This window comes from Coregonus lavaretus, assembly GCF_964263955.1.
Source record: "Coregonus lavaretus genome assembly, chromosome: 24".
Taxonomy (NCBI): Eukaryota; Metazoa; Chordata; class Actinopteri; order Salmoniformes; family Salmonidae; genus Coregonus; species Coregonus lavaretus.
Genome location: NC_140011.1, coordinates 14,387,935 through 14,532,113, shown reverse-complemented (window position 1 = coordinate 14,532,113; position 144,179 = coordinate 14,387,935). Strand labels below are relative to the sequence as shown.

At 43.8% G+C, this 144,179-nt stretch overlaps 2 protein-coding genes and 1 pseudogene across 3 annotated transcripts; 2 read left to right on the top strand and 1 right to left on the bottom strand.

The window, feature by feature from the left end:
* Positions 1-27,618: 27,618 nt before the first annotated feature.
* LOC311100051 (AP-3 complex subunit beta-1-like) lies at positions 27,619-112,041 on the bottom strand. The gene is made up of 27 exons (XM_084140794.1): positions 111,751-112,041; positions 106,458-106,533; positions 99,920-99,994; positions 98,108-98,203; positions 97,378-97,538; positions 97,206-97,272; positions 92,716-92,898; positions 91,086-91,241; positions 90,141-90,238; positions 89,976-90,030; positions 87,802-87,873; positions 87,651-87,713; positions 87,343-87,475; positions 86,186-86,295; positions 84,522-84,698; positions 83,481-83,667; positions 82,568-82,698; positions 80,162-80,312; positions 79,869-80,049; positions 70,596-70,743; positions 67,259-67,307; positions 61,800-61,903; positions 55,459-55,687; positions 51,676-51,760; positions 51,326-51,423; positions 50,208-50,346; positions 27,619-28,774 (listed from the first exon to the last, which is right to left on the bottom strand). Exons 1-27 carry the CDS (start codon positions 111,885-111,887, stop codon positions 28,621-28,623), a joined length of 3,315 nt encoding a protein of 1,104 aa, XP_083996920.1. The 5' UTR covers positions 111,888-112,041; the 3' UTR covers positions 27,619-28,620.
* A 518-nt stretch (positions 112,042-112,559) lies between these two features.
* Positions 112,560-118,433, top strand: LOC311099412 (nuclear factor 7, ovary-like; annotated as a pseudogene). Its single transcript, XR_014615712.1, has 4 exons — positions 112,560-113,096; positions 113,230-113,324; positions 113,606-113,775; positions 117,293-118,433. The product of XR_014615712.1 is annotated as a nuclear factor 7, ovary-like (transcript).
* Positions 118,434-121,776: 3,343 nt separating this feature from the next.
* On the top strand, positions 121,777-135,104 carry LOC311099754 (secretory carrier-associated membrane protein 1-like). Its single transcript, XM_084140498.1, has 9 exons — positions 121,777-121,971; positions 128,347-128,424; positions 129,593-129,706; positions 131,004-131,115; positions 131,248-131,376; positions 132,413-132,572; positions 132,667-132,768; positions 132,921-133,038; positions 133,292-135,104. Exons 1-9 carry the CDS (start codon positions 121,915-121,917, stop codon positions 133,439-133,441), a joined length of 1,020 nt encoding a protein of 339 aa, XP_083996624.1. The 5' UTR covers positions 121,777-121,914; the 3' UTR covers positions 133,442-135,104.
* Positions 135,105-144,179: the final 9,075 nt, after the last annotated feature.

Sequence of the window (144,179 nt, the reverse complement as noted above, 5' to 3'; positions counted from 1 at the left end):
AAACATGCCTTTGTCACCATGACTACAACAGTTGCCTACTTTTGCCTACTTCTTAAAAATACAAATCCCCACCAGAGGCAAGCAAAGTACACAAAGGAGAATCAAACAACTGCCCAATAAGTCTAGTTTTCATCCCACATCCAACACAGTTGTCTCTGTCATAAGGCATGTGTGTATGAGTGACAGTACTGTGTGCAGCGGCTGACTGATCTGTTATGGGGAACAGAGAACAGAGAAAAACATCTTCCCAGAGATTGTAACTCTGGTCCCCAAGGCTCTGTCATAACAAAGGCCACTTTTTCTGTCCTTGTCTGTCCTCTTGTCTCGTTCCAGATCTGAGACACACACACATACTTGGCCAGGACGGAGCGACATGTTGTCATCTCTGGCCCGGTGGGCTTTTCATTCATACAGAAGTTGTCACTGTTCTGTCTGACTGTCTGACTCAGAGTGTGACCAATGACTATAAAGAATGAGTCCAAGTATGAGAATGAGTCCAAGTATGAGAATGAGTCCAAGTATGAGAATGAGATCAAGAAGGATTAAACAGAGGTCATGTCGTTATAGACAGAAACACCTAGACCTACACCAATACCCCAACTACTTAAGTTTTGTAAGAAATAACTAAATGTCACAATGAATTAATAATAAACAAATCATATTACTGGTATTCAATATTCCTGACCTATCGTGAATTAGTCCTATTCAATAATGACTACATTTCGAGCTCTTTTACATACCCGCGCTCTTCCTACCCGGCTTGGGGTCAAACAATGAAAATCCAATTCCTGAGCTGAAAAACAATACTCATTGAAAATAATGGGCAATCTCTGCAGCTGATGAATTGCATTTCGATTCATTTCCTAAATGGGCTGAGTTGAAATAGAAGTGATCCAACCCCTTAATATGCATACACACATTACCCTGAGAGGTAAGGCCCCTGCTGATGCACACACACACATACACACACACACATGCACGCACGCACACACACACACACACACACACACACACACACACACACACACACACACATGCACACACCTCCTCCCCCATCTCCTGGCCTGTGTGTGTGTGTGTGTGTGCTAGCTGCTTCAGCAGACTAAATTAAAGATGTTTCAGTGGATTGGAATAGTGGGACATAATGAAGCAGCGCCGCGCTCCGAGAGGTAATTACCCAGAAGCACCCTCTCCCTGCGCCCGCCCGCAAGCCCCAACGAGGTGAGGGAGAGAAGATGAATAGCCAAAGTACAAAACCACTGACCCCTCAAAAGTTTCATTTACCGTCTCCCCTCCCCCCTCAATCTCCCCCTGGCTCCCCCTTGCCTCCCCCGGCCCTCCCCCTGGTTCTGGGCTGGTTTGGAAGAGGTAATCATCTAGGGACAGTTTTGGTGGCTTGATGAATGGTGTGTGTGGTTTTGGCGTTCGTACACACACACACAACTATTTAATCTGCTGCTGGTCCGAACGCAGCCGAGCAGCGCCGGGAGGTATGGAGCATGCTGGGACTTATTGAGTCACCAGGACCAGCAGAGCGGAGAGACAGACCAGGGAGGAGAGGAGAGGGGGAGGAGGAGAAGGAGAGGAGAAAGAGAAAGGAGAGAGGAGGAGGATGGAGAAAGAGATAGAGGGGATGAGCAATGAAAGGAGGACAAACTGGTTGGCCATGGAGGAGAGAACGGGGAGAGAGGAGAGAGGAGTTGGAGGGATGGATGGAGGGTTGGAGGACCAGGGGTTGGCCAGGGGACGTGGGAGCCCATCAATTCTCTCCCCCAGTCTATCAGTCACATCTTCTCACTCTGTCTGTTTCTGCTGATGACACACTTTCTATGGCCAGCCACCCATTTCCAGGCCAGGAGAGAGGGGAGGGGAAGGTGTGTGTGTGTGCTTTTCTGCATGTGTTAGCGTGTGTGTTTTTGTGTGAGTGTGTGCGTGTGCGTGCCTATATGCAAGTGTCGTCCAACGGGACTGCCTGCCTTGTCGTATTGGTTCTGTCAAACTCTCCCCTCCCAGGAGAGATTGGGCAAGGAGCTCAGAGCCAGATCCCAGTTAAGGCCCCCACAGGTAAGAAGGCCAATCCAGCCCCTCTCCTTTCTCCCCTCTTCTCCCAGGCGTGGCAGCCAAGGTGGCAGCAGCATCCAGGTTCCAGGGCTCTGTCAATGCATAATGCATTAGAGGCCTCCTCTCCTCTGCTGTCTGACAGGCCCTCTGCCTCCCTCTGCCTCCCTGCTCACTCCAACAGCCTGCACACTAATCAAATACGACACATGCGAATGTCCAGACACACACACACAGAAATGTACTAATCAAAAAGTGTATTTCCTAGAGGCCGACTCCCAGGAGAAATCCAGCTGGAAGAAATTGGAATAATTGATTAGCTTACAAGTTTTCGTTGACAGTTAGCCCGGGGCTATTTATCTCAGTAATAGAGATCAGCTCCAATGTGGCAAATTTGACAAAATCAAACAGCTTTGATCAGAAAATGAATCTGGCAAAGATGTCTGTTTCGGGGTGTCCCGCGAGGCCAGAGAGAAACAAACACAACTGAAAGAAAGAGGAAGGAGAGAGTAGAGATAAAGAGAGATTTAACAAGTGGCCAGAGAGAGTGAATGATAAGTTCACATTGCAAGTGAAATCTCTCAAAATGAATGATTAAATCCACAAAGGGTTTTGTCATATTTAAAATGGAGGAGAGGGCTTAGGAAATGATGTGACAACATAAAACTAACTGGCATAGTTTACACTCTCTCTCTCTTCATTGAGTTTGATATTATATACATTTTGTCATCTGCAAAAACAATGATGTGAAATAGAATAACCAAAAATAACCGTCTGACTGAAAATGAAACAGAAAGTGTTTTACACATAACTCTCTGTTGAGCTCTGTCACATAGCTGGTGTAGTGGAGGAAATGTTGTGATGGTGTTGGTCCGTCACATCCATTCTCATCTAATTTAATCAACAATCCAACTACAGTTTGTTGAGACAGGAAAAGTGACATGATTTGCAAGTTACAGCTGCAGGTTACAAAATATTAATCTGGATTGCTGGCTAGATATAACAATGTGTTATGTCACGAAGTTCCCTCTCAGGAATTACAATATATTTGATTTGTATATGTTGCTTCCATGTGGCTTCCTCCTATTCCAAAACCTCCGGATATCCAGTTTGAATGAATAGGTCCTTCAGTCCCACCACATTTAGCTTCTGTGAAAATAAATTCAATGCTTTTCTGATGTTTCTTTGGAATGTGAACCATGACACTGATCACAGAGAGAACTGCCATGACAAGGCCTCACTTCTCTTCTCCTGTCTTCTCTTCTCTCGTTCCTCTTCTCCTATCTTCTCTTTGTGACAAAGACAGTGAGTGGTGCTGTAGTGTAGAACATGTTTTTGACACAGTCTCCCTCCATGCCTTTCTCTCTCAGGGACACAGAGTCTGTTTGTTCCCAGACTGACGGAGGGATTACAGGGTCGTCAGGCTGACACTGAGTGGGACGTAAACACACGCCACAGCCGTCTCAATTAACAAGCAGCCCTCTGATCCACATTTCAAATACACACATCACACATGTGATCCAGCCAGGTCACCCGTGATACAAGTCAGTATTTGACGTCCATCCATGTCTGAGGTCGTCGCGAGATGACGTGAAAACTGGCCACTAGGGGCAACATGGAGCGCTGTTACCTTCATATAGGTTTCGGTTTTGCTAGGGTGTTGTGGATGGGCATGGCGGATGGGTGTAAGCATCTGCCTCCGGTGCCAAAGGTTGCATGTATGAATCTAGCGATAGAAAGTTGTTTCGCACCTTCAAATCCAGCAATAGAAAGCCTATCCCAAACCTTAACTCTTACATTAACCATTCAGAGTTAATGCCTAAACTTAACCTTTAAACACTTTGAAACTTGACGATGTGAGACTGTGAGAGCTAGTTGTGTGATCCGCTTATGTTAAGTGCATGTCAATCACACTGACTCATACTGCTACTTCTAGCAGGACACACACACCACACGCTTTTCTGTCATTTGTAATCCGATGACAGCCCAGTCTTTATGACTTAAATAGCTACACTCTCTCATCTAGCAACACAATGGAAAACCGTAATTAGAGCATCTACTTCAGAGTAGATCTCTATACACGTAGACTGACATTGGAGTTGACCCATCCTCCCTCCTCACCTCTCCTCCACCCTTTTTTCTCTTCTCTTTCTCTCCATCTCATCCTCCCTCCTCTCAACCTCTTCCTTCCACCTCCTCCCTCCCTGTCCCCTCCCTCCACTCCTCTCTCCTCTCAACCTCCTCCATCCTCTCCTCCCCCCCTCCCTCTAATGCGTTTTTACCTGGCACAGCCTGCTGTAAACTCCATTTGGACCTGAGCCTACAATTACCTCCTCAGAGTCTCCAAAGTAACTGCGGCCGGCCTAATTAGTATGCATTATCAATTAACAAACTTAATAGCTGGCAGATTGATTAGATCCTCTGTAGTGGAGGGGGCTGAGGCTGGAGCTAAACACATTGAAAAATCATCTCTGGTCTTGCACACTATTTCTCTCTTTCATTTAGACACACAGAGAAACACAGAAAGGCAGGCTTGCACACACACTTATACACATGCGAGAGTATACAGTGCCTTCGGAAAGTATTCAGACCCCTTGACTTTTTCCACATTGTTAGGTTACAGCCTTATTCTAAAATGGATTTTTTTTAAACGTTTTTTTCCCCCTCTTCAATCTACACACAATACCCTATAATGACAAAGCAAAAACAGGTTTTAGAAATGTTTGCTAACTTATTAAAAATAAAAAACTGAAATATCATATTTACATAAGTATTCAGACCCTTTACTCAGTACTTTGTTGAAGCACCTTTCGCAGCGATTACAGCCTTGAGTCTTCTTGGGTATGACGCTACAAGCTTGGCACGCCTGTATTTGGGGAGTTTCTCCCATTCTTCTCTGCAGATCCTCTCAAGCTCTGTCTCTCCAGAGATGTTCGATCGGGTTCAAGTCCGGGCTCTGGCTGGGCCACTCAAGGACATTCAAAGACTTGTCCCGAAGCCACTCCTGCGTTATCTTGGCTGTGTGCTTAGGGTCGTTGTCCTGTTGGAAGGTGAACCTTCACCCCAGTCTGAGGTCCTGAGTGCTCTGGAGCAGGTTTTCATCAAGGATCTCTCTGTACTTTGCTCCGTTCATCTTTGCCTCGATCCTGACTAGTCTCCCAGTCCCTGCCGCTGAAAAACATCCCCACAGCATGATACTGCCACCACCATGCTTCACCGTAGGGATGGTGCCAGATTTCCTCCAGACGTGACGCTTGGCATTCAGGCCAAAGAGTTCAATCTTGGTTTCATCAGACCAGAGAATCTTGTTTCTCATGGTCTGAGAGTCTTTAGGTGCCTTTAGCAAACTCCAAGCGGGCTGTCATGTGCCTTTTACTGAGGAGTGGCTTCCGTCTGGTCACTCTACCATAAAGGCCTGATTGGTGGAGTGCTGCAGAGATGGTTGTCCTTCTGGAAGGTTCTCCCATCTCCACAGAGGAACTCTGGAGCTCTGTCAGAATGGCCATCGAATTCTTGGTCACCTCCCAGACCAAGGCCCTTCTCCCCTGATTGTTCAGTTTGGCCGGGTGGCCAGCTCTGGGAAGAGTCTTGGTGGTTCCAAACTTCTTCCATTTAAGAATGATTGAGGCCACTGTGTTATTGGGGACCTTCAATGCTGCAGAAATGTTTTGGTACCCTTCCCCAGATCTGTGCCTCGACACAATCCTGTCTCTGAGCTCTACGGACAATTCCTTCAACCTCATGGCTTGGTTTTTGCTCTGACATGCACTGTCAACTGTGGGACCTTATATAGACAGGTGTGTGCCTTTCCAAATCATGTCCAATCAATTGAATTTACCATAGGTGGACTCCAATCAAGTTGTAGAAACATCTCAAGGATGATCAATGGAAACAGGATGCACCTGAGCTCAATTTCGAGTCTCATAGCAAAGGGTCTGAATACTTATGTAAATAAGGTATTTTATTTTTTGTTTTATTTTACATTTGCTAAAACTTCTAAAAACCTGTTTTCACTTTGTCATTATGGTGTATTATGTGTAGATTGCTGAGGATTGTAAAAAAAAAAATCCATTTTAGAATAAGGCCTTAACGTAACAAAATGTGGAAAAAGTCAAGGGGTCTGAATACTTTCCGAAGGCACTGTATATACATTTACATTTTAGTCATTTAGCAGACACTCTTATCCAGAGCGACTTACAGGAGCAATTAGGGTTAAGTGCCTTGCGGAAGGGCACATCGACTGATTTTTCACCTAGTCGGCTCGGGGATTAGAACCAGCAACCTTTCGGTTACTGGCACAACGCTCTTAACCACTAAGCTACCTGCCACAAATGCACACATACACACATGGAAACAAATATGCACAAATACACACATGCATATGAGTATACACACAAGCACACATACACATGCAAACACACAATTATACACTGAGCGTTCAAAACATTAGGAACACCTTCCTAATATTGAGTTGCACTCTCCCGTTTTGCCCTCAGAACAGCCTCAATTCGTAGGGACACTGACTTATTTTTTATTTTATTTTACATTTGCTAAAACTTCTAAAAACCTGTTTTCACTTTGTCATTATGGTGTATTATGTGTAGATTGCTGAGGATTGTAAAAAAAAAAAAAAACATTTTAGAATAAGGCCTTAACGTAACAAAATGTGGAAAAAGTCAAGGGGTCTGAATACTTTCCGAAGGCATATTGAGTTGCACTCTCCCCTTTTGCCCTCAGAACAGTCTCAATTCGTAGGGACAAGGACTTTACAAGGTGTCGAAAGCGTTCCACAGGGATGCTGGCCCATGTTGACTCCAATGCTTCCCACAGTTGTGTCAAGTTGTCGAGAGGTCCTTTGGGTGGTGGACCATTCTTGATACACACGGGAAACTGTTGAGTGTGAAAAACCCAGCAGCGTTGCAGTTCTTGACACAAACCGGTGTACCTTGCACCTACTACCATACCCTGTTCAAAGGCAATTCAATATTTTGTCTTGCCCATTCACCCTCTGAATGGCACACATACACAATTCATGTTTCAATTGTCACAAGGATTACAAATCTTTATTTAACCTGTCTCCTCCCCTTCATCTACACTGATTGAAGTGGATTTAACAAGTGGCATCAATAAGGGATCATAGCTTTCATCTGCATTCACCTGGTCAGTCTATGTCATGGAAAGAGAAGGTGTTCCTAATGTTTTGTACACTCAGTGTATATACTTATATATGCTCGCGGATCACACATACACACACTTTTTTGAAACAAATTATTTTGCGCTGATGTTATCCGTACATATTCCATTATTCCATTCTCTGAAAGAAGCAGGAGATGTGATAAGATACTTTACAGAATAAAGGCCAATGCACAGGCAGTAAAACACATACACACACTGGCTTAAGAGGCCTCATCATGTAGGTCTATACAAGTCTCCACATTCAGGAAATATAGGCCCTAGTGAATGCACTGCACCAGTTCTGTAATTCAGAGGACTTTTAATTTGTAATTTACACAAATGATTGTTAAACAAATGAGAAAATATGAAGTGGAAGGAGTAACTTGTATCGTGTGTGTTGTGTATGCAAAGGGTCCATCAAATAAGGAGCTTGTGTTGTTATAGCTTGCTGCACAAATACTGCAAAATAGAAAATAGAACCCTGCTTCGCAGAAGGTAAGTGGAGCAGTGGGAGGCATGTTAGGAAAAGGAAACCAATTTGTCAGGGAAATGAATATTACAGTTAAAGCAACCATTCATTTTCTGGACATTGACGTCGCCATTAAATTGTGCTGTCTGACATAAAAGTCGCTGAATAGATAGGAATGTCTACATTTTTCACTCTCCTTCTCTCCATTTATCTTTTTGTAGGCCTACTGTTTTTTCTGCAAGTACATTTTGACAAGGTAATGTGTTTTTGAACACCCGTCATTGTTTTTTCAATATCTGTCATTTTGTGTTGGGGACAAATATCATAATTCCATGTTCAACTGTTCTATTAGTTGGTTATCCTTCAACTGCTCATCTCACCTTAAAAGTTCCTCCATTGTCATTATGCAATATAATAGGCTTGGCATGTAGATATAGCACCTTTAACTAATATTGAGAAAATAAAAGATTTAGAGAAACTAGAGAAACGAGAAAAAGAGAAAAAGAGAAACGAGAAAATAGTTCCAGGTTGGAGGCCAAGAGTCAGTCCTGTTTACATATCGGTTAAATACATCAGCACAAAGAATAAAAGTCCAATAATTCAGCCGAATGACAGAGCATATGGAAGTCACATTACTGAGGAAAAACATGGAATTATTTTCAAAAGTATTCAAATAACACTAAATGATTTATGACTACACAATGCGAGATGTGAGTGAGAAACTTTAGCCGAATGCGTCTATTTTTCCCCCACGTTGTCCAAGGTGCTGAAAATTACTGTCGCCTTCATTTTCCACGAGCTAAATGAATTCCTGTGCGCTATTCAAACGTTTTCATCTATCTTAAATGATTGAATTAAGAATAGTTGCTTATTTACATAAATATGAATAACAAAACATTACGCAAATTACCCGCCATATTGGCCACAAACTTTGTACGCCTGAAAATATACTTTATTTTCATTAGGAAGCATGAAATGCGATCATTATGCATTCATTAAAGGCCACTATAAACAATTACCCAGGTTCGCCTTTCCGTTATCCTATAATGGGTCATTGTGGTGATGGGAAAACTTCACAGTGGGCCTATCATTTTTAAACATGTCCACTAACACAGAGGCTATTTTAGCATAGTTAGGTTACCTTAAGCGGCCAGAGATGCCACAAATGGAATAACATTCTGCCTTTTGATGGGGCCTGTATCGTTTCCGGCATGTGTGTATGCGTCTTTCTCTGATATTTTCCGCACAACAGCCGGGTCCGGCAGATCCATTACCTGTGCACAGTGGGCAGAGAAGCGACAAACGCTAGTTGTCCAGATAGTTCATAGCGCGGTATACAGCGGTAGGAATGGGCAGGAGATTCGGGGAAGCAGCGGAATTGAGGAGTCACATACAATGAGTGTCACACCGCACGGGGGACAGTGGCGGAGGGGGAGAGTGGCCCCCGCCGCGTGCTCTGGTGTCTGTCATCATGGTAACAACATTCTGAGGTGAGGGGACAAAGGTGGAAAGAGAGAGAGAGAGAGGGGGGGAGAGAGAGAGAAAGTGAGTGTAGGCCAGGGGATCTATTTCAACATCAATGACAAATCTGTAGCAGAGGTTTAGCAGTGTGTTTGTGTGTTTGTGCCTAGTGTGTTATATTACACAGAAGGAAACTGCACTTCTCTGCGGATTAACACAGAAAGAAACTGCACTTATCTGCGGATTGTATCGTTTTACTGAAAAGGGGGAAAGCGCTGTGCGTTAATGCGGACCAATGACATTGGACTAACATGTTATTTGTTTGTGGGTATAAGCCTATATCTGGAGGCATTATTTCAGGGCTCTATAGCCATTCTCCAATGATAACGTTTTACACCCTTTTACTTTCCCTCTCCAGCCCCTGCCACTTATAACTCTTACCTGTGTGTGTTAGGGACTGGTCTCACAAAAATACGTTTTGATACCTATACCTTAATAAATTACGTAAATAAATTACAATTTAAATGAATGAATTAGGCTAAATACAAAACAGCTGGATTAATAGCCTTTTTCTGAGATGTGGAGGCAATTCAAAGTATCTGAACCTGCTTTCTGTGGTGTGTTTTTCTAAAAACTGAACGCTGCTTACAATTAGATGTATTTATTTATTTTACCTTTAGCCTATTTTAAGAGGGAGTCCCATTGATATTTCAGTAAGCCTAATTAATGTCAATATGCAATGACGTTAACCTTCAAGATATATTGTCACGGTCTCTTACAGATATAAGTAGGACTAGGACTGGATACACACAAGAGTTTCAAGAGAAACCATCTGCTCCAAGGTAAAAAGAGTGGCCTCGGCATACAAGTGTATCCACATAACAGAACAGAGTTCGGCTCAGCTCACACACAGCTTGCTACCACAGAACAGAGCATATGTTCCCGCTGTCTACGGGCACGTTGCCTATATACCTATGAGCTTGCTTCAGCGTCAGTTTGCATTGATGTATATTTCGTTGTCCGTAAACTTAATTTTGATTTATCGTCCGTCCATAAATTAGAAAAATATGTTTTAGAATTCCATCCCGAGGAAAAGCGGCCGTGATGTCAGGGGATTGGGTGATATTTAATATGTCAGAAATACATATTGGATTAGCGCGCTTTGTTTCCCGGCAACAGCAGGTGTTTAATCACGGTTGATGGCTGAGGCGAAATGCGTTAGGACAGCACAGGCCCAAAACTGGAGCTGCCTTCCCCGGATTGCGATAAATCATAAGGCCGAATGTTGCTGCTAACCCCCCCCCCCTCCTATCAACACACACAAACCGTGCATGTCAAGCTCTTGGAACAACAATAGCCTATTGTAGAGGCGCGTTTTTGTCGATGTGAAAAATACGAATAGGCCTACACGAGCTATCTCCACTGAGAACCACGCACAGCCAAAAGGTATCTCCTATAGGCCTAATTCACATTGTGTTGCTTGGATTCACTAACCCATGTCCGCTCGGGTTAAATCAATTGATATCACCAGTGTAATTGTTACTAATATAGTAGGCCTATCCATTATCAAGGCCTGGAGACTGGGGTGATAACATCGGTGGAACAATTATGGCGAATATTAATCTAATTCTTTCTGTTAATCATGATTTATGTAACAGAAATACATCTGGATAACTCGATTAAACTTGCGAAATGTGGACTGAGGCACTCAGGCTCGAGGTGTGAATGAATTCTGGTTTAGATATGACACTTTAGCTCAGGCAGGAGTCTGTTACAGTCTGCTGTAGTGTCAGTGTGCTAGAAGTTTCTCATATATAGCCAAGCTTTCTTCCCCATGCACCATTATCGTTATCATTATCACCTTATAAAAATAGATTACTTTGCCAATACACGCTCTCCACGCGCTCTCCCGTTTCACACTGATGTGTATTTCTCCGGTAGGCAGAAATGGATGAGAGGTTTGGAGAGGATGAGGGAGAGAAAGGGGAAAAGGGGGAGAGAGGGGGAAGGAGGGAGGGAGAGGGAAGGAGCGGGAGAAGACGTTTAGGAGAGCAAACATTTTCAAGGTCACTCGGTGAATTGGAACGAGCGCGAGGAGATGCATGGCGAAAATAGCGCGTTTTGACACGAGTGCGCGGTTTGATTAAAAGGCAAAGTAATGGGTTTAAACACACGCCACGAGCATGCCGCCAGAGTCCATCGGCTTTTTTCTCGCAAATTACTTAACCGTGCAGTGATGGAAATGCGATTGTAATGTTTGGTAATAGAAAATAAAGCCCATATTCTTTTTCTGGCCTTCTTGTTTTCTGACATACACAAAATAAATCACCCAAGCTAATAGCCATGGCGCATGGGATTTACTCTCCTCCCTGAAACCTTCAGAGGGAATTCGAACGCGTTCCTTGCGGTTTCATTTTACATTCGTTATCTTGGAACAATATTGGTTAGAATGATGAAATATCAAACACCTAATGTAACATTAACAGTTATGACTGCTGAGACAAATAGCTGTTGTGGGTTTGCAAAAAAAATAAGTCAACCTTGGAAAAAGGAGGCAGGAGTCTTGTTACAGAGCGCCTTAAATATGCCTAATAGTGGAACCAGAACGGTGGGAACCCTCATGAGTGGAACCCTCCGAGCAGAACAAAGGGGGTTGCAAAACAAACGGGATGATTGAATGCTGTATGCGTGGGGAAAACAACTCGGACCACATTAGCCAGCAGAGAAACGTGCTAATCATGCTGACCTGCAAGTGGGAACGCTGCCAAGCACGAGCTCAAGTCACAATGGATATGTATCCAGGATTCTGAGGTAGGCTATGAAAAATAGGCTATACCTGCAGGCCTAAAGTCACTGAATAAGCCATGCAGGTTTACAGGCTGCAGAAGACAGACAGACCAATGTCACTGAATATAAGCAGATTACTAATGACATAGGCCTATGTAGGCTATCTGAATATGTTACAGGTGGCGGCTATTCTGTGTTTGACACCCAACCTCTGGTAAAACCTGAACAGACATTCAGTCCCCTCCTCTCTGTCTATCGCTTCTTATCCTCCTCTCTTCTCTGTCTATTCCTCCTCTGTGTTTATCCTGGAACCACCTCTTCATTGAGGCTCTTAATTCGCCTCTAATTCTGTGTGTCAGAACCGTGTTCCCCCGCTGTCCCGCCAGCGGCCCCTTGTCTCCCCGTTTTCAACCTTCTCTTTCTGCAGCGCTACACAGCCCAATGACACAAGGCAAATTGCGTTTAATAAATTAGCTTAATGGATCCGGCGATCGGTTAGCGGCAGCAATGTTTCCTCTGGTTAAGCAAAACATTTATATCCTCCTCATTCCTCTCTCTCTCTCTCTCTCTCTCTCTCGGAGTGTGAGGGGAAACCGGGCTTCGGGAGATGCACGTGCGCACAATGAGGCCCAAAATAAGACCTGAGAGCGGTACGCTTAATGCTGCTGTGCCAAACAGTTTAGATTCATGCGTAATGGGGGAAAAATATTTTCATGGCGTGTACCATTACATCATCATTACTATCATCATCATAACCATCGTCGTCATCATCATCGTCTGAGGAAGAAGTCACCTTTAAAATCACACCCTCTTCAACGAGATCATCCAACCCAGTTTTAATGGCTACGTGCCCTTATGCTGTGGGTTACACGTCAATGACGATATGACATCCATCTCTCCATTCTCCCCCTCTCTTTCTCTCCCTCCCTCTCTCTCCATCCTTTACGGCCTCTGCATGTTTGGTTGCGCAAAACAATCTCATCAGACATTATTGATGTTACAGATGTTATAGTAATCAAATTATCGGCGCGTGAAGGGCCTCCCTGTCACCGCGGCGCCTGATGAATTACGGTAAAGGTCACAGCATGCCAGGACTTTATGGGAGCCCTCTCCGGTTCGCACCGCAACGCTCAGGTGAGCTCCTCCAGGGCCGCGCGCTGCAGACACATTTCCGTTCAGGTTAACGGTGTTTCTCACCCCGACGGGCAGAGGCAGAGGCAGGCAGGGTGCCCAGAATGGCTTTTCAACGAACTTGAGCTATTTGTAGATGCAGTTTCACTGGAGAAGGCTGTTGCAATTATTCGCAGATATAGGCCTATTCCCTTTGTATAATTCTGAGGTTTAAACCAGTATGGCTGAAAAGAGTAGCACGGGGAGCCAACTCCTTCTGGCTGTGTAGGCCTCTTCTCCCATTAAATGGGGTTTTCCAAAGAGGCCAGTACTTTGCAGCTTCACCTGAGACTGTTGCTGTCCACTGCCTCGTGGAGCTGAACATCAGACAAGCCCTCAATTTTGTCGCTGGCCGTGGTTCTGAAATGGTAGCCTACTGAAACGTTTCAATGGAAAACAACGAATTGAACGCAACCACGTTTGCCTTTTTTGATGATTCAATACACAAAAATGTACCACTTTGGATCTCCCCATGTGCCCAACACAATAAACAACTCTGAACCAAAAGTAACAAAATAACAATATTGCACGTGTAAGCCTGCAGTCGTTTCGGTTGGCTCTAGCTCTGAAGTGAACAATATTCTAAGTTGATTATGCAATTACAGTAGTAGGCCTTCTTTTAATCATCTTGTTGTAGATTGCTGAATTAATTAAGGAATCTGTCATGACAGTGGCGGGTCAGAGTTTGATCTGAACGGCCTTTTCCCAATAACTGCTGTTTTTATCACTGTCTTTTAAAATAAATGTATATAGAAAAATTCACTCTAATCCCCTGAGCATTCAACTGTTTTTGATAGTCTCCTGACACTACACCTGACATTGGCTCTTGGGAAATGTGTGCCTTTTCGGAGAGGCCATTCATTGAATTGGCAATACATGAGTCTGTCTGTAGCCTATATTTGAAAATGTTCATAATTTATTCTCAAAATGTAATGTGGCCTAATCAAAGCAATTACCAATCAGATATGGATTAATCGTTTTATCAAAAGGTCCGGGATCCTTGAGACGTCCCTACCCCATTGAAGTTAAAATGTAAAGGGTTAAGGTTAGGGTTAGGTAATGGTTATTGTTATGGTTATGGTTATAGTTAAGGTTAGGGTAAGCGTAGGGGTTAAGGTTAGGGTTTTGGGTATTGGGTATTGACGTCCCAAGGATTCCGTTTAGCACAGGCCCTTATGAAAAAGGCTAAACTTGGTGGTATTTCACGTCACTGTTTAGGAGCAGGACAGGGCCGGCGGCGGCCACTATAGCCAGACCACCAGTCTTCGATTTAGGGTCCTGCTGTCTGGCTGGTGGTTATTGTGTCGGAGGGAGAGGTGGAGTGGAGTGGAGTGAAGGAGGGAGGGAAGGAGACTGAGGCTTTACCGCTGTCACTTTCGACCACATTAATCCACACGCAATTAGGTGTCAGAGCGCGCGGGGCTTCTCTGTTTGATGATAGCCTTGGGCTGCGTGAGGCCCTAATCAGGAGAGTAAACTCCGCTATATTTCAATTTGGGAGAGCGCTCTTCCGCTAAGGGGGGCCCTGGCACGGCGATAAATAAAACGCCCATTTACTGCACCGCCTCATGGAGACATCCAAACTGCACGCGGCTCCAAGCCTCGCCACCACCAAGCCCCCTAATCATAGCCTACATTTAGAGACCCAACATAAATCATACAATTGGAAACGCCATGATTAGGGATGCCATATAAACTAAACCCGATATAAACTACACTGCCTGCTGTTTCCGCTTTTCCTTGTTGTTGTTTGGAAGAGTAGATATTAAATCATTTTCAATAAAAAACTAGATGAAATTGACAATTAGTAACATTTTCCAAATATAAGGCTACTGTTTATTTAGGCTACAGTGGACTTATTTTCTGGTAGTCAATTTATAAGTGATTTGGAAGCAGGATTTATAAGCGTGATGAGTGACAAAATTACAACTATTAAAGCGAGTAATCCCCGGTAGGCTATTATGACACATCTGTCATTCACCATGTGAGACGGTCTCTACCGAAGTGCCCCGAACTCCTTTCAAATGTTAACCAGCCTGTTCCTGATCTCGTTAAAGTGTTAATTGTCTGAATATAGTCCATTTATATAATCCCCTTGGCTTCGCCACTGCCCTTCCAATAGGTTACTTCTAATTCTCTAAACGGAGTGGATTTGAGTGAAGTGCCGTACATAATCTCTATTCAAATATTTCCATATGACAACTGCTTACCGACCACTTCAATTAAAGGCCAGTCACTTTCTATTTGAGCCGTTCCATGGAGAGCCAGGCGGGTGCGTGGAGAGAACAATAGAACCCTTTAAAAAGAGTTTCCAAACTGCTGATCGACTGGACTGGCCCACGAGCCGCCTCTGAGATCCTCCAAACCGCAGGCTATGGACCTCAGGGATTAAGGGGTGGGTAGGGAAGGATGGAGGGGTATCAAAACTGTCCTTTTTTCACTCTCTCCACACAAAAGTGCCTGGCTGTGCCGTGCATGTGTGCTCATCGCGTGAAAATGAGATGCGCATTTAAATCTGAGAGCGCGACAAGTCCACCGCCTGTGGCCACCACAGGAGTAGGGTACCTGCCTGCCCCGCGGGTTAATTAATTGGGCCTGAATGCGACAGAGCACGAGGAGGAGCGGCCAGCAGCAGCCAGGGTTTGATACTCTACATCTGTGGTTTCTAGAAAAATCATTCAGTCCCCCCTACACACCCCATCCCCGCGCGCGAGGGTGGATTTTAAATAGGAAATTAGCATTCAGATGAGACTGCATGGATGGAGGGAGGCACTAGAACGGGAGACCTCACGCCTCTGAAAAGAGAGGGAGGAGGTATATTAATGACTCTGCGCGCACTTCCGTGACATAATCTCCAGCCCCTCCATGCTAAAAAGGGAGTTCTCCGCCATGGACACGCTATACAGGCTAGTCCCCTGCTGGATCGGTTCTAAGTTTTCACACAAATAAGCAATTTGTAAAACATATTCTGATCTGGCAAGGTTGGTGGGTGGTTGTGCTTGGAATGGGTTTGGCACTGTTTGAGCTGGTTGTTCCCACAGGCAGATCACTCAAGAGTGACTTCGAAATTGAACGTCTATCCATGTCCTGAGGATGTCGGGAAATGCCTTAAAAACCGGCCACTAGGGGCAACAGTGAGCCCTATTACCATCAAGTAGGCTTGGGTTTTGCTAGGGTGTTGTGGACAGGGGTGGAGGATGGGCGTAATCTCATGACTCTGGATCTAATCCCATGACTCTGGATCAGAAGGTTGTATGTTCGTAAAACATTTTTTTGTGTTAACCTTATCCCAAACCTTAACCATTCTGGATCAGAAGGTTGACAACCTAGCAGTTACAGCGTTGGGCCAGTAACCGGAAAATCTGTCAATGTGCCCTTGAGCAAGGCACTTAAGCCAAATTTTCTCCAGGGGCACCGTACTACTATGGCTGACCCTGTAAAACAACACATTTCACTGCAGCAATCAGGTATATGTGACAAAAAACTATTTTCGAAATTTGACATTTGGAGAAATGTGGATAAATGTCTAATTCTGCAGTGAGACTGAGAGAGCTTGATGTGTTACCAATATAAATGATGGTAGGCTAATGGGTTGTTCCCAATATAATTTCTAGTAATCTTCTCACCATTCATAGTGACTGACTCTAAATGTCAAATGCTCTGTCATATTGACCAACATTTATCATCTTTACACACAATTAATATGGAACGAAAAATCATGTTGTCCCTCATTTCTTGTCTTGTTGGATAAATTATACACTATAAAACAACTGAAATTTGGTTAAGAAATATGTTAAAACATTTAATGCTACCCCATTTGAAGGGTCCATGGATTGAGGAGAGCTGACTGCATTGTTGCTTCCAACCACGCTATGTACACAGTGTTCTCAGTTCACAAGAAAGAAAATACACACTGAATTAACATTTGCCTTACATCAACACAGAAACGTGCTTCTTAAATAGAATAAACAGTCCATTTCCTTTTTCCTTTGGTACAAATGAAAGTATTCTGTACCTTTTGTAGCCACTTTGCATTTTTTCATGCTTTTACACACACGCATGATAACACGCACAATACAAACTCGTACACATGGATTTTGTGTTGTAGATATGTGGTAGTAGAGTAGTGGCCTGAGGGCACACATTTAATGTGTTGTGAAATGTAATGTAATGTTTTTAATTGTATATAACTGCCTTAAAGGAAAACTCCACCCAAAAACTATCTTTTGGTATTTGTTTCATTAGTCCATTGTTGACATAGTCCTAAAATGTTTTTCTTGTCAGCAATCAAGTTTTCAAGATATGTAACGTTCAAAATACAAAAATCATCCCCGTATGATCCATTTTGCACCATACGATGCAAATCTTGCTGGACTCCAGGAAGAGTAGCAGATGCCTTGGCAGCAGCTAATGGGGATCCATAATAAATACAAATACACATGCACCACACACACACACACACACACACACACACACACACACCCACACACACACACACACACACACACAAGCTCTCACAGTCTCACTTCAGAATCCAACGTTTGTCCATAAACGTACATTTTCGAAGGTTAAGTTTAGGCATTCATTCCAAATGGTTAAGGTAAGGGTTAAGGTTTGGGACAGGATTAAAAACCAAAAATAAAAAGGAGTGCCTAGGACTGGGATTGAACACATGACCCTCGGAGCCATCCCCAACCCCAACACCCTAGCAAACAGCAAGTCTACTTGATAGTAATAGCGCTTACCGTTGGCCCTAGTGGCCGGTTTTTATGTAATCTCCCGATAAGGAGAGAAACATGGACGGACGTCGAATTTCGCCTTGGCTCTTGAGCATGTGAGCACACACGCACACACACTTTGGTATCTCAGGTCAGAGCCTTAACAACCCTAATTGTCTGTCAATGAGTCCCCTAATTTAAAAAGCAACATGGCGGATCAACCCAAATAGATATTGCCTGGCTATGGCTTTTAGAGTAAAGAGTGGAGAGGGAGGAAGAGGCAGATGCAAAGTGCTTGTATAGGCCGGGCAGGGTACCAGCCCTGAGCACTCTACTCCGCTCTGCTTTATTGTGTAGGTGCTGTGAAATACAGGTCTTCATTAGGGGCCTGCCTGGACAGGAAAGCCGCCAGGGGCTTTTGTGAGCGTGAATCACAGAGGTTTATGTGTCTTTTGTGTCGCTAACACTCCACTATGTCAGACAGAGTCTGTTTTAGTGCAAGCCTTTATGGGCCCAAATTGCTCCTGAATAGGACAGTCAAGCACTTTAACGGCACTCACCTTCCTCTCACCCCTTTTAACTTATTAACTTACATTAACTCATTTTAACCTGTCAGGGGCCTCGTGCCTAGCTCCTCGCTGCTTGCAAATAAATGATGGTCGCAGTAAATAAAGTGAGTGTGTAGGTGAGGCGCAAAATGTGTTTACCTCGGCTTGAATCAACACATTCAAGCTTTTTACTTCCCCATCCTCGTTAATGAAGCCAATCTCTGTTTGGACCACGTTGATCACTCTTTAATGCACTCCGCTGGTTTTTACAGCGCAATCAAATGCTAATTAAGAACTGGGGAGGGTGGAGGGGGTGGGTTCTTACAGAGAGCGATCATTAAGGCGTTCTATGTTTCCATTGTGCAATCACTTAGAGAACCGAGAGAAGAGACAGGCAGGAGAGGAGAGAAGAGACAGGCAGGAGGAGGAGAGGAGAGACAGGCAGGAGAGGAGAGACAGGCAGGAGGGGCAAGGAGAGACAGGCAGGAGAGGAGAGAGACAGGCAGGAGAGGAGAGAGGCAGGAGGAGGAGAGAAGAGACAGGCAGGAGGAGGAGAGGAGAGGGAGGCAGAATACACCTGGCTGCATGCTGCTCTTCAAATAACTGGGTTAGGTAACACTTGACATGAAATTGTACTTTATAAATGGTTTATAAATCCATTATAAAAGGAAAGTTGATTTGCTACCAGTGGCGGCTCCTGAAAAAATTCTCAGGAGGGGCAATTTTTCTGATGATTTAGGTGACCTACACACATTTAAAAAAAGATATGTCCAGCAACAACATGAAGACAGGGGCAGCATATAAGTCAATACCAGAAGCATTTATTGACTGATCTCAAAAGTGTTGGCTTACCAGGGTTGGTGGAGCCCTCAGTTTCATCTTTGCCTCGCAAAGCTAACTCAAACACTCCGCAAAACTTCACACACTGGATTAGCCGGCTGAGGATGTGGCGGTTCTTGCTAATGTCGTAGTAAATATATTTGTTATAGTGAATATGGAATATGATATGTTGAGTAAAATGTTGTGCTAAGATCTATTTAGGTCAGGAGCTGGTTATAAGTTCTGTTCCTATCCAATAACAATGGACAAAAGGGTCCTATCTTGTCAGCCTTGTCAGCAGGTGGCCAAGGACAACACCCACGCCATAGGCCTCTCAGTTCTTCCAACTCACGAGTTCTTGCTCTGAGGACACACACACACACACACACACATCATCACTGTTAAACACACACACACACACACACATCATCACTGTTAAACACACACACACACACACACACACAAAAATCCCCTCTCTTAGGCTGAACATTTGAAGACAGAGAACCCGACTCAGAGCCAATGCAACAGTGACAGTAGCCTGCAGGGGACCTCGCCCAACTCATCAGGACCAATCAGAAGATCAGAACTACTAGATTGAACCTACTTCATTTATTGCATAAAATGTCTGCACACAATGTTTCGGGGCTCTCTTCAGATAATAATAATAATAATAATAATAATAATATGCCATTTAGCAGACGCTTTTATCCAAAGCGACTTACAGTCATGCGTGCATACATTTTTGTGTATGGGTGGTCCCGGGGATCGAACCCACTACCTTGGCGTTACAAGCACCATGCTCTACCAGCTGAGCTACAGAAAGTGGATACTCATGGATGCGCATTGCAATTGTAAAATGTCAACACAATTGGAGACACCACGTCATTTTTGGAGACATGTTATTGACAGTAAACTATTGTAGATGCGACTGCTAACTAACTAAAACATTTTAGCTGGCTAGCTAATCATCTTAGCTAAATGTGGGGCAAACAATTCAGTTATTTACCGTTAATTTGCGGGATTGGGGTGAAAGAAATCGAGTTACATAGTGATACTTTACGATATACTGTATTGACAATATCGCAATATTTTAGCGCTAGTTGGCTGTACCTGCACCAAAACACCATTATTGTTCCTTCATAGCTTGTTCTCAATCTTTTCACATTGGGAGCCAATTTGTTTTCAGCACTTTTATTTCCATGACTGATCAAAACTCGTTCTCATGGCTTTCTGATCCCTCTGCAACAGACATATGGTGCGCAATAAAATCACAGTATCGAATCGCAATACGTATAGAATCATGAGACTCGCAATGCTGATGCATATATCTTATCGTGAGGTTCCTGGCAATTCCCAGCCCAAGTTCATTTGCCACAACAAATCTCTTCGCTAGCAAACGCGATGTCTTCTCCAAAACGGCAATGTGTCTCCAGCAATGTTTACTTTTTTGACGTTCTATGGCATCTCCACTTTCCAAGCATATATGACCACATGTAATATTTTGGTAAGTGATGCAAATAGTGAACTATGTAGGGCCAGGATGTAAAATATATGTAGCTGCAGCAATTTCTCTTATCTGATATGGTAAGTAATGGGGCTTAATTTATAGCTCCCTAAGAGTTTGACGAACGGGTCCGTGAACGCGATTCCAGATATATTTACCTCTGAATAAACTGCCTTTATTACACCATATCCACATCCAGTAAACTTGTGATTATCAACACTAACCTCATCGTTGTGGCGGCGGACAGCTAGCCTGTATCCCTCGTCATCCAGTTGAGTGAGTGGCAATGTCTTTTTTCGTTCGTACCAATTTTTGGAAAATCCTCGGGTGTAGGACTTTCCGCCTTTAGTAGAAACCTGTTGAATTATTAAATTTGGTCTGGGAGGTCCTAATTGTTTCGTTGCCAATTTATCTTCATTTGTTCGCCGACAAAAAGGAACTTCTTTCAAACAATCCACTCTTTTCTCAGTTACGTTCATGGTTACGTAACGTATGACGAAAGCGCGTAAGTGCAAGCCCACAGACACCCATTGAGATTGTATTGAAGGCTCTGAAATTTGAAAAAAATAGATTTTACATGGGAGTCTATGACAGAAGTTCTGGGCGATTTTCAATCTGACTGAAATCGCCCCAAAAGGGGGTGGAGCCATTTGAAGCACGACTTTAGCCTGATTCGACATTTAGTGGCAGTGTGGCACTGTGGCAGATCAGACGTATAGATTACAACACTGATAACTACTGTTGCCGTGATATAATTGATTAGAAAAAAAATCCCTTCCTTTTCCCGTTTGGCAGTGCGTCGCCCATATCGCCCTATTGAACAGGCCGTCCCTGTTTGCTACATTTAAACCCCTTTTCTTTTTTCTTTTTTTACGTTTTACTACAAAAACGTTCAAATGCAACTACTTGGCTTTTTATTTTATTTTATTTTTTCCATTGAACATATAGCTCATGAGACTGGGTTGCTCTATCACTATGGACATTCCCATTAGTGTGTGTGAGTGTGTGCATGGGTAGGAGGGCACAAACATGTGACCAGGGGGGGGGGGGTTGATGGAATGCGTACATGTATGCACATGTTTGTGCCCTCCTACCCATGTACGCATTCCATCAACCCCCCCCCCCCCCCCTCATTCTTACAGAACATTTTCCACCCCTACTCATCTCCACACAGCAGATAGATACATGTGTGAATGCAGAAAAAAGTAAAGTAAAAAAATCTAATGTAATGAAAGCCTGAATGTGTCTGTGGTCCTAACAAGGAGCTGATTGAACATTTCTGAGGGGGGACATGTAGTTCATTAATCTCCACGCTTCAGAGCAGCATTTAAAATACATTTCAGCGCAGAAAAAAATCTAATTACAATAAAGGAGAGACACAATAGCAGTGAAGCATCCATTTAAGACTAATCACCACAATCACCATCCCCAGGGGTCCCCTGGTTACAGACAGAGATAGGTTTGGGACAGAAGATTGTATTTGGTGTAGATATGTCATTTTCCACTTACCTCCAACACACGGTATTCATTACACCCTATTCTGTTATCGCTCTTCTGTTACTGTTCCACTTTATCTCACAAATGAATAAAATCAACATTTAAGTATTATGGTTTGCAAATTGTCTATGTATTGCCTAAAAGTGTGAGTTCTTGTTTGCAACTATTTCCTTTTGATTTGTTATCATATTGGAGGTAAATCAATGTGGAGAGTCTGACTAAAACAAATGACAGTGAAATAGAGGGACATACAATGTACAGCTTCAAATACATCTGCTGTAATTGATGGCTGGATGAACAGATAGAATAAGTGGTGGAAAGATAAGGAAAAACGTTGAAGTTGGTGGGGAAAGAAGAGCAGGAGGTCTGACTGTGAGGAAGGAGTCGGGAGTGGAGGCCCAGTTTCTGTTAGTGTATGGATGAAGACCTAAAAGGTAAAAACATCACCTTTCAGTCCAGGTATAGGCTTTGAAATGGCCCCATATTATATAATATATTACTGATATACAAAGGTGTGCTAGTGCAAGCTGCTAGTGAAGGTGTCTTTGAATTGTAGTGTGTGTTTCTGCACATCTGTCTCCCTGTCATCAGATGAGGAGAGCAGAGGGAGACACTGTGGTTAATTAGAAGTGCCTTCTCTGCTCAGGTCAGACAGCCGTTTCCTTTACTGTCTGTCTGGGACCCTTTCTATCCATCCTTATATCCCCCCACCCCACCCCATCCACCACATCCCTCCCTTTGGCAGTAAGACAGGCATTTCCTTAACTGGGAGCCTCTCTTTACCTCCTTCTGCCCCCAACAATCCCTCCATCCCTCCTTCCCTTCAGCAATAAGACAGGCGTTTCTTTAACTGGGACCTTTCTCTTTCCATCCTTCTCCCCCCTCTCCCTCCCTCTCTCCTGTCCTCAGACAGACACCACGAAGAGTCCATATTAACAGGCCCATCATGTCACCGTGCTGCCGCCCTGAGAGAGAGCACAAAATCAAGCTGTCACCAACGAGCAGAGGGGAGAGGGGGGAGGAGGAGGGAGGGAGGGATGCACCCCCCCCCCCCCCCATCCCATTATAGCAGGTGCCAACCTGGGAGAAGTATCAGACACACAAGGAGAGGCTATACATGCATCCACACTCCACTGTATTAATGCCTACAAGCTAGACTAGAGGGTGTGTGTGTTTGCTTAGTTCAGCCTTCAGCCTCTCCACAATTTCTTATCCAGCCTAACACTCAGTCAAAGACATTCAATACAAGACCAAGAAGGCTCAGTTTAGCTATTCTCTGCGTTGTTTCCATTCCTCTAGCTACAATCACACAACTCAGCCGCTGCCTACAACAAATTAGGAAGACGACTGAACTTTGAGATAGTAGATGTGGAGCTGTTGCCGTGGTGATGTGATGATCACAACAAGGAGACAAACAGCCACCGACGCCTGGTATAATTAGGCTGTAATGTTTACGTTCCTGTAATCAGAGTCAGACCACGTAGCTGGTAAGATGAAAACCATTATCAACATAACTATCTGAGGTATGTCGCTACCATGCTTCAATTTAGCCACTCACCAGAAATAACTGTTTGTTGTATTGAGAGGAAAATAAATAAAATGAATATGAAAAAATTTAGAACATTAAATCACTACTTAGACTGTGTCCTGCTTGTTTGTGATACTGCAATGAGATTATAGTTACAGCAGACAAATACGTTTGTACAACATGCCGAGCATGTCTTTTATAGTTACAGCAGTCAAATTGTAGCGGGTGATTTGACGGAGTCAGGCGCAGGAGGTGTAAATCACAGAATAAATGGTTTATTCGGCCAATACAGCGGTTCGCAGCAATGCGTAAAACAACTACAGTGCGTTATAACGGCGCACTGGAGAAAAACAAAACACATGGGTGAATATCCCGGCGATACAGTACATAAAGCTCCACCGAGCTATCGACGCCTCCACATAAAACAATCACACACAAAGACATGGGGGGCAGAGGGAATACTTATACAGGGACTGATGAGGGGATATGAACCAGGTGTGTGTGAAAAACAAGACAAAACAAATGGAATGATGAGATGAGGAGCGGCAGTGGCTAGAAGGCAGGTGACGACGATGCCGAAGCCTTCCTGAACAAGGAAGTCGTGACACAAATAAGTTCGTACAACATGCCTTTCAACGTAAAGAAGCACATGCATAGAAGGTATGATTATTTAGTTATGGGGAAGAAGCGTCCAGAGAATTCGGTCATGCAGCCACTCTGGATAATTAAATGAACATGGTGGTGGTAGTCTACCACCTTGCTAGTTAAGTTAGCTTTATTTGGTTGTTATCAAATGATAAATGATTACCCTCTCTCTCCCATATTTCATGATTTGTGTTTTAATGGGAAATACCAATCTAGTCAATTTACAGATGTAAGGTACTCTCAAACACACACATTCTCCATTAGTCAAACACCTCAACCACTAAGTTGCTATTTTCTAAACCACACCTAATGACTGAATGTGAAGGGAAATTGTATTCACAGTATTTAAGCTTTAGTTTAGCGGGCTTACACAGTCTTGTGACCCGCAGTCAATCCCGGTTCAAACCCAGTCGCTCACACAAAGCAGATTCCTAGAAATGGCTAATAAAGTGAACTTGAACATGAAAGCATCTTAAAAACACATTCATCATAACAATAGTGTAAGTATCTTCATAGTGGGAACAATATCTAATGCAAACATACATGACTTCAGTTCAGCCTCACTAGCTCCATGAATGAGCCAGCAGTCAGTCAGTGTTGAAGAATAAAGCAACTATAAAACCAACCATAAACCGACCATAGTACTTACAGTCCTGATAGAATGGCTCGGGTTCTATAGAATAGATAGCATGGGTTGTTATGTGTTCCAGCCTAATGATCTAGTTCCATTAGGACCAGCAGAGTGGTGATGGAGGTGTGTTTGTGAAGACGATGGCGGAGTGAAACACATTCTTCCCTCGCTGCCCGTCAGTGTGTATCAGCATCAGACCATTCCCTCTCTAAATGTGACATAAAAACGTCACCAAGCCGGGAGTGTAAAAGCTCCAGATTTATATGCCAGTGCATATGTGTTTGTAGCTCAGCATGAGCTGTAAATTATGGCTGCAGTAGGCCTTAATGGCTTGCGTCATAATGGCAGATAAAGCCGTTTTCCCACAGTTGCCAGCTACAGTAGCAGCACCCAGGGTGTGTCTGTGCGTGCGAGGGGAAGATGGCATTAGTGTGTGTGTGTACCATTCATATTTTAGTGCATGTGTGTGTACGTGCAAATGGGGTACGCGTATGTAGAGGTGGGAATGCGGCCTGTCGTGTGTGTGTGTATCTACTGTCGAGGTGTGTGTGTGCTGGGAACAGCTGGCAGGGGGAATGGGTACGTAGGGAGAGGTGATGGACACTAGCGGTGCGGTGCAGCAGTGACAGATGATCTAACAGGTGTTCTCTACAACCCTCGGAGACACCTCGCTTATGAGCCGGAAAACACAGCCAGATGCAAACCACACACTGCACCCAAACTCAACGCAACACACACAGCAACACCGCACCCAAACCCAACACACACTATACTCTAACCCAAAACACAGCCAGATGCAAACCACAAATTCAAACAGCACCGTAACCCAACACAACAGGCTAGAGCTGCTGCTTTCAAGGAGCGGGACACTAATCCGGACGCTTCTAAGAAATCCCGTTACGCCCTCTGACGATCCATCAAACAGGCAAAGCGTCAATACAGGACTAAGATAGAATCCTACTACACTGGCTCTGACGCTCGTCGGATGTGGCACGGCTTGCAAACTATCACGGATTACAAAGGGAAACCCAGCCGCAAGCTGCTCAGTGACCCGAGCCTACCAGAGGAGCTAAATGCCTTCTATGCTAGCTTTGTGGCAAGCAACACTGAACCATGCATGTGAGCACCAGCTGTTCCGGACGACTGTGTGATCACATTCTCCGTATCCGATGTGAGTAAGATCTTTAAACAGGTTAACATTCAGACAGATTACCAGGACGCATACTCACAGCATGCGCTGACCAGCTGGCAAGTGTCTTCACTGAGACTTTCAACCTCTCCCTGACCCAGTCTGTAATAACTAAGTTTCAAGCAAACCACCACAGTCCCTGTGCCCAAAAACGCCAAGGTAACCTGTCTAAATGACTATCGGCCCGTAGCACCTTCCTCTGCAACTGGATCCTTGGCTTCTTGACGGGCCGCCCCCAGGTGGTGAGGGTGGGCAACAACACATCTGCCACACTATCCCTCAACACAGGGGCCACTCAGGGGTGCGTGCTTATTCCCATCCTGCACTCTGTTCACCCACGACTGCGTGGCCAAGCACGACTCCAACACCATCATTAAGTTTGCCGAAGCCATGGACGGTGTTAGGCCTGATCACCAACAACGATGAGACAGCCTATAGGGAGGAGGTCAGAGACCTGGCAGTGTGTTGCCAGGACACCAACCTCTCCCTCAGCAAGACAAAGGAGCTGATCGTGGACTACAGGAAATGGAGGGCCGAGCACGCCCCCATTCACATCAACGCTCCCATTCACAGTGGAGCGGGTTGAGAGCGTCATCTTCCTCGGTGTCCACATCACTAAGGACCTATCATGGTCCAAACACACCAAAACAGTCGTGAAGACAACGGCTCTTCCCACTCAGGAGGCTGAACAAATTTGGCATGGGCCCTCAGATCCTCAAAAGGTTATACAGCTGCACCATTGACAGCATCTTTACCGGCTGCATCAAATCAAATCTTATTTGTCACATGCGCTGAATACAACAGGTGTAGACCTTACCGTGAAATGCTTACTTACAAGCCCTTAACCAAAAATGCAGTTCAAGAAATAGAGTTAAGAAAATATTTACTAAATAAACTAAAGTAAAAAATTAAAAACAATGTACAGGGGGTACCGGTACCAAGTCAATGTGCGGGGGTACAGGTTAGTTGGGGTGGGGGGGGGGGTTGTCAATGCAAATAGTCCAGGTGGCCATTTGATTAATTGTTCAGCAGTCTTATGGCTTGGGGGTAGAAGCTGTTAAATAGCCTTTTGGACCTTTTAAATGTTTGCCAATTCTTAAAAAAAAGACATTATTTGAGGATGGTCCTCCCCTTCCTCCTCTGAGGAGCCTCCACTGCTACACTGACACTCCAACACACACTACATATGCATATTGATGCCACACACATGCACACTTCACATACGCTGCTGCTACTCTGTTTATTATGTATCCTGATTGCCTAGTCACTTTTACCTCTACTTACATGTACATATTACCTCAACTACTTCGTACCCCAGCACATTGACTCGGTACCGGTACTCCTTGTATAGAGCCTCGTTATTGTAATAGTTTGTGTTACTATTTCCTTTTTTTATTTATTTAAGTTTTCTTACTTTTTAAGTCTGCATTGTTGGGAAAGGGCTCGTAAGTATTTCACTGTAAAGTCTACACCGGTTGTATTCGGCGCATGTGACAAATACAATTTTATTTATTTGACACCGCATAAAGCCATTACACAGTAACACTGCATCCTAATCCAACCCTCACAGACAAACCGTAGCACAATCCAAGACACAGCCAGTAACAATGCACTGCAACCCTACACACGAACACACCGCACCACAACTCTACACGCCAACCCAATGCACACGCACCACAATCAAGAAACAACCATTGTTCACTTAACCATTTTAATAAATTCAGATACAGACCTCATTGACTGATGAACACATTTTTGGTTACCTAAAAAAATATCACTTGCTCTGTTGGAAACAATATGAGGGTTTGGAATGGATGAGGCACAGTAACACAGTGGAATTGTTTATATTGTCACAATGGATAGGTGCAGTGAAATGTGTTGTTTTATAGGGTCAGCCATAGTAGTACGGCGCCCCTGGAGCAAATTAGGGTTAAGGGCACATCAACATATTTTTCACCTTGTTGGCTTGGCTATTCGAACCAGCAGCCTTTTGGTTAGTGGCCAAACGCGCTAACCGCTAGGCTACCTTCAGCAACAACAAAAAAGCACTGTATCTTTATTATATCAATGTCATACAGTATATAGCATCATGGTAGTTCATTCGTCTTGGCTTTCGGCTCTTGAAACGCTTCAGAGGTTTCAAATTCCAATAACAGTATTTAAATATAAGGCTATAAGGAATCTAGGAGTACTTTTCTCTTAGCAATAAAAAAACCAGTTTCTGGAGATGATCTGAGATCTCCTTGCCTGCATGTAAGTGGGTATTTGTGTGACAGAGAATGCAAGAGAGGAAGAAATTTAGAGATCGGGAGAGAGAAAGACATTTTGTGTATGTGTGTTCTTGGATGAATGTGTTGGAGATCTCTCCATGGCAGCTGTGTTTTTCCTCTGTGTGTTGGAGGACTGTGGCTAGGGGGCGCTCTAGGCCTGGGACAGGGCCTGTTTCAGGTCTCGGAGCAGCATGGGGCCCATGACACTCTTCTCTGTGTTGATGGTGATCAGGGCTGTAGACGACTCCTTCAGCTCCACCGTCACCAGCACCACAGCTCCACTACTGGCCGTCTTACCAGCAAACCTACAGGGAACAGGAGATAGGAGACTGGGTTACAGCACTGACTGGATATAGGACTGACTGTATAAAGGGTTACAGTGTAGCACGACCGAATAGATATATGAGAGAGGGTTACAGGACAGGTAACAGGACTGAATAGATATACAGTAGAAGACAGGGTAACATGACTGACTGGATACAAGAAAGAATGAATTACTGAACTGACTGAATGCACATTTAGTCTTAATCTGGGGCTAGTTCTCCAAGATCAGGGATCAAAGTAAAGGCTGCATAGCTGACCTATAACTAAACTGCATGAAATGAAAAATCAATGTGGGTTTTAGCTGCCTATGCACTTAACACACACACCAAGCCCCTCATAAATCCTCAACTAAGAAAAATTCCAAAACACGACAAATCCTGTAATTACCCAGCATTAGTAAGGTGTCAGAAAGAAAGAGAGAGAGAGAGAAAGAAAGAGAGAGTAAGTCTATTATCCAGCTAACTAAAAAGCCATTAGGGAGGAGACACACCATTCTGTCAATCAAACACATTCACTCCTTTTCCCCAGAGAGAGTGATAGAGTGTGTGGGGACTTGGAGACCAGGGTGGGGGCCCCTGAGGAACAGCCCCCCCCCACCCCTCCTCCCCCCTGGGAGAATTCTCAGCAGCCCGGTTTCCTAGGACACCAGCCCCGCAGACAGGGGGACCAAAATAGGGTGGACAGGGGGACCAAAATAGGGTGCACATGGTGCCCATTGAGGGTGCTAACAACAGCCAAGCAGGGGCCCTGACCCGGGGTGACCCAGCCCCTATTTAGGGTGACAGGCCTGGGCTGGGCCCCCTCTCTCCTGTTCCCTCTGGTCCTCTGGAGCCCCACATAGCTGACAGGCTGACACCACCCAGCCATCTGCCTCCGTTTAGCACTACATCCCTGGGACAAAGGCCCCCTGCGGACCCCTGGTTAGGCCTGACAAATACCCCACAAAGACCCTCCTTCAGGCCTGATAATACCCCAGTGAAGAGCAGAGGAGAGAGGAGCCCCTCACAGCAGATAGAGCTGGAACAGAGCACGTTACTAGCAGGTCTGTAGGCAGGACCAGGGGCCACCAGCTGTCACTGTCTCTGTCTCTGGGTACAGATAAACGGCACGACCACCAATTAACACACTATGGCACGCACACGCACACACACACACAGCGGTGTGTCTGGCTGTGCCTCTGGGGAGCGGCTAAATTCCCATCAACAGAAGAGAGGGAGTTTATCAGGCAGCTCTCACAGTCCTCTCAGACTTAATTAAAATATTAGCCACTTCAACAGGATACACACTCCACTGAAAACACCACTAATCCCTCTCTCCTCTCTTTCACTCTACCCCTCCACTCTTTACCTTCACCCGCCCCTCTTTCCCTCTCCATCCACCCCTCTTTCCCCCTCCACTCTTTCCCTTTCCCCCGCCCCTCTTTCTCATTCCCTCTCCACTCTTTCCCTCTCCCACTCCACTCTACCCCCTCCACTCTTTCCTTCTCCCCCTCTCCTCCTCCACTCTTTCCCTCTCCCTCTCCACTCTTTCCCTCTCCCACTCCACTCTATCCCACTCCTCTTTCCCTCTACCCCTCCACTCTTTCCCTCCACTCTTTCCCTCTCCTCCTCCACTCTCTCCCTCACCCCCTCCACTCATTCCCTCTCCACTCTTTCCCTTTCCCTCTCCCCCTCCACTCCTTCCCTCTCCCCCTCCACTCTTTCCCTCTCCCCCTCCACTCTTTCCCACTCCCCCTCTTTCCACTCTCCCCCTCCACGCTTTCCCTCTCCCCCTCTTTCCACTCTCCCCTCAACTCTCTCTTTCCACTCTCCCCCTCCACTCTTTCCCTATCCCCCTCTTTCCACTCTCCCCATCCACTCTTTCCCTCTCCCCATCCACTCTTTCCATCTCCCCATCCACTCTTTCCCTCTCCCCCCAACTCTCTCTTTCCCTCTCCCCCTCCACTCTTTCCCTCTCCCCCTCCACTCTCTCCCCCTCCCCTCTCCCCCTCCACTCTTTCCCTCTCCCCTCTCCCCCTGCACACTTTCCCTCTCCACACTTTCCCTCTCCCCCTCCACTCTCCCCTCATTCCCTCTCCACTATTTCCCTTTCCCTCTCCCCATCCACTCTTTCCCTCTCCCCCTCCACTCTTTCCCTCTCCCCCTCCACTCTCTCCCTCTCCCCTCATTCCCTCTCCACTCTTTCCCTTTCCCTCTCCCCCTCCACTCTTTCCCTCTCTTTCCACTCTTTCCCTCTCCCCCTCTTTCCACTCTTTCCCTCTCCCCCTTCCCCTCACTCCCCCTCCACTCCCCCCTCTCCTACTCCACTCTTTACCTCTCCCCTCTCCCCCTCCTCTCTCCCCCTCCACTCTTTACCTCTCCCCCTCCACTCTTTACCTCTCCCTCTCCCCCTCCACTCTTTACCTCTCCCCTCCTCTCTCCCCCTACACTCTTTACCTCTCCCCCTCCACTCGTTCCCTCTCCCCCTCCACTCGTTCCCTCTCCCCCTCCACTCTTTCCCTCTCCACCTCCACTCTTTCCCTCTCCCCCTCCACTCTTTCCCTCTCCCCCTCCACTCTTTCCCTCTCCCCCTCCACTCTTTCCCTCTCCCCCTCCACTCGTTCCCTCTCCCCCTCCACTCTTTCCCTCTCCCCCTCCACTCGTTCCCTCTCCCCCTCCACTCTTTCCCTCTCCCCCTCCACTCTTTCCCTCTCCCCCTCCACTCGTTCCCTCTCCCCCTCCACTCTTTCCCTCTCCCCCTCCACTCTTTCCCTCTCCACCTCCACTCTTTCCCTCTCCCCCTCCACTCTTTCCCTCTCCCCCTCCACTCGTTCCCTCTCCCCCTCCACTCTTTCCCTCTCCCCCTCCACTCTTTCCCTCTCCCCCTCCACTCTTTCCCTCTCCCCCTCCACTCTTTCCCTCTCCCCCTCCACTCTTTCCCTCTTTCCCTCTCCCCCTCCACTCTTTCCCTCTCCACTCTTTCCCTCTTTCCCTCTCCCCCTCCACTCTTTCCCTCTCCACTCTCTTTTTCTCTTCTTGTTCAATAGCTTTGCATCTGAGTATTAGCCCAAATGTGTGATGTAAGTTCAACAGTTGTATAGGCCTTAATAAGTAATTTTGCCAATGTACCAATCTAACTATAATCTAAAAGCTCTGCTTACCCCAAAAAAAGCACATTCGATATATTTTATACTTTTGTTATTTATCACAGGACATCACATGTAATTGCACAAACTAGCGTTTTAAAAGTCCTACCTAGCCACTGTGTCCTGTGCTTTAGCCTCTCTCCATGCCAGCAGCCTGAGGTGTGTGTGTTGTGTTTGTGGTCCCTGTGGCTTTGTTAATGGGTTTAGTATATAAATCTATCATTAACACTAACACTGCCCTGAGGCTGCTCTTTGAGGCTCGCTCTCTCTCTCTCTCTCTCTCTGGAGACACTGGTTGGAACACTGCAGCCCTGGGAAGATTGTGTTGAATTTGTCAGTGGATGGTGTGTACTTTTAAGAGTCTGTTTGTGCGTGTGTTCTCTGTACAGGTCAGTTTGGTAGTGGTGGAACATTATTTGATCCTTTAGTTCTGTGCTGAAGGCCTCCGGGCAGGATGCTGCCTGGTTCCGAGGACTAGAGGAGACACACACAGAGGTGAGGCGACACACACATCATTGAAAAATCATAACGGGGCACACACAGTGGAGACCCGAGGAGCATCCATTTACAAACCAGACGCGACCCAACTCTTTACGCTCATACACACACACACACAGAGAGAGAGCGAGCGATCAGCAGGGGTGATAGTGGTCTTAACCAGGTCATTGGTATGCCCGTGCTCTCTCCAGGCAGGCGTGTGCGGGGCTAAACACTGGATTAATTGCAGCGTATGAAAAGAAAATCATAACCCCTGGACTTAGAGGGGAGATTGGCATCGATCGCAAGGCTGCCGCTAAGCATCACTCTCCAATTATGTGTTTCTCCTCTGTGGAAAGAGCCTCTCCCTGTTGCCATCTGCCTCCCGTACACCTCCATCCATCCCTCCCTCCTTCCTTCCTTCCTTCCATTCTCCCTGCCATGCAAACACTAAGTGGGCTTCAACTTTACATTCAACCTTAGGCTGGGTCAGGAAGAACAAGGTTCAATCTGCCACCCATCACAACCAAAAGGCTCTATGAGGGACTTTACAATTATGCCTGATTGGATTTAAATAGAGCTTTTCCAGGTGCTCAAAGCACTTTGCATTTTGTGGATATATTCAACCAAAAAAACATATGAATGGTGTTTTTGACTGGTTAGTTAGTGGTTAAAAAGAAATCTATCCTAATAATGTGGTCAGACATACAGCGGCTGCCTGGTAGACAACACTAGGCCCTGCCTGGTTAAAACCATTAATGCAGCAGCACGCTCCCAGCAACCCCACACTCTGTCCTGACTGAGAGCTTAGCTGGGGTTCACTGGCCATGTGGTCAGACGAGTGTCCAAGACCAAGTGTCCTTCAGCAGGGTGGTCAGATCAGACCAGCTACAGCCAGACTCCTACTGTTATTAACCCCTATTAGAGAGCAGGAAACTTCACAGAACACCGCCCTGCGGTCACTGAGTGACCACTAGACCACACTATGGCCAATATGGACACACCACTAGATAGAGGGAGAGGGGTGAGGAGGGAGGGAAAGACCAGCCCACTTCACAAGGCCAGTAGACAGATGTGTTAATTAATGCGGAGCTGGGGATTGGGGAGAGAGAGTACTCACACTCAAACACACACATTGTTATGTTCATAAATAACCATTGCTACCACTGTTATTTAGGGGTTCACAGCGAAGCTGTGAATATCTACTGTTATTTTCGGTATTTTTTTTCTTTACATATAACTTTCTCTAACTTTGCACACAGAAAGTAGAGGCCATGTGTAATTTGGTGAAAAAGAATGGCACCAATTGGCCTATAGGTGGCGCTGTTATAACAAGCTTCACTTAAACCTTCATATCCGTCGCCCTGTTTGACCTAGACTTGAAACTTTGTATGTAGGGGTCTTTCCTCATGCTGAAAGAATTTGCCTCAAGGACCCATAAGGTCCACCAGGATAGATTTTCCTCCATCTTGGACATTTTTGAAAACCTTATCATGAACCATAAATCCAAATAACACAAATTCGGTATGTAGGCCCATGGTACATCTCTTAACTTTATTTGAGATAAGCTAAGGGATTGATTATTGATCAATCAGGAAATCAGATTTTACGTGTCCCTTTAAATCCACTCCACAATGGTCTATCAACTTGAAACTTAAGGTCGTCAAATACATTATTATGATGAACCATGTTCAATTCGGCATTGATATCTTAAAAAGAAGGAAACTATTAATAATTCACTTTTTTGACTATGTAACGTTAATGCTTAAAAGAATCATAAAACATTTTCTTCTCATTAACTAAAAGTCAGATTCACTCCAAATTTGGTCAAATATGGTCACACTATACAAGTAGATGCACATATGGTAATATGCTAATATCTTTATCCTCATGAACCAAATTTGTCTTAACTTAGTTTGAGAAAAGTTAAGGGATTGGTCAAAAGATGGCTGAGTTATTGACAAATCAAAAATCTATTTTTACATGTCCATTTAAACCACTGTTAATACATCCACAGTGGCCTATCAACTTGAAACTTGTCATCACTAAAATGAACCACACCGAATTTGGAAACTATTAACAACTCATTCTTTGCATATGTAAAGCTAATGCTCAAAACCATCTTCTCCTCATGAACCATACGTCAGATTCACTTCAGATTTTGTATTTAGACTCAGCTCATCAGTCCTTAAAGGGATATTTCAGGATTTTGGCAGTGAGGCCCTTAATTTTTTATTTTTATTTTACCTTTATTTTAGGCAAGTCAGTTAAGAACAAATTCTTATTTACAATGACGGCCTACCCCGTCCAAATCCAGACGACACTGGGCCAATTGTGCGCCGCCCTATGGGACTCCCAATCACGGCCAGCCTGGAACCGAACCAGGGTCTGTAGTGACGCCTCTAGCACTGAGATGCAGTGTCTTAGACCGCTGCGCCACTCGGGAGCCCCTAAATATGGCCGCACTGTACCTGTAGATTTAGTAGATTTGGCATATAGACTCAATTAATTTGCCTCTAATGAACTTGATAATCATTAGTTGCTGCATTTTAAGTCGGCCACGCTACACCACTCTAGATGGCACCATATCACACCAGGGCTATAAGAACTGAACCGATGGACATGGGGCCATTAAATTTGGTGTGTAAACCTTATGTATATACTACCGGTCAAAAGTTTTAGAACACCTACTCATTCAAGGGTTTTTCTTTATTTTTTTACTATTTTCTACATTGTAGAATAATAGTGAAGACAACAAAACTATGAAATAACACATTTGGAATCATGTAGTAACCAAAAAAGTGTTCAACAAATCAACATTTATTTTATATTTGAGATTCTTCAAATAGCCACCCTTTGCCTTGATGACAGCTTTGCACACTCGTGGTATTCTCTCAACCAGCTTCACATGGAATGCATTTCAATTAACAGCTTTGCCTTCTTAAAAGTTAATTTGTGGAATTACTTTCCTTCTTAATGCGTTTGAGCCAATCAGTTGTGCTGTGACAAGGTAGGGGGGGGTATACAGAAGATAGTCCTATTTGGTAAAAGACCAAGTCCATATTATGGCAAGAACCTGGCCTCCACAATCCCCCGACCTCAACCAAATTGAGATGATTTGGGATGAGTCAGACCGCAGGGTGAAGGAAAAGCAGCCAACAAGTGCTCAGTATATGTGGGAATGTCATCAAGGCAAAGGGTGGCTATATGAAGAATCTCAAATATATTTTGATTTGTTTAACACTTTTTTGGTTACTACATGATTCCATATGTGTTATTTCATAGTTTTGATGTCTTCACTATTATTCTACAATGTAGAAAATAGTAAGAACAAAGAAAAACCCTTGAATGAGTAGGTGTTCTAAAACATTTGACCAGTAGTGTATGTCCTTAGAAGCTGTGTGAATATAAAGTCTCTGCAACCTTACATTGGCACCAGTGGCATAATATATTCACACCCTATAAGAAATGAACTGTAATGAGTCTTATTTTTCACCTTGTTGCCTCTGGACAAATTGGCTTAGAAATTCTGGAGAATCCGAAATGCCTTAACTAATGGTGTATACACTTAAATCAAATCAAATTATATTTGTCACATGCGTCGAATAAAACAGGTGTAGACCTTACGTACAAGCCTTTAAACAACAATGCAGTTTTAAGAAAGAACACAGAAAAAACCAAAACAATATACAATATAAAATAATACGAAAAATAAAAGTAACAAATAATTAATGAGCAGCAGTAAAAATAACAATAGCAAGGATATATACAGGGGGTACCGGTACCAAGTCAATGAGCGGGGGCACCGGTTAGTCCAGGTAATTGGGGTAATATTTACATGTAAGTAGAGTTATTAAAGTGACTATGCATAGTATTTCAATTTGCATATTACAATCAATACAATTCCTAAACCTTACCACATTCACACCATAACACAGGTAACTACAGTGAGGGAAAAAAGTATTTGATCCCCTGCTGATTTTGTACGTTTGCCCACTGACAAAGAAATGATCAGTCTATAATTTTAATGGTAGGTTTATTTGAACAGTGAGAGACAGAATAACAAAAAAATCCAGAAAAAAACATGTCAAAAATGTTATAAATTGATTTGCATTTTAATGAGGGAAATAAGTATTTGACCCCCTCTCAATCAGAAAGATTTCTGGCTCCCAGGTATCTTTTATACAGGTAACGAGCTGAGATTAGGAGCACACAATCTCAGTTTATTACCTGTATAAAAGACACCTGTCCACAGAAGCAATCAATCAATCAGATTCCAAACTCTCCACCATGGCCAAGACCAAAGAGCTCTCCAAGGATGTCAGGGACAAGATTGTAGACCTACACAATAATAATAATAATAATAATAATAATAATAATAATAATAATAATAAGCCATTTAGCAGACGCTTTTATCCAAAGCGACTTAGTCATGCGTGCATACATTTTTGTGTGTGGGTGGTCCCGGGGATCGAACCCACTACCTTGGCGTTACAAGCGCCGTGCTCTACCAGCTGAGCTACAGAGGACCACAAGGCTGGAATGGGCTACAAGACCATCGCCAAGCAGCTTGGTGAGAAGGTGACAACAGTTGGTGCGATTATTCGCAAATGGAAGAAACACAAAAGAACTGTCAATCTCCCTCGGCCTGGGGCTCCATGCAAGATCTCATCTCGTGGAGTTGCAATGATCATGAGAACGGTGAGGATCTTGTCAATGATCTCAAGGCAGCTGGGACCATAGTCACCAAGAAAACAATTGGTAACACACTACGCCGTGAAGGACTGAAATACTGCAGCGCCCGCAAGGTCCCCCTGCTCAAGAAAGCACATATACAGGGCCGTCTGAAGTTTGCCAATGAACATCTGAATGATTCAGAGGAGAATGGGTAAAAGTGTTGTGGTCAGATGAGACCAAAATGGAGCTCTTTGGCATCAACTCAACTCGCCGTGTTTGGAGGAGGAGGAATGCTGCCTATGACCCCAAGAACACCATCCCCACCATCAAACATGGAGGTGGAAACATTATGCGTTGGGGGTGTTTTTCTGCTAAGGGGACAGGACAACTTCACCGCATCAAAGGGACAATGGACGGGGCCATGTACTGTCAAATCTTGGGTGAGAACCTCCTTCATTCAGCCAGAGCATTGAAAATGGGTCGTGGATGGGTATTCCAGCATGACAATGACCCAAAACACACGGCCAAGGCAACAAAGGAGTGCCTCAAGAAGAAGCACATTAAGGTCCTGGAGTGGCCTAGCCAGTCTCCAGACCTTAATCCCATAGAAAATCTGTGGAGGGAGCTGAAGGTTCGAGTTGCCAAACATCAGCCTCGAAATCTTAATGACTTGGAGAAGATCTGCAAAGAGGAGTGGGACAAAATCCCTCCTGAGATGTGTGCAAACCTGGTGGCCAACTACAAGAAACGCCTTACCTCTGTGATTGCCAACAAGGGTTTTGCCACCAATTACTAAATCATGTTTTGCAGAGGGGTCAAATACTTATTTCCCTCATTAAAATGCAAATCAATTAATAACATTTTTGGCATGTGTTTTTCTGGATTTTTTTGTTGTTATTCTGTCTCTCACTGTTCAAATAAACCTACCATTAAAATTAGACTGATCATGTCTTTGTCAGTGTGCAAACGTACAAAATCAGCAGGGGATCAAATACTTTTTTCCCCTCACTGTACATGACGGACACGCTCAAAGGGATGCACAAGTAGTCAAGAACAAAACAGTTAAGCAGCTAATCTAGAACCATAAATCCTATTCAAAACATATTTGGTACGTAGACTTAACAAATTAATCTCTAATCCCATCATTCAAAGATGACCGTAATATACCAATACACTAACACTGAGAATATTTCACAAATATTAACATAAACCATTATGAATCAAATTTACCCCAGAATTGGTATATAAACTCAATACTTTAATAATGATTACCTGCTGCATCCAACCTACAGCACTAGATTAAACTTCACTTGTGTCATCCTTGTGGTATTGAGAGAAACATGGTAATGCTTTCACTGATTGCACATAAAGGAAGATAGTGCTTGTGTTATCCAACTGATCTTGTTTCCTTTCGGTCATCCTGTGAACCCCGTTCATTGCTGCTCGTAGCTATATTTATTATTATAATAATAATAATAATAATAATAATAAGGTTGCACATTCAGCAATAAAGCTCACAAACCCAATACAAATTGCATGCCGCAGGATAATAAAATAAAACAAATAAATATTATTACACCACAAAAGTTTTTTAGACTGCAAATTGTTGGTATTATAAGTGCTAATCAAATAACGATTATGACGATTATTATGATTATTTAAATTATGGAATAACATATTGAACATCCTCACTCATTTAAGACTAATAGGACAAAACGTTTATTTGTATTTAACTTAATATATCAGTAATCCCCAAATGGAAATAAAACTGGATATATAAATAGATTATATTGAAGCAAAGTGAAAACATAGCTTAGAATTCCAAAGGTGCACTTTTAAAAATGAAGGTCTCTAACCAACCAATACCTACAAATACAATCAAATTGGCTTTCAAACGGAGTGAAAAATAGAGCACATTTATTCTATTCCTCCTGTTTAGACATAAACAAGAACAGCTTTTTCTACATTTGCTTTTCTGCTTGATTTATTGCCAGCCTCCTTTCCAGCAATCAATTGGGCTGTGTTGAGGTGGTGGTTAGGGTGTCCTCTGTTACAACAGGGCTGCACCCTGCTGGTGATTTACGGGACTGCATGGCTGAGAGGTGAGGTGGTGGAGCACGCACAAACACACACACACGTACACGCACACACACACACGCACGTACACACACGCACGTACACGCGCACGCACAAACCAAAGATAACCTGAGATATGCAGTAAAGCACAAAACAAAAATTATTCAAATAGCCATAACATCAAATGTAACAGTTTTGTAGCTAATTTACATTTACGTCACCACACAATATAAATGGTATCACATAACACCATTTTCAGATAATTATTTCTACATTAAGTCTGAACCTTGAACCCCAGGGACAGATGTGCTGGTGCCAAGGCCGAAGAGGCCTGTCCCTGGGGAGAGGTGAGGAGAGGGGGTCCTAGTGGAGGTCACCTTCATCACAGTAATATTAATGCAGTGACCTCCACAATGAGCTCTCAGTGTGTGTATCCCCTCATACAATTCCTACTGTGTGCGTTTGTGTCAGCATTAGTCTGTGTGTGTGTGTGTGTGTGTGTGTGTGTGTGTACTAGTAGTTGTGCAGCATCGACATAACCCCACCTATGAGATACCACTACCACTTTGGTATTTTCAGATCTGAAGGAAACCGTAGATGGCTCCACCCAACCTTCTAGTATATACCTGACCCCTTCAGATCTGCAGACACAGGAGGCGCTAGTTAGGCTTGGATGGTATCCAGATTTTCATATTGTCATACCGTCCTTCTCTCATACTGGGATGTACGGTATTACAGTCATAGCATAGGGATCTGTATGAGGGGCGCTAAAAACTCAAGAAAAACCCACTCGGCCTCCATTACCAGAATGCTAACCAAATTAGCACAAACTAATAGCAAAATCACATAGACGCTGTTAGCTAAACTAATTGCAAAAACAAACAAATCCAGCTCATAAAGTTATACAAGAATAGCTAGTAGCTACCAAATAACATTTTCGGTGAGTGTGGACATTTACAAGCGAAAGTGAACGAGAGAAATTCTGCAAATGAACAAAGTTGTGATGCATGCTTTTCTGAAGGAAGAGCAGCATGTGTACAGTCGTGGTCAAAAGTTTTGAGAATGACAAGTATTGGTCTTCACAAAGTTCACTGCTTCAGTGTTATGAGATATTTTTGTCAGATGTTACTATGGTATACTGAAGTATAATTACAAGCATTCCATAAGTGTCAAAGGCTTTAGGTTTATGCAAAGAGTCAATATTTGCAGTGTTGACCCTTCTTTTTCAAGACCTCTGCAATCCGCCCTGGCATGCTGTCAATTAACTTCTGGGCCACATCCTGACTGAAGGCAGCCCATTCTTGCATAATCAATGCTTGGAGTTTGTCAGCATTTGTGGGTTTTTGTTTGTCCACCCGCCTCTTGACGATCGAACACAAGTTCTCAATGGGATTTAGGTCTGGGGAGTTTCCTGTCCATGGACCCAAAATGTTGATGTTTCGTTCACTGAGCCACTTAGTTATCACGTTTGCCTTATGGCAAGGTGCTCCATCATGCTGGGAAAGACATTGTTCGTCACCAAACTGTTCTTGGATGGTTGGGAGAAGTTGCTCTCGGAGGATGTTTTGGTAACATTCTTTATTCATGGCTGTGTTCTTAGGCAAAATTGTGAGTGAGCCCACTCCCTTGGCTGAGAAGCAACCCCACACATGAATGGTCTCATGATGCTTTACAGTTGGCATGACACAGGACTGATGGTAGCGCTCACCTTGTCTTCGCCGGACAAGGTGTTTTCCGGATGCCCCAAACAATCGGAAAGGGGATTCATCAGAGAAAATGACTTTACCCCAGTCCTCAGCAGACCAATCCCTGTACCTTTTGCAGAATATCAGTCTGTCCCTGATGTTTTTCCTGGAGAGAAGTGGCTTCCTCGCTGCCCTTCTTGACACCAGGCCATCCTCCAAAAGTCTTCTCCTCACTGTGCTTGCAGATGCACTCACACCTGCCTGCTGCCATTCCTGAGCAAGTTCTGCACTGGTGGTGCCCCGATCCCGCAGCTGAATCAACTTTAGGAGACGGTCCTGTGTTTGCTGGACTTCCTTGGGCGCCCTGACGCCTTCTTCACAACAATTGAACCTCTCTCCTTGAAGTTCTTGATGATCCGATAAATGGTTGATTTAGGTGCAATCTTACTAGCAGCAATATCCTTGCCTGTGAAGCCCTTTTTGTGCAAAGCAATGATGACGGCATGTGTTTCCTTGCAGGTAACCATGGTTAACAGAGGAAGAACAATGATTTCAAGCACCACCCTCCTTTTAAATCTCCAGCCTTGTCCTCGTCAACACTTCTTACCTGTGTTAACGAGATAATCACTGACATGATGGCACCTAATCCTTTTGTGGCAGGGCTGAAATGCAGTGGAAATGTTTTGGGGGGAATAAGTTAATTTTCATGGCAAAGAGGGACTTTGCAATTAATTGCAATTCATCTGATCACTCTTCATGATATTCTGGAGTATATGCAAATTGCCATAATCAAAACTGAGGCAGCAGACTTTGACACAAATACTAATTTTCACATTCTCAAAACTTTTGACCACGACTGTACACAGAGAAGAACAGAGCAGAAAAAAACACTAGTAGGAAGCACAGGGAGAAAATGCCACCTGTACAGATAACTCATCCAGAGCTCTTTGACTTCTGGCAGAAAGCCATTATAAGATATCTGATGGCAAATATGTGTGAAGTGGGCGGCAGGTAGCTGAGTGGTTAAGAGCGTTGTGCCAGTAACCGAAAGGTCGCTGGTTCTAATCCCCGATCTCCCTAGGTGAAAAACCTGTCGATGTGCCCTTGAGCAAGGCACTTAACCCTAATTGCTCCTGTAAGTTGCTCTGGATAAGAGCGTCTGCTAAATGACTAAAATGTAAATGTAAAATGTAAATGTGCGCCGCACAACAGAGATTCACCGATAGATATAGAACGCTAAAGACTCACCAGCTCGCTTTCTCCAGTTGTGCTATTTACAAACACGTGGCTGGCTCAACTGTTCTAGGGAACTACAGTAAGCTACATAATTTAAAATAATGTGACAGCTGAAATGAAGAACGCAATCTGGTTTATCTTGTGAGGTATTACACAAGTTGACTGCAGGTAATAACTTAAAAAGTAGCTAAAAATATTAAAATGTATTGAAAAACTTTAAAGAAATAGTTTTGACTGTTTTGATGGTATTGAAAAGCAATCCCGTGTCCCCCCCCCCCCCCCCCCGGTATATGGTACAGTGCATTCAGAAAGTATTCAGACCCCTTGACTTTTTCCACTTTGTTACGTTACAGCTTTATTCTAAAACAGATTAAATTGTTTTTTTTCCCCCTCATCAGTTTACACACAATACCCCATAATGACAAAGCAAAACCATTTTATTTGGAATTCTTTGCACATTTATAAAAACGGAAATATCACATTTACATAAGTATTCAGACCCTTTACTCAGTACTTTGTTGAAGCACCTTTGGCAGCGATTACAGCCCCGAGTCTTCTTTGGGTATGACGCTACACAGCTTGGCACACCTGTATTTTGGGTGTATCTCCGATTCTTCTCTGCAGATCCTCTCAAGCTCTGTCAGGTTGGATGGGGAGTGTCGCTACTTTCAGGTCTCTCCAGAGATGTTCGATCGGGTTCAAATACAGGCTCTGGCTGGGCCACTCAAGGACATTCAGAGACTTGTCCCGAAGCCACTCCTGCATGGTCTTGGCTGTGTGCTTAAGGTTGTTGTCTTGTTAGAAGGTGAACCTTGGAGCAGGTTTATCAAGGATCTCTCTGTACTTTGCTCCGGTCACCTTTCCCTCGATCCTGAATAGTCTCCCAGTCCCTGCCGCTGAAAAACATCCCCACAGCATGATGCTGCCACCACCATGCTTCACGGTAGGGATGGTGACAGGTTTCCTCCAGACGTGACGCTTGGCATTCATGCCAAAGAGTTCAATCTTGGTTTCATCAGACCAGAGAATCTTGTTTCTCATGGTCTGAGAGACCTTTAGGTGCTTTTTGGCAAACTCCAAGCGGGCTGTCATATGCCTTTTACTGAGGACTGGCTTCCGTCTGGCCACTCTACCATAAAGGCCTGATTGGTGGAGTGCTGCAGAGATGGTTGTCCTTCTGGAAGGTTCTCCCATCTCCACAGAGGATCTCTGGAGCTCTGTCAGCGTGACCATAGGGTTCTTGGTCACCTCCCTGACCAAGGCCCTTCTCCCCCGATTGCTCAGTTTGGCCGGTGACTAGCTCTAGGAAGAGTCTTGGTGGTTCCAAACTTCTTCCATTTAAGAATGATAAAGGCCACTATTTTCTTGGGGACCTTCAATGCTGCAGAAATGTTTTGGTACCCTTCCCCAGATCTGTGCCTCGACACAATCCTGTCTTGGAGCTCTACGGACAATTTCTTTGACCTCATGGCTTGGTTTTTTCTCTGACATGCACTGTCAACTGTGGGACGTTATACAGTGAGGGAAAAAAGTATTTGATCCCCTGCTGATTTTGTACGTTTGCCCACTGACTAAGAAATGATCAGTCTATAATTTTTATGGTAGGTTTATTTGAACAGTGAGAGACAGAATAACAACAAAAAAATCCAAAAAAATGCATGTCAAAAATGTTATAAATTGATTTGCATTTTAATGAGGGAAATAAGTATTTGACCCCCTCTCAATCAGAAAGATTTCAGGCTCCCAGGTGTCTTTTATACAGGTAACAAGCTTGTTACCTGTATAAAAGACACCTGTACACAGAAGCAATCAATCAATCAGATTCCAAACGCTCCACCATGGCCAAGACCCAAGAGCTCTCCAAGGATGTCAGGGACAAGATTGTAGACCTACACAAGGCTGGAATGGGCTACAAGACCATCGCCAAGCAGCTTGGTGAGAAGGTGACAACAGTTGGTGCGATTATTCGCAAATGGAAGAAACACAAAATAACTGTCAATCTCCCTCAGCCTGGGGCTCCATGCAAGATCTCACCTCGTGGAGTTGCAATGATCATGAGAACGGTGAGGAATCAGCCCAGAACTACACGGGAGGATCTTGTCAATGATCTCAAGGCAGCTGGAACCATAGTCACCAAGAAAACAATTGGTAACACACTACGCCGTGAAGGACTGAAATCATGCAGCGCCCGCAAGGTCCCCCTGCTCAAGAAAGTACATATACAGGCCCGTCTGAAGTTTGCCAATGAACATCGGAATGATTCAGAGGAGAACTGGGTGAAAGTGTTGTGGTCAGATGAGACCAAAATCGAGCTCTTTGGCATCAACTCAACTCACCGTGTTTGGAGGAGGAGGAATGCTGCCTATGACCAAGAACACTATTCCCACCGTCAAACATGGAGGTGGAAACATTATGCTATGGGGGTGTTTTTCTGCTAAGGGGACAGGACAACTTCACTGCATCAAAGGGACGATGGACGGGAGAAGTGGGACAAAATCCCTCCTGAGATGTGTGCAAACCTGGTGGCCAACTACAAGAAACGTCTGACCTCTGTGATTGCCAACAAGGGTTTTGCCACCAAGTACTAAGTCATGTTTTGCAGAGGGGTCAAATACTTATTTCCCTCATTAAAATGCAAATCAATTTATAACATTTTTCACATGCGTTTTTCTGGATTATTTTGTTGTTATTCTGTCTCTCACTGTTCAAATAAACCTACCATTAAAATTATAGACTGATCATGTCTTTGTCAGTGGGCAAACTTACAAAATCAGCAGGGGATCAAATAATTTTTTCCCCTCACTGTATAGACAGGTGTGTGCCTTTCCAAATCATGTCCATTCAATTGAATTTACCACAGGTGGACTCCAATCAAGTTGCAGGGACTCCAAGTTGCAGAAACATCTCAAGGATAATCAATTTTGAGTCTCATAGCAAAGGGTCTGGATACTTATGTAAATAAGGTATTTCTGTTTTTTATTTGTAATAAATCTGTAAAAATTTATATAAACCTATTTTAGCTTCGTCATTATGGTATACTGTGTGTAGATTGATGAGGGAAAAAAATATTTATTACATTTTAGAATAAGGCTGTAATGTAACAAAATGTGGAAAAAGTCAAGGGGTCTGAATACTTTCCGAATGCACTGTATATACAGTATACCGCCCAAGCCTACCGCTAGGCCAGGGGTCGTGTCCATAAATCATCTCAGAGTAGAAAATTGGTCGTAAGTGCTAAGAAAAATCATTTTACTCCTACTCTAATGGGAAAAAATAAAATCTACGCAAGCCTCTTTAGCCATACGAGTCTCACCTAGCCGACAGGTATTTAGGAGACCTCATGACCTGTCCTAACTGGTGAAAAAGCAACCTACCGGGCTGGAGTGTGGTGAGACTACGGACATGTTCAAAATTCTGGAGGAGCGGTTGGGTTGTGCACCGCTGCCCTTTAAATACGTCACTCATTGCTTCAAACCACACCCACCAAACGGAGCAAACGTACCAGTCTGTTCAAGAAAGCAGAAAAGCATTTTGGGAAAATGGTCACACAAGGTAGAAAACTTTTTAAATCGTGCTTTTAACAACCATTATACTGTATGATTCAGTACAATATGTCTATCACATTATTCAAAATATCAAAATTGGTTAAAAAAAGGTTATGCATGCCAACATACACTACCGGTCAATAGTTCTAGAACACCTTCTCATTCAAGGGTTTGTCTTTATTTTTTACTATTTTCTACATTGTAGAATAATAGTGAAGACATCAAAACTATGAAATAACACATATGGAATCATGTAGTAACCAAAAAAAGTGTTAAACAAATCAAAATATATTTTATATTTGAGATTATTCCACCCTTTGCCTTGATGACAGCTTTGCACACTCTTGGCATTCTCTCAACCAGCTTCATGAGGTAGTCACCTGGAATCCATTTCAATTAACAGGTGTGTCTTCTTAAAAGTTAATTTGTGGAATTTATTTCACAATGTTTAAGCCAATCAGTTGTGTTGTGACAAGGTAGGGGGGTATACAGAAGATAGCCCTATTTGGTAAAAGACCAAGTCCATATTATGGCAAGAACAGCTCAAATAAGCAGAGAGAAACGACAGTCCATCTTTACTTTAAGACATGAAGGTCAGTCAATACAGAACATTTCAAGAACTTTGAAAGTTTCTTCAAGTGCAGAAACAAAAACCATTAAGCGTTATGATGAAACTGGGCTCTCATGAGGACCGCCACAGGAAAGGAAGACCCAGAGTTACCTCTGCTGCAGTGGATAAGATCATTAGAGTTACAAGCCTCAGAAATTGCAGCCCAAATAAATGCTTCACAGAGTTAATAATAATAATAATAATAATAATAATAATAATATGCCATTTAGCAGACGCTTTTATCCAAAGCGACTTACAGTCATGCGTGCATACATTTTTTGTAAGATTTTCAAGTAATAGACATCAACATCAACTGTTCAGCAGAGACTGTGTGAATCAGGCCTTCAAGGTCGATTTGCCGCAAAGAAACAACTAATAAAGGACACCAATAATAAGAAGAGACTTGCTTGGGCCAAGAAATACAAGCAATGGACATTAGACCGGTGGAAATGTGTCCTTTGGTCTGGATTCCACATTTGAGATTTTTGGTTTCAACCGCCGTGTCTTTGTGAGACGTGGTGTGGGTGAACGGATGATCTCCGCATGTGTATTTCCCACCTTAAAGCACGGAGGAGGTGGTGTTATGGTGTGGGGGTGCTTTGCTGGTGACACTGTCAGTGATTTATTTAGAATTCAAGGCACACTTAACCAGCATGGCTACCACAGCGATATGCCATTCCATCTGGTTTGGGCTTAGTGGGACTATCATTTGTTTTTCAACACCTCCAGGCTGTGTAAGGGATATTTTACCAAGAAGGACAGTGATGGAGTGCTGCATCAGATTACCTGGCCTCCACAATCCCCCGACCTCAACCAAGTTGAGATGGTTTGGGATGAGTGTGCAAAGCTGTCATCAAGGCAAATGGTGGCTATTTGAAGAATCTCAAATATAAAATAAGTTTTGATTTGTTTAACACTTTTGTGGTTACTACATGACTCCATATGCATTATTTCATAGTTTTGATGTCTTCACTATTATTCTACAATGTAGAAAAGTAGGTGTTCTAAAACCTTTGACCGGTAGTGTATTAGGCAGGAATTAAGAGTAGGCAAAGTGGTCGTGTCAGGCGAAAATTATATCAAACGTTTTATAATTGCAACATTTGATGTACAGTCACATTCAAGCTGGCGATGCCTCATCGCGATTGGTTATTCCCATTCATCTGCAACAATGTCAATTAGCATCATCACCATTGCTTCTTCCTCTCTGATAGAAATAGAATGTAAGTATATACAGTTGAAGTCAGAAGTTTACATAAACCTTAGCCAAATACATTTAAACTCAGTTTTTCCACAATTCCTGACATTTAATCCTAGTAAACATTCCCTGTTTTAGGTCAGTTAGGATCACCACTTTATTTTAAGAATGTGAAATGTCAGAATAATAGCAGAGAGAATGATTTATTTCAGCTTTTATTTCTTTCATCACAAGTTTACATACACTCAATTAGTATTTGGTAGCATTGCCTTTACATTGTTTAACTTGGGTCAAACGTTTCGGGTAGCCTTCCACAAGCTTCCCACAATAAGTTGGGTGAATTTTGGCCCATTCCACCTGACAGAGCTGGTGTAACTGAGTCAGGTTTGTAGGCCTCCTTGCTCGCACACGCCTTTTCAGTTCTGCCCACACATTTTCTACAGGTTTGATGTCAGGGCTTTGTGATGGCCACTCCGATACCTTTACTTTGTTGTCCTTAAGCCATTTTGCCACAACTTTGGAAGTATGCTTGGGGTCATTGTCCATTTGGAAGACCCATTTGCGACCAAGCTTTGACTTCCTGACGGATGTCTTGAGATGTTGCTTCAATATATCCACATAATTTTCTTTCCTCATGATGTCATCTATTTTGTGAAGTTCACCAGTCCCTCCTGCAGCAAAGCACCCCCACAGCATGATGCTGTCACCCCCATGCTTCACGATTGGGATGGTGTTCTTCGGCTTGCAAGCAACCCCCTTTTTCCTCCAAACATAACGATGGTCATTATGGCCAAACAGTTCTATTTTTGTTTCATCAGACCAGAGGACATTTCTCCAAAAGGTACGATCTTTGTACCCATGTGCAGTTGCAAACCGTAGTCTGGCTTTTTTTATGGCGGTTTTGGAGCAGTGGCTTCTTCCTTGCTGAGAGGCCTTTCAGGTTATGTCGATATAGGACTCGTTTTACTGTGGATATAGATACTTTTGTACCCGTTTCCTCCAGAATCATCACATGGTCATTTGCTGTTGTTCTGGGATTAATTTGCACTTTTCGCACCAAAGTACGTTCATTTCTTGGAGACAGAACGCATCTCCTTCCTGAGCGGTATGACGGCTGCGTGGTCCCATGGTGTTTATACTTGCGTACTATTGTTTGTACAGATGAACGTGGTACCTTCAGGCGTTTGGAAATTGCTCCCAAGGATGAACCAGACTTGTGGAGGTCTACAATTTTTTTTTCTGAGGTCTTGGCTGATTTCTTTTGATTTTCCCATGATGTCAAGCAAAGAGGCACTGAGTTTGAAGGTAGGCCTTGAAATACATCCACAGGTACACCTCCAATTGACTCAAATGATGTCAATTAGCCTATCAGAAGCTTCTAAAGCCATGACATCGTTTTCTGGAATTTCCAAGCTGTTTAAAGGCACAGTCAACATAGTGTATGTAAACTTCTGACCCACTGGAATTGTGATACAGTGAATTATAAGTGAAATAATCTGTCTGAAAACAATTTTTGGAGAAATGACTTGTGTCATGCACAAAGTAGATGTCCTAACCGACTTGCCAAAACTATAGTTTGTTAACACAAAATGTATGCACGCATGACTGTAAGTCGCTTTGGATAAAAGCGTCTGCTAAATGGCATATTATTATTATTATTATTAACAAGAAATTTGTGGAGTGGTTGAAAAACAAGTTTTAATGACTCCAACCTAAGTGTATGGGCGGCAGGTAGCTTAGTGGTAGCTTACAGGTAGCTTAGTGGTTAAGATCGTTGTACCAGTAACCGAAAGGTCGCTGGTTCTAATCCCCGAGCCGACTAGGTGAAAAATCTGTCGATGTGCCCTTGAGCAAGGCACTTAACCCTAATTGCTCCTGTAAGTCGCTCTGGATAAGAGCGTCTGCTAAATGACCAATTAATTTTTTTAATTTAAACTTCCGACTTCACTAGCTTTCCTTTGCGATACCTCAAACTGTTGTGATTCCCAGCTGAGATAAACTTTTATGACTTGATTTTACTCCTGGCTCAGAGTTTGTCTGAGCAGTGTCTTAACATTATTTTGTCTTCAAACAGGTTAACAGGATTCCTAGGAACTTTTCTGAGACGCTTTGTGGATAAAGGCCCCTTTTCATGTCATCATTGTGAGACCATAGGAGAGCATGTCATCATTAAGGGACGGTAAGGAGAGCGCAGCTTCCTCACCAGCCGTCAGCCAGCCAGGAGAGAGAGATTGATAGTCCAGAGTCATTTGTTCTATTGGTTATTCTAAATGAAGTATGGGGTTATTGGAGGCAGGCCTCTCCCACCGGCTAACATTGATTTCCACTGATTCTCCTCTCCTCCCAGCTCCCTGTAACCTTGTGCTGGTGTCTCCTCTTATCTCCCTCACGCTCTCCTCTCTTTCTCCCTCTCACCTTTTCCACCCTCCTCTGTTTTTCCATCCGCTTCTCTTTCTTTTCCTTCCTCTCCCTATTTCCCGCCCTGTTACTCATCCTCTCTCTCAAACAGAAAGAGGGGGGAGACAAAGGGAAGGAGGGAGAGACAGATGGACATTCAGACAGTGAGATAGAGACAGACAGGGAGGTAGAGAAAGTGAAAGAGGGACAGAGAGGAAGTGAAAGAGATAAGGAAACAGAGAGCGAGAGAGAGCGAGCGAGAGAGGGGTAATTATCCGTCAGGTGTGTGGGTGTGCGTGACGGAGGAGGAAGCTCATTAGCACACCCTGTGTACACCAATTACACAGCAAGCCTTCACATGCAGACACACGCACAGACACACATCTCACCTGTGGAGGTTGTCTTGACCGGATGGAACCACTCCCAGGTTGGCCACGGTTGCCACCTGTCTGCTGATTGGTTGGCTGGTCGTGTTCTCTGCTGCCATGGTGATGGTTGCCGAGCTCTCGTTCATGCCCAGCAGTTTACCTGATTGGGTGAGAAACAGAAACAAGTGAAATTATGCACTCACATCACATCTAGAGGTTGCGTTGCAGGTGCGCTGGAGAAGAATCCTCACAAACTAACTGTTCACTGTACTCCACAAACAGTGACACACAGCCAGTCTTCTGATTCTGACAAACGACAGGAAATGAACATAGTGCTTGAGAGCTTGACTGTGAATAAGACGAAGAAAGAAAGTGCGTTTTTGGACAACACAATAGCTCCCAACACTCCAGAAAGAGCATTTAATGAGGACTGGGGGAGGGAGGGAGTTTAGAGTGAGTGGGGTGGGGTGGAGGGGGCACAAGTTAGCCAAGGGGAAAATACTCCATTCAGGTCAAAGTAACAACAAACATGTTTCTAAAAACCACCTGAAGAGAAGTAAAGTGGTTTGGTTTAAATCATCTTTAAAAGAGAGGGGCGGGTTAAATCTAGCCGTTCGGTCTCCTATCCTCTTCTCTCGGATTGCTATGAGGAGGAGAGCTCAGAATAGGACTATAGTGAATGAAGGTTCATTAATGAATTAACAAGACGAGGAAGGCATTTAGCAGGCACTTAGAGAAGAGTGGTAGCCTACATACTGAATTCTCTCAATGCCTCTTATATACACAGGAGTGGGAGGTGTGTGTGTGTGTGTGTGTGTGTCTCTCGCTCTCTCTGTGTGTGTGTGTGTGTAAAATATATTCAATCACTCAGGGAGGCGAATCAAAGTTGAATGTTTCTTTATTATTAAATTCATAGAAAGCCTCCATAGAAAGCAGGCCAGTAATTATTGGCCCCACTTATGAAGTCATTACCTACAAACTGCATTTGTTACTGCTTTGACTACAGCACGTCTTTCACAGTGACTAATGCTAAACACCAGTGATCGGTCATGGTGATGATAATGTAGCTAATGTTTTGTCTGATTGTGCAAGATAATGATTATGATTTTCTTTGTAGTTAACGGTGTATAATAACTTACCTTGCTCCTTGCGGAAGTCCTGTTCGGTCATCGTGATGGGTAGGAAGAGTTCTCCTACGGCAGGCTGGATGGACACACTGAACTGGTCCTCCTTCGTACTGATGGTTAAACAGGACAACAGATCAACAAGCCCCTCTTTGAAATGAGTGGTGTGTGTGTGTGTGTACAGCTGCGTGTGTAATGTGTGTGTTTGACGTTTTCTCCATCTCTATTCTGATTGTCATGCAAAACACACTGGGTGATTGCATTTTGGGAAAGATTAATTAGCTCTCTCCCAAACAGGTTTTCTGATCAGCGAGCAGAGGAGAGGAGAGGAGAGGAGAGCTAGACTAGACGTCAGAGTATCTTACCACAGCTGGAAGTTGGCTGCTTGTGTTGAGTCGTTGAAGTCGATGCCCAAAGACACAGTCACCGAGGCCTCTGGCTGCAGACACTCTGAGAACAGAGAGAAGAATGAAAAGAGAGGAGTGAGTGACACGGGCAGAGGAAGAAGAGGGGCATGGGGAGGTCATTAGAGTGGAACAGACAGGCATACAGACACCACTTGTGTTTTCTACTTCACAAAGCAAGGCCAACGCGTGTGAGAAATCCATCTTTCAATCTCATCCTCCACAACGAGACGAAAGACAGAAACATTTTCCAAAACAACAGGGTTGTCAAAGAGAATGTCAGGGTCTAAAGAGAAGAAGGAGAGAGAGAGAAATAGTAAAAGAGGGGGGAGATGTATATGTATAAAGGAGGAAAAGACATTGGGGGATGAGAGAGAAGAGAGAAAGACATGAAGCAGAGAGAGATCTGTGAGATCGAGGTGAGAGTGAAAGTAAGAAGGATGAGGACGAAAGAGGGAGCGATAGGCCGACAGACAGAAGGATCCTCCACGGTCTCCTGAGCAACCCTGTCTTTCTCTGTCTCTCTGTGGAGCGGAACTCTGTCTCACACAGAGGAGAGAAGAAAGGACCCTGGACACCAGAGGACAGACACTGGAAACAGAGCCATCATACACTCTCTTTCTCTCCACTGCTTTCTATGCCTCAATCACCCCTCTTTCTCTGTCTCTCTCTTCCCTTTTCACATTTCTCTCACTTCATCGCACTCTTTCTTTCTCTCCTCCTCCTCCCCCTCTCCATTTCAGTTTTAAGAGAAAAGTGGACTTTACTACAGTAGATGCTGACATATAGAAGAGACCGATATGTTGAAAGACATTGTGGGCTATGCTGCTGTAGGAATAGCCACGTGCTAGTCTAACATTTCTTTACGAGGTTAAATACACTGTGGGGTAAAGTAAGGTATTCCGTCCGCATTCACTTTCTCCTGCTCAATATGAAAACCAACTCTACTCTCACACACACCCACACTCTAAGCTCAATCGATCCAAATTACCCAGTGTTTGGCTGCCCGAGTTCCTTCAATGCCCAATCAATCCACAGCCAATTGATGCTTTTAACGCGCTTGAGCGCACACCTTTTCATCTTGTTTTTTTTTCTCTTCTTTTGCTTTTCTTTCATGTCTGGGCTCAGAGGGATATGTATGTGTATGTGTTATGAATGAAGACACACTATATACACAAAAGTATGTGGACACCCCTTCAAATTAGTGGATTCGGCTATTTCAGCCACACCTGTTGCTGACAGGTGTATAAAATCGAGCACACAGCCATGCAATCTCCATAGACAAACATTGGCAGTAAAATGGACTTACTGAAGAGCTCAGTGACTTTCAACGTGGCACCGTCATAGGATGCAACCACTTCAACAAGTCAGTTCGTCAAATTTCTGCCCTGCTAGAGCTGCCCCAGTCAACTGTAAGTGTTGTTATTGTGAAGTGGAAATGTCTAGGAGCAACAACGGCTCAGCTGCGAAGTGGTAGGCCACACAAGCTCACAGAACGGGACCGCTGAGTGCTGAAGCGCGTAGCGCATTAAAATCGTCTGTCCTCGGTTGCAACACTCACTACCGAGTTCCAAACTGCCTCTGGAAGCAACGTCAGCACAATAACTGTTTAGTCGGGGGCTTCATGAAATGGGTTTCCATGGCCGAGCAGCCTAAGATCACCACGCACAATGCCTAGCGTCGGCTGGTGTGATGTAAAGCTCGCCGCCATTGGACTCTGGAGCAGTGGAAATGCGTTCTCTGGAGTGATGAATTACGCTTCACCATCTGGCAGTCCGACAGACAAATCTGGGTTTGGCGGATACCAGGAGAACCCTACCTTCCCAAGTGCATAGTGCCAACTGTAAAGTTTGGTGGAGGAGGAATAATGGTCTGGGGCTGTTTTTCACGGTTTGGGTTAGGCCCCATAGTTCCAGTGAAGGGAAATCTTAATGCTACAGCATACAATGACATTCTAGACAATTCTGTGCTTCCAACTTTGTGGCAATAGTTTAGGGAAGGCCCTTTCCTGTTTCGGCATGACAATGTCCCCATGCACAAAGAGAGGTCAATACAGAAATGGTTTGTCGAGATCGGTGTGGAAGAACTTGACTGACATGCACAGAGCTCTGACCTCAACACCATCTAACACCTTTGGGATGAATTGGAATGCCGACTGTGAGCCAGGCCTAATGGCCCAACATCAGTGCCCGACCTCACTAATGCTCTTGTGGCTGAATGGAAACAAGTCCCCGCAGCAATGTTCCAACATCTAGTGGAAAACCTTCCCAGAGGAGTGGAGGCTGTTATAGCAGCAAAAGGGGGGACCAACTCCATATTAATGCCCATGATTTTGGAATGAGATGTTCGACGAGCAGGTGTCCACATACCTTTGGTCATGCAGTGTATCTAACCCACCTATAGTATTGAAGCAGTGAATTACCCAAACATTTCTGCAGCATTGAAGGTCCCCAAGAACACAGTGGCCTCCATCATTCTTAAATGGAAGAAGTTTGGAACCACCAAGACTCTTCCTAGAGCTGGCCGCCCGGCCAAACAGAGCAATCAGGGGAGAAGGGCCTTGGTCAGGGAGGTGACCAAGAACCCGATGGTCACTCTGACAGAGCTCTAGAGATGGGAGAACCTTCCAGAAGGACAACCATCTCTGCAGCACTCCACCAATCAGGCCTTTATGGTAGAGTGACCAGACGGAAGCCACTCCTCAGTAAAAAGACACATGAAAGCCCGCTTGGTTTGCCAAAAGGCACCTAAAGACTCTCAAAGACCATGAGAAACAAGATTCTCTGGTCTGATGAAACCCAGATTGAACTCTTTGGCCTGAATGCCAAGCGTCACGTCTGGAGGAAACCTGGCACCATCCCTACGGTGAAGCATGGTGGTGGAAGCGTCATGCTGTGGGGATGTTTTTCAGCGGCAGGGACTGGGAGACTCGTCAGGATTGAGGGAAAGATGAATGGAGCAAAGTACAGAGAGATCGATGAAAACCTGCTCCAGAGAGCTCAAGACCTCAAACTGGGGTGAAGATTCACCTTCCAACAGGACAACGACCCTAAGCACACAGCCAAGACAACACAGGAGTAGCTTCGGGACAAGTCTCTGAATGTCCTTGAGTGGCCCAGCCAGAGCCCGGACTTGAACCCGATCGAACATCTCTGGAGAGACCTGAAAATAGCTGTGCAGCGACGCTCCCCATCCAACCTGACAGAGATTGAGAGGATCTGCAGAGAAGAATGGGAGAAACTCCCCAAATACAGGTGTACCAAACTTGTAGCGTCATACCAAAGAAGACTCAAGGCTGTAATTCCTGCCAAAGGTGCGTCAACAAAGTACTAAGTAAAGGGTCTGAATACTTATGTAAATGCGATATTTCAGTTTTTCTTATTTAATAAATTAGCTAAATTTTTGCTTTGTCATTATGGGATATTGTGTGTAGATTGATGAGGGAAAAAATATAATTTAATCCATTTTAGAATAAGGCTGTAACGTAACAAAATGTGTAAAAAGTCAAGGGGTCTGAATTCTTTTCGAATGCACTCTATAGTATTGAAGCAGTGTATTATGTTATCTAACTCACCTATAGTATTGAAGCAGTGTATTATCTAACTCACCTATAGTATTGAAGCAGTGTATTATCTAACTCACCTATAGTATTGAAGCAGTGTATTATCTAACTCACCTATAGTATTGAAGCAGTGTATTATCTAACTCACCTATAGTATTGAAGCAGTGTATTATCTAACTCACCTATAGTATTGAAGCAGTATATGTTGAGTCCTGTGGGGCTCCTGTCTCCGATGTGGATCTGTTCCAGAGGGTGGTCTGAGGTGTTGGTCAGGCTGATCTGGACTGAGACCATGGTTGGCTGGTAGAGACAAGGCTGTCTGGGGAACTGGTACTGGGCTGACAGACCTTTACCTGTCATACGATGCAGCAGGTCATGGCTCTTCTCTGGGACAAACGCCGGACCGCTCACCTGGAGGAGGGTGACACAGGAAAGAGGACAGGGGTGAGTATACAGAAACAGACAGAGAGAGCGAGACAGAGGCACTTCTTTGGGACAAAATCGTGTAACCGCTCACCTGGACCACAGATAGAGAGGACAGGCGAAAGTATGAAAGGTATGATCTAAAAAAGCTGAAGGTTGGTTGATAACGTTTTGACCGACATGGTCTTTGTAAGGTAAGCAAACCCACATGACCCACACGTACAAATACTTAGTTACTCTTTTCATTTGTTGGTTGATAGCTTTGATAGCGTAGGCCCAGCATACCTCATTCAATATTTATTTACCATCTACAATCAGTGGTTAGGCTATTCTACTTTGTTTCGACTGCAGAACAACTGAGGGTTTGTTGACAACTTAAGCCTAGCTCTGTTCATTAAAACACAACCATTCTCCCTTGAAAAGGGCCCATTTCAATGTTCTAGAAAAGCCCCATATAAACCCAATGTATTATTATTTGTATTATTCGTCCTACGTCCCCAACCAGTCAGACTAGTAGTGAGTGGGTCTGATGGCAGGCTGAAGGACTGCTCAGGCTTAATGAATGGCAACACTAGAGGCCTGCTCTGGGCCTGCCATTCAGCTCTCTATTAACAGAGCTTTTACCTTTTCACCAGCAGAAAATGTAATTACCATAGCACAGAAAGGCAGGACAAAACACCATGCCAGGAGGAGAAACGTACTGACACGTTCTTGGGTTTAAGCAGAGTGTTTTCTTGTTCTTTATTTTCCCACTCCCTACATTAGCATGGTCCTTCTCATTCTTTTTTTGGTCTGTTCTTATTCGGCTTGACTCTGCTCTCTCTCCACTCATCCATTTGACAGTGGCAATGGCCTCCTCTCGACTGAAGAGGATCAACCCTACAGTAGCACTATACATTTGCTTGTATCTAGGCCTATGTATACTGGTACAAGGCATCTACTTTACAGACAAAGACTGATGCAACAACAATTAGGCTACATGCAAAAACAAATAAACCTAAGTTGGCTAGGTGGTTTCGTAACACTTTGCATAGGCACAAAACGACCCACCATTGCAATATCCCCATCAAAAACGGTTACAAAATCAAAATGCTACTTTTAATGAGGATTGAAAAGTAGCATTTTGTAACATTGATGTGTAACCATTCATGTCACATTCATTTATTTAAAAAAAATAAAAATATTTAACCTTTATTTAACCAGGTAAACCAGTTGAGAACAAGTTCTCATTTACAACTGCGACCTGGCCAAGATAAAGCAAAGCAGTGCGATAAAAACAACAACACAGAGTTACATATGGGGTAAAACAAAACAAAGTCAAAAATACAACAGAAATACATATAATATACAGTGTGTGCAAATTTAGCAAGTTATGGAGGTAAGGCAATAAAATAGGCTATAGTGCAAAATAATTACAATTAGTATTAACACTGGAATGATAGATGTGCAAGAGATGATGTGCAAATAGAGATACTGGGGTACAAATGAGCAAAATAAATAACAATATAGGGATGAGGTAGTTGGGCGGGCTAATTTCAGATGGGCTGTGTACAGGTGCAGTGATCGGTAAGGTGCTCTGACAACTGATGCTTATTCATGTGTGAATAGGAGAATAAACTCATAAAAATGTGACCCTGCTTATTGGCTCAATCCTCATTAACAGTAAAAGGCTGCCCTGTTGACACTCAGCCCAGCCATGCAGTATAGACAGAACTGTCTAAATATCAGCACTGGAGGCGAAAGAAACGCACATCTGTTTAGGCGAGGTGCTGGCTAGCGGAGTAGAACACTTGGAAAAGAAAAGGAGAGCCACACACTCTAGGAGCTCAGATGCAATCATTTAATAACCAACGTTTCGACAGCCAAGCCATCTTTATACTCTGATGAAGACAGCTTGGGTGTCGAAACGTTGGTTATAAAATTATTGCATCTGAGCTCCTAGAGCGGCTCTCCTTTTCTATTGAAATTTCAGGACTATCATGGCTACATATTGCCTATTTACTAACTTGGCTATATAATGCCCATAACTCTACCAGCTTAACACGCACCTCCCTGCCTCTGTCAGACAGACACATGGATATCAACGTGTTAATGAGAGTAAAGTGTGAGAACGCTAAAACGAGTAGTTAACACTTCATGAATCCCTCCGTTACACCTGCGGCTGCTGGTGCTATGTGTTAACCTCGACAAGCGGCGAGATGGACAGAGTGAGGGGAAGGGATAGAGGGGGGAACAATAGAAAGAGGTGTGCGAAATCTCACAACGCAATGTCAAAAAACTCAACGACAACAAGCAAGATAAAACGGGTCCAAGCAAACAAATGTGTGAAACGGTGAGAGTGAAATGAGGGGGCGAATATAACTCCTCATTTCTGAAATGGGAACACACACACAGGGTTTTGAGAGGTGTCAGAAACGCGTTGTTTGACAGGAGATGGAGGTGGGTGGACGGATTGCCAGTCTGTTCCAGATCAGACAATAGGAGAAGGGAGTGGGGGAGAGAAGAAGAGATGTGTGTGAGGCATTCTCAGGACTGTCATGGTGTGTGAGTGTGGAGAATCAGTTTGAAATACAACAGGGGGCTGAGGAGATGGAAGTCAAAGTGCCATCTCTTGTGTGTTACTGCCCTGGGCCCCTAACTGATTCAGCGTTCAATGACACTGTTTAGTTAGTAAACAGGAACTGGCTGGCTAATCACAGTCAAAGGTTTTTCTTTATACAGAAGAAGAGGAGGTTATCTTCATACAACGACACAGAGAAGAGGAGGTGATCTCAAACCTCCTATGGTCAGCCTAGACGTGACGTTTTGTGACGCGTACCCCCAGACATCCTGGACACACAGACAGGAAGGGGGTCATACAAACATTTGCCGGCGTGCTGTCGTAGCGCGGCACCCTCACACTCGCCCTTCACGCCAACGAGGGACATTTATCGGGCCACGTTTGTCCGTGTCAGAGCAGTCGTTGTCGATAAAGCTGGCCATAATGTCTGCCACCCCGTCACAATGCAGATTTACCTTCCTGACAAGCACATCCTGCCTCACTCTGCACTCAAGGTCCTGTCTAACACCCCTGAGAGGAGGGAGGGCTGCAGGGAGGAAAGGAGGACAGGATAGGACAGGGCTTCAAACCGCTTATCATCACCAATTTGACACAGTGGACAGTGACGGCTTAACACACACACAACCTCCCCATGTCTTCCGCCACTGTTGGCCTGTGAGGCAGGAGGAATCCTCCAGACCCAAAGTGTAAATAACAGCAGACTAGGGATGTAACCTTGACTCCACTGTGGCACGCACACATGCACACACACACACACACAAACACACACAGGGTATGTCTCTTTTTGTCTTGTCTCTTCTAGACTTCGGGGAAGCTGACAATGGGAGAGGAAGTTGATTGAGAGGCTCTATTATGTCTCAACTTAAAGGAAGCTACTATGATGGATGACAAACACGTCAGTCACCTTCAGAGCCTGGACACACACACACACACACACACACACAACGGGACGACACGCTCACTCCCTCCCAGCATCCTCTTTGGAAAATGACCTGAAAATCCCGCTGACATATTCAAAAGGGGCTAACCGTAACAGGGCGTCTGGCGAGCATGTGGACGCATAAGATGTCCAATTTAAGAGAAAGAGTGCGTGTTAGGAGATGTATGGGGATGTATTGAAAATCCATTTCTGCTTTTGTGACATTGGCTGCTTGTTACTTCCGAAAGAGGATTTCATTATGTTGTGAAATTGTATGAGAGACAGACAGAAAGAGAAACGGGTGTAAGAGACGCATCTGATTGTAATTGTTCCCTTCAGTCAGTCAGGAGATGACAATTAATTGAGTCAGTCTATCAGAAGACCTTGACTAGAAGGAGTCAGCTCGATGTCACTGCTGTCACCTACAACCATATTAAACCAACAGGAGTTAGTTAGCCCAAAGCACATCGACGGAGGTTAGCTCATCTGGGACCATTCATCACTATATATGATTTTGTTTTAAGTGATTCATCTGGTTACTTTCAAAGAAACATGGATAGTTATGGTACACCAAGACTCAGTCAGTAAATCTTACTATGGTGGCATCAGTTTAATTGAAGCCTTTGCATCAGGGACTTGATTCAGAGACAGACAGACAGACACAGACAGACAACCCCCTCACACACACTCACCCAGCCACATCCCATCCCATCAAAACCAACCGATTGCATATTGCACTATTTCCTACAGGGCATTTAAACCTATTTATACCCAGCCAGTGTGTGTGTGTGTGTGTGTGTGTGTGTGTGTGTGTGTGTGTGTGTGTGTGTGAGTGGCAGGTAGGGGTGTGTGGAGGGCAGGGCTGCGATATTCCTGCCTTTCCCAGCCCACTGCTGACTCATAATTAGACCTTAACCCAGCGCGCCCACACCGGGGGAGGTCAGAGTGGGGAGACGGGGGAGGAGGGGCCCGCCTGATGGGCACCAAATGAACAAATTATGATGGGCCCCCTCCGGGTGTGATGGGGTCAAACGGCCCGCGCCCTGCTGCTGACAGTTCAATTTCCCCCCAACGCAGCCTCATTCGCCCAATGCTAATTATGAATGAAAAGTTATCAGCCTTAGCCAACCCCCCCATACACATGGACAGCGGACGGAGGGTGTGTGGCAGGGTGGGGTGGTTTAAAATGCATTTGTGAGAGATCCTTTAATGTCAAAATGTTATTAGAGAGAGGGAGCATGAAAGAGAGAGAGAAGAGAGAGAAAGAGAGAGAGAGAAAGGGAAGAGAGGGAGAGAGAAAGGGAAAAAGAGGGGGGAGAAGAAGAGAGGGAGATAGAGGAGAGGAGAGGTCAGAGACGGTGACCAGGGTTAATGTAAATGTCTTTGATAACCATGCAGTAATTCTCTAAAAGGACCAAAGCGCTCAGCTGAGACACACTCACTGCTTCTGCGGGCGGATTGGTGAGAAATAGAAATGACACCAGGGCAAGTGTGTGAAGGAGATGGTGTGTGTGTGTGTCAATTTGTGTGTGTGTGAGAGAGATAGGGAGTGAGTGAGTGGGTGATACTGCGTGTGTGTGTGTGTGTGTGTGTGTGTGTGTGTGTGTGTGTGTGTGTGTGAGAGAGAGTGTGTGTGAGATTGACAGCCCTTCCCAGGCCTGTCTGTATGCAGAGTGGTGTGTGTACTGAAAGGTGAAGGCCGGGCAGTAATAGAGAATAGAATTGCAGATTAAACAGGGTGCTGTTTGCACATCAGCATCTGATTGAGAGTCAATCCTATGCATAAATACATGATGGCCATCAGGATTCATAGACTGGGGTAAATAACCTCACAACCCTCTTGCTACTTACTTTCAAAAGCGTAGGAACAGACTCTCTCACACACACACACACGCGCACACTGACACAAAAGCCCTGGACGAGTGAGGACAGAAAACTACAAAAATAACTAAAAGATTGGATACATAAGGGAACGTCTTCCCTGAGGGAACTTCTTTTTTGTAGCTAAGGAATGTAATAGGAACAATATGGGACGTTACGGTGATGTTATTGGGACATATCGGCTCTCTAATGGATTAGCTTATATTGATTGGTTGGTCACACACGGTCCTCAGCTAAACTAGTGCAAGTGCATGGCCAACACGCGCACAGAAATCTCAAGACCAAAGAGAGAAAGAGCCATTACACTTGGAAAAGGTCAACCATCGAGCATAGACACACTGTACAGAGACAACAGGGAAGGAACGACTGACAGAGAGATGGAGGGAGAGGTGGAAAGAGAGATGGGAGAGGGGGATGGATGGAGGGTGGCATCGAAGGCTGTATGAACAGGGCAGATAGAGAGCCAGAGAAATGCACAGGCAGTGCACTTGTATGAGAGGGAGGGATGGAGAGGAGGAGAGGAGAGAGGAGATATAAATATGTTCAGGGAGGAGGAAAAGGTCAGTAGCCAACCTCACGAGGAGATATCTCAGCCACTGGAGAGACCAACTCATTCAGAGACACACTACTGTATGTTGTCTCTCTCTCAGCTCTGTCAACCAGACACACACAGGATCCAGTGGACACAGAGGGAGGGATAGACAAACTGACACAGACAGTCAGACAGTACACACACTCACCTGCATGGTGGAGGAGACGTTGGCGAGAGACAGGCCTTCCAGGTCTCCAAGCAGGCTGGGGGAGAGGACATACGACTTGGGCTGGGTCACTGGTGTAGGAGTGACTACAGGACACAGAGAAGGCCGGGGACCACCCATATGTAAAATGTATGCACGCATTACTGTAAGTCGCTTAGGATAAAAGTATCCGCTAAATTACACACACACACACACACACACACACACACATATATACACATATATATATATACATATATATACATATTTATATACACATATACATATACATATATATATATATATATATATATATATATATATATATATATATATATATATATATATATATATACACACACAGTGGGGAAAAAAGTATTTAGTCAGCCACCAATTGTGCAAGTTCTCCCACTTAAAAAGATGAGAGAGGCCTGTAATTTTCATCATAGGTACACGTCAACTATGACAGACAAAATGAGAAAAAATAATCCAGAAAATCACATTGTAGGATTTGTAATGAATTTATTTGCAAATTATGGTGGAAAATAAGTATTTGGTCAATAACAAAAGTTTCTCAATACTTTGTTATACCTTTTGTTGGCAATGACACAGGTCAAACGTTTTCTGTAAGTCTTCACAAGGTTTTCACACACTGTTGCTGGTATTTTGGCCCATTCCTCCATGCAGATCTCCTCTAGAGCAGTGATGTTTTGGGGCTGTCGCTGGGCAACACAGACTTTCAACTCCCTCCAAAGATTTTCTGTGGGGTTGAGATCTGGAGACTGGCTAGGCCACTCCAGGACCTTGAAATGCTTCTTACGAAGCCACTCCTTCGTTGCCCGGGCGGTGTGTTTGGGATCATTGTCATGCTGAAAGACCCAGCCACGTTTCATCTTCAATGCCCTTGCTGATGGAAGGAGGTTTTCACTCATAATCTCACGATACATGGCCCCATTCATTCTTTCCTTTACACGGATCAGTCTTCCTGGTCCCTTTGCAGAAAAACAGCCCCAAAGCATTAATGTTTCCACCCCCATGCTTCACAGTAGGTATGGTGTTCTTTGGATGCAACTCAACATTCTTTGTCCTCCAAACACAACGAGTTGAGTTTTTACCAAAAAGTCCTATTTTGGTTTCATCTGACCATATGACATTCTCCCAATCCCCTTCTGGATCATCCAAATGCACTCTAGCAAACGTCAGACGGGCCTGGACATGTACTGGCTTAAGCAGGGGGACACGTCTGGCACTGCAGGATTTGAGTCCCTGGCGGCGTAGTGTGTTACTGATGGTAGGCTTTGTTACTTTGGTCCCAGCTCTCTGCAGGTCATTCACTAGGTCCCCCCGTGTAGTTCTGGGATTTTTGCTCACCGTTCTTGTGATCATTTTGACCCCACAGGGTGAGATCTTGCGTGGAGCCCCAGATCGAGGGAGATTATCAGTGGTCTTGTATGTCTTCTATTTCCTAATAATTGCTCCCACAGTTGATTTCTTCAAACCAAGCTGCTTACCTATTGCAGATTCAGTCTTCCCAGCCTGGTGCAGGTCTACCATTTTGTTTCTGGTGTCCTTTGACAGCTCTTTGGTCTTGGCCATAGTGGAGTTTGGAGTGTGACTGTTTGAGGTTGTGGACAGGAGTCTTTTATACTGATAACAAGTTCAAACAGGTGCCATTAATACAGGTAACGAGTGGAGGACAGAGGAGCCTCTTAAAGAAGAAGTTACAGGTCTGTGAGAGCCAGAAATCTTGCTTGTTTGTAGGTGACCAAATACTTATTTTCCACCATAATTTGCAAATAAATTCATTAAAATTCCTACAATGTGATTTTCTGGATTTTTTTCTTCTCAATTTGTCTGTCATATTTGACGTGTACCTATGATGAAAATTACAGGCCTCTCTCATCTTTTTAAGTGGGAGAACTTGCACAATTGGTGGCTGACTAAATACTTTTTTTCCCCACTGTGTGTGTGTGTGTGTGTATATATATATATATATACACACACACACACACACACATACAGTGCCCTCCACAATTATTGGCACCCCTGTTTAAGATGTGGTCGAGGACTTCCAAAAATTCTCATTTTTTTAAAAACAACATAGAACCCAAATGCAAAAAAAGGGGAAAATCCAACCTTTTATTTAAGTACATTACTTTGGTGTAAAAAAAAAAAAAAATCACACGTTTAGAAAAAAAAAAACTTTAAATCATGTGTCCCACAATTATTGGCACCCCTGATGTTAATACTTTGTACAACCCCCTTTTGCCAACAAGACAGCACTTAATCTCCTCCTATAACATTTCACAAGATTGGAGAACACAGAGAGAGGGATCTTTGACCATTCTTCTTTGCACAATCTTTCTAGATCATCCAGTGTCCTGGGTCCTCTCTTATGCACTCTCCTCTTTAGCTCGCCCCACAGGTTTTCGATTGGGTTGAGGTCTGGGGACTGAGATGGCCATGGGAGGACCTTGAGTTTGTGACTGCTGAACCATTTTTGTGTAGATTTTGCCACATGTTTTGGATCATTATCCTGCTGAAAGACCCAATGACAACCCATCTTCAGCTTTCTGGCAGAGGCCATCAGGTTTTTATTTAAAATGTCCTGGTAGTTCAAAGCGTTCATAATGCCATGCACCCTAACAAGGTTCCCAGGGCCTTTGGAAGAGAAACAGGCCCACAGCATCACAGATCCTCCACCATACTTCACGGTGGGCATGAGGTGCTTTTCGGCATACTCATCTTTTGTTTTACGCCAGACCCACTTAGAGTGTTTGTTGCCAAAAAGCTCAATCTTAGTCTCATCTGACCAAAGCACACGATCCCAGTTGAAGTCCCAGTGCCGCTTAGCAAACTCCAGACGTTTACGTTTGTGAGTGTTAGTGAGAAAAGGCTTTTTCCTTGCATGCCTCCCAAACAGCTTGTTGGCATGTAGAGAGCGTCTGATGGTTGTTTTGGAGACTGTGACCCCAAGATGCCACTCTTTGATGCAATTCTGTGACAGTGAGCTTAGGACTTTTTTTTACTTCTCTTACCATCCTCCTCACTGTGTGTTGTGGCAAGATAAACTTGGGACCTCTTCCAGCCTTGTTTGTCACTGTTCCAGTTGTTTTAAACTTCTTAATGATTCCATTTTCTTGTAGCCATTGCCTGACTTATGAAGGTCAACACAAGTCTGCCTTACTTGAATGGTGTGTTCTCTTGTCTTTGCCATGTTGACAAATGGGTAAGAGAATTAGGCCTCTGTGTCACGTCATATTTATACCCCAGGGAAACAGGAAGTCATGAATAACTAATTAAAAGTTCCTAGATACTCTGACCAACTTTAGCAACTACAGAAAAATATATTTTTTAAAAAATCAATTAAAATTTTCAGCGGAATTGTTAGGGGTGCCAATAATTGTGGGACACATGATTTCAAGTTTATTTTTTTCTAAATGTGTGATTATTTTTTTTACCACCAAAGTAATGTACTTAAATAAAAGGTTGGATTTTTCTCTTTTTTTGCATTTGGGTTCTATGTTGTTTAAAAAAAGGAGAATTTTTGGAAGTCCTCGACCACATCTTAAACAGGGGTGCCAATAATAGCGGAGGGCACTGATATATACACACACACACACACACACACACACACACACACACACACACACACACACACACACACACACACACACACACACACACACACACACACACACACACACACACACACACACACACACACACACATATATATATACAGTGGGGAAAAAATTTAGTCAGCCACCAATTGTGCAAGTTCTCCCACTTAAAAAGATGAGAGAGGCCTGTAATTTTCATCATAGGTACACGTCAACTATGACAGACAAATTGAGGAAAAAATATCCAGAAAATCAAATTGTAGGATTTTTAATGAATTTCTTTGCAAATTATGGTGGAAAATAAGTATTTGGTCACCTACAAACAAGCAAGATTTTTGGCTCTCACAGACCTGTAACTTCTTCTTTAAGAGGCTCCTCTGTCCTCCACTCGTTACCTGTATTAATGGCACCTGTTTGAACTTGTTATCAGTATAAAAGACACCTGTCCACAACCTCAAACAGTCACACTCCAAACTCCACTATGGCCAAGACCAAAGAGCTGTCAAAGGACACCAGAAACAAAATGGTAGACCTGCACCAAGGTGGGAAGACTGAATCTGCAATAGGTAAGCAGCTTGGTTTGAAGAAATCAACTGTGGGAGCAATTATTAGGAAATGGAAGACATACAAGACCACTGATAATCTCCCTCGATCTGTGGCTCCACGCAAGATCTCACCCCGTGGGGTCAAAATGATCACAAGAACGGTGAGCAAAAATCCCAGAACCACACGGGGGGACCTAGTGAATGACCTGCAGAGAGCTGGGACTAAAGTAACAAAGCCTACCATCAGTAACACACTATGCCGCCAGGGACTCAAATCCTGCAGTGCCAGACGTGTCCCCCTGCTTAAGCCAGTACATGTCCAGGCCCGTCTGAAGTTTGCTAGAGTGCATTTGGATGATCCAGAAGAGGATTGGGAGAATGTCATATGGTCAGATGAAACCAAAATAGAACTTTTTGGTAAAAACTCAACTCGTCGTGTTTGGAGGACAAAGAATGCTGAGTTGCATCCAAAGAACACCATACCTACTGTGAAGCATGGGGGTGGAAACATCATGCTTTGGGGCTGTTTTTTTGCAAAGGGACCAGGACGACTGATCCGTGTAAAGGAAAGAATGAATGGGGCCATGTATCGTGAGATTTTGAGTGAAAACCTCCTTCCATCAGCAAGGGCATTGAAGATGAAACGTGGCTGGGTCTTTCAGCATGACAATGATCCCAAACTGACCGCCCGGGCAACGAAGGAGTGGCTTCGTAAGAAGCATTTCAAGGTCCTGGAGTGGCCTAGCCAGTCTCCAGATCTCAACCCCATAGAAAATCTTTGGAGGGAGTTGAAAGTCCGTGTTGCCCAGCGACAGCCCCAAAACATCACTGCTCTAGAGGAGATCTGCATGGAGGAATGGGCCAAAATACCAGCAACAGTGTGTGAAAACCTTGTGAAGACTTACAGAAAACGTTTGACCCGTGTCATTGCCAACAGAGGGTATATATAACAAAGTATTGACAAACTTTTGTTATTGACCAAATACTTATTTTCCACCATAATTTGCAAATAAATTCATTAAAAATCCTACAATGTGATTTTCTGGATTTTTTTTTCTCATTTTGTCTGTCATAGCTGACGTGTACCTATGATGAAAATTACAGGCCTCTCTCATCTTTTTAAGTGGGAACACTTGCACAATTGGTGGCTGACTAAATACTTTTTTCCCCCACTGTATATATTTATTATGTCATTTAAGGCATAAATAGGCTTAATTCCCACTGGAAATATTGTCAGTACTACAGTTTATGTATTTTTCACAGTTACGTGCTGTTTTGCGGACATAAAACGTACAGTCATCCAAATCCAAAAGGGACACCACCTTCTTTGACTTCACCTCCATCTAGGGAAAAGAACAACAGAAACCTTCGTGAGAAACAAACTGTCCCTAGAGCATACAGATATCTACCGGCTTGGAACATGTACTGAATAACAAAATAAATATTAATTAATATTTGACCCTTAGGTCTTTGTCAGATCGTGAAACATATTTATAGTAAATACACATAGCGTTACCTTTTTTAGCAAATGTTTCAACATGAATGCTGAGATTAATGAGGGATATACACTACCGGTCAAAAGTTTTTAGAACACCTACTCATTCAAGGGTTTTCCCTTTATTTGTACTATTTTCTACATTGTAGAATAATAGTGAAGACATAAAAACTATGATATAACATATGGAATCATGTAGTAAAAAAGTGTTAAACAAATAGCCACCCTTTGCCTTGATGACAGCCTTGCACACACTTGGCATTCTCTCAACCAGCTTCATGAGGTAGTCACCTGGAATGCATTTCAATTAACAGGTGTGCCTTCTTAAAAGTTACTTTGTGGGATTTCTTTCCTTCTTAATGCGTTTGAGCCAATCAGTTGTGTTGTGACAAGGTAGGGGGGGTATACAGAAGATAGCCCTATTTGGTAAAAGTCCATATTATGGCAAGAACAGCTCAAATAAGCAAAGAGAAAAAACCATCAAGCGCTATGATGAAACTGGCTCTCATAAGGACCGCCACAGGAATGGAAGACCCAGAGTTACCTCTGCTGCAGAGGATAAGATCATTAGAGTTACAAGCCTCAGAAATTGCAGCCCAAATAAATGCTTCACAGAGTTCAAGTAACAGACATCTCAACATCAACTGTTCAGAAGAGACTGTGTGAATCAGGCCTTCATGGTCGAATTGCCGCAAAGAAACAACTACTAAAGGACACCAACAATAAGAAGAGACATGCTTGGGCCAAGAAATACAAGCAATGGACATTAGACCGGTGGAAATGTGTCCTTTGGTCTGGATTCCAAATTTGAGATTTTTGGTTCCAACTGCCGTGTCTTTGTGAGACGCGGTGTGGGTGAACGGATGATCTCTGCATGTTTGGTTCCCACCGTAAAGCATGGAGGAGGTGGTGTTATGGTGTGGGGGTGCTATGCTGGTGACACTGTCTGTGATTTATTTAGAATTCAAGGCACACATTTTACATTTTAGTCATTTAGCAGACGCTCTTATCCAGAGCGACTTACAGGAGCAATTAGGGTTAAGTGCCTTGCTCAAGGGCACATCGACAGATTTTTCATCGGGGATTAGAACCAGCGACCTTTTGGTTACTGGCACAACGCTCTTAACCACTAAGCTACCTGCCGCCCCACTTAACCAGCATGGCTACCCCAGCATTCTGCAGCTATACGCCATCCCATCTGGTTTGGGCTTAGTGGGACTATCATTTGTTTTTCAACAGGACAATGATCCAAAACACCTCCAGGATGTGTATGGGATATTTTACCAAGATGGAGAGTGAGGGAGTGCTGAATCAGATGACCTGGCCTCTACAATCCCCCAACCTCAACCAAATTGAGATGGTTTGGGATGAGTTGGACCGCAGACTGAAGGAAAAGCAGCCAACAAGTGCTCAGCATATGTGGGAACTCCTTCAAGACTGTTGGAAAAGCATTCCAGGTGAAGCTGGTTGAGAGAATGCCAAGAGTGTGCAAAGCTGTCATCAAGGCTAAGGGTGGCTGTTTGAAGAATCTCAAATATAAAATATATTTTGATTTGTTTAACACTTTTTTGGTTACTACATGATTCCATGTGTAATTTCATAGTTTTGATGTCTTCACTATTATTCTACAATGTAGAAAATATTAAAAATAAAGAAAAACCCTTGAATGAGATGGTGTTCTAAAACTTTTGATCAGTAGTGTAGATGAAAGAGAAAGAGATAGAAGAACAAGCAGAAGACAGAAAAGATGACAAGCAGAATATTGGAAGTAAAGTCTGTCTGTACTGTATATGGGGGAATGTAGCCTACACTGCCTAATTTGACTGACAGCGTCTATCCAATGTAACATGATATTCCTAAACATATCTGCTATGTACATAAAATTCAATTCTATATCAATTCTATTTCTCAGGCGGCTGTGCATATACACACTGCACATCTGAAGCGTGTCTCTGATCTGCATGGGCCAGCCATGAGGCATGTCCTGTCACAACCCGATACACTCTAGCGACTACCTCCAACCACTAGGCCAGGCTTGTCAAACAGCGACTCGGAATATCAGGATGTGCATCGCCAGATCTACACTACAACGGGTAACAATAAAAACGCTATTAAACATAAGAGCACTATTACGGACCTCTCTCTCGCTCTCCACGCCCTCCTAACCAACCACGGCCCTGTTCACGTCTTATAAAGAACCGTAAAATTCCACTCTGCTTACTGCGGGATCCACTAACGGAGAGCGTGAGAGAGGGAGAGAGAGAGAGAAGGAGAGAGAGAGAGAGGGGGGGGGGGGGGGGGGGGGAGAGAGAGAGAGAGAGAGAGAGAGAAGGTGTAATAGTGAAAACAAATAATGAAGTTAGAGGGCGTATCTTATCAGATTGTCTCTTGACGCTTGGTGGCGGTAATAGAGAAGGAACCCTTGTTAGCAGGCGGAGTGAGCGAGAGAAAGAGCGAGTGGAAGAGCGAAAGAGGGAGAGAAAAGATGGAGAGATGCATAGGTCGTAGAAGCAAAGTATGCAAAATGAGAATTTCATAGCGGAGAACGAAAGAGGGAATGAAAGAGAGAGGGAAGGGAGGAGGAGTGAAGAAAAAGAGGGGGGTGAGATAGATAGGGAAGACGATGCTGCAAAGAAGCAGACCAAATCATATTCCACTGTGTAGAATATGATTTATCTGCCTCCACTAGCTCTAAAAAGACACTGGGAGAACCTCAATTGCGTACTCCTCACGTCCTCGCTCCTCTTTCCTCATCTCCTTCTCAAAACCCATTGGATGAGAAAGCCAGAGGTCCCTCCCCTCAGACCTTCTCCTCCAATGGGTTTTGAGGAGGTGAGGAGAGAGGACGTGAGGAGTATGCAATTGAGATTCTCCCACAGTTCACACTAACTAACACATTATATAGTGTTGTACTATGCCGAACAGAGGGTTGGTTCAAACTGTCTTATTTACAGTGTGGAGAAGAAGTCTGATTGGACACAGGTCAAAATAACTTCATCTGTTCAGAGTCAGACCATGGTCTCAATTCAATCAACTGCAGATAAAGGAAAACCCCACTAGGGGTTATTTCTGAGGTGTTAACCATGTTAAACTGACACACCCAGCAAGCGGTTGCCCTCACGGTTGGTTGTCTCACCTTGGGTTTGGCTTTAGATTTGGTTTTCTTCTTGTGTTCGGTGCCTGAGTCAGAGTCTGCGTCGGACCCAGATTCGGAACCAGAAGAGCTCTCTTCTGCAGACGAACTGCTGGCTTCTTTAGCAACGTTCCCATTCTCATCTGAATCACTGACACGTAGGAGAAATAACACAAAAGGGTGTTAGAGAGCTAAACTAAACACAGTACAACTAGGGCTGGTACAATTACCGTATAACCAACGGTTATGGATGAAGACAGTCATGAAAATAAAATAACCGTCATCACATTTTTGTTTTGTTTTTGTGGAACGAACAGCTGACAGAAGACGAATGGACAGGCATTCTTGTGGTTGACTCTGTGGTAACATTCTGTGGTAACACTTTGTTGCTCCTAGCTGAAACAAGCAAGGTATTGTAGCAAACACTACTTTGGTTGCCTAGGCAACGCCCACCTCACTGCAGCAGCAGCACACAGAAATAGAATGAATAAAACGAGCTTGCAACCGCTAACCCTGGCAATTGGACTGGTAAACTCATGGGTATACTCGCAATGGCTGCCTGGTATTGTGATGAAATAATATCCATGGTAATGTAACATTTTCATTCAAATTACGTTAACTGATGTGGCTCATGCAATGGAATGTATTTTTTGTAACGTCAGTTGAGTTGAATCAACAAATCACAGCACATATTGATGGGTACACTTTCTGCTTTGCTCCTATGGGCTAGGTCGAAAATATATATCTTCAACCCAGCCTATGGGTACACTCACAATGAAGTAAGCTTTATGCAACATATTTTTGGGTGCGGACATATTACACCTTCTGTTAGTCTGGGTTTGCGGGTTTTGAGCACCGCCCAAGCTTCTGGGAGAGCACGATGGTCCCATTTTGATTACACTCGCAATGGCCGCCAGTCCACCCACTATACCATTAACCCATTATTATCATTGACTTGAATGGGGACGCATGTTCTATTCATTGTATTTCTATGGCAATACATGCAGCCAGGAGTGGAGGAGGAGAGACAAATTAATTGGCTGGCAAATAACCGTAATCCAAAATTCCATGACCGTCACAGCCCTAAATAGAACGCTATTCTATATGCACCTGTGAGATTAAGGAGCGCATCTTGAAGGGTTATTCCGTGGGTGGGAAAATGTGTAATATTACAACTTTAAAAGCTGGAATCCTTAGTGGTGAAACTGCCACTACCGTTTGCTATATAACAACAAATAAGTTACAGCAAACAACGAACACTGCTTTTTCCCCCTCTGACATCATTGCACGTGCGATCGAACAGCAGAATATGTACCTGCAACAAATATACACTACCAGTCAAAAGTTTGGACACACCTACTCATTCAAGGGTTTTTCTTTATTTTGACTATTTTCTACATTGTAGAATAATAGTGAAGACATCAAAACTATGAAATAACACATATGGAATCATGTAATAACCAAAAAAGTGTTCAACAAATCAAAATATATTTTATATTTGAGATTCTTCAAATGGCCACCCTTTGCCTTGATGACAACTTTGCACACTCTTGGCATTCTCTCAACCAGCTTCATGAGGTAGTCACCTGGAATGCATTTCAATTAACAGGTGTGCCTTCTTAAAAGTGGAATCTCTTTCCTTCTTAATGCCTTTGAGCAAATCAGTTGTGTTGTGACAAGGGGGGGGGGGGGGGGGGGGTATACAGAAGATAGCCCTATTTGGTAAAAGACCAAGTCCATATTATGGGAAGAACAGCTCAAATAAGCAAAGAGAAACAACAGTCCATCATTACTTTAAGACATTGACTGACATTCATACGGAACATTTCAAGAACTTTGAAAGTTTCTTCAAGTGCAGTCGCAAAAACCATCAAGCGCTATGATGAAACTGGCTCTCATGAGGACCGCCACAGGAATGGAAGACCCATAGTTACCTCTGCTGCAGAGGATAAGTTAATTAGAGTTACCAGCCTCAGAAATTGCAGCCCAAATAAATGCTTCACAGAGTTCAAATAACAGACACCTCAACATCAACTGTTCAGAGGGGACTGTGTGAATGTGAATGGTCGAATTGCTGCAAAGAAACCCCTACTAAAGGACATCAATAAGAAGAAGAGACCTGTTTGGGCCAAGAAACATGAGCAATGGCCATTAGATTTTTGGTTCCAACCGCCGTGTCTTTGTGAGACGCGGTGTGGGTGAACGGATGATCTCCGCATGTGTAGTTCCCACCGTAAAGTATGGAGGAGGAGGTGTTATGGTGTGGGGGTGCTTGGCTAGTGACACTGTCAGTGATTTATTTAGAATTCAAGGCACACTTAACCAGCATGGCTACCACAGCATTCTGCAGCGATACACCATCCCATCTGGTTTGGGCTTAGTGGGACTATCATTTGTTTTTCAACAGGACAATGACCCAACACACCTCCAGGCTGTGTAAGGGCTATTTGACCAAGAAGAAGAGTGATGGAGTGCTGAATCAGAAGACCTGGCCTCCACAACCCCCCGACCTCAACCCAATTGAGATGGTTTGGGATTAGTCGGACGGCAGAGCGAAGGAAAAGCAGCAAACAAGTGCTCAGCATATGTGGGAACTCCTTCAAGACTGTTGGAAAAGCATTCCAGGTGAAGCTGGTTGATAGAATGCCAAGAGTTTGCAAAGCTGTCATCAAGGCAAAGGGTGGCTATTTGAAGAATCTCAAATATAAAATATATTTTGATTTCTTTAACACTTTTTTGGATACTACTTGATTCCATATGTGTTATTTCATAGTTGCTCGTTTCAAGTCCTGCCACAACATCTCAATTGGGATTAGGTCTGGACTTTGACTAGGCCATTCCAAAACTTCTAATTTGTTGCTTTTTGATAATTCTCATGTAGACTTGATTGTGTGTTTTGGATCATTGTCTTGCTGCATGACCCAGCTGCGCTTCAGCTTCAGCTCACAGACGGATGGTCTGACATTCTCCTGTAGAATTCTCTGATACAGAGCAGAAATCATGGTTCCTTCTATTAAGGCAAGTCGTCCAGGTCCTGAGGCAGCAAAGCACCTCCAAACCATCACACCACCACCACCATGCTTGACCTTTGGTATGATGTTCTTACTGTGGAATGATCCAAAACACACAATCAAGTCTACATGAAAATTGCTAAAAAGCAACAAATTGGAAGTTTTGGAATGGCCTAGTCAAAGTCGAGACCTAATCCCAATTGAGATGTTGTGGCAGAACTTGAAACGAGCAGTTCATGCTTGAAAACCCACACGTAACTGAGTTAAAGCAGTTCTGCATGGAAGAGTGGGCCAAAATTCCTCCACAACGACGTGAGAGACTGATCAACAACTACAGGAAGCATTTGGTTGGAATCATTGCAGCTAAAGGTGGCACAACCAGTTATTGAGTGTAAGGGGGAAATTACTTTTTCACACAGGGGAATTGGGTGTTGCATAACTTTGTTTATGAAATAAATATGTAATTGTTGTGTTATTTGTTCACTTATATTCCCTTTATCTAATATTAGGTTTTGGTTGAATATCAGATAACATTCAGTATCACAAATATGCAAAAGTAGAGAAAAATAGAAAGGGGGCAAATACTTTTTCATAGCACTGTATATATATATATATATATATATATATATATATATATATATAGTGGGGGAAAAAAGTATTTAGTCAGCCACCAATTGTGCAAGTTCTCCCACTTAAAAAGATGAGAGAAGCCTGTAATTTTCATCATAGGTCCACGTCATCTATGACAGACAAAATGAGATTTTTTTTCTCCAGAAAATCACATTATAGGATTTTTTATGAATTTATTTGCAAATTATGGTGGAAAATAAGTATATGGTCAATAACAAAAGTTTCTCAATACTTTGTTATATACCCTTTGTTGGCAATGACACAGGTCAAACGTTTTCTGTAAGTCTTCACAAGGTTTTCACACACTGTTGCTGGTATTTTGGCCCATTCCTCCATGCAGATCTCCTCTAGAGCAGTGATGTTTTGGGGCTTTCGCTGGGCAACACGGACTTTCAACTCCCTCCAAAGATTTTCTATGGGGTTGAGATCTGGAGACTGGCTAGGCCACTCCAGGACCTTGAAATGCTTCTTACGAAGCCACTCCTTCGTTGCCCGGGCGGTGTGTTTGGCATCATTGTCATGCTGAAAGACCCAGCCATGTTTCATCTTCAATGCCCTTGCTGAAGGAGGTTTTCACTCAAAATCTCACGATACATGGCCCCATTCATTCTTTCCTTTACACGGATCAGTCGTCCTGGTCCCTTTGCAGAAAAACAGCCCCAAAGCATGATGTTTCCACCCCCGTGCTTCACAGTAGGTATGGTGTTCTTTGGATGCAACTAAGCATTCTTTGTCCTCCAAACATGACGAGTTGAGTTTTTACCAAAAAGTTATATTTTGGTTTCATCTGACCATATGACATTCTCCCAATCCTCTTCTGGATCATCCAAATGCACTCTAGCAAACTTCAGACGGGCCTGGACATGTACTGGCTTAAGCAGGGGGACACGTCTGGTACTGCAGGATTTGAGTCCCTGGCGGCGTAGTGTGTTACTGATGGTAGGCTTTGTTACTTTGGTCCCAGCTCTCTGCAGGTCATTCACAAGGTCCCCCCATGTGGTTCTGGGATTTTTGCTCACCGTTCTTGTGATCATTTTGACCCCACGGGGTGAGATCTTGCGTGGAGCCCCAGATCGAGGGAGATTATCAGTGGTCTTGTATGTCTTCCATTTCCTAATAATTGTTCCCACAGTTGATTTCTTCAAACCAAGCTGCTTACCTATTGCAGATTCAGTCTTTCCAGCCTGGTGCAGGTCTACAATTTTGTTTCTGGTGTCCTTTGACAGCTCTTTGGTCTTGGGCATAGTGGAGTTTGGAGTGTGACTGTTTGAGGTTGTGGACAGGTGTCTTTTATACCGATAACAAGTTCAAACAGGTGCCATTAATACAGGTAACGAGTGGAGGACAGAGGAGCCTCTTAAAGAAGAAGTTACAGGTCTGTGAGAGCCAAAAATCTTGCATGTTTGTAGGTGACCAAATACTTATTTTCCACCATAATTTGCAAAGAAATTCATAGGGAGTTTTTCCTAGCCACCGTGCTTCTACACCTGCATTACTAGCTGTTTGGGGTTTTAGGCTGGGTTTCTGTACAGCACTTCGAGATATTAGCTGATGTAAGAAGGGCTATATAAAATAAAATTGATTGATTGATTGATTGGTCTGTGAGAGCCAGAAATCTTGCTTGTTTGTAGGTGACCAAATACTTATTTTCCACCATAATTTGCAAATAAATTCATAAAAAATCCTACAATGAGATTTTCTGGATTTTTTTTCCTCAATTTGTCTGTCATAGTTGACGTGTACCTATGATGAAAATTACAGGCCTCTCTCATCTTTTTAAGTGGGAGAACTTGCACAATTGGTGGCTGACTAAATACTTTTTTCCCCCACTGTATATATACACATACATACATACATATATACACATACATACATACATATATACACATACATACATACATACACACACAGTGGGGAGAACAAGTATTTGCTATACTGCCGATTTTGCAGGTTTTCCTACTTTCAAAGCATGTAGAGGTCTGTAATTTTATCATAGGTACACTTCAACTGTGAGAGACGGAATCTAAAACAAAAATCCAGAAAATCACATTGTATGAATTTTAAGTAATTAATTTGCATGACATAAGTATTTGATACATCAGAAAAGCAGAACTTAATATTTGGTACAGAAACCTTTGTTTGCAATTACAGAGATCATACGTTTCCTGTAGGTCTTGACCAGGTTTGCACACACTGCAGCAGGGATTTTGGCCCACTCCTCCATACAGACCTTCTCCAGATCCTTCAGGTTTCGGGGCTGTCGCTGGGCAATACAGACTTTCAGCTCCCTCCAAAGATTTTCTATTGGGTTCAGGTCTGGAGACTGGCTAGGCCACTCCAGGAGCTTGAGATGCTTCTTACGGAGCCACTCCATAGTTGCCCTGGCTGTGTGTTTCGGGTCGTTGTCATGCTGGAAGACCCAGCCACGACCCATCTTCAATGCTCTTACTGAGGGAAGGAGGTTGTTGGCCAAGATCTCGCGATACATGGCCCCATCCATCCTCCCCTCAATACGGTGCAGTCGTCCTGTCCCCTTTGCAGAAAAGCATTCCCAAAGAATGATGTTTCCACCTCCATGCTTCACGGTTGGGATGGTGTTCTTGGGGTTGTACTCATCCTTATTCTTCCTCCAAACACGGCGAGTGGAGTTGACCAAAAAGCTCTATTTTTGTCTCATCAGACCACATGACCTTCTCCCATTCCTCCTCTGGATCATCCAGATGGTCATTGGCAAACTTCAGACGGGCCTGGACATGCGCTGGCATGAGCAGGGGGACCTTGCGTGCGCTGCAGGATTTTAATCCATGACGGCGTAGTGTGTTACTAATGGTTTTCTTTGAGACTGTGGTCCCAGCTCTCTTCAGGTCATTGACCAGGTCCTGCCGTGTAGTTCTGGGCTGATCCCTCACCTTCCTCATGATCATTGATGCCCCACGAGGTGAGATCTTGCATGGAGCCCCAGACCGAGGGTGATTGACCGTCATCTTGAACTTCTTCTATTTTCTAATAATTGCGCCAACAGTTGTTGCCTTCTCACCAAGCTGCTTGCCTATTGTCCTGTAGCCCATCCCAGCCTTGTGCAGGTCTACAATTTTATCCCTGATGTCCTTACACAGCTCTCTGGTCTTGGCCATTGTGGAGAGGTTGGAGTCTGTTTGATTGAGTGTGTGGACAGGTGTCTTTTATACAGGTAACGAGTTCAAACAGGTGCAGTTAATACAGGTAATGAGTGGAGAACAGGAGGGCTTCTTAAAGAAAAACTAACAGGTCTGTGAGAGCCGGAATTCTTACTGGTTGGTAGGTGATCAAATACTTATATCATGCAATAAAATGCAAATTAATTACTTAAAAATCATACAATGTGATTTTCTGGATTTGTGTTTTAGATTCCGTCTCTCACAGTTGAAGTGTACCTATGATAAAAATTACAGACCTCTACATGCTTTGTAAGTAGGAAAACCTGCAAAATCAGCAGGGTATCAAATACTTGTTCTCCCCACTGTGTGTGTGTAATATATATATATATATATATATATCACGTTGCGAAGATCCTCACCTCCGCTTCGTCAACAAAACCAAAACATAACAATGGCCTCGGGGAGAACAGTGGCGCTGTTTCCCCTACTGCGGATTCCATCTTTAACAGACTGAAATATAACATTAACATGGGTTTTTCCTATATTAAAACATGAAAGTTTCATTATGAAGGGGAACATGTTATGAACCTATCCATTAAAGGCACTCTAACAAAAACACTTTCCACCCCCACCACCTACTGCAGTCTGCTGGAGCTCACACTAAAACTCTGTCAGAACAACCAATATCAATCTGTTTTGGTTTGCCCACTTAATTTAATATTGCTTTCGTTGAAACTTTTTTCTCTTCCACCCTCTCCCTTCCCTCTCTCTCTCCAATTTGTCCTGATAATGAGTGTTTACTCGAGCTGCCTGGGATTTTCAGCTGTTAAATTAACGAGCAGAATTGTGACGGTAACTGGCTTTTTAACTTGGCCGATGATGAGAAGCCAGTATTAATTTGGCCTACAGATTTCATTTGTTGCGAACAGGAAAAAGCGATATAAATCAGAGTGGGCCTGATTAAGCCCTGCCTGGAATGACTGGGCTGTAATGAGGGCAGTATGCTGTGTTTGTTGTGGAAGCACTGGGGTGAGCTGGGATAATTACTGTGTGTGTGTGTCTGTGTGAGTGTGTGTGTGTGTGTTTGAGAGAGAGATTGTGTGTGTGTGGGATAGTGTGTATAGCGTGTGTGTGTGCGCACGTGTGTGGAAGCACTGGGGTGAGCTGGTCTAATTACACCCTCTAATGGAGGGAACAGGGTCAGCTGCCGGCCTGTCACACAGCGCGAGCAGGTAGGGTGTGTATGTGTGAAAGAGAGCATTGTGGGATAGAGTGAAATAGAACGTGTCAGGGCCAAAATTTGCCAGTGTGTGTGTGTTCAACAGTAATGTCTCAGATCTCATTCATTGGTTTGAGTTTCAACTTTTGAATAAATACAGTGCTGCGCGATTAGCCGAAATGTCTGTTTATTTCCGTTATTTTTTTTTAATTGACCACCGTCCGTTCAATTATTTTAATTCCATTTAGTTCTGGTTTTTTCTGTGAGCTCAAAGCGCTGTTGTGGGACTTAGTAGGAAGTTCTAGATTTCAAAAGGCAAATGCTCAACTAAGTTTACAGCAGAAAACGTGGTACTTACATTTACATTTTAGTCATTTAGCAGACGCTCTTATCCAGTGAGTGCATACATTTTTTCCCTTTTTTTTTTTTCATACTGGTCCCCCGTGGGAAACGAACCCACAACCCTGGCGTTGCAAACGCCATGCTCTACCAACTGAGCTACACAGGACTACAATTACCATTATGTAGCCTTCTTGACACACACACACGTTAGAGAAAGAGACAGAAGAGCGTGACATGAGGGAGGGACAGAAATGGAAACTGCTCCGTGAGGAAGCCTATCTCTAGTCAACAATACATCCAATTGACTGATAGTTGGCATTAAAACAGTCTTGAAGGTATTCCTTACGTACTTTGAAGAACTACTAAAATAGTGATTTCGTCAGACAGCATAGCCTGCTAGCTAGCCTAATTAGGATGATTCACTGGGGAGCAGAGTGATAGATGGTGGCTGCTACTGCCTGAGCAGAGATGTGATGATGGCTTGGAATGAAATAATATAGTCATCATATGAAAATAATGTAATATACACAACTAAAATATGTTATTAAAGTAAAGTAATGTGATAAAGGATGGGTAGTCATCACCATTGCTTTTATTAATGAAACTGCTAATAAAGTCATCATCATACTAAAACAAATATGTAATATACCCAACTAAAATATTTTATGAAAGAACTATGGTTAATAAGTGATAAGCAGTAATGGGCAGTCACCACCATCATGGGGCTTTTATTAATAGTTTTATTCTGTGTGGTTACAGCATTCAACTGACATAATGCATTTATTGCAAAAAAATAGAAAAAATTGGAACCCAAATCAAAGACCGAACCGAACTCAAAAAGCACTAGTCCCTCAGCACTAAAATTGTGAATCGTGCAACGGTGCCAATATATTTAACCGCAACTGTACGTATTCTATATTTCATTATAGTGTGGTACCTGTCTTTGGCCGTTGGTTTGACTGTCTTCTTCTGTGGTGGTTTCTTAGTTGCATTCTTCTTCTTCTGTTCAGAGTCAGACTCACTGGAACTGTTCTCTGATTGGCTGGAGGACTTGTTCGACTCGTCACTGCTCTGACTACTGCTCTTTTCCTCATCGCTCTCCGCCTCGCTGCCTGACTCTGTAACACACAGGTTGTCGTCGTACGATTATAAATACTGGACTGGCATTGCAAACACTCACAAAATAACATTATACTTAAATGGTACACACATGGACAAACGCAGACAGACCTTCACTACTACTGCTGCTGCTGCTTTCATCACTGCTACTGCTCCCTGAGCACTTTTCCTTCTCCTCCTCCTCTCCAGAGTCAGAGTAGAACTTATCATCTGATGACTTGGACAGCTTGGACTTTCCAAGCGAAGGAGTCCACTCCTTCACCTGGCAATGGATTAGGAAGTGAGGTCAGAAGAAGTGAGGTACAGTATGAGGAAGTAAGGAAAGAGGAGGGAGGAGATTCGGGAGAAAAGCAAACCTATTGAAACATTCACTACATGACCAAAAGTATGTGGACACCTGCTCGTGCAACATCTCATTCCAAAATCATGGGCATTAATATGGAGTTGGTCCCCCCCCTTTGCTGCTATAACAGCCTCCACTCTTCTGGGAAGACTTTCCACTAGATGTTGGAACATTGCTGCGGGGGCTTGCTTCCATTCAGCCACAAGAGCATTAGTGAGGTCGGGCACTGATGTTGGGCGATTAGGCCTGGCTAATTCACAATAACGGCACTTAAAGTTGGGCAGAAATTTGACGAACTGTTGGAAAGGTGGCATCCTTTGACGGTGCCACGTTGAAAGTCACTGAGCTCTTCAGTAAGGCCATTCTACTGCCAATGTTTGTCTATGGAGATTGCATGGCTGTGTGCTCGATTTTATACACCTGTCAGTAACGGGTGTGGCTGAAATAGCCGAATCCACTAATTTGAAGTTGTGTCCACATACTTTTGTATAACAGTGAGGGGAAAAAGTATTTGATCCCCTGCTGATTTTGTACATTTGCCCACTGACAAAGAATTGATAAATCTATAATTTTAATGGTAGGTTTATTTGAACAGTGAGAGACAGAATAACAACAACAAAAATCCAGAAGAACGCATGTCAAAATTGTTATACATTTGCATTTTAATGAGGGAAATAAGTATTTGACCCCCTCTCAATCAGAAAGATTTCTGTCTCCCAGGTGTCTTTTATACTCTTAAAGGGAGTGCTCCTAATCTCAGCTTGTTACCTGTATAAAAGACACCTGTCCACAGAAGCAATCAATCAATCAGATTCCAAACTCTCCACCATGGCCAAGACCAAAGAGCTCTCCAAGGATGTCAGGGACAAGATTGTAGACCTACACAAGGCTGGAATGGGCTACAAGACCATCGCCAAGCAGCTTGGTGAGAACAGTTGGTGCGATTATTCGCAAATGGAAGAAACACAAAATAACTGTCAATCTCCCTCGGCCTGGGGCTCCATGCAAGATCTCACCTCGTGGAGTTGCAATGATCATGAGAACGGTGAGGAATCAGCCCAGAACTACACGGGAGGATCTTGTCAATGATCTCAAGGCAGCTGGGACCATAGTCACCAAGAAAACAATTGGTAACACACTACGCCGTGAAGGACTGAAATACTGCAGCGCCCGCAAGGTCCCCCTGCTCAAGAAAGCACATATACAGGGCCGTCTGAAGTTTGCCAATGAACATCTGAATGATTCAGAGGAGAATGGGTAAAAGTGTTGTGGTCAGATGAGACCAAAATGGAGCTCTTTGGCATCAACTCAACTCGCCGTGTTTGGAGGAGGAGGAATGCTGCCTATGACCCCAAGAACACCATCCCCACCGTCAAAAATGGAGGTGGAAACATTATGCTTTGGGGGTGTTTTTCTGCTAAGGGGACAGGACAACTTCACCGCATCAAAGGGACGATGGACGGGGCCATGTACTGTCAAATCTTGGGTGAGAACCTCCTTCCCTCAGCAAGGGCATTGAAAATGGGTCGTGGATGGGTATTCCAGCATGACAATGACCCAAAACACACGGCCAAGGCAACAAAGGAGTGGCTCAAGAAGAAGCACATTAAGGTCCTGGAGTGGCCTAGCCAGTCTCCAGACCTTAATTCCATAGAAAATCTGTGGAGGGAGCTGAAGGTTTGAGTTGCCAAACGTCAGCCTCGAAACCTTAATAACTTGGAGAAGATCTGCAAAGAGGAGTGGGACAAAATCCCTCCTGAGATGTGTGCAAACCTGGTGGCCAACTACAAGAAACGTCTAACCTCTGCGATTGCCAACAAGGGTTTTGCCACCAAGTACTAAGTCATGTTTTGCAGAGGGGTCAAATACTTATTTCCCTCTTAAAAATGAAAATCAATTTATAACATTTTCAACATGCATTCTTCTGGTTTTTTTTGTTGTTATTCTGTCTCTCACTGTTCAAATAAACCTACCATAAAAATTATAGACTGATCATGTCTTTGTCAGTGGGCAAACGTACAAAATCAGCAGGGGATCAAATTATTTTTTCCCTCACTGTATATAGTGTATCAATATGGACCTGTATTAAATGTCTGAGTTGACCAAGGCCACCCTTGGTGTAGTGCCTGGGTGGTGAGCGGGAACGGGCAGTAGAAGTAAAGATGGATCCTTACCGGCTCGATCACCTCCACGTTCCTCACCGATTGGTCAGGAGCCACGGCAGGCCAATCAGAGAGCTCTAGGTAGCCGCTGGCTTTGGTGTTGATGGTGTGGGACAGGGTTCCCAACTGGTAACGATCACGGTCTGACAGAGAGATGGAGAGGAGAGGAGAAAAGAAGAAGATGGAGAGAGGAGGAAAAAGAAGGATAGACAAAGAGTGGGAAATGTGTCAGAGGAGAAACATAATGAGTAACATTGGAGGAGGGAGAGAGGAGAGGAGAAAAGAGGGACGAGAAACAATGAGTAACATTGGAGGAGAAGAAGGGGGGAGAGAAAGAGAGGCAAGGGTCTCAATGTCACAGCAGTGCTCTCTCAATCAGCAGGACAGTGAGTCATTGGCATTCAACACTCTGAAATGTCACTGTATAAACAAACACACAGTGCTGTTTAATAAAGGGTCCAGGAGCCCACACGCACGCACAGAGTAAAACCATTCTCCCTCCCTAATGGTCAATATAGGAGGTGTAATCAGTCAAAGTGCCTGGGGAGGTCTGCCTTCTCTAACCAAAAAGAGAGGGAGAAAAAAAATGAAGAGTTAAAGGGTGAATATTAAGAATGACAGGAGTGGTAACGTTTTCCATAAACATCTAGTAGACGCAGAGACCACCGCAGAATAATAATGTTTAGGACGCTGCTTCTGTCTCTCTCTCATCTGGATTAAAGTCAAGTGTGTGTGTGTGTGTGTGTGAGTTCTCTGCATCTCAAAGGTTATCATTAGCCAGGTAATTCACCCATCTCATCAGAGCCGGGAGAGAGAAGGCCCTGGACCCTCTGCCATTCAGACACACACCAGCATATTAAAAACACACCCGTCTGCATCCCAAATGGCACCCTATTCCCTCTTTAGTGCACTACTTCCAAGGTACCTTTGTAGGCGGACTCGAGGACGGGCGCTGGTTTGGGCGCCAACAGGATGCGGCGGGCGTACTTGCTGAGTGCGCCGCTCTTCTCATTGGGCACGATGAGCTGGCGGATGAAACGCGTGCGGTCTCTGATGTCATAGTTCTGGTCATACTTCCCCAGGTTCAGAATGTACTGGGTCAACAACTTGGTCTGGATGGAGGGAGAGGGGGAAGGAGAGAGAGAGAGGTGGGTGGAGGGAAGGAGAGAGGGAGAGAAAGATGGAGGAGATGAAGCAGTAGGAGCAGAGGGAGAGAGGACACACACAGCTCCATTAAGGGAAGCTCATGAATCAGTATGGTGCTTCACACTACATTTTCTTCATACCAACACTCTCTTCTCCTCCAGTCCTCCTCCGTCTGCTCACCCTCTCTAGCTGTATGAGTGACAACCTCTCTCTGTGCCAGGTGGGTTTATGGTCTGAGATGGAGAGCGCTTGCATTAAACTAACATATATCATTTAGTGAGGTATAAAGACAAGACTTACTACCCCCAGAAGGTTGACATTACCTCTCCGTCTCTCACACTCCCTCTATTTTTTCATCCCTTTTTACCTCTTCCCTCTCCACCCCTCTCTCCGTCCACCTCTTTAATCTCTCAAACTATCCCTCTCTCTCTCCCCCCCATCCCTCCATCCTTCTCTCTGAAACATTACCAGGGAAAAGAGGTGTAATGATGTGCTCATTTGAGAAGGCAGCAGCAGCATCTGCAGTGTGGTCATAAACCCAGCCTGGCAGCCATATTGCTTTGCATCTGATAGAATGGATCTGTAGTTAGCATACAAGGGGAGGCAAGGCAATGGTACGACGCGCTACATTAAAGCTTGCTCTTAAGGAAGCTGGGAAAACTATATTGTCCAAGAAGCCAAATAACTAGAATCTGGAGGCTACTATGAGGTTGTTTTTTTACATGATAATAAAAGTGATTGTTAGGGCAGAATAATGCTGGAACATATACAGCAGGTTCTACTGTAGCATGTACCCATTGTTTAGTGTAGGCTAGTGTACCTGTTTAGAGTTGGTGAGGTAAAGTTTGGCAGCCAGGTTGACAGTCTGCAGTTTGACGATGTCCTCCTCAGAGGTGAAGGTCTTGGCCATCTTGCGGAGGACGTCAGGGGCGATCTTAGGAACCCTCTCACAGTACTCTCCTATCAGCCACAGGATGCTGGCCCGCGCCATCGGCACCTTGACACACAGAGGGGTTAGTCCTGTTTAGATGGTGTATTTGTGAACAACATGAAGGATAGAGGATAGTTAGGGCTATTACCAGTATGTTTGCATTGTACAGTGCATTCGGAAAGTATTCAGCATTGAAGGTCCCCAAGAACACAGTGGCCTCCATCATTCTTAAATGGAAGAAGTTTGGAACCACTAAGACTCTTCCTAGAGCTGGCCGCCCGGCCAAACAGAGCAATCAGGGGAGAAGGGCCTTGGTCAGGGAGGTGACCAAGAACCAGATGGTCACTCTGACAGAGTTCTAGAGTTCCTCTGTGGAGATGGGAGAACCTTCCAGAAGGACAACCATCTCTGCAGCACTCCACCAATCAGGCCTTTATGGTAGAGTGGCCAGACGGAAGCCACTTCTCAGTAAAAGGCACATGACAGCCTGATTGGAGTTTGCCAATAGGCACCTAAAGACTCTCAGACCATGAGAAACAAGATTATCTGGTCTGATGAAACCAAGATTGAACTCTTTGGCCTGAATGCCAAGCTTCACGTCTGGAGGAAACCTGGCACCATCCCTAAGGTGAAGCATGGTGGTGGCAGCATTATGCTGTGAGGATGCAGGGACTGGGAAACTAGTCAGGATTGAAGCAAAGATGAACGGAGCAAAGTACAGAGAGATCCTTGATGAAAACCTGCTCCAGAGCGCTCAAGACAACAACCCTAAGCACACAGCCAAGACAACGCAGGAGTGGCTTCGGGACAAATCTCTGAATGTCCTTGAGTGGCCCAGCCAGAGCACGGACTTAAACCCAATCTAACATCTCTGGAGAGACCTGAAAATAGCTGTGCAGCAACGCTCCACATCAAACCTGACAGAGCTTGAGAGGATCTGCAGAGAAGAATGGGAGAAACTCCCCAAATAAAATAATAATAATAATAATAATAATATAATATGCCATTTAGCAGACGCTTTTATCCAAAGCGACTTACAGTCATGCGTGCATACATTTTTGTGTATGGGTGGTCCCGGGGATCGAACCCACTACCTTGGCGTTACAAGCGCCGTGCTCTACCAGCTGAGCTACAGAGGACCACAGGTGTGGTCCACAGGTGTGCCAAGCTTATAGTGTCATACCCAAGAAGAATCGAGGCTGTAATCACTGCCAAAGGTGCTTCAACAAAGTACTGAGTAAAGGGTCTGAATACTTATGTAAATGTGATATTTAAGTTTTTTTATTAATAATAAATGTGCAATAATTTCTAAAAACCTGTTTTTGCTTTGTCATTACGCGGTATTGTGTGTAGATTGATGAGGGATATATATTTTTTTACATCCATTTTAGATTAAGGCTGTAACGTAACAAAATGTGGAAAATGTCAAGGGGTCTAAATACTTTCCGAATGCACTGTATATTTGGGTATGCATTTTGAGTCCCAACTCACACAAGCTCAGCCGCAAGAGCAAGTACACAGAGACAGACACGTTCAGATAGTGGCAGACGTACAGTGATGTTGTCGAAGAGTTTGGCCATGTGTTTGATGATGTCACTGTGCTGGGTGGGCTGGGTCTGGAGAAGCTTCTTGATCACCACCACGCTCTCAGCCACCACCGTCTCTGTAAGGACACAATACATTTCTATTTGAAAATGTAACTAAATGTATCTACGTAATCCCCAAAAGTAATAATTTATTGTGAGAGGGGCATAAACAAAAACTAGTAATGCTGCATACTCCAAGAAAAGGTTAAAATCTCACCTTTTTAGTAAAAATAGTTATAAATTGCTGAGGTGTAATCACTTTTGAGGACACAAGCTCAAGTACACAGTACAAATATGATGAAAATATGAAATATTTAATATGATGTATTTCCTATTCAACAAGTGTATGAATAAGGCTTGAAATTACATTTTTTTCTAAATATAGTATAATCAACTTCTAAAACTATAAGATTTCACCTTCCTTATAAGTGTAAAATACATATTTGTATATTGTGATAGAGAAAATGTGCATATTTTCTAAAGGTCTCACTTTATCAAAACGTCAGACCTTCTCACAGAGCTCTAGCCTTGCTTCCTGAACTCGTTAGGGACTCGTTTCATCTCATAATAATCTTGTCCGTCTATGACAAACAGAAAGTGTTTATGTTTAGAATCTATGAATTAGTTTAGATTACTGGCTATAAATCGATCTCAATGTGGTACAGCTATGAAACCACTCTCTCCTGCTCCGTTACGAGGTAAGGATTCCAGGCATATGCGTTGTTAGTGGCTGTGAAGTAGGGTTCAGCCAGGAGTTGATGGACAGTCGGAAGAGCGAATGAAATGGTAGGAGGGACATCACAGCTTCGAGTGGTGTCAGATTTCACATCTTGCTTCACACAGGCAGAATAAACATACTCCTGTGTCTATGAGAATCAGGGCTACCGCTCAATGCAAGCCATTTCAATACACATATGGATTTATAAGTGAATATGTCGGTCAGAACTGGTACTAGCAACACGCAGGTCCCTAAAACTGGGAACTTTACATTTAAAATACATACAAAAGAGAGAGTTTGACACATATATCCAACTTTGAACAGGAGCTGGCAAAGAAAACCAATCAGTCGATCAATCAATCAATCATCAATCAATCAATCGTTCAATTGATCAGTGGTTCCGTACCATCTCGGTTGGAGAGCAGCAGCACCAGCCCTTGGAGGCAGGTGTCTGTCACCTCAGAGATGTTGGTGGCACACCTGCCGATGGCCTGGATGGTACCGGCAGCAAACTGCTTATCCTGGCTCTTCACATAAGTCTGTTCAAATCAAAGCACAAGGTGAAGCCATTCATTGTATGTAAAAGGCGATAAATATATGTGGAATTGCTGCCAGTGATGGAAAGGGATATTGAATAAGAAAAAATACAAAAAGAGAGAGAGCGAAAGAGAGAGAGAAAGCAACAGAGATAATCAAAGAGAGAGAGAGACTTACCTGGAACTCTCTAAGGATGGTTGAGATGTTGGCTTCGTTGGCCAGGTTGGTCAAGATCTCCAGCTGGGGAGACAAGATAGGTCTGATCACACACCTGACCTCATCTCATGGTTTACTTTTAGATTAGCTAGGTCATCATGAGGGAGCTTACCTTGAGTGACTTGATGTGAGTGGCATCTGTGGATCTCACATAGAAACTCTTCATGTAAGGTTCAAACATGCCCTGGTGGGAGAACATAAAACCATAATGTTACTTCATTATAAAAGACAGAGGCTGCGCGACTGGATTGAACTGCCCCGTTCCACCCCCATTGCACAGGACGCCACTTCCCCAGAGCTTAACAACCCTGTCACGCTCTGTGCATGTTATCTTCCAAGATATGCTGCCTAGATAGCTGCATGTACAGTTGAAGTTATGGCAAGTCGGTTAGGACATCTACTTTGTGCATGACAAGTAATTTTTCCAATAATTGTTTACAGACAGATTATTTCACTTATAATTCACAGTATCACAATTCCAGTGGGTCAGAAGTTTACATACACTAAGTTGACAGTGCCTTTAAACAGCTTGGAAAATTCCAGAAAATGATGTCATGGCTTTAGAAGCTTCTGATAGGCTAATTGACATCATTTGAGTCAATTGGAGGTGTCCCTGTGGATGTATTTCAAGGCCTACCTTCAAACTCAGTGCCTCTTTGCTTGACATCATGGGAAAATCAAAATAAATCAGCAAAGACCTCAGAAAAATAATTGTAGACCTCCACAAGTCTGGTTCATCCTTGGGAGCAATTTCCAAACGTCTGACGGCACCACATTCATCTGTACAAACAATAGTACGCAAGTATAAACACAATGGGACCACACAGCCGTCATATCGCTCAGGAAGGAGACGCGTTCTGTCTCCTAGAGATGAACGTACTTTGGTGCGAAAAGTGCAAATCAATCCCAGAACAACAGCAAAAGACCTTGTGAAGATGCTGGAGGAAACGGGTACAAAAGTATCTATATCCACAATAAAACGAGTCCTATATCGAGATAACCTGAAAGGCCGCTCAGCAAGGAAGAAGCCACTGCTCCAAAACCACCATAAAAAAGCCAGACTACGGTTTGCAACTGCACATGGGGACAAAGATCGTACTTTTTGGAGAAATGTCCTCTGGTCTGATGAAACAAAAATAGAACTGTTTGGCCATAATGACCATCGTTATGTTTGGAGGAAAATGGGGACGGCTTGCAAGCCAAAGAACACCATCCCAACCGTGAAGCACGGGGGTGGCAGCATCATGCTGTGGGGATGCTTTGCTGCAGGAGGGACTGGTGCACTTCACAAAATAGATGGCATCATGAGGAAGGAAAATTATGTGGATATATTGAAGCAACATCTCAAGACATCAGTCAGGAAGTTAAAGCTTGGTCGCAAATGGGTCTTCCAAATGGACAATGACCCCAAGCATACTTCCAAAGTTGTGGCAAAATGACTTAAGGACAACAAAATCAAGGTGTTGGAGTTGCCATCACAAAGCCCTGACCTCAATCCTATAGAACATTTGTGGTCAGAACTGAACAAGCGTGTGCGAGCAAGGAGGCCTACAAACCTGACACAGTTACACCAGCTCTGTCAGGAGGAATGGGCCAAAATTCACCCAACTTATTGTGGGAAGCTTGTGGAAGGCTACCCAAAATGTTTGACCCAAGTTAAAATGTTTAAAGACTGCTACCAAATACTAATTGATTGTATGTAAACTTCTGACCCACTGGGAATGTGATGAAATAAATAAAAGCTGAAATAAATAATTCTCTCTACTATTATTCTGACATTTCACATTCTTAAAATAAAGTGGTGATCCTAACTGACCTAAAACAGGGAATCTTTACTAGGATTAAATGTCAGGAATTGTGAATAACAGTTTAAATATATTTGGCTAAGGTGTATGTAAATTTCCGACTTCCCATCTGAAAAAAGCATATTAAATCGCTACTTAAGACTGAGTGTCCTGCTTTTCTTTGTAATACTGCAATGTTATTAGTTAAAACAGACAACGAAGTTTGTACAACATGTCGACCATGTTTATTATAGTCACTACAGAATTTTGTAGTCTACAACATCTCGATCATGTCGTTTATAGTTACAACAGACAAGACATCATTTTCTGATCATCGCCAGACGTAGCACATGCGCAGAAGGTACGGTTGTTAAGCTATCTCGGCAAGAGGCGTCCAGAGAATCTGGTCACGCAGCCACTCTGGTAATAAAACAGTAACAGGTAACACACGCAATTATCTGTCCTGCAGTTGACACTGAAGAAGCCATGTTTAGAGCCTTACCTTCCTCTGGATAGACATGGTGGCTATGTTCTGTAACACAATGTACTGCACCTCTCTGACAGGGCGAGACAGAAGGGAAACATGATTAAGTGCCTTTTTTGTCCTCACAACAATGGAGGGAGGGTGAGAGAGAAAAGAGAAAGAAAGAGTGGGGTTGGGGCGTACCTGTGGCTTCGGAGCAGTCTGACCAGTGACTTGGTGACGATGCTGATCTCGTGTTTAGGAGCCAGGTGCCAGTATAGCTGGGCTACTGACATCACCACCTGACCGACAGCGGACAACAGACATCAACAGACACATCTAACATGGCCGTCTAGCCACGCCTCAAATACAGGCAGTGTTTCTCAACTCCAGTCATGCTGTATCTAGCCTGGTCCCAGTTGAATTTGTGCTGTCTTGCCAAGTCCTATGGTCATTGTCAAGCCATTCTTTGGTGTCACAGACCATAGGATTCGGCAAGACAATACAAATAGCCCTGGGACCAGGCAGTGCTGTATCTACTCCTCATGTAGGATGGGCCTTTTCTCTTCCCTCTGGACACAAAGCTCTTTAAAGCTCCATATATCAAACAGCAACACCAAAGTCAAGTGCCATATGTTATTAAATGTGAGGAATGTAATTTAGAAGGTAACAGATAGCCAGAGTAAGGACTGAGGAGTGACATTTGGAAGAAGTGACGGTAAGTGTCGGTAAGATGGAGGGCCGCATCGTGTTCTCTCTGTTAAAGAAACAACATGTCGCATTTTAAGCAACATGCTCACTTGGGACAATTTTTCCTCCCGCTGCTACACTGCCACACAGACCTCGAGTCTCCTGGGTGATGGAGACCTGCTCACAGTGTGTGTGTGTGTGTGTGCGCAGCGGCAGCATCAGTCGTGGCGTAGCCTTGGTTCCAGAGACAGCTGTGCGGAAGGAGTGAAAACAGAACCCCATGCTCAGACGCCTTCATCAAGGCTGCCTGTATCCCTCACAGCCAGCAGGTTCAACAGCCGTCAACACTGTCTCACACACACACACAGTTTACTGCTGCATGCGTGTGTGTTTATACATCCGTGTGTGTGTGTGTGAGAGAGACTCGGAACAGTGTGTGTGTGCGCGCGCGTGACTCACGGCAGTGTTTCTACTCTGTAGTAGAGGCTTGGTGTTCCTGAGGAGCAGTCTGTGGTCGGGGTCCATCATGTAGGACTTGGCCTCCTTCTCATTTTCTGTCTTCCCCTCATCAGACTCATAGAACGCCCTCTCACTGTTCTCATCTAACAGACCGTCCTGAAACACACACAGGTGTCTTTCATTCTGTCATTTTATTTCACTGCCATACACAGCACACATGCCAATGTGATAGCACATCAGCCACATATTTACATTCAGGTGTCACCTCATCATGTCAACTCAACATGTCAATTTATCAAGCCAGATGCATACGCACATCTACAAGTTGCTTGCAGGTGAGTTGGAGAAGTGCGCTCGCTAAGTATCACTTTCTTACTACGCCAACGTTTTGGTCTTTTGACCTTCGTCAAGTAACGACAATAAACAACAGATAGATACTGAAAGCACATCTTGTGTAGGGTTTCTTTTAAATACATGATGTTTACACGTCACCGTCACCTACTGGAAGATTACGCTGGGTGACAAATAGCTGATTCAAGACCTACAGTACATTTCAACAACACGCACGGTTCATGTCTATTGTTGAAATAACTAAATATAGGCTATATTTGACTCATCACACTGAATCAATAATTACCTTAATACCTCAGTGTTGATGTTCTATAGATATCTGTTGTTTAGTCTCTTACCTGAGCCCTTTCCTGGTCCGCTTAAGAGAGACTTTCAAGAGAAGCCATTACATCTTATTCATCTCAAATCTCAAAGTAAAATAAAAGGGCTTCACTACACTGTTCTGATACAAACCATGTATTCGCCTCTCTTTCACTCTTCTTGCTCTCGTTCTCCATCAATCCATCCCTCACCTCTTTCCAGGGGCTGGTGGCTCGGTCAACATGATGATGACCACCTGACCCCACTCCTCCCTCCCCTCCTCCATCCCTCACCTCTTTCCAGGGGCTGGTGGCTCGGTCAACATGATTATGACCACCTGACCCCACTCCTCCCTCCCCTCCTCCATCCCTCACCTCTTTCCAGGGGCTGGTGGCTCGGTCAACATGATGATGACCACCTGACCCCACTCCTCCCTCCCCTCCTCCATCCCTCACCTCTTTCCAGGGGCTGGTGCGCTCGGTCAACATGATTATGACCACCTGACCCCACTCCTCCATCCCTCACCTCTTTCCAGGGGCTGGTGGCTCGGTCAACATGATTATGACCACCTGACCCCACTCCTCCATCCCTCACCTCTTTCCAGGGGCTGGTGGCTCGGTCAACATGATGATGACCACCTGACCCCACTCCTCCCTCCCCTCCTCCATCCCTCACCTCTTTCCAGGGGCTGGTGCGCTCGGTCAACATGATTATGACCACCTGACCCCACTCCTCCCTCCCCTCCTCCATCCCTCACCTCTTTCCAGGGGCTGGTGCACTCGGTCAACATGATGATGACCACCTGACCCCACTCCTCCCTCCCCTCCTCCATCCCTCACCTCTTTCCAGGGGCTGGTGTGCTCGGTCAACATGATGATGACCACCTGACTCCCCTCCTCCATCCCTCACCTCTTTCCAGGGGCTGGTGCGCTCGGTCAACATGATGATGACCACCTGACCCCCCTACTCCATCCCTCACCTCTTTCCAGGGGCTGGTGAACTGTGTCCTGGCGTAGCGTGTCAACATGGAGATGATGACCACCTGACCCCACTCCTCCACATCCACCAGTAGATTACAGAGTTTACGGTAGTTCTTATGGATCAGGTCAATACGGTCCGGACACACTTCCTCAAAGGCCATCACCACGCTGCCCGCTACCAGCTATAGGAGGAGACATTGTGTTACTGCAGGGCTTGAGTAAAAGCCTACACACTCAGTAACTCTCCAGGATCCGACTTGGAGACCCCTGCTCTAGTCTGAGCACATCATACGGTTACGTCTTGGTTAGAAAGACAGAGTGTACTTCATGATCTAAAAGCAAGAATTGTGTTTATGAACAGTTAGATTACAGCAAAGAGCCAGGCACCAGACAGGAGAGGAATAACTGGGTGGAAAATTACAGCATTTAAAGTCTACACTGAACAAATCTCATTTTGCATCACCATGGTAAAAGGCATCCTTCCATCGCTCATACACAACCTAAATATTTCTCAGATTTTACCACAGACTTTTAATTTTTCCTTCAACTCATAACTAATTTCATGTTCTATTCATGAGACAAGAGAAAGGGGGAAGTGGGAGGATGGAGGGAGAGAGAGAGGAAAGGGACGGGGGGGGGGGGGGGGGCAATCAAGTACATTTTATTGGGAGAAAAAAATCAATTTGTCTGGTCCGTATTCTATTCCTATAGTGCTGCTGGCTGGCAGACTGACTGATTGACATGGCTGTGTATTAATATGCAAACAGCATTAACGCAGAGAGGCAAGGGGGGACAAGGAAGGAGTAGGGGAGGCGAGGAGAGGAGAGGGGTGGCGGATCCGGTCTCTCCCATTAGAAAAGACTGGCCCCTGGTGGCCCCTGTGGAAACCCTGTACGTTTACCCATCAGCCCTGACGTGCAGCTGCATTGATTGTGTGTGCGCGTGTGCGTTTGAGGCCCTCTGACAACTGGGGAGCTGGGAACCGAAGCGCTAATCATTCAACAATCTGGACAGCTTTAGGGAGTAGGCTTCTAAATGACTGGTAAAACTACAGAAAAGGTGTGCGAGGTAAAATGCGTGTTTGGGAGTAGCCTAACTTTGCAACCAATATTACGTTTTTTAATTAAAAAGAAGCTGTTCGGTAAAAAATAAATAACATATGGGCGAAACAAATCAAAACAGAGGCAAGGAACATATTGTTTAAGCACTCGGTTTAGCAAGCAATTAGGAAACCCACAGGCAATAAGAAACCTCATATAAGCAGAGTTGAACATGCGTGCTTGTGATTTATAATTGGAAAGCGGCCTAGCTGGGAAATGTATGTGTGGTTTATAATTGTTATGCAAAGTGTGCTTGGTCTCAGAACTAACAGATACTGGATGTAAAGTTCCAACTCTGCAAACCTCATCTAGTGCATAGCCCTTATATTGGAGTATAGTACTGACAGGACTTGAACAGGAACTTTGCGAGAATGTGCCCGTGTGTGTCAATGGATACACTGATGTTTCTAGTATCTCAGGCCAGTGTTATGTTCCCTCCGACGTCTGTCTGTCTGTCTCTCTCTCTCTAAGCCATTTACAGACAGTCTCTGGGCCTGCCTCCTCAGCCTCTCTTTGTGCATTCTCTCGCACTCCCTCCCTCTCTCGGTCCCTCTCCCCCCGTCCCTCTCCCCAACCTCCCTCTCAACTTCCCCCATTAGACGCAGGTAAACTACATGCGCCATCAACAAAACTGACACCCCAATCTATGGAGTTCACAACCATCCCTCCCTCCCCCATCCACTTCCACCATATTATCTACACTACGTGACAAGCCAGTAATGGAAAAATCACACTAAGCAAATGGTTCCTCTAATAACAATAAATTTCCTATAAAATTATGAGGGGCCCAAACCATTTCCTTGCATCTATTTTGTCATGAATTCTAATTAGGGCACCAGGGAGGCGGCGAGTGCTGGGTGGCCTTGATTGATGGCACGGCGCAGGGTCAGTCAGCCTACCCTCCCTGCGTTCTCTCTATCCTCTCCTCCATTTTTCTATCTCCTCCCTCCTCTTTCTCTTAAATGAATGCGCTTCCCACCTAGCCCCTAATCATACCACACACACACTCCTCCCTGTTCTCATTTCAATTTTGCAGGAGGTGCAGGGAGAGGCAGAGCGGCGGGATGGGAGGGATCGATCATTTATCATGTAATGGCTGGATAATAGATCCATCACATTGAAACAGCTGCACAACCTCCTGTGTTGTTTCTCTCTCGCTCTCTCTCTCAACAGCCCTTCTCTTCTCACCATCCTCTCTTTAACCAGGGGTGTCACGCTCATTTAGCCTAAAGGGGCCATCACCGTTCAGACCAATGTCACGAAGGCTACAAAGGAGCAAGAACTAAGACAGCCAAATATCTTTTTTTATATCTCTCTAAATATACTTACATTGTAACATACCCAACAATAACTGTGAATTCAATGCCTTTTTGAGAATCCTTATTTATACAACGCACAATCATTTCTAATAATGGTGGAGGCTAGTTTTGGGGCACAGGCAGGGGACACATCAGATCTGATGGAGGTGGGCTACACTTGGCTCCTGGGTCGCATGTCTGGGACACCTCAGCTTTATATCCTGTCCCAGACACTCGTGGAACACAGTCCATTTCTACATGGTCAGCCTGTGATTCTCACTCTCCAGAATGATAGCAGGTTGCTATCTCAATGTGAAGGGGAATATCAGCTTAAAGCTTTATTTTTCTCCAGGTGAAAACCTGCCTAGTCTGCCAAGTGTATATTGTGTGACATCTTGTGTAAATGCACTTTAAATAAAGTTTGATTTGAAATACTACTGTGGGATGAACGTTGATAAAACAGGTAATACAAGATATTTGTAAAATACATTCAAAGATGGTTCTTATGATGCTTTGGTCAAAATAAAGAGAATTTTATCCATATAAATGCAGATGTCCTTTGAATAAGAGGACAAACAACACGATAGATCACCGACAGAAAGCAAAGAGCTTAAACTGGCAATAAATAAATTGGTATAGAAGCTCTCTGAAATTCTAATAACAATCATAACACAAAAATACCCCCGAAAAGTCATTAGCATTCCGGTCTTATTAATCTTCTTCCAGTACAAAACACAGCGCATGGACTTGTGTGACTGTGCCCTTTCTCCATGTCCCCCAGCCAGCTAGCCTCATTGAGAGAGTGTTTCAATGGGGAGAAATCATCTATCTTCGTTAGTGACTGAAGCTAAATATGCTATGCATCTGGTCCTGGGCTCCCCCCCCCCCTCCTTAGTGCTACGGGTTATTTTATATAATGAGAGATGCATGCAATGAATACGTAATTGCGAGAGCGAGAGAGACCGTGTATGGTTTGTATTTACTAACATGTAAAAGGGCATTCTATATGCTAACTTCAGCACGTACACAATTTACATTTATTTAACTAGCCTTTATAAGAGCATTTATGTATTTATTGTGACCTTCTGGAGAATATGCGCTATCTATTATCCTAATAGCAAAAGGAGACGCTGTATTTGTGACTGGCTAGCTGCTTCAAACACTAGTTGGAGAACACCATCAGGCTAATCTAGAAAAAATAACTTGGCCTTAGCAAGCAAATTAAGGTGACACCAGCATCAGTGAGAGAATGCCTTTCTAAATGGACAGTTAAATCCACACAACTTCAGATGCTCCTAGTTAAGTGGGCGCTAACAAAGCATGGCATTGGTGAATGAGCTGAGCTGAGGAGAGAGAGAGAGAGATAGGTGTAATGATGAGGGGAACTGTTCTGTTGGAGTGGAGCACCCTCTGGTGGTTGGATGGGATTACTGCACCTAGTGGACTAGCGGTAGTAGTGACATTATGGATTTGGTTTGAATTAATGCATTAAGAGAGTAGGGACTGACCGCTGAACCTGTCTGATATCAAATGAATGAAATAGATGAAAACCTATCTAATCCATGATTATTACTGCTTTGTTCATGGCATGCCGGTTTCCTGTATGGCGTTTGTTTTGTGAGGTCTCCAGTGTTTCCTCTAAGGATTTTTTCTAGCTGTGGCAAAGTTAGCGTTGGGGGGCAATCCTGTTGGCAGCAGATACAAAATGTTGCTGTTTTAAAGCAAATTTCCTGCAATTCTACATATTTTGACATGGGGCATTTTACAGTTGTAAAACTGGTTTCCTGTGATACTACACATTTTGTCACGGCTTATCCCATGTTCTTATGCCATTGGAGTGACTCAAACATAAAATCATTGTGGGCCCCATGCCATGCATGACATTTGGGGAATTTTAGATTCTCCCTGACGGTCTAGTTTTATTTTGGTGATTGTTAGTCTCAAAGATAGTCTTATAAAAAAATATATATAGCTCCATTATCTTTCTACATATTTTATATCTTGGTCTAGTCGTTTAAGTTTACACTGAAAACATTTTACCATCCCCAAAATTATTTTGATTAGCTGGTAATGTGAAATGGTTTTACTCACTGTGCTTTTGTCCTTCAGCAGTTTCTCAATTACTTCTATCAGGTGCTCCTTCTGATCCGGATCCAGGCTAAGGAGAAGGATAAGGAAAGCTTTGATTCCACTCCCAGTTCCATTGCTTTACACACACACACACACACACACACACACACACACACACACACACACACACTACCTGTAGAGTTTCTGGATGGCGTGAGCGGATGTTTTCCTGACGTAAGGGGACATGTCGGAGGCAGCCTCCTTGATGGCCAGCATCATGATGGGAACGATGATGGGGACTCTGATGCTGGACAGAACCCTCAGAGCACTGGCTCTGATCAGCTGGTTAGGGTCCTGGTAGAGGACAGATAGGGGATATCAGGATTATTTTTAACACATTCACAAGTGCGCACACACACACACGCACACATAGACACTTCCACAAAGATGTACACATTGAGACAGACTGAGGAAAGTAAAAGATAAAAAATAAAGAACTGGAGACAGAAATCTCTCATGTGGTTTGGGTTAAGAGATACTGAAGACATAATACAGTACTACACTCCAAACACACACACACACACAAAGCAGACACACATACATGCTGGGAGGAAGTGAAGCATGGTGTAGAGCTAGCAGGGGCTGAAATGGGTTTTCCAGCTCTGGGGCCTGAGACACATCAGGGTGAATGGGTGGGCTGTCTAAAAACACAACTCTGTTGTCCACAGAACTTACATAGAGACAGACAGCGTCTCGTTAATGGCTCAATAGTCCTACACACACTCTCACACCTTTATACACGTACATACCAAACATGATAGTTTCTTCCACTTCCAAGACCTGTATGAGTGTGTGGGAATTCAAATGGTAAAAACGCTCAGCATCAAAGCCTGCTGTGCACACACCACACACATACGTGTTACCTTGAGGGCCCTCTGAAAGGTGCTGATGGACAGTAGAGCCAGGTCCTGCTGCTCCTCGGCATACCTCACCAGGTACACATACACCAACTTCTTCAGCTGGAATACACACTTTGAATTAGTCATTGAAGAAATCCCAAGTCTATGTGATTCACTTTTGGGTTGAGCTCAGTACACATTACAAAATGTTTAGGTAACACTATTCTTGGACACAGTGGAGAGAATGGTGCTTTGGCTAGACTTCAGATGTATTTCTTGGGTTGGTTGTTTTAGCAGAGGTTGAAAGTGTTCCTGTTTGATATTATTACAGTCTAGATCCCATTTTGTTTCAGGGAGAGCAGAGAATGAGCTAAAAAAGTTTTTGTTTGACTTCTTCCCCCTCCTCGCTTCTCTCTTCACACGTAGGGGAGACTGAGTTAATGTGGTCTTCTGTAGCTCAGCTGGTAGAGCACGGCGCTTGAAACGCCAAGGTAGTGGGTTCGATCCCTGGGACCACCCATACACAAAAATGTATGCACGCATGACTGTAAGTCGCTTTGGATAAAAGCGTCTGCTAAATGGCATATTATTATTATCTGTCAAGTGTCCGACTGGGAGTTAAAGGAGTCAGATGAACTTGTGGATACCATTTTTATGTCTCTGAGTCCAGTATGAAGGAAGTTGCTAAGTAGCGCAACTGCTAACTAGCGTTAGCGCAATGACTGGAAGTCTATGGGTATGTGCTAGCATGCTAGCAGATATCCATACACTTCCAGTCACTGCGCTAACTCTAGTTAGCATTGGCTCACAAAACGACCTCTTACTTCCTTCATACTTGACACAGACATAAAAATGGTATCCACGGTTTCATCTGACTCTGAGGAAGTAGATAAAGGGCCTCATTGCCAAAATCCCGAAGTATCCCTTTAAAGGTTGGCCATTTCATGATTCACTTCAGTGTTATTCGGTGTGCTAAGTGTGTGTACAAGGGGAGGTTCAGCTGTGGTTTTCAATCATCATTGCTGTAATTAGTGGGTGAATTAACATCATTACTGAGTCTAAGAGGGGACATAACCCATCTGGCCATGTCTAAGGGGAATCACATATCGAAAACATCACAGAAATAGATGCTCAAATTTAGGAATACTAATCAAATATGCTAGGGATTTAATTTCCATTATTTGATCAGTTATCAGATACCTATAACCATACTCCATTTAGCCCTCCATCTCCCACTCATACACACACACCTCAAGGCTTTCTAGTCTTAGGGTGTTGTTGCTAGCGCTGGTTGAAGTAAACAAAGCATCCTGATATTAAATCACACTATTCCGTCAATAATCTGTGTCCTCCAGTGCTGCTTTCTGATTAGAGACAATCAATAACACACAGCAAAGCAGCAGAGAGGGGAGAGTGGGGGAGGAGTGGGGGACAAGAGAGACAGAGTGACTGAGCTGCCCGCAGAGAAGTGAGGACAGAGTGAGAGAGAGCGAGAATGAGAGAGGGCCACAGAGAGGGACCTAGCACTACACTAGCAGCTGGTGTGTGTGTGTGAGGGGAGAGAGAGGAGACGTGACCATGGGCTATCCTCTGCCAATTACCCCCACCCACATGCTCCAGTTCCCTACCACGGGCTGGGCTGCACCACACACACACCTCACAGGCTGCCCCTCGTACTGCCCGTTAATTCCGCTGATCAATATTACCAGGCAGTGGTTCTGTGATCTCTTCCTGGCAGTGGGAGCAATCTCATCCATCTTGTCTTAGATAGAATGTACTAAACGTTATGCAAATACAATGGATGCTCTGTGCATGAGTGTGTGGTTGACCCCATACCTCTATATTCTTACTGGCCACGTTCTTCACCACTGCTGGGAACAGCTCGGAAGCATTCTTCCCCTTGGCGATCAGCTGCAGACACAATATCACTTGCATGTTTCAACACAGTATTCAATGTGTTATTACACTGTACATACAGTGCATTCAGAAAGTATTCAGACCACTTCTCTTTTTCCACATTTTCTTATGTTACAGCCTTATTCTAAAATTGATTAAATGATTTTCCTCATCAATCTACACACAACACCCCACAATGCCAAAGTGAAAACAGGTTTTTATCAATTTTTGCTAATTTATATACAGTACCAGTCAAAAGTTTGGACACACCTACTCATTCAAGGGTTTTTCTTTATTTTTACTATTTTCTACATTGTAGAATAATAGTGAAGACATCAAAACTATGAAATAACACATATGGAATCATATAGTAACCAAAAAAGTATATTTTATATTTGAGATTCTTCAAAGTAGACACTTTGCCTTGATGACAGCTTTGCACACTCTTGGCATTCTCTCAACCAGCTTCACCTGGAATACTTTTCCAACAGTCTTGAAGGAGTTCCCACATATGCTGAGCACTTGTTGGCTACTTTTCCTTCACTCCGAGGTCCAACTCATCCCAAACCATCTCAATTGGGTTGAGGTTGGGTGATTGTGGAGGCAAGGTCATCTGATGCAGCACTCCATCCCTCTCCTTCTTGGTCAAATAGCCCTTACACAGCCTGGAGGTGTGTTGGGCCATTGTCCTGTTGAAAAACAAATGATAGTCCCACTAAGCCCAAACCAGATGGGATGGCGTATCGCTGCAGAATGCTGTGGTAGCCATGCTGGTTAAGTGTGCCTTGAATTCTAAATAAATCACAGACAGTGTCACCAGCAAAGCACACCACATCATCACACCTCCTCCATGCTTCGCGGTGGGAACTACACATGCAGAGATCATCCGTTCACCTACTCTGCGTCTCACAAAGACACGCCGGTTGAAACTATAAATCTCAAATTTGGACTCATCAGACCAAAGGACAGATTTCCACCGGTCTAATGTCCATTGCTCGTGTTTCTTGGCCCAAGCAAGTCTCTTCTTATTATTGGTGTCCTTTAGTAGTGGTTTCTTTGCAGCAATTCGACCATGAAGGCATGATTCACGCAGTCTCTGCTGAACAGTTGATGTTGAGATGCGTCTGTTACTTGAACTCGGTGAAGCATTTATTTGGGCTGCAATTTCTGAGCCTGGTAAATCTAATGAAACTGTTTCATCATAGTGCTTGATGGTTTTTGCGACTGCACTTGAAGAAACTTAAAGTTTTTGAAATGTTCCGTATTGACTGACCTTCATGTCTTAAAGTAATGATGGACTGTCGTTTCTCGTTGCTTATTTGAGCTGTTCTTGCCATAATATGGACTTGGTCTTTTACCAAATAGGGCTATCTTCTGTATATCACCCATACCTTGTCACAACACAACTGATTGTCTTAAACGCATTAAGGAAAGAAATTCCACAAATTACAGTGAGGGAAAAAAGTATTTGATCCCCTGCTGATTTTGTATGTTTGCCCACTGACAAAGAAATGATCAGTCTATAATTTTAATGGTAGGTTTATTTGAACAGTGAGAGACAGAATAACAAAACAAAAATCCAGAAAAACACATGTCAAAAATGTTATAAATTCATTTGCATTTTAATGAGGGAAATAAGTATTTGACCCCCTCTCAATCAGAAAGATTTCTGGCTCCCAGGTGTCTTTTATACAGGTAACGAGCTGAGAATAGGAGCACACTCTTAAAGGGAGTGCTCCTAATCTCAGCTTGTTACCTGTATAAAAGACACCTGTCCACAGAAGCAATCAATCAATCGGATTCCAAACTCCCCACCATGGCCAAGACCAAAGAGCTCTCCAAGGATGTCAGGGACAAGATTGTAGACCTACACAAGGCTGGAATGGGCTACAAGACCATCGCCAAGCAGCTTGGTGAGAAGGTGACAACAGTTGGTGCGATTATTCGCAAATGGAAGAAACACAAAAGAACTGTCAATCTACCTCGGCCTGGGGCTCCATGCAAGACCTCACCTCGTGGAGTTGCAATGATCATGAGAACGGTGAGGAATCAGCCCAGAACTACACAGGAGGATCTTGTCAATGATCTCAAGGCAGCTGGGACCATAGTCACCAAGAAAACAATTGGTAACACACTACGCCGTGAAGGACTGAAATCCGGCAGCGCCCGCAAGGTCCCCCTGTTCAAGAAAGCACATATACAGGGCCGTCTGAAGTTTGCCAATGAACATCTGAATGATTCAGAGGAGAACTGGGTGAAAGTGTTGTGGTCAGATGAGACCAAAATCGAGCCGTGTTTGGAGGAGGAGGAATGCTGCCTATGAGCCCAAGAACACCATCCCCACCATCAAACATGGAGGTGGAAACATTATGTTTTGGGTGTGTTTTTCTGCTAAGGGGACAGGACAACTTCACCGCATCAAAGTGACGATGGACGGGGCCATGTACCGTCAAATCTTGGGTGAGAACCTCCTTCCCTCAGCCAGGGCATTGAAAATGGGTCGTGGATGGGTATTCCAGCATGACAATGACCCAAAACACACGGCCAAGGCAACAAAGGAGTGGCTCAAGAAGAAGCACATTAAGGTCCCAGAGTAGCCTAGCCAGTCTCCAGACCTTAATCCCATAGAAAATCTGTGGAGGGAGCTGAAAGTTCGAGTTGCCAAACGTCAGCCTCGAAACCTTAATGACCTGGAGAAGATCTGCCAAAAGGAGTGGGACAAAATCCCTCCTGAGATGTGTGTAAACCTGGTGGCCAACTACAAGAAACGTCTGACCTCTGTGATTGCCAACAAGGGTTTTGCCACCAAGTACTAAGTAATGTTTTGCAGAGGGTTCAAATACTTATTTCCCTCATTAAAATGCATATCAATTTATAACATTTTTGATATGCGTTTTTCTGGATTTATTTGTTGTTATTCTGTCTCTCATTGTTCAAATAAACCTACCATTAAAGTTATAGACCGATCATATCTTTGTCTGTGGGCAAACGTACAAAATCAGCAGGGGATCAAATACTTTTTTCCCCTCACTGTAACTTTTAACAAGGCACACCTATTAATTGAAATGCATTCCAGGTGACTACCTCATGAAGCTGGTTGAGAGAATGCCAAGTGTGCAAAGCTGTCATCAAGGCAAAGGGTGGCTATTTGAAGAATCTCAAATATAAAATATGTTTTGATTTGTTTAACACTTTTTTGGTTACTATATGATTCCATATGTGTTATTTCATAGTTTTGATGTCTTCACTATTATTCTACAATATAGAAAGTAGTAAAAATAAAGAAAAACTCTGGAATGAGTAGGTGTCCAAACCTTTGACTGGTACTGAATATAAAAAAATTATATACACTACTGTTCAAAAGTTTGGGATCACTTAGAAATGTCCTTGTTTTCCATGAAAACATACATGAAATGAGTTTGAATAGGAAATTGAGCAAAATGCATAGGAAATGTAGTCATTGACAAGGTTAGAAATAATGATTTTTAATTGAAATAATAATTGTGTCCTTCAAACTTTGCTTTCGTCAAAGAATCCTCCATTTGCAGCAATTACAGCCTTGCAGACCTTTGGCATTCTAGTTGTCAGTTTGTTGAGGTAATCTGAAGAGATTTCACCCCATGCTTCCTGAAGCACCTCCCACAAGTTGGATTGGCTTGATGGGCACTTCTTACGTACCATACAGTCAAGCTGCTCCCACAACAGCTCAATAGGGTTGAGATCCGGTGACTGTGCTGGCCACTCCATTATAGACAGAATACCACCTGACTGTTTCTTCCCTAAATAGTTATTGCATAGTTTGGAGCTGTGCTTTGGGTCATTGTCCAGCTGTAGGAGGAAATTGTCTCCAATCAAGCGCCGTCCACAGGGTATGGCATGGCGTTGCAAAATGGAGTGATAGCCTTCCTTCTTCAAGATCCCTTTTACACTGTACAAATCTCCCACTTTACCACCACCAAAGCACCCCCAGACCATAACATTGCCTACACCATGCTTGACAGATGGCATCAAGCACTACTCCAGCATATTTTCATTTGATCTGCGTCTCACAAATGTTCTTCTTTGTGATTCGAACACCTCAAACTTCGATTTGTCTGTCATAACACTTTTTTCCAATCTTCCTCTGTCCAGTGTCTGTGTTCTTTTGCCCATCTTAATCTTTTATTTTTATTGGCCAGTCTGAGATATGGCTTTTTCTTTGCAACTCTGCCTTGAAGGTCAGCATCCCGGAGTCACCTCTTCACTGTTGACGTTGAGACTGGTGTTTTGCGGGTACTATTTAATGAAGCTGCCAGTTGAGGACCTGTGAGACTTCTGTTTCTCAAACTAGACACTATGGTATTTGTCCTCTTGCTCAGTTGTGCACCGGGGCCTCCCACTCCTCTTTCTATTCTGGTTATAGCCAGTTTGTGCTGTTCTGTGAAGGGAATAGTACACAGCGTTGTACGAGATCTTCAGTTTCTTGGCAATTTCTCACATGGAATAGCCTTCATTTCACAGAACAAGAATAGACTGACGAGTTTCAGAAGAAAGTTATTGGTTTCTGGCCATTTGGAGCCTGTAATCGAACCCACAATTGCTGATGCTCCAGATACTCAACTAGTCTCAAGAAGGCCAGTTTTATTGCCTTTTAATCATCACAACAGTTTTCAGCTGTGCTAACATAATTGCAAAAGGGTTTTCTAATGATCAATTAGCCTTTTAAAATGATAAACTTGGATTAGCAAACACAACGTGCCAATGGAACACAGGACTGATGGTTGCTGATAATGGGCCTCTGTATGCCTATGTAGATATTCCATTTTTAAAAAAATCAGCCGTTTCCAGCTATAATAGCCATTTACAACATTAACAATGTCTACACTGTATCTCTGATAAATTTGATGTTATTTTAAAGATGGACAAAAAAATTGCTTTTCTTTCGAAAACAAGGACATTTTTAAGTGACCCCAAACTTTTGAACGGTAGTGTACCTTATTTACATAAGTTTTCAGACTCTTTGCTATGAGACTCGAAATTCAGCTCAGGTACATCCTGTTTCCATTGATCATCCTTGAGATGTTTCTACAACTTGATTGGAGTCCACCTGTGGTAAATTCAATTGATTGGACATGATCTGGAAAGGCACACACCTGTCTATATAAGATCTCACAGTTGACAGTGCCTGTCAGAGCAAAAACCAAGCCATGACGTCGAAGGAATTGTCCGTAGAGCTCCGAGACAGGATTGTATCGAGGCACAGATCTGGGGAAGGGTACTAAAAATGTCTGCAGCATTGAAGGTCCTCAAGAATACAGTGGCCTCCATCATTCTTAAATGGAAGAAGTTTGGAACCACCAAGACTCTTCCTAGAGCTGGCCGCCCGGCCAAACTGAGCAATCGGGGGAGAAGGGCCTTGGTCAGGGAGGTGACCAAGAACCCGATGGTCACTCTGACAGGAGTGGAGATGGGAGAACCTTCCAGAAGGACAACCATCTCTGCAGCTATGGTAGAGCGGCCAGACGGAAGCCACTCCTCAGTAAAAGGCACATGACAGCCCGCTTGAAGTTTGCCAAAAGGCACCTAAAGGACTCTGACTGAACTCTTTGGCCTGAATGCTAAGCGTCATGTCTGGAGGAAACCTGGCACCATCCCTACGGTGAAGCATGGCTGTGGCAGCATCATGCTGTGGGGATGAACAGAGCAAAGTACAGAGAGATCCTGCTTCATAACCTGCTCCAGAGCGCTCAGGACCTCAGACTGGGGCGAAGGTTCACCTTCCAACAGGACAACGACCCTAAGCACACAGCCAAGACAACGCAGGAATTGCTTCGGAACAAGTCTCTGAATGTCCTTGAGTGGCCAGCCAGAGCCCGGACTTTAACCCGATCGAACATCTCTGGAGAGACCTGAAAATAGCTGTGCAGCGACGCTCCCCATCCAACCTGACAGAGCTTGAGAGGATCTGCAGAGAAGAATGGGAGAAACTCCCCAAATACAGATGTGCCAAGCTTGTAGCGTCATACCCAAGAAGACTTGAGGCTGTAATCGCTGCCAAAGGTGCTTCAACAAAGTACTGAGTAAAGGATCTGAATACTTATGTAAATGTGATATTTCCGTAATTGTTTTTTTTATAGATTAGCAATTACAACTGGTTTTTGCTTTGTCATTATGGGGTATTGTGTGCAGATTGATGGGGGAAATAACTATGTAATCCATTTTAGAATAAGGCTGTAACGTAACAAAATGTGAAAAAAGTCAAGGGGTCTGAATACTTTCCGAATGTATATACTACTGTATACTACTGCAATGTACTGCATTGTAAATTGCATTTTGGAAATTGTCCATCATTTCTTCAAAGGAGGAATTTACAATAATGTACAGTCGGCCAAATTTACTTAAGACTGGAACACTGAAGTACACTTGAACTGAGATTGCAGTGCAGTTAGCTGAAGTGCACTTATCAGGCCTGGAATGTGCTTGTGTAGGTGGTGCTCACCGCAATGATCCTCTTCATGGCCTCCAGTTTGAGTGAGTCCTTATTGCTCTCCAGCATCTCTTTAAGGTCATCATTCCTGGTGGAGAGGAGAAAGAGATTAGAACATGTACAGTATGCTATAGGCTATTTAACATTCCCACACTGCTTTTTTGCATAGCGGATGCCCTTCTTTACACCAGACAACTTCCACCGGTGTAGCCAAGTATTCTACACTTCCACTGGTGTAAAATTCATTAGGCTTATGAGTTGAAGAATGTCATTGAATTGGGACTGGAAAACGGTGGTACACTTATAACAGAGTTATTTGAGAAAATTATAATCCTCTCTCACAAAAAGGTATGCAGCCTGACTTGATCGATATCTAGCCGTGCCCTTGGTGGGAGACAGGCCAAAGGTCTGCCAAGACCAAGACTAATACTGATCTATGGAGAGCATTATGTCCTGAATTAACTTAGCTCCTGCTATAAATTGGTAGTCATGCGGCGAACCTCTCCGCAATAATATACATTTTCAAGAGTGGCTTCCACATACAGGTAGGAGAACCATTCTAGTCCCATCAATGTCAAATGACTGCAAGAACAATATAGGGCCCCAGCTGAACCATTTTATTTGGATAGTCTTCTATATGGTCTACTATGCTCAAACTATATCAACAACAGCTTCAACAATTCATCCCTTTACCGTGCCATCATCCTCAACTGGATACATTTAAAGTATCATAGCTTTGCTATGGAAACACCTTCAACCAGAGAGCAAAGCAGAATCTCACGATGTTAACCCAGCCAGACCTACACAACCCTCGCTCTTCCACAGAAGAATGTGAAGCCACACAGCAGGTCATTGATTGTAGAGAGACAGAGAAAGGGTTCTGGCCACTCAATGAGAGAGGTACGGTCAGACAGAAGAAAAAAAACTGTTAGCATCAGAATGGACTGTTGGGTTGTTGTTGTTTCACATTGAACAACAACATGACGAGGGATGGGTAGAGAGAGAATGAAAAACACAACACAATTTAACCATATTGGGAGTTGTTGCCAGGCACAGATAAAATAAAGTCACGCTGTGACTCGTGAGTGACTCACGATAATGTCACAATCAACAAACAATAAATCAGCTAGAGCAGGGTTTCCAAAACTCGGTCTTGGTGCCCCCCCGGATGCACGTTTTAGTTTTTGCCCTAGCACTATACAGCGGATTCAAATAATCAAAGCTTGATGATGAGTGGTTATTTGAATCAGCTGTGTGGTGCTAAGGCAAAAAACAAAATGTGCACCCGGGGGGGCCCCAGGACCGAGTTTGGGAAACACTGAGCTAGAGAGATGGGGAAACTAGGCCATTTCGTAAACTTGAAGAGACACACACACACAACACAAGCACGTGATGAGATACACAAGCATGTGCCAAGACACACACTTCTGTAGAGTACCCTTTAGTGTGTGTCTCTTCAGGGCCTCCGTTGGCGTGTGTGTGAGGGTGCTGCTCCTCCTGGCAGAGTTCAGTTTTTAAGGTGAGCTGGAGGTTCTCAGCAGACACCAGAGCTGTCCTCACAGTCCCCGCCGCCTCAGAATCCCGGTGACCGTTCATACTGCTACAGCTTCATCTGTTGCTCTCCTCTCTGTCCGTCCTCCTCGCTCTTCTTTCTCCACCTCTCTCAGCTGATAAGAGGAGTCACAGGATGCCCTTTTCGCTGGCTAAAGCTCCAGCCTTCGCCCTGGCACAGACAGAGCTCCCCCTGGTCATCCAGTTATCCTCTTTCTACTGATTTACTTCAGTCCCGCGAGTCCAGACACACGTTTCCTGACTGTCAGCTGGCTGAGGCGTTCACTGTGGCTAATTCCCTTCTCCTGCTTTTGCACTTCAGGCAGCGACCAACAGTAGTGGTCACAGGATAACCATTCTGCCGGCTAATGATCTAGCATTAGTGGTTCTGCTACACACACACACACAGACAGACACTACTCATGCCCTCTCTGGTATGCTCTCTCCCTCTCTGTAAGCTGAAGCTGTGACTGAGAGCACCTTCTCTTTAATCTCGTGTATCAGGCTACTAAGCAATTAAGAGACCGCCACCTCCTCAGCTCTAAGATGATAAAGGGAGTGGGAAGATGAAGTTGCCCTCTTTAAATGGCTACTAGTAGGCTATGACTCCTCATTGCTGTAAATCCAATCCAGAGACGGGTTGAAGTTTCCTGCCTGATGGATCTGTAGCTCTCGGACAGGGGCTACTTTCTCCTTCTCTTCCCTTCTACCTCTTCTCCTCTGACCGTACTGTAGTTCTCTGCGTCTGTGTGTAGCTGGGTGGTAGTTTGGTTCTCTCTGCCTGTGACTGTGCCTGTGGCCACTTCCTCCATGTGAAACGGGAGGGCCTTATCAGCCTCAGGGTAAACAGTGAGCAGCTTTCACCACCACCATCCACAGCACATTGCTTCACGCCTGCCCAGTGCCCTCCAAGGGAACTGCTTCCAGGTCTGGGCTAGATAAGGGCGATGCCAGCCCTCCAAGCATCACACACCACCAGAAGAACCACACAGAGTTAGTACAACACCCAACAACTCTACATGTCTCTCTTCATGTTTCAACCAGCCTAGTCTCAATTTCCAGGTTTTTAAGACTGGCAAGCAAGTTTACAACCAACAAGCCCGGAAGAGTCTCTGGTCAATCATTCACATAACGACCAGTAGGATAAAACACTATAAACTCTCCAATCAGCCGTCTTATCAGCTGCCGCTATTTAGCCTACTACTGTCTTCCATGTCCTCTAGTGTTTAAAACCAGGATGATAATGTTGTCGGACATGGCTCAGTTGATATAGCCTAATACATCATCCGACTTCACATGGAGGCCTAATTCACATAGGCTAAGCCAGGTCCTCATCAAATCCCTATAAAAACATGGGAAACTGAACCACAATGAAATAATATGGCTTTTTAGGAAGCAGCTGATCACTTGGGGACAACCAGCCAGTCACATGTTGCTGTGCTGTGCTTCTGTCAAGGCCAGAGCAGTAGTGGACCGTGAGGTAACAAGAGCCCAGCCAATATAGGATAATCTACAGGAACGTGGCTTTGACCCTGACTGTGTCACATGACATTATTCAAATCAATATCTTTATGAGCAATAAAGTGCAAGAGAGGATTAAGTTTACGGACATGAAATGCATATACGTCCAAGGCAAGTAAAGTAACAATGAATATAGCTTCATTCAAAAAAGCCATAAAAATATGATAAAACCTCCACCTACCCTATGCTTACACACATCCATTCAATTCAGATCTACAAGAGATGTGGGGCTACTGGGTTGATTTCATAGAACAACGCTATCAGTCACTGACTTGAGTTTGGGAGTACAGAAAAACATCATGTAAAGGGAATTAGGCTAATGGTGAATATAGAGTTAGTAAATGTATGAATGCCTGACATAAACCTAGATTAAGTTACTATGTGATACTGATAATCCCTTAGGACAGACTCCCTACTAGATCTCATAGTAAAGCCTAGGCATTGTGTGTGATAGTTTGTGGGTGGACAGTGTAATCATTCACATCCAGGCATTCCCAACGCCCCAGCCCTGCAGGCTCCAGCAGCCCAGCCAAGAGTCATCTAGTCTCCATTACCAGACCAAAAGACCTGGCCTACTGGCCCTGCCCCGCTGCTGAACAGACCAATCATCTGATCATGTGAGAGGACTTAGAGATCACTTAGGGCCAAACCACATTAAACATTAGGCTGAAGCATGTCACTTCTTGACAGAGACAGAGATGGTTGAAACTGTTCTACTGCCCGCTGCAATGAAGAGCAGCACTAGGCTACATGGAACACTGAAGAACATAGAACAACAGAGAACAGACATACCGGTAGACATTCCATTGTATAATGATGACATGAGCACAATGCAACATTTTCAATGAAACCTTTATACGGGTAGGCTACCTCTTAAAACTGCAAGAATGAATAGTCTACATGTGAAATAGGCCCAAGTGCAGAGAAAGACAGACAAACTAACAGTAAGTGGATAATTCAAAGCTTCCATGATAATCAGGTTGAAATAACTTTCATATGATAATGGCTGACTGTTTGGGAGACTTTTTTCGGGAGAAAATGGCCTTCAGAGAAGACAGTGACTTGAGGCCTTGTCTGGAGCCAGCTGGGGAAAGACTAACCTACTGATAGTGAAATTATAACTCCAAGGCCACGGTTTGGGAAATACTGATTTACAGTAAACCCAATCATACAGCTGAGTAAGTGAACTACTGGGCACGTATTCAAGATCATAATGAATAAGATTAGGCTATATGGACCTGATCCTAGGTCAGAACACCTTCTCTGAGATCCTATGTGAATACAGGCCTGGATTTACAGTAAAGCCACATGACAACAGGAGGAGGATGGCCACGGGGGCCAGTATGAAAAATGTATGCACTCACTAATTGGAAGTCACTCTGGATAAGAGCGTCTGCTAAATGACTAAATGATGGACTGCCCTCTAGTGGTATCATCACATTTACGTCATTTAGCAGACGCTCTTATCCAGAGCGACTTACAGTTAGTCACATTATTATTATACTTTTTTTTTTTTTTTTTCATACCCCCTGTGGGATCACGTGATGCTGATTGCTGACATCTGAGCACATTTGACAAGTAGTCAGTTCCTTCTCATCTCACTTTTTCCATTTATATAAATGGGTTGTTTACAAAGATTTTTACCAATATTTCAATTATATGCTACTGTTGGGGACTTATTGTAATCACTTGAGTTTATGACAGTGAGAGGGAAAGAAGATGGGATCTTTTTTTTTACCTGGCTTGTACCGAGGGACTTGGAGGACCACATCAATTGACTTGAGTAGCCAGACCGGCTCCAACTGAGGATAGCCTATGTGCATAGTACAGCTAGCATTATCTTCGTGTAACTTTTCATTTAGAATAATTTGACCCCGCACAACGATACAAACATAAAACCACGTGGTGGAACACCATTAATGTGGAATGTAAAATCTGTGTATGTTAGAGAAAATGTCTGGTGGTGTATCTTCGTCATCTTTTTGCTGTTTTGTTTATGTCAACATGTATTCCAAGCAAACGGCATCTTCGATAAATCAAACATTGCTGGCTGTCAACAAAAGCGTTTTCAACCGTGAAGCTACCATAGAGATGTGGCTGGGTTGACACTGCGGCTGTATATCTCGCTAACTAATTACCACCAGCAGCCATGTTAGCTAGCAAATTAAGTTGCAAACACAGCTTACACACAAGCAGGTTACTAAAATGCTTCCTAGCTAGCTAACTGACCTACTTTTTAAAGTTGGTACTGAACAGGCCAAATCCAGCTCCAGCATTGGTGGTCGGGGTAGTCTCCTGACCAACCTCCACCGCTGAATCCGATCCTCCTTGGTCGTTATACGACAAGTTGTTCGTCGACATGTTCAACATTTGACGTTTCACAAATGTACAGAATTGTTTATTGTATAAAGTAAAACTACCGGAAACAAAATCCCAGTCGTTGACAGTTTGATGACGCCAATTAGAAGGAGAAACTCAAAACAAAACTTTATCCTCAACGTGCAACTTTTTCCCCCTTATCCACGCAGTACCGGAAGCATGAGTAGGATACATTCGAGTCAGAGTCACATGACAAGGGGAAGAGGAATCGGTCGTCCCTAGTTACCACAGACACAAAGTCATAAACCACGCCTTTTTCTTCAATTTATCTTCTTAAAATGTGATTTTAAACCTAACCCTAAGCTTACCTCTAACCTTAACCCCACTGCTATACATATGCCTAACCCTAACCTTAAATGAACACCAAAAGGCACATTTTTGTTTACATGAATTTTTACGATAGCCTATTTTGACTTTGTAGCTGTAGTAACTACATGAACCCAACCGAAGCGCCTGACCACCCCGTTGCCATGGTAACTATGGGAGCAAGCCAATCAAATGAGCTTAGGGGCGTACTCGATGACGCGCATGCGCGCTAAACTAAAGCGTCCAGTATTTTTGTTGTAGCTTTGGCGCTAGAAGCAAAAGTTAATGCAACTTTTGGATGTAGTCCGCCATAAAGCCCTCAGAAGAAGAAGAAGAAGAAGAAGAAGAAGAAGAAACAGAAGAAGAAACAGAAACAACGAGAGTTGAAGTAAACTTCAGAGCTAGATGGTTAGCTGGCTGTCGAGCTACCTGCAGCTTGATTACACAGGTGCTAACTTTAGGAGCTTGGAATGTGAGTGGGGCTGGGAAAATGGCTTCTAGTTCCAGATCATCTCTTCCAGAGGAAGATTTCACCTGTCCTGTGTGCTGTGACATCTTCAATAATCCCGTCCTCCTACCATGTAGCCACAGCTACTGTAAAGTCTGTCTGCAGCAATGCTGGGTGTCGAAGGGGTTTCGGGAATGCCCCGTTTGCAGGAAGAGATTTTCAATGGGTAACCTGTCTCTAAAGAACCTGTGTGTGAGGCCTACCTTGAGGAGAGAGCTTCAGCAGAGTCTGAGTCTAAAGTGCCCTGCAGTCTGCATGTTGAGAAATTCAAGCTCTACTGTCTGGAGGATAAGCAGCCCATCTGTTTAGTGTGTCAATCATCTAGAAAACATATGAGTCATGACTACTGCCATATAGACGAAGCTGTACAGGACCTCAAGGACAAGGTACAACGACATAAAGACATGCATTTTACAGAGTCACGTTTTTATTGAACATAATACATTTTTCTATGTGAGGTGTTTATATATACTGTATACAGATTATTGTACTGTAAGATAAGATGTCCTTTCGTTTCAGGGTGAACTCGAGAGAACACTGAAACCCTTACAGGAGAAGCTGAAGGTGTTCAAAAAGCTACAGAAATCTGTACTTCCACAATGCATCACATTCAGGTAGGACAACGTTTGAGTTTAATATATTAGAGAACGCAGCTATAATGTATTAGATCAGTATTTAATTCTGTTTGCATTTGGTTGCCAAATGTTTGATAGAGTTGGCTAAATCATAATTTTGCACAGCTAGACTCTGTAGTAGGCCTAATTAATTCACTGCTGTACCAATGGCTAGCAAAATCAGACCAGAATCCGGCAACCGGACCAGGGAATTGGTTTTCTGGATGAAATGTGAGAATTCCAGTAACGTAATGTAATAACAGTTCTCTCACTGTCTCCAGAGACAATTCTAAGACACAGACATGGAGATCAAGTATGAATTCGAGGAGTTTCAGCAGTTTCTTAGAGAAGGCCAGGATTGACATACTGAGGGAAGAAGAGTTTGAGAAGACTTCAGCAATGGTGAATAGGATTGACCAGTTGAGACAAGATGTCATCACTTGTAAACACAATTGAAGCTATAGAGGATGAGCTATGAGCTGAAGACACCTCATTCCTTCAGGTCAGGACTGCTCTGTCTAAGTTAACATTATTTATTATTGCATTCATAATGATGAATAGTGATTGATAAATATTGGAATTTAATCTGGTAGTTTGTTCTTCTGCAGAACTACAAGACTATCATGGAAAGGTAAGTGAGCTGCATCCTGTCTCTCTCTTCTCTGTGTGTTCTGAACCCCCACAGCACAACTCCCACTGACTCCTGAATATTCTGTGCACACTGTCAGATCCAGATACACAGCTGGTCTCAGGAGCACTGATTGACATAGACAAAAATCTGGGCAACCTGCAGTTCAAAGCTTGGGAGAAGATGCAGAGGAATGAGATTGTCACTTACAGTTTGTATACTTTTTAAAATCTTTAGTAAATACTAGTGGTGGGCACCAATATTGATAATTCGATATGATATTGATATGAACAAGGCATATCGTGATATCGGTTTATTCTTCCTGTTAACCTGACCTGGCCCAATGGGCAATCCGCAAGCAGTTGTCTGGACTAAACAGAGCTGTGTAAGTGAACAGAAAAGTTAACATTTTATATAGGGCTGTTAACGTTAATAACACATGATAACATTTCTTCACCGCACATAACTTTTTAAGTGCACGTGTTTCCGCACTGACCATTTTAGGTGCAGAACACGACACTGAACACAGCTACAGCAGAGAGGAAGAGGAAGAGAGGCCAAAGATGTTGGATATACTGACAAGATACATGTCTCTCCGCCCTAACAATGGGAGTCGTTGTCCACAAAGCGGCACAGCGGGCTGTCTAGCTCCTGCCTATCCTTTCTTTGGATTGGTGGATACATCTCATTATTGTAATCCTTTTTTGAATATTCGATGAGGGTTGATGAGGTCAACCGCCTGTATTCAATGGAGAGGTGCTTTGCTACTAGCCTCATGCCAGATCTTTTCCCTCCAGCAGGTGCCGTTTTTTTGTTTCGCCTACCAAGTAGTGGGTTTTTGTATGGAGGTCAATGAGTGTCGAATTTGGTCAACCAAAAAATGAATGGCTTATTTGTTACATTAGGTTTATTTGATGGAATATACGTTTCGTAATGCCTAAGTTGTTACGAGTGTACTGATGTGTGTATGTGTGACATCATTGCAACTTTGAGAAAAAAACACTTTATATTGGAGTTGTCTCGAGATGGCTATGCATATTCATGGTATGAGGCTAGTAGCATAGCATCTATCTCCATTGAAACAGGCGGTTGACGTCAATAACCCTCATCGAATATTTAAAAAAGGATTACAATAATGAGATGTAGTGCGAAGAGCCTAGGCGTGACCCTGGACAACACCCTGTCGTTCTCCGCCAACATCAAGGCGGTGACCCGCTCCTGCAGGTTCATGCTCTACAACATTCGGAGAGTACGACCCTGCCTTACACAGGAAGCGGCACAGGTCCTAATCCAGGCACTTGTCATCTCCCGTCTGGACTACTGCAATCTCGCTGTTGGCTGGCCTCCTTGCCTGTGCCATTAAACCCCTACAACTCATCCAGAATGCCGCAGCCCGTCTGGTGTTCAACCTTCCCAAGTTCTCTCACGTCACCCCCCTCCTCCGCACACTCCACTGGCTTCCAGTTGAAGCTCGCATCCGCTACAAGACCATGGTGCTTGCCTATGGAGCAGTGAGGGGAACGGCACCTCTGTACCTTCAGGCTCTGATCAGTCCCTACACCCAAACGAGGGCATTGCGCTCATCCACCTCTGGCCTGCTGGCTCCCCTTCCTCTGCGGAAGCATAGTTCCCGCTCAGCCCAGTCAAAACTGTTCGCTGCTCTGGCACCCCAATGGTGGAACAAGCTCCCTCACGACGCCAGGACAGCGGAGTCACTCACCACCTTCCGGAGACATTTGAAACCCCACCTCTTTAAGGAATACCTGGGATAGGATAAAGGAATCCTTCTACCCCCCCCCCCCCCCCAATTGTAAAGTGGTTATCCCACTGGCTATAGGGTGAACGCACCAATTTGTGAGTCGCTCTGGCTAAGAGCGTCTGCTAAATGACGTTAATGTGCCCTTGAGCAAGGCACTTAACCCTAATTGCTCCTGTAAGTCGCTCTGGATAAGAGCGTCTGCTAAATGACTAAAATGTAAATGTATCCACCAATCCAAAGTTAAAATGAGCTAAACCTAACCTTAACCACACTGCTAACCTTATGCCTAACCCTAACCTAAAATTATATAGCCTATATATCGTAATAATTAATGAAAACAAACATTTGCTTTCATGAAAACAAAAATGTGAAATAGGAGGGGTTTATGACTTTGTGGCTATGGTAACAACCCCTTTACATTGCTGAAGACTGTGTGCCTCTAGCCAAAATCATGTAAAAGTTATGCCCAATATTACCGGAGTTATGTTTTTTTTCTTTCTGTCGCGAATTTGTGCTCATGTCGCGATCCGTTTTAAACTAGTCGCGAGCCGATATTTTTTGGTTCGATAATAAAACATTGTTTAGTTAGCTAGTCATGTTACCTAGCTAGCTAGCAACCTGATAACTTGACCACTGACTAGGCTATGCACAAACTTGGATGGCACAGGAGGAACTGAAAAGGAATAGACAACTCAACCTGGTCTCAGAGCATTTCGTATTTTTCTTTTCCTAAATCCGAAGAATGCAAACATCTAGCAACCCAAAGGTTGCGAGTTCGAATCTCATCACAGACAACTTTAGCATTTTAGCTGATTAGCAACTTTAACTACTTACTACTTTGCAAGTACTTAGCATGTTAGATAACCCTTCCCCTAACCCTTTTAGCTATACCTAACTCCTAAACTTAATCCTAACCCTTAGCTAATGTTAGCCAGCTAGCTAACGTTAGCCACCTAGCTAGAATTCGTAACATATAGTACATTTTGCAAATTCGTTACATATTGTACGTTTTCCAAAATCGTAATATATAATGCGATTTGCATATGCAAGAGTGGGGTTTGTATGATATTGTGTGTATGTGTCTGAAAATGAGTAAGTGAGAGAGCGGGTGTGGGAGGGAGGGAGAGTGTGTAGGACTATGTGTGTAAAGTTATCGGAATGGTTACAGTGTTTTCATAACATTGTTGGACAAGTTTAAAAGCTCCTTGTTCTTTTCACCCATAGAGCCATTTCTTCTTATAGTCACACTCATTTAGAATGCCTGAAGCTTTAACAGTACTTAAAGCAGTGTGTGTGCTGTGCACAAGTGTTCAACTTCAAGAACATTCATAAGAGGAAGTAGGCCTACTTAAACATTGGGAGCATTAATAGCTGTATGTTACAGTGACATTTGTGTTGTTGATGGTAAAATTCCATTAAAATATTTTGATACAGATTGTTTTGTGTTTCCGTCCCTTATAATCAAAACATAGTATGCCTGTAACTCTATGCACTGCTTTCTTGATGAAAAATAATAATAATTTAGGGCCAAATTTGAGCAAATTCTAAAATTGCCCACTGATTAAAGACTAAAGTATCTCTGATCTTTCCACTCAGCTCCTGTGATTCTGGACCCCAACACTGCCCAACCACAAATGGTCCTGTCTGATGATCTTACCATTGGCACATACTTTGAACACAGCATGCAGCTTCCTGACAACCCAGAGAGGTTTGATAAATGGCCCTCGGTCCTGGGCTCTGAGGGCTTTGACTCAGGCTTACACACTTGGGACGTTGGGGTTGGGGAAAATGAAGAGTGGATGGTGGGTGTGCAATCAGAGTCTGCTCTGAGGAAGGGAGAAATAAAGACTAGAGACCAGTCCTGGGGTTTAACACACTTGTATGGTACATATAAAGCTTTTTCCACACCAAATGACAAAATTCTTCTCACTGTAGACTATACCAGGACAATCAGAGTGCGGCTGGACTGGGACAAAGGAACACTGTCATTCTCTAACCCTGATAATGCCACACATATACACACGTTCACGCACACTTTTACTGAAAGAGTCTTTCAACATCTTGGTAATGACAGCAAATGCCCTCTGACAATCTTACCAGGGGAGGTCCCTTTAGTGATATCACCTGTCAAGTGTAAAGCTGATCCAGACTCTGACAATGAAGAAGAATGCTTCTTTGTCTGTCATTTTCAGATCACGAAAACTGGTGTCTTTTTATGCTTTTCAGTGGAACTGCAGTCAGAACCAGCTGATACCTCTGGTCTGTAACAGTGGCATTTGTTGTAAAGAAAATGCTCTGTTCATTTGTATTTTAGTTTATGTTTCATGTTGATATGTAACGAAGGTATATTTTCATTGTGCCATTTTAGTTTTTTTTGTCTTGAGAGAAGATAATATTTAATGTAAAGGTTAATGAGTCCATTAAGACATGATTCAAACAATTCATTTTTAACCGGACACAAGTCACTCTCCTTATAATAATAATAATAATACGTCTCTTCACCCTGCCATCTGGATCTGAGTTCTGCATAATACTGTTTCACTGTTTCATCAATGATACCGTTTGTTTCCTGAAGAATGTCTGTTACTGTAGATTGCAGCAATGGACCAGTATTTGATTAGGCATGACTGCAAACTGCTGACTTAATTTGACTGTGAAAGAGAAGCACATTCAGCCAGCCATGTTCACCAACAACTGCAAGAGGAGAACAGAAGAACGTTGCCAGAAGATACTGACCCTACCGTTAGGCTTTTTTAGTGAGCTGCACTGTCGTCAGAATTCAATCATGGTTACATTAAGACACGGTGAAGCAGGCGCGAGATATGGGTTGGAAAACGTACTTCAATGCCGGAATGGGATATGCCTCTGTACTCCAAATTATACCTTTATCCACACTGATACATCGAGAAGATTGAAATACTGCTGTTTTTGTCCTCATGCTAGCTAACAGGAGCCACCGCAGACATTTTGGAACGTTGTTCATTGCGACATGCTATTCCATAATGGCTGCTGTGGCTACTGCTAGCTAGCATGAGGACGAAAAGGGCAGTTTTCCGGGAAAACAAGCAGTATTTCAATCTTCTGGACGGAGCAGTGTGGATAAAGGTATCATTTTTTCGGAACATGTCTCGCGCCGGCTCCACAGTGTCTTAATGTAACCATGATTGCACTACGACCCAGTGTACCTCAGTAAACAAGCATAACGGTAGGGTCGGTATCTTCTGGCAAATAATAACTGTGCTGTAACATTTGGATACTCATTTTTTTTTGTTTTCTCTTGCTTGAGGCTAACTAGGACTTTCTTGGAGATAGCCCGGGGTCATCCTTCTCTTGTGACCAGGCTGCATCTAGATACATAGAAAATCGCTTCCTTGTCTCCTTCTGAGAGAACTGAACAGATGAAAGCAAATTCATATTAGACTTCCTGTCCCATGTTTCCAGATCAGTGCAGATGAAGGAAATTAGAAAATATTTGAAGTCAGTAAAGTATTGGGATTGCATCATCAAAGATACAGCACATTGCTCATATAGAGATTACTAGTTTGTTATATTTCATTTTGTGAGAGTGCCACTGTAGAATTAATGTAATCATTCCCTGAAGAATACTCCATGTAGCCCTCAAAATAACCCTACAATTATGATGATTAATTGATAAGCTGGCCAGTGATTGAGTATGTTTACTTGCACACTAATAATTGGATATTAAACTGATTATGGCAGTAGGCAGAGCATGGCAATAGTCATTAAAACACTTTACTTTGCTTATCCTAATTGGCGTAAAAGGTCAGAAACAAAGCAAGCATACGCTGATTAAAACACCTGGTTTTCTGAGCAATATTTAGAGTTATTAGGACATGTAAACAGCTTAATCAGCGTTCCAGTGGTATATTTGATCTGCACATGTGCCAGCACCGGTAGCGCAAGCCTCCCTCTTATTAGCCTAGACAGCCGGTAGTGGGCGCTAGAGCTGCACTATCGTATAGGATTTATTTTACATTTTAGTAATTTAGTAGATGCTCTTATCCAGAGCGACTTACAGTTAGTGAGTGCATACATTTTCATACTTTATGTGCATTGCCTGTAATAGGTGTCACCGTTATGGGCGGTACCTCCTTGCCTGTCCAAATAAAATATTGAAATATTTGACCGAGACGCACGCCGACAGAAAGACGATTCAATCTAAGATAAAGCGTTGAGCGAGCGAAACGGCACCTCTCTGTCTCAGTATGTGTAGACCATGTATCTGATGCTCTGGTGGACATTCCTGCAGTCAGTATGTCAATTGCACACTCCATCAAAACTTGAGACATCTGTGGCATTGTTGTGTTAGAAAACAGCACATTTTAAAGTGGCCTTTTATTGTCCCCAGCACAAGGTGCACCTGTGGAATGATCGTGATGTTTAATCAGCTTCTTGATATGCCACACCTCTCAGATGGATGGATTATCTTGGCAAAGGAGAAACGCTCACTAATAGGGATGTAAACAAATTTGTGCAGAGAAATTAGCTTTTTGTGTGTATGGATTATTTTTTTCAGTTTATGCAACACGGGACCAACACTTTTATATTTTTGTTCAGTGTATGTAATTGGGACTTGATCAAAATAAAAAAATACAATCAAAGGGCAAACAATTCACACAATGAATGCTCAAAGGTGTTTGATGGGGTTGAGGTCAGGGCTCTGTGCAGGCCAGTCAAGTTCTTCCACACCGATCTGAACAAACCATTTCTTTATGGACCTTGCTTTGTGCACGGGGGCGTTGTCATGCTGAAACAGGAAAGGGCCTTCACCTAACTTGCCACAAAGTTGAAAGCACAAAATCATCTAGAATGTCATTGTATGCTGTAGCGTTAAGATTTCCCTTCACTGGAACTAAGGGGCCTAGCCCGAACCATGAAAAACAGCCCCAGACCATTATTCCTCCTCCACCAAACTTTACAGTTGGCACTATGCATTCGGGCAGGTTGGACTGCCAGATGGTGAAGCGTGATTCATCACTCCAGAGAACGCGTTTCCACTGTTCCAGAGTCCAATGGCGGCGAGCTTTACACCACTCCATCCGACACTTGGCATTGTGCATGGTGATCTTAGGCTTGTGTGCAGCTGCTCGGCCACGGAAACTCATTTCATGAAGCTCCTGACAAACAATTATTGTGCTGACGTTGCTTCCAGAGGCAGTTTGGAACTTGGTAGTGAGTGTTGCAACCAAGGACAGACGATTTTTATGCGCTTCAGCACTCGGTGGTCCCGTTTTTTGGTGTGGCCTACCACTTCCTGGCTGAGCCATTGTTGCTCTTAAAGGTTTCCACTTCACATTAACAGCACTAGCAGGGCAGACATTTGACAAACTGACTTGTTGGAAAGGTAGCATCCTATGACTGTGCCACGTTGAAAGTCACTGAGCTCTTTAGTAAGGCCATTCTACTGCCAATGTTTGTCTATGGAGATTGCATGGCGGTGTGCTCGATTTTATACACCTGTCAGCAACGGGTGTGGCTGAAATTGCCTAATCCACACATTTGAAGGGGTGTCCACATACATGTAGTGTATGTTGGAACTCAGAATCAAATAGGCTTTGCAAAAAATAACATGGTGTTCCGGAGACACTTGAAACCCCACCTCTTTAAGGAATACCTGGGATAGGATAAAGTAATCCTTCTATCCCCCCTTACCCCACCCCTCCCCCCCCCCAAAAAATAAAAAATACATATTGTAAAGTGATTATCCCACTGGCTATAAGGTGAATGCACCAATTTGTAAGTCGCTCTGGATAAGAGCGTCTGCTAAATGACGTAAATGTAATGGTGGCTGTGGTAGAATGTTTATTTTGATCAAGTGGTCTGATTTCAGACGTGTCCATGTAAACAGCATTATTAATATGGAAATCCGCCTTCTTGAAAAGCATGTAAACTTTTTAAACGAACTATTATTTTAATCTGACTATCCACAATAATCGTATTATTGTGTGCATGTAACCGTATTCATTGATGGTGTTCACATTTTACAGGGGCAAGCTACGGCAGGCAAAGCACAGACATCACTTCCGAGATCCTGCCATTTTGCTGCTGATGCTCAAAACAAGCCGGGTCCAGACTAGCTGGTGCTGTCTGCCGCCATTGTTTTGAAGTTCAGCTGTTAATTCTTTTTAACGAGACAAGAGACCAAGTCAGTTTTTAACAATTGAAGACGTCATCAAAGTAGAATGTCAGATTTCGACCATAACCCGTTCGCGGACCCTGAATTCAATAACCCTTTTCAGGTAAGTGAAATAGCTAACTCACCGGTCTGTCATTTGGCTATGCTAATTTGTTAGCCTGCTAATGTCCGTTATGTTGAATTGAATTTAGCTTGCAAGGATAGCTAGCTAGCTTTCTAGCGATGACAGTGTCACGTTGTTTCCGTTGGGCATGACAGCTGTAACGCCAGGGGTGTAATCATTAGTCTGAACAGTTGTTTCTGAATCTAAAACGAGATTTTCTATTGGACAAATGCAGGTAGATGATCCTCCCCGTTTCGTTTGCTTCGTTTAACGTTTTGTAACAGAATCGGCGTAATGAATAACTTACGCCCCAGCTAACTAACGTTAACTGGAGCACTTGCTAACAAACGTTTTATGTCAGCAAGTAGTTACTTTGAACAAAGAGAACGTTGTATCAAGTAATTTATTTACAAACTATAGCTAACTAGCAAACACGCTAGATCATGATGACTTCGCTTATTGCCATTCAATTGTGGAGTTATCACTTTGTGTCCTCTTCAGCCAGGCATCAGCTTAACATTGCTAGCTGCATCTTGACACCTGACGTAGACAGAGGCAGCGTATAGGGTCTGACAATACCCACACAAAGGTAACGTTAACTGTTGCCTCATCTCTTGATGATTCATTCACTAACGTTACATGTGAGTTTTTCATTTAGCAGGACAACTCATTGACATTGAGGTTGGTAGGCAGCTAGCTTAGGGTCTTTATGACGAGAGTTATGCAAGGTGGACATGACAGTAGTGCTACAGACTTCATCAGACCGAATTGTTGCTTGGAGTGGACTGTGTGGCACTGACAAGTTGTACAGTTATGGGGAAACAATATAGCATTATATATGTCCAAAATACACCAGTTCCCGACTGACACAATGCAGGTTCATCTTCGAAATCAAATTGTATTTGTCACATGCTTTGTAAACAATAGGTGTAGACTAACAGTGGAATTCTTACTTACGGGCCCTTCCCATCAATGCTGAGAGAAGAAAAATATAAAAAATAATAACACAGTGAATACACAATGAGTAATGATAACTTGGCTATATACACAGGGTACCAGTACTGAGTTGATGTGCAGGGGTACAAGGTAATTGAGGTAGATCTGTACATATAGGTAGGGATAAAGTGACTAGGCAACAGGATAGTAAATTAACAGTAACAGCATTGTATGTGATGAATCAAAAGAGTTAGTGCAAAAAGGATCAATGCAGATCGTTAAATAGTGTAACTGGACAGTTCGCGGCTGGGTTTCCCTTTGTAATCCATGATAGTTTGCAAGCCCTGCTAAATTTTATTTTTATTTAACTAGGCAAGTCAGTTAAGAACAAATTCTTATTTACAATGACGGCCTAGACCGGCCAAACCCGGACGACGCTGGGCCAATTGTGCGCCGCCCTATGGGACTCCCAATCACGGCCGGTTGTGATACAGCCTGGAATCGAACCAGGGGGTCTGTAGTGACGCCTCAAGCACTGAGATGCAGTGCCTTAGACCGCTGCGCCACTCGGGAGTCAAGCGCCAGAGCCAGTGTAGTACTTCTGACAAGCGCCAGAGCCAGTGTAGGATGCGATCTTGGTCCTGTATTGACGCTTTGCATGTTTAATGGTTCGTCGGAGGGCATAGCTGGATTTCTTATAAGTATCTGAATTAGTGTCCAACTCCTTGAAAGCGGCAGCTCTAGCCTTTAGCTAAGTGTGGATGTTGCCTGTAATCCATGGCTTCTGGTTGGGATATGTACGTACGGTCACTGTGGGGACGATGTCATCGATGCACTTATTAATGAAGCCGGTGACTGATGTGGTAAACTCCTCAATGTTATCTGATGAATGGCATTGGGAATGATAATCCTGCTCTTTGGGACATCCATCGTCTCAGCTGTTGTCTTGGAATCCAGGGCAGGCCACATTGTGATTGACAGGTGCAATACTCTATTCCAGCTAAGAGTCTGAGTAATTTCATCAAAACAACATGATGTGATGGATGCCTACATTAATTTGATGTGCTGTCATAATGTCACATCATATTCTGTGATCCCACTACCTTTGCTTTCCAGGAATTCCGCTTTGATACCTGCTGGTGTGGTGGTTGTAAGAAGACATGTTGCATTGCTTTTATTATGAAAATGGTATTACTTAGATTTGTCTTTTGTAGACTGTGGCTCACCAGGGATCCTCATAGCACAGCACAGCTCACCCCGTTTGCTTGGTAAAGAGGACCTGCTTTGTATTGTTTAGGCTACTCCCCAAGCTTGTTGGTGTTCCTTGTTTTAGACAGAAGCTTCTTTCTTCATTCTCTCTTGATCCTTTATCTCTTTCTCTCTCTTTCTCGCTCTGTCTGTCTATATCAATTCAATTATAGTTTACTCACTGCAAGGTTGCTCGCTGGCTCTCGCGCTCTGACACACACACACACACACACACACACACACTTTTGCCCTTTCTGGTCCTTTAATCATTGCCCTGTCACTCCTGGAAGCTGCGGAGTTGCCCTCAGGAAAATGGGTCCCCTCCGCCTTGCTGTTTGGATGATGTGGCTCGTCTGTAGGTTGATGCTTATGTGTAAGGATTATTGATAATTGATCGTAAGCATGGTTTTATTGTTAGTGAAGGAATGAATGGTGTACTTCCCACAGCTAGCCTAACTGTTCTGTATAGAAATGTGTGTTTAACTCAACACTAGAGCTGTGGCGTGCTGCTGACCACCGCACCACGTAAACAGTCAATTATTTATTGGGCTATACACGAATAGTCCCTCTCTGTTACGTCTGTACCGCTGCAGGTCTCCGAGGAATCCTACGTGTGTGTGAACAAACAGGATTGGTCAGATATTAGAGCTGGAAGGCTGTAGTGTAACCATCTGAAGTTGTTCAGTCTGTTCCTCCGTCGCTTGTAAAAGGACATGGGTGTTTTTGGTTCCTCCCTGTCACTTCATGGATCAATCAATGCACAGCACACACCTACAGTAAAACTGCAGTTTCTCTGAAAGCGATTGAAAGGCATGGATGAAACCCAGCAGGCACTGCAGTCCTCAATGACCGGATTTGTGTATCCCCTGAATTAGGTCTAGGCTAACCTATCAGGAAAAATATATATTTCTGAAACTGTCGGTTAAGTAGAGCCCTATAAAATCTGCGATGCGGACGGAATCACGGAATCCAGACAATCAAACAGAATTAAACAATATAAAAAAATGTATTTAACTTAGTAGGAAATCAACTAAATGTATTGAACTTATTAGAACATGTATATGCCCAAGATTATTATAAGACATGAACAAAAGCATCAGTGATTCATATTTTCCTTCAACTTTCTGAAGAGGCAATACAGGAATGCCCATGTCTGTGTGTGAGCGTTTGTCTACCACTTTGAGTAGCCTAGCCGTTAGCGATGATGCTAATAAGGATAAGCATCTTCCGGTAGATGGAAATGCTTTCCCAAAAACCTTCTCAATTAAATGTTAACTACAAAGTAGCCTATGCCTACCTGGTATCATGATTATTTGCATAAATCCAGTGGCGATTTGTTTAGTGAACTCTGCTACATGTGTGTTACAGAAACACCGCTAACCAAACAAGTCTCATGCTGGTGCTCATGTGAATTAAAGGGTATCTACACCCAAAAATGAAAGTTTATTAAAAAAATTCCAGACCTCAAACTTGGTCTCCTGATGTAGTTTAAGCATTTTTGTGGACTTAGAACATCCAACTAGTTTTTTATTGTGTGTGTGATTATGAGAGCGAAAACCTGAAAAAAACGGAATTTGGGAAATGTAACTGATTTTATAGTGCCCTAATTATGGCATTGTTAGATGACTCCCCATTTCAGCCCGTTTCAGCCTTGCGGCCAGTAAGCCTAATGATTTATGCCTTGCAACTCTGGGCTCTCTTCAATAGTTCATGAAATCATATGGTGCTGTCATGGCAACAGCTGGTGCTTAGGGTTACATTAGCTGCTTTCCCTTGACTTACTTCCTGGTCCTTCCTGGTAGTCTCTCTTATCAAATCAATTGTGTTCATAAAACCCATCTACCGAACATTCAGTAGATACAGAAGGGGTTGTTGCAGTGTCTGTCACAGTGAGATTGTTGTGGAGAGGGATAACTTGTAGGCCTATCTAACACACATGTTTGTGTGTCAACGTTGTGTGTGACTGTCAACATTGCCGCTTTCGCTCTGTGAGATGCTCTTTTCAAGAGAGCAATAGGCCTACTAACAGCTTCTAGTGGAGGCCCCTCCATTATTTATAATATTAACAGAGATAGTTTTGTTGTGTTCACATACATTTAACAGGTAGGCCTAGTGCATTATTGGGCCAATCTATATTGTAATGTAGGCGTTCAACAGCAGTAGTCTATCCTGTAGTTTTGTAGTTCCATGGGGTGTACTGAGCTTGTACTTGAGCACTGTGTGTCAATCTGGCTGTGCGTCAGGACCATATTAAAGATTTATCACGATACACCCTGAAGTATTGATGACTGTCCTCGGGACAAGGCGCAGCCTGCCTCTGCTACACACAGACATGAGACTCTCAGTCAGAACAGAACCTCACAGCCGAGGAGAGGGGTTGGACTGGGACAGACTGACTGATACTGGCTGTAACTGGCTATACCGGACTATACTGGTCTGTAGCAGTCTATACTGGACTACTATACTGGATGTATTGGATAGGCCTTCTTGGGCTGCACTGGACTGCACTGAACCGAAGTACCATCTGAATTTATGCTGCAAGAGTGAAAACGTGTCATGGTGAGCTAGCTACCTGAAATGCACCCTACACTCACATCCATGTGCACGCAGACAGCGATGACGGGCTACACCACGGCAAGCCACACCTTATTCTCTGTTTTAGAGATGACTGCAGCACACACCTGTAGACACAGTGGACACACACTAGTTAAACAATGCATCAGTCCTGGGAGGTGCACCTATAGGCCTATACTTTCATCACTTGGCAAATAGCCTACTCGTAGCCTCCCGGATTCACATGGAGATTGGAAAATGGCCTATGAAACTGAGATTTGAACTCACTGATACCAACCTAGAATCTGCGTAGCCTGAATAAAGGTTGATGAAAGAAAACAATTAGCCTAGACTGTGTATCTGAGTCTGCACAGCATGCCAGTAACGGCAGCACACAGAGTCCTTTGTCTTAGCAGAGAAAAGTGTTCTCTTCCCTCCTCAAACTCGTGGGCTCTGCGCTATTTATAGCTGTCTGTGTGGTGGTGAAAATGATTGGAATCATCTCGTCTTTGCCAGTTTGGGAGTATTAGGGCCCTATAAAATCACGGATGGAATCACGGGATCCAGACATTGAAACGCATTTCAACAATATTCAAGAATGTATTGCACTTAGTAGGAAATCAACTAAATGTATTGAACTTATTAGAAAATGTATTAATATGCCCAAGATTATCATAAAATATGAACAAAATGCATCAGTGATTCATATTTTCCTTCAACTTTCTAACACAGGAAAGCCGCTGTCTGTGTGCGTGTTTGTCTACCACAGTGTAGCCGTTAGCGATGTTGCTAATAATGATACATCTTCTGGTAGATGGAAAAGCTTTTCCTAAAACCTTCTCAATTAAATGTTAACTACAAAGTATGCCTACCTGATATTATGATTATTTGCATCAATCCAGTGGCGATTTGTTTAGCAAACTGCAATTACATGTGTGCTACAGAAACACCGCTAACCAAACAAGTCTCTTGGTGGTGCACAGTTGAACTACAACCTAAAAAAAAAATCCAGATCTTAAACTTGGTTTAAACATTGTACTTAGAAAAACAAAAACATCTGTTATATTACAAAAGTTGTTTTCGAGAGCAAAAAAAATTTGGGGGGAGAAACTGAATTAGGCAAAAAAATAAATATTTTATAAGGCCCTAGATTATAGACAGTGAAGGGTTGACAGTGCAGGGTACCCTGCTGTTAGGGTCTTTCTGTCTGTGGAGGAATTCTCTTCTTCAGATGAAAAGTGCTTGTCTGTTTGTCTGACTTCATATTGACTTTTGAAAACCTCTGAGGCCAGGTTAGGCAGATGAGGCTAGCGGTGGTGCTGCCCTTGAGTTTTGTTGCACTTGATTCGTAAGCAGACGTCAGAATGGGTTGCAAGAACTTGGTATATGCATGTAGGCTAGCATTCACTACAGATCTGTTTTAGGTCACACTGGACTGGAGTGGCTTCAGAGTTCATTCATCACACCACGACAATGCAGCATATAGGCTAGTCAATTTGAGTGCCTATTAGTTAGGCTTAGGTTACTACATGGGAGTATAGCCTATTGACTGACTCCCTCAATGCTCCTCATACTGTACTGTAGAACTGTGTGCCATATGTATGAAGACTGAGTTTCTGTCTTTTCCTATCCTCTCAGGATCCGTCGGTGACACAAGTAACACAGAATGCTCCTCCAGGGTTGGAAGAGTACAACCCCTTCACAGATGCCAAGCCGGTGAGTAAAGTGTAGTGTAGTAGTATTTGAAATGTGCATATACAGTATATATGATATTCTAAAACCTCACATGCGACTCGTAATAACACTAAGTAATTAGCCGATTCAAATGTTTATCTGTCTCCATGTGGTCCTCTGTAGCTCAGCTGGTAGAGCACGGCGCTTGTAACGCCAAGGTAGTGGGTTCGATCCCCGGGACCACCCATACACAAAAATGTATGCACGCATGACTGTAAGTCGCTTTGGATAAAAGCGTCTGCTAAATGGCATATTATTATTATTATTATTATTATTATAAAGATGATTTAGCAATATGCAAGTACACTATAGTTGATTTACAGTAATAGGCAATCAAGAAATGTCTGATACTAGAATTCTAAATAAAGTGTATTTAATTATTTTGTAAAAAATTCACAGCATAAATACAAGGCATGAAGCTTAAGTTGCAAAGCATTACAAGGCATTATTCTAAGCATGATCAGAGAGAGAAAGGGAGAGACGAAGAAACCATGGCTTGTGCCATTGCCCATAGCTCATGGAAGAGAGAGTGTAGGGATCTCACCACAGCAAGAGGAACACATCATATAAATCTCTTTTTGTAAGCATCTGAGTTGTTTGGATTCAAAATCTGAGTTGTTGACCAATAGAATTACTGTAAAGTTAACCTCCAATCAGATAGCAGACCTACAGGATGTAACCTCAGCTTCTCAGAAGTGAGACAATGGAGGTAGGCAAGATCAACACAGAGAATGATGAATTCCTAAGACAACACAGAGGAAATTATTGCATACAGTTGATAAGTCACTTCGAAGGCTGCCCTGCAAGCGCACTGCACAGTGTGAGAGGCCATGTGTTGAGGAGAGGTGGCAGGTAGATGGGAGACACCGACGCCATTGATGAGATAAAAACAGAAGGACGTAGCTCCAGATTATAAGTGTTCATTATGTTATTACATTCAGCTTCTGTTCATGAAGAATGGTTGAAGATGCTGATTCCAGAAGGTGTCTGCTTCACAATTGACACCTTATTCTCCCTTTAGTACACTACGTTGTTTTGACCCAAGCTACATATGTTTCTTGTCAAAAGTAGTGCACTACATGAGGAATAGGGTATGGTTTGAGCCATAACCAGTGTGGGATTGTTAAAAGATGTAGCTATTTTCTCCCAGGTCCACGCTGGCACAGCGCCGAAGGTACCGGCCCCCACCACCACCAACACACAACCAGCCATCATGAAGCCTACTGAAGAACCGCCTGCATACTCACAGCCTCAACAGACACAGGTACCCCCCACACACACACCTCACATCCTGTTCTACCCTTTTACGCCATGCTATTCCACCCCTCTGAAGAAAAGAGGGCTCAATGTAGCGTTGCATTTCCATAGAAACACCATGCATGCCCCCCACCCCCCCACTCACACACACACACACATTACACATGCGCACACACCGTGCTCTGGTGGGTTTGGCAGCAGGCTCTCCCACAGAGCGTGGCGTGTTCTAATTAAAAGCTGTTTGTGACAGAGTGTGGAGATGCTTCTAAGCCTCAGAGACACTACATAAACATCAATGTGGGCTCCACACCTCGCTGTCTAAGGGAGAAGTGTGACTTTGTGTTTGCACCTGAAAAGAGAGTGAGAGAGAGACACCAGCAGACAGATAAGACAGGAACAATATTCCTTATTCTACTACCTTTTTTTTCTACCTCTACTGACACATTTACCTGTTTTTTTAAATGTTTGGGCATACACACACAGAGATGATATCAGAATGCTGCAACCTAGATCAGATGTACAGCTTAAGACAACGTCGTCACGAATCTGGGACCAGCGCCGTTGCTAACTACTGGTGCCGTTACTAACTACCAGCACCATTGCGAACTAGCATAGTCCCATTGTTGCAAAGAGTTATGGGATATTAGAATCCCGTTGTCTTGACCTTTGTCATCTACAACCTAGGCTGCAACCAGGAAGTTGGCAATAAGGCATGTGACTAGTATCCTGTCCCTTGTCCTGTTGAAATATCTTCCTACCTTTAAAGATGCATTGGGCAGCATTTTGTCAGTAGTTTGGCTAGTGCCTAGTAGCAATAGCTAGTGACGTCAAATGCAACCATTGCTTCACCTGCAGCTGTTGCATGCTAGAGATTGGGCGCGCGCACACACACACACACATACACACACACAACCAGCAATGCCTGCCTAGCGATTAGCATTTAGTCAAATTAAAACCAGAACGTTAATTATTCTGACTCGCATGGAGAGAAAGGAGGTGGAGATGACTTCTGGGACTGTGCTGTGTGCTGACAGTAGTCTGCCAAACACATGCACACACACACACACACACACACACACATTACTAAAACAAAAAGTCAGCTGCCTCAATGTCAGTTTCAAGTTGACTTGAAGTTCACGGTTTGTCAGAGGTCAAATCAGACTTGTCAGCCATATGGAGCCTGATCTAGTCTGGATAACATCTAGAACATCTCTGTACTGTATATCTCTTTTGTGTGTTTAGTATAGTGTTAGTGCGCACTGTTTGATGTGTGTGTGTGTGTGTGTGTGTGTGTGTGTGTGTAGGAGCAGGCGTGGGCGGCTACAGAGCTGCTGAGGAGACAGGAGGAGCTGGAGAGGAAGGCAGCGGAGCTAGACCGCCGGGAGAGAGAGATGCAGTCGCTCAGCACATCAGGAGGTTGGCACCAACCTTCACACAACATTCAACCAATGGTCTTGCATTCGAACTACGTTACACTTTGTCAGACCCAAACCTTCACACAACATTTTGCAGAATCATTCAAGCATTGCTCTCTTCTCTCTGTCCCAGGTAGGAAAAACAACTGGCCTCCTCTCCCAGAGAAGTTCCCCGTGGGCCCATGTTTCTACCATGACATCACAGTGGATATCCCTGTAGAGTTCCAGAAGACTGTCAAGATCATGTACTACATCTGGATGTGTGAGTTACCTCTGCCCTCTTGTCAAGTCATCTGCCCCCCTCAGTGCTTGTAACGTCAGAAAACAGACACTACTATGGCAAATGTACACTTTAGAATTGTTCTTTCAATATGACTGAACCTTTGCCTCAGTTTTGTCGCTAGCTTCGAAGAAATCTGATCTCCAGAAGTCTCTTTCTTTACTTGACAGCCAGTCTGTTAAATATGAAAAGGCCATTGAGAGGGATTATGAAGGACATTTATTAGATATGAGCCAATAGCACAGCGTGGAATTCCACCGCCACATGGGTAGGTCATGTGGTTGGTTATGTGACCGGGTCAGGTGACTGGGGGGGAGACATTGGGAGTTCCAACCTGTCTTGAGGCCCTACCCTCCCTCTCTTATCTCTCACTCTTCCTCGCGCTACCCTCTTCCTCGCCCTCACTCCCTCTCTTATCTCTCTCTCTCGCTCTCTCTCTCTCTCTCTCTCCTCTACCTACACGTTATGTATTCTCTCTCTCACCCAGAGTGTGAGAGTAGTGTTAGATTCCTCAGTATGGTGCAGAATCCTGCCACTGTAGCTATATGACTATACCATGCCAATGTGACTGTACACTACAACACACCAGACTCTATACAATGCCCAGAGCCATGCCATTATTGTAGCCCCAAGGTAGAGTTCTGCTCATTGTGAATTATTTAATTGACCGTGTGTGCGCACCACCAGGCTCCTTAGTGTGTTAAATTATTAAGCAGCCATCTTTCCTTGTCCTCCTCCTATTCCTAACATCCTGTTCTTCATTAGCATGACTTGGCAGGACACTGAAGTAGCCTATTAGGGCCTCTATCAAAAAGGATCTTTCAGATAGAAATGTAATGTGATGCGGCATAGGACCTATATCAAGTACTCTCTCTTTCACATAGAAATGTAACTTAAAGAGCTGATACACATCTCTATTCTACACAACTGCCATTTCTGTCTGCTCTATATGTTACATTTCTATATACAACATTTTTATTTAAACTAATCAGTGGTATTGTTTGTCATTCCCCTCAAGTCCACACAGGGACGCTGTTTGCCAACATGTTTGGCTGTCTGGCCTGGTTCTGTGTGGATGCGTCCAGGGGAGTGGACTTTGGTCTGGCCATGCTCTGGTTCATGATCTTCACCCCCTGCTCCTTCGTCTGCTGGTACAGACCCCTCTATGGAGCTTTCAGGTGGGTGTACAAACAAGCACACAAACGGAGTCACACAGACATACACACTCACAGAGGCCGTTCATTAAACAGCAATCTCTTTCTCTCTCTCCAGGAGTGACAGCTCGTTCCGTTTCTTCGTCTTCTTCTTCGTCTACATCTGTCAGTTTGGTGTCCACGTGATGCAGTCCATCGGCATCTCCGGCTGGGGCGCCAGGTGAGGACAGTCACTGTCACAGACATTAACAGGAAGTGACATGGACACACGGTTCTTTGACATCACTCGGAATAGATGTTATTCACCTTGATATGGATAGAGATTCAGTACCTAATATCCTCTCTCTGGTTGTCCTTCTCTATCTCCTACAGTGGGTGGATCTCAGCTCTGACTGGTCTGAATAAGAGCATCCCTGTTGGCATCATCATGATCCTCATCGCTGCTCTCTTCACCGCCCTGGCTGCCATGTCCCTCATCATGTTCAAAAAGGTACCCTACACACAATCCCTCATCATAATCATGAAGCTGTGAATGAGCCTCAGCCTTTCACCATGTTTGAGAAGATTAGATTCAAAGGAATCATAACATCCACACATTCTTTGAGATGATGAACACTTGGGGTATTTATAGACATCATTTAAATAATTACCTCCCCTCCTCCCTCTCCCCCCTCCCCTCCTCTTCTCCGCCCCTTTTCTCCTCTATCCCTCCCTCTCCCCTCCTCCCCCTCTCATCCCTTCAGGTCCATGGCATGTACCGTACCACGGGGGCCAGCTTTGAGAAGGCTCAGGCAGAGTTCGCCACGGGCGTCATGGCCAACAAGACGGTCCAGACTGCCGCCGCTACCGCAGCCTCCAACGCCGCCAGCGGAGCCTTCAAGCAACAGATCTGATTGGCCCCTAGAGCCCGCCCTATTTCTTCTCTCTGTCCAATCCAAGCCCCCGAGCGAGCTCAAGCTTCCCTGCCCTCCTAACCTAGCTCTACTCGCATGACTAGGATGAGACCATAGAGATAGAGGACTCATCTTTATATTTGTGCCATTATAGCGTCTGTGACAGCATGGGCAGTGCAATTGAGGCTACAACCCATAAGAATCCTTACCCAGTTGACTACTTTGATTTCTTGAACTCCCTATGGTCGATGTCTGCGTCTCCACGGAAATCAAATTAGCATTAGCATAATAAGCATAATAAAACAATCCCAATAAAAATCTGTCAGTTTAAGCTAGAGATATGTTTTTGTTTGCATTGGATGCGTCTCAATCCACCGCATGCGCCTATGCCACACTTCCTCATCTGAGGTGAAAGGTGACAGAGCTAGAGTGGTGTTTGTCAGACCATGAGACAAAAATCGTCTGTACCGTCCGAACGGTTTGGCTTGCAAACTATCTATGGAATGATTAGACGCTCACAAACACAATGGTGTTCTCCGTTTAGCTGTATGACCCCCACAAGCATCTTGGGACTCGTCTGAAGTCGGTATATCCGATCTGCCAACTTCTGTCTGTAACGTCCGAACAGTTTGAGCTACACACTAATACCCCTCTGTGGAAAAGCAAGACTAATGAACACGTACATATTGGTTGTTTTGCTCTAGGACGCTCACAAGACTCGTCTGAAAGTCCCCCGGTACCAGTTGAAAAAATTTATGGAAGTATATATGGACACTGTTTAGTGCCAAAAATAAGGGGTGAAATGCATGTAATAAAAAATTAATAAACATGTTTCCAGATCTTTCTAATATCTGTCAGATATAGGATGGACACTTCAGAACAAACTTCCTTTAGATTTTTTTGGGGGGGACTATCTGTTGTTCCATGTAGTGAATATTTTATTCAATGCGTTTGTATGGGCTAAGGGCACTAAGGCCAAATATTATTTTAAATTTTTTTATACTTCAAGGGGTCTTAAAATTCAAAATCAAATAGTAAAATGATTCTTGGTATGACCTTCTTAAAACAATTCCATAAAGCTTAGTAGAACCCCCTCTCCCCCGGCTTAGACAGGGCTTAGATTCTTATGGGTTAAAATGGCGGAAGCACTCAATGTCGCTGCCCATGCTAAAACGGCCTTTTGGCCAATAGAGTCCTCTATCATTCTCTATGGATGAGACCTAGAAGAATGAGACCAATGATGTCATAGTAGATGAAAGCAGGAAGTAGATATGAGAGGCTTGTGTTTAAGTCGTTTCATTCAGTTCCGTTCAGCTCCCAGTGCAGATGTACATCCTGTAGACATCACCGTCTTATCCCTCTCCGTCTCATCCACCAATCCCCGCCTCTCTCCACCCTAGTGGCTTTATTAATGCACTCCTGTCCTGTGTCTGTCTGACCCCACACCCCCTTAGTCATGTCACTATACAAGTGTTTGCAAACTTTCCTTGAAGTGTGGGTGTGCAGCTGTGTGTGTGTGCATATATGAATATTAGTGTCTCTATATATGTTAATGCCGAGGCCTATTCGTTGTGTGCATTCCAGATGCAGATTCTGTCACTCCCTCTGATGCAAGTCAATTCACTTCACCAATACACTAATGGCTGTAGCTATCCATAAACTTACTCTACTCATTTATTAACTGGATTTAACCAAGTACTGTTAGAAATGTTTTAACACTTAATGAACTCAAAACACTTCTTTACTTATTTTGAACCCTGAGCCGGTCAGGCAGGGATGGCCACCAGTCGGTGGTCAGTTCGTCTGCCCTCTGGTGGTGAGACCTGGTAGTGTTGATGAATGCTGTGCATTCTACGACGTTGTCACCTCGGAATGATCACATCTAGACTGATTAATCTCAAGAAGTGAGTGTAAACCCATCAGATGTCTAAACAAGAAAGTGTCTCAGAAATCAGGTTTCTATCTGCTGTCTTGGTTAGATTTTTCGTTCTGGGTCTTCATGTTCTCTGTCTCACAGCCATGTCGTAGTAGCTTGAAGTATTGCCTTTAACATATTTTATTATCAAAATACCTTATAATATAAACAAAGAACCAGATGACAGCGACCTAAATGTCATAGCCTCTATCCTTGTACCGTCCTTTAGTGGCAAAGTTGCATTTCATGTAGACACTCCTTCACACACGGACATCTGTATACATATCCACCCGCACACCCAAAAGCCCTATGCTTTCAGGCCTGCACATGTATGCTAGCTAAGCTATATGCTAACAACTGACTCCAGTGAGCGAGCGCTAGCTAGTCTCCAGCCTTGGTTTTCTAGTGGAGGTATACAGTACCTCAGTTACAGTTAGCACTCCTCAGGATAATATCAACATATACAGTACTCTTTACATGCATGACAAAGCTTGCTGATCTACTGGACACTGCTCTGGTCTAGGCCTCTGTGTATTATAGATGTCTATGGTTACACTCCGGTTTGTGAGTCAACTGATCAAAAAGGAGGATTCTGTGTCTTTGAAGTTAATGCTGTGCATTAAACTGAACCGGTCCAGTAATCCCTGTTTCTCCAAACACTCCAGAACAGGAGAAATCTCCCAGTAATATCATTGGTCTATGCTGTATGGATGTGTAGACGCTGATAGCCTGAGTATATTAGTTATATTATTATATTAATTGTATGATTGAGTGAAAGGAGCGATTTTCCCCCAGTGTTTGATTTGCGCCTTCTGATCCCGAGAGTGGCTTGTTTATTTATCTGTTTGTTCTGTGTGTCTTTCTCTTAGTTGCATTTTATTCATTATCATGTTGGAGAGAAAGTCCTGCATAAACTCTAACGTTCTTGTTTTGAGTGTTAACTGTGAACCTGCCTGTGACTTTCACCCTTTCAGTGTGACATGAAGAAGGGTTGGGGTCGTTAGAGAAGGGTATGTGGGCTGTAATATCATTGGTGTGGCGTGTGTGTCAGTTAAAGTGAAAAATTCATTCAACTCTCTGTGGTTTGTTAGTGTCTTGAGTATATGCCTGTGAACGTGTGCGCGCCTGCGTGTGAGATAATGTGTGCTGAGCTACTTTAGGTTGTTCTTCCTCTTTAGAAAATCTGAACGAATGGCACCTGAATGTTCCTGTTAATCATTTTTTGGCATGAAAACCATGAAAAAATGCATCACCTGCGAAATGTGAGAAAGTCAGTAGGTGGAATTAAGCGATGTGAACTGTGCGTATTTTGAGATGGACTGTGGCTTTAACTTGTACTTTTTAATCAATGACACAAGTATGTAGTAGAAAACACTGAGAATTAATATGAAATTGGTGTTGCTACTTTCTGACAATGGAATAAATTGAAGTTATTTAAGAAAGAGAGCAGACTTTAAGGGATGTTTGTATATTTTGTAAAGTTTGACGACTGATCGGCTGGTGTCCTGAATTTCATTTTACTGTACAGAAGCTCTCGTCTCTCCTTCAAGTTGCATGTTGAGTAGTTTGTTTTGTATATTGTATTAACGCTAAATAAAATTCAAAAGTCAACTCCACAGCCTCCTTTTGTTTGGAATGGTATTTTTTGGGTGTTCCAAGCTGCACTACTAGGTGTAAACCAGAAGAGGTCAGTAGAAATCAAAGGAACTGGAGGAGAGTACTGTGCGTGGTTGATCAGCTTGTTTGGGATCATGATCCCAAAGTTATGGACGTCTTTTTGATTGTCTGATTTGATTGTCTTTTTAATGAACAGATGAGTGGGACCGAGACTTGGAGAGAGAGGGAAACAAATAAAGATAGAAAGACAGAGCGAGACTGGGACCGAAATGTACAAGTACCTCAACTCCTCCACAGAGTAGATCGCAGACTGAACCAGTATCATCTGTACGTTAGAGACCTCTCTAATGCCCAGAAAGCACAGTCAAAATCTAATTCACCAGAACTGCAAGCGTTATAACAAAATCCGTTAGTTGATCACCAAATATGGAGTTTAGCTGAGCAACTATCTTCCGTTAGGGACTGAACTTTATAATAAGGGATACCTGGAGAAATTCATCTCTCTCTGAAATGAAAAATGGATGGCTCTACCTTCAGCAAAATATATATTTTACCTGACCCTCCCTGAATGCTAGAAAAAAAAAGTGACCCTCCCCTATACCCAAAATAGTAATAAAAAAGTGGATTGCAGAGAACCTACCGTTTACTCTTACTCCTTGGACAGACCAGAGCCTTAGATATGCAGTTTTAGAAACTGTTATTCCTTTTTTAAGCATTACATGGCAAAGTAGCCAGAAGGTTGTGGATTTACAGACCACCACAGACAAGGGTAGGGGTGAAAAGATATCAATTATAATATACTGAACAAAAATATAAACGTAACATGCAACAATTACAAAGATTTTACTGAGTTACAGTTAATATTAGGATATCAGTCGATTGAAATAGATTCCTTAGGCCCTAATCTATGGATTTCATATGACTGGGAATACAGATATGCATCGGTTGGTCACAGATACCTTTAAAAAAAAAGTAGGGATGTGGATCAGAAAACCAATCAGTATCTGGTGTGACCCCCATTTGCCTCATGCAGCGCGACACATCTCCTTCGCATAGAGTTGATCCGGCTGTTGATTGTGGCCTGTGGAACGTTGTCCCTCTCCTCTTCAATGGCTGCACAAAGTTGCTGGATATTGCAGAGAACTGGTACACATCGATTCAGAGCATCCCAAACATGCTCAATGGGTTATATGTCTGGTGATTATGCAGGCCATGGAAGATCTGGGACATTTTTTTTGTGTACAGATCCTTGTGACATGGGGCAGTGCATTATCATGCTAAAACATGAGGTGATGGAGGCGGATGAATGGCACGACAATTGGCCTCAGGATCTCGTCACAGTATGCATTCAAACTTCCATCGATCAAATGCAATTGTGTTCGTTGTCCTTAGCTTATACCTGCCTATACCATAACCCCACCGCCACCATGGGGCACTCTTCACAACATTGACATCAGAAAACCGCTCGCCCACACAACGCACTTTACACATTGCGTTTATATTTTATTCCATGATATTGTTGTAACAAAATAGATTTGTGTTGACTGTGATTAGGGTATGGGAATATAAGAGCATCTGCTAGGCTAAATTAACAAACTAGACATTCATAGTTCACCACCATGATCCTCAAACCAAAGACTGGCCAAACTCGTCTTTCTAAAAGTGAATTCAAAGGCACTGTAGAATGACTATATAGCCTAATAAGGCATTTTCCGTTTCATTATTATTTAATTCGAAGTAATTATTTTTTACATTTCATTTTACACAGCCTAAATGCTAAATTTACAGACCTGTTGTTGAAGTGCTGTTGTTGAAATGCTGAGCGCTCCTGCCAGCTTGTAGCATGTAACAAATGCTTCACAATATGTTTCTTAAATGGCAGGCTACATAATTCATTTTCATTCCTTCTTGGCTACCTGGCTTGCTCCTGACTGATTTAAAGTTAGTATGTTGTTTAATAGCCTGTTGAAATGTCTAATGTCAATTGATAGTGACAGAATCAAACGTTAGGCTACTTCCCAAGCAAAGTACATTTTGTGTCTCCTATAGAAGGTTGTAGTGCAGCGTCTGAATATCATAGAGACAAACCAAAGATAGCCCATATGCATTGGTCACTTCTTTCCCAGGCATTTACAGCTATTTTTTTGCATTGCGGACTAAAGCATCTTTATAGATCAAAATCTTAAGCTAACAAGGGGTAGGCCTATGATTTTATCCATTTTATTTAACAAATGCCACACTACCCTCACATACAGTGGGGGAAAAAAGTATTTAGTCAGCCACCAATTGTGCAAGTTCTCCCACTTAAAAAGATGAGAGAGGCCTGTAATTTTCATCATAGGTACACGTCAACTATGACAGACAAATTGAGAAGAAAAAAATCCAGAAAATCACATTGTAGGATTTTTAATGAATTTATTTGCAAATTATGGTGGAAAATAAGTATTTGGTCACCTACAAACAAGCAAGATTTCTGGCTCTCACGGACCTGTAACTTCTTCTTTAAGAGGCTCTTCTGTCCTCCACTCGTTACCTGTATTAATGGCACCTGTTTGAACTTGTTATCAGTATAAAAGACACCTGTCCACAACCTCAAACAGTCACACTCCAAACTCCACTATGGCCAAGACAAAAGAGCTGTCAAAGGACACCAGAAACAAAATTGTAGACCTGCACCAGGCTGGGAAGACTGAATCTGCAATAGGTAAGCAGCTTGGTTTGAAGAAATCAACTGTGGGAGCAATTATTAGGAAATAGAAGACATACAAGACCACTGATAATCTCCCTCGATCTGGGACCAAAGTAACAAAGCCTACCATCAGTAACACACTACGCTGCCAGGGACTCAAATCCTGCAGTGCCAGACGTGTCCCCCTGCTTAAGCCAGTACATGTCCAGGCCCGTCTGAAGTTTGTTAGAGTGCATTTGGATGATCCAGAAGAGGATTGGGAGAATGTCATATGGTCAGATGAAACCAAAATATAACTTTTTGGTAAAAACTCAACTCGTCGTGTTTGGAGGACAAAGAATGCTGAGTTGCATCCAAAGAACACCATACCTACTGAGAAGCATGGGGGTGGAAACATCATGCTTTGGGGCTGTTTTTCTGCAAAGGGACCAGGACGACTGATCCGTGTAAAGGAAAGAATGAATGGGGCCATGTATCGTGAGATTTTGAGTGAAAACCTCCTTCCATCAGCAAGGGCATTGAAGATGAAACGTGGCTGGGTCTTTCAGCATGACAATGATCCCAAACACACCGCCCGGGCAACGAAGGAGTGACTTCGTAAGAAGCATTTCAAGGTCCTGAAGTGGCCTAGCCAGTCTCCAGATCTCAACCCAATAGAACATCTTTGGAGGGAGTTGAAAGTCCGTGTTCCCCAGCGACAGCCCCAAAACATCACTGCTCTAGAGGAGATCTGCATGGAGGAATGGGCCAAAATACCAGCAACAGTGTGTGAAAACCTTGTGAAGACTTACAGAAAACATTTGACCTGTGTCATTGCCAACAAAGGGTATATAACAAAGTATTGAGAAACTTTTGTTATTGACCAAATACTTATTTTCCACCATAATTTGCAAATACATTCATTAAAAATCCTACAATGTGATTTTCTGGATTTTTTTTTCTCATTTTGTCTGTCATAGTTGACGTGTACCTATGATGAAAATTACAGGCCTCATCTTTTTAAGTGGGAGAACTTGCACAATTGGTGGCTGACTAAATACTGTTTTCCCCCACTGTACCCCCTCAATTCGAGCCCTGGTTTTAACTTAACACAAGCTCTTCACTGACACTGAGATATTTAAGGAGTGCATGGTGACTAGGTTTGAATAGCGGAACTGAGTTACAGAGATTTACCAAGATTTCTCGCCCAACCCCACTCCCCTTTCCAGGAAAAAAATAACTGTGAGAAACCGGTAAATTATAATACATTATTTATAAGAACAGCATGACATAAAACGGAACTGTTAAATTGTATGCATGTCTAAATCTGGCTTCTCTATGTTCTTCTCTCTGCTATCTGCATGATAAATCATCAGTGATCAGGCTGGGGACAGACAGCGCATCTCAGTATGGAGCGCAGTTCACAATGCATGTAGAGCTATCGTCTCATCATTGTAACTGTTTTTCTTGTGACAGTTAGGTCTACGTTTGCTGCAGCATAGCCTAAGCTATGTAGGGGGGTATACAGTCCATCATTACTTTAAGACATGAAGGACAGTCAATACGGAAAATTTCAAGAACTTGGAAAGTCTCTTCAAGTGCAGTTGCAAAAACCATCAAGCACTATGATGAAACTGGCTCTCATGAGGACCGCCACAGTAATGGAAGACCCAGAGTTACCTCTGCTGTAGAGGATAAGTTCATTAGAGTTATTAGCCTTAGAAATTGCAGCCCAAATAAATGCTTCACAGAGTTCAAGTCACAGACACATCTCAAAATCAACTGTTCAGAGGGGACTGTGTGAATCAGGCCTTCATGGTCGAATTGCTGCAAAGAAACAACTACTAAAGGACACCAATAATAAGAAGAGACCTGCTTGGGCCAAGAAACACGAGCAATGGACATTAGACCGGTGGAAATTTGTTCTTTGGTCTGGAGTCCAAATGTGAGATTTTTGGTTCCAACCGCTGTGTCTTTGTGAGATGCGGTGTGGGTGAACGGATGATCTCTGCATGTGTAGTTCCCACCGTAAAGCATGGAGGAGGAGGTGTTATGGTGTGGGGGTGCTTTGCTGGTGACACTGTCTGTGATTTATTTAGAATTCAAGGCACACTTAACCAGCATGGCTCCCACAGCATTCTGCAGCGATACGCCATCCCATCTGGTTTGGGATTAGTGGGACTATCATTTGTTTTTCAACAGGACAATGACCTAAGACACCTCTATGCTGTGTAAGGGCTATTTTACCAAGAAGGAGAGTGATGGAGTGCTGCATCAGATTACCTGGCCTCCACAATCCCCCGACCTCAACCCAATTGAGATGGTTTGGCATTAGTCGGACGGCAGAGTGAAGGAAAAGCAGCCAACAAGTGCTCAGCATATGTGGGAACTCCTTCAAGACTGTTGGAAAAGCATTCCAGGTGAAGCTGGTTGAGAGAATGCCAAGAGTGTGCAAAGCTGTCATCAAGGGTGGCTATTTGAAGAATCTCAAATATAAAATATATTTGGATTTGTTTAACACTTTTTTGGTTACTACATGATTCCATATGTGTTATTTCATAGTTTTGATGTCTTCACTATTATTCTACAATGTAGAAAATATTACAAATAAAGAAAAACCCTTGAATGAGTAGGTGTGTCCAAACTTCTGACTGGTACTGTATGTTCTAGACTACTCTTTCAGGTAATAAATTCAATGCAGTATTAGCCTTATATTTAGCTAATGATTGATGGGTTATGCATAGTAAGCTAATAACCTATAGCCTCTGTCTCTTGCTCAATACGCACCTATGCTTGCCTCTCTCCTTAAAAAAACACTCCTTAGCTCTTGGAGTCCCAGGAAATGCTAGACTAGAAAAGCTTGATGGATTTATTTTGTTGCATTTCTTATACTAATAGACTATTCGAAGAGGGATGCAAGCTCTTCGTTGCTGAATGTTAAATACAGTAGCCAATAGAACTCATGGGTAGTTTGAAAGAAGAGCGAATGCGCAATGGCAGTATGCTATAAGCAGTTATTTATTCAAACCCATAACCATTCAATCTTCCCTGAAAATAAGCGAAATCCGCACGCAGTGTCACGCCCTGGGGACTCTTAAATGTTGAGCCAGGGTGTGTAGTGTCTATGTTGTATTTTCTATGTTGTTGATCTAGATCGTGTAGATCTATGTTGGCCAGGGTGGTTCCCAATCAGAGGCAGCTGTTTCTCGTTGTCTCTGATTGGGGACCATACTTAGGCAGCCTGTTTGGCACTGTTTATTGTGGGATCTTGTTCCGGAAGGTTTGTGTTCAACCCAGGACTTCACGTATCGTTTGTTTTGTTGTTTTGGTTTGTGTTGTGTACTGCAATAAAAGAATGTACGCATATCACGCTGCGCCTTGGTCCGTCACTTCCTTGAACGATCGTGACAGAAGATCCCACCAAAATAGGACCAAGCAGCGTGTTCAGGAGCTAACGCCGGGAACTAAACAGGAGGTAACATTGGTAGATGTCCTCCTCGGTTGGGGGAGAATCACGGAGGAGGAGGCCGTCCGTTACCGGAGGGCGATGAATGAGGAGGCCCAGGTAGGAGAGGAGAAACGGCGGCGGACACGCGAGAGGCAACCCCAATAAAAAATTTTGGGGGGCACACGGCGTGGACGACGGGGCAGCAGGAGGCAGCTACAGGGCGAATCTGCAGAATAGGAGAGGAGGCCACCAGGTTACGGGGGCTATTGGTCATGAGGGAGCAGGAGTTAATTGGTCAGAGGGAGGAGCTACTGGAGGCGATAAGGGAGAAGGAGAGTGTAGAGGCACGGCGAGAGGAACTGGTTAGGCAGCAGAGGGAGCGGAGGTTTATAAGGAAACCCAGTCCCGCTCCTCGCACCAAGCAAGTGGTGTGTGTCACCAGTCCGGTCCGGCCCTTCCTGATCCCCGCACTAAGCCAGTGGTGCGTGTTCCCAGTACGGCCCGACCCATTCCTGCTTCCCGCACTAAGTTAGTGGTGCGTGTTCCCAGTACGGCCCAACCCGTTCCTGCTCCCCGCACTAAGTTAGTGGTGCGTGTTCCCAGTACGGCCCGACCCGTTCCTGCTCCCCGCACCAAGCCTATGGTGTGCGTCGTCAGCCCGGTCCGGCCCGTTCCTGCTCCCCGCACCAAGCCAGTGGTGCGCGTCGTCAGCCCGGTCCGGCCCGTTCCTGCTCCCCGCACCAAGCCAGTGGTGCGCGTCGTCAGCCCGGTCCGGCCCGTTCCTGCTCCCCGCACCAAGCCAGTGGTGCGCGTCGTCAGCCCGGTCCGGCCCGTTCCTGCTCCCCGCACCAAGCCAGTGGTGCGCGTCGCCAGCCCGGTCCGGCCCGTTCCTGCTCCCCGCACCAAGCCAGTGGTGCGCGTCGCCAGCCCGGTCCGGCCCGTTCCTGCTCCCCGCACCAAGCCAGTGGTGCGCGTCGCCAGCCCGGTCCGGCCCATTCCTGCTCCCCGCACCAAGCCAGTGGTGCGCGTCGCCAGCCCGGTCCGGCCCGTTCCTGCTCCCCGCACCAAGCCAGTGGTGCGCGTCGCCAGC

Excerpts from the sequence above, each read along its gene's own strand:
- LOC311100051 (XM_084140794.1), bottom strand. The coding sequence starts at position 111,887 with ATGTTGAACATGTCGACGAACAACTTGTCGTATAACGACCAAGGAGGA. Across the intron at positions 86,296-87,342 it reads GCTGCTCTCCAACCGAGATG|AGACGGTGGTGGCTGAGAGC; the intron begins GTACGGAACCAC and ends GTGTCCTTACAG. Across the intron at positions 61,904-67,258 it reads CCTTTTGGATTTGGATGACT|TCACTCCTACACCAGTGACC; the intron begins GTACGTTTTATG and ends TGTGTCCTGTAG.
- LOC311099754 (XM_084140498.1), top strand. The coding sequence starts at position 121,915 with ATGTCAGATTTCGACCATAACCCGTTCGCGGACCCTGAATTCAATAAC. Across the intron at positions 132,573-132,666 it reads CCCCTCTATGGAGCTTTCAG|GAGTGACAGCTCGTTCCGTT; the intron begins GTGGGTGTACAA and ends CTCTCTCTCCAG. Across the intron at positions 133,039-133,291 it reads CCCTCATCATGTTCAAAAAG|GTCCATGGCATGTACCGTAC; the intron begins GTACCCTACACA and ends TCATCCCTTCAG.